The following is a 144,179-nucleotide window of genomic DNA, read 5'->3' as shown; positions in this document are numbered from 1 at the left end:
CAAAGCCCCACTTCTGTCAGGTTTTATATTGATATTCCTTCTTTTGTAGGTCTAGAATGGTCTAGTTGGGAAAGGATAGTGGGCCTCAATTTCCTCTCCATCAACAGTTCCACAGGGCTGAATCCATTTGCTAGAGGATCTGAAGGTTTAGCGAGAAGTTTATTGTCTTTACTTCACATTCTGCTTCACCATAACTCTGAGAGAACTGTGGGCTAGATGTGACATGAGTGATACCATAAGTATCTGCATACTTTAAAGGGTCTTACTTTTCCTCTAAGAACCATTGTCAGAGATGACTTACTCTTGAATCCCAAAAAAGGAAAAGATGGATTTTACCCTCTCTACAATTGTGCTTGATGTGGTTTTCAGTCACCAGGCAACTTCAATGAGTCTTGAGAATAATCAGTCACCGAAAGATAGATTGTATTATCTAGATAGAAAAGACCAGTCCCAACTTTCTTCCATGGTTGTCTGGTAGAGCAGATGGTAGTAATGATTCTGGTGGGTAAATTCTCAGGCAAGCACATATATCACATTTCTTAGTGCTTGGAAGAATTTGTTTGCTCAGCCCAGCCACTAAACAGACTGTTTACCTCTCTCCCTGCATTGTGTAATGTCTTGGTGTCCCTCAGGCAGACTGTCAAGGATTTCCTGTTGCACTAATATAGGGATAACCTCTCAGGACTCCTTCAACAACAGGCCAGAGTTTATGTTATGATTCTCAGAAACAACCCAATATGATTTTATAGAGGTTTTGTCTGCTCTCCTTGCAGGGAGTCAGTAATTCAGCTTCTTTTTTTCATTTCTTGCAGGCATTTTTCTGTGACTGGTAAAGTGTTAAGTATTGCATCTACAGAATCTAGGAACAGCGTCTCCTGCTTATACTGTTGCTGTGATGTGTTTGGAACAGAGGCCCTGGACTGTTTGTCAGCTGTAGTGAGATTCCTCCCAGGTACATGAGCAATTAAGAACTGAAACCTCATGAGTCTTATTTGAAAACATTGTATCCTAAGTGTTAAATATCTACATATTTTAATCTAGAAGACCAGCTAGTGGTTTCTACATGAAATGTTATATCCATCAGAAAGTCTCACAAACTTTCACAAGCCCATGTTGTGGCTAGAATTTCTTTTTCAACTTTTATATAACACTACCGTATATTGGTGAGTGCTCATGATCCATACACCACTTGGCGCCATGCTGAAAGTGATTGCTCCTGAAGGAAGACTGTCCCATCCCATAAAATGATACATCAGCTAAAGCTGTGTTGGATATATTTGTCTTATATAGGTCCCAAAGGTGGAGTGCTCAGGTCTTGCTTTATTTATCTGCATGTCTGGTTCTGTTTAGTTCCTCAATACTGAGTACTTTGCGGATTCAGGAGATCTCTTAATAGCATCTACTTCCACAGATCAGGTAGGAATTTCCTAGGTGTGTCACTGTGTTCATTAATCAATTTACTTCACTCAGAGTCTGAAGCTCCTACATCTCGGAAATTGCTTGCACTTTCTCTGGAACTGGTTTCACCCCTGCTATTTGGCCTAGAAACTTAATTTTTCTTTTAAGAAGTTGCACTTGTCATGAAGTGTTAGGCCTGCTTTCTCCAGTCTTTTAAGGACTCCAAAAAGACATTGGTCTTGTGGGGTTTCAGTTGATCCATAGATAAGGATGTCATCCATTTCAAGACCCTGTGGGATTTGTAACCTTTTCCTCTGGAAATGTTCAGGAGTAGGTGACATGCCAGATTATAGCCTATCTGAAACAAAACCATCCAAAAAAGTGATAAAGATCCTTAGTAGTGCAGATTCTGCAACAAGTAATGAACCAAAAGTTTTGGCAGATACCAAGTTATCCAAGGATATGTTCAATGTATTGGAGTACATGTTACTCTCTACAGACATTTTCATTGAACTTCGTAAGGTCTACATAGATTCAAACCTTGTCATTTGGTTTTGGGTGCACACTGTTCTTCTGAAGTATCTATTTTGAAAATGACACCCACCTGCTCTATGAAGCTGAGCTCTGCTTTCACCCTGGGCAGTAAAGGGAAAGAAAACTCTCTGAGTTGTCAATAGTGCAAATGTCTTTGCATTTGGTAGAAGTTTAATGTGGTGTTCTCCCTCTAAGTTCTGCAGTAATTTTGGGGACTTCTTCCTGATCTCAGGTTCTAGGTGACTAGTTCTATCCTTATAACCAAGTCTAGGGTTTGTGTCGGCCATCTATAACATAGATCACTTTGGATGTAGTCATCTCTCCAAATTTTAGAGTGGCCACATTTTTTTTCCTTTCACATTTAACGGGGACTGTCCTGGCCTTTCAATATATTTAGGGGGTCTTGAAGTGTTGGTGCCTTCATCCACCTATAAAGTGATCCTGGAATCACTGTTACATTAGCACTTGTGCCTATTTTATACTTTCCCTAGGTGACTGTGGAGATCATCTCCTGTGGATCTCCTGAATCCAAGATGTGCAATCTGAATGTCTTTTGGATCTTCTTGAAAAATAGCTACTATCATGCATTTTGATTGGCAGACTGGTGCATATTGTTCCCTTTTTAGACATGTCCTGCATGTATTTTCACTTGATGGACAAAGCAGTTTACTCTAAGTTGTTTATCAGACATGGGACATTCTTTCATGTTCTTATTGTATTTTGTATTTCTTTTCTTTAATATTGTTAGCATAGCATAACACTCTCTGGATCATTTTGTGCTTGTACTTTTCTCGGTATTGTTTCTGGGCATCCTGATGAATTTTTCTTTGTGCTTGTACAGTGGGGTCCTCAAAGTTATTCCTGAGAAGAGTGTGCTGCTTTTGGAAGATTATGTTCCTGGCTGTGTCTAGTATGAAAATGGGATAATTCTGTAGTTTTTCAGAGAGCAGGTTGTCCCTCATACCTACATGAAGCCTGTCTCTGATAAGGTCTTCAATCATCTTCCTGCAGCCACAGTGTCGGATTAGGTTGTACAGGTCTGTTATGAAATCATTCACTGATTCACCTTTCTCTTGCTTGCATAAATGAAACTATGCCCGCTCAAAAATACATGGCATGAAATGCTTATTCAGCTGTTCTTTAACTGTATTGAACTGTTTCATCTGAGCAGCTCTGAAGCTTCTAGAAAGGATGTCTTTTCCTGCATATCCCTTTGTATAAAGTAGGGTATTAACTTGGTTATCCACTGATTGTTGATCTAAATCTAAAGCCAGATGGAACTTCAGGAATATATGTACCCAGAGTGGCCATCTCTCAGAGTGCTGGAAGTCACATTCTGCTGGGGATGGTATTTGGAACAAGGATGGGCCAGGTGTAGTCATCTCTCCTGTTTTACCAAACGATAGATTTCCCTCTCCCTACCTTTTTTCTTTGCTGCCTCTGTGTGAAATAAAGAGCACTGTCTGCTTAAGGAAGCAAATTATGTTACTATGTGCCTAGCCTTAGTTTCAGTATTCCTTTCTTTCCTATCCTCACTTCCTGTTGCACTGTTGCAGCCTGGACTCACCGTAGCAGGTCTCCCTTGACTTGCTGTGTTGTAGGCCTCTTCTCTGTTGGCTCTGTTGATAGTTTTGTGCAGCTTTTTGGCCACTCTCTCTGGGCTGGAGGGTTTGCTTGTCTGTTTTCCTTTTCCCTTTTTGCAGGGGTGTCCTGTGATCTCTTGGATCTTTATTCAATCCCCACATTCACCATACAGATTAGAGACCTCACTCTAAATGCAGTCACTCTAAATGTTCATAACTGACAATTGTCCATACTGTGTAGAGGCACACTTTCAGTCACAGCAGTGTTCTTCATTTCTACTCACACAATATTGAAAGTGAAATCCCTGCTTCACATTTTTCTCTGGAGTTCGAAGGACAAGATATTCATTAGTTCTGGAGCCAGAGAACTCCATATCTCATCTTTTTGATCAATTGTATTAACTTATTTTATTAATATTCAGTTTTTTAACTATAATGGGAATAACCCAGCCCATTACATCTACATATATGTAAGAGGGGAAAAAAGACCCACATAATGTGTACAACTACTGTGAACTGCTCTGAGGGTCACCAGAATCCACAGAGTTCAAAGACTGCAGGTTGTCTGCAGCTGGAGTATAGAGAGGAGGTTCTATGGCAGAATATGGTCAGTATCTTATCATAGATGCTTGCACTCATTACTACTCCTATCCCTGGGAGAAATAATCCACCAATGGCTCTGAATGGGAACAGGTAAAAATGTGGGCTTGAATTATTGCTGCACATCGTAATCAGAACTATGTTATTTTGTACCTTTCTCTGGTACCAAACATAACATTTGATTTGGTTCAATCTTGTTTATATTTTAATTATTTTTATTGTGTTGTTCTTTCAAGTGCCAAGCTTCCACTTAAATCAATTGATGGTTTTGAGTGTGCATGTATGCCAGGGGTAGTTTCTATTGCCCAGATAATCAACTGTGGCTGAGAAGTGCACAGCACAGCTCAGGTAGGGAGGGCACCTCCCCAAACTGGTTGACTCCCTGTTGTTCTGGTCCTCGGGTGTGAATAACAGAAACTTAAAGTCTGCTATAAATTAAGCTAGGTGTTACCGGGACCAAGTTCCTCAGATAGCAGCCAGGAGTTAGCAGGGCATAAGGAATCTTCAAACATGCTTCCTCTCCCCCAGCTACAACCTTGACAGGGACATCAGACAGGGAGGTTGCTGTGGAACCTCTCACACTGACTAAACACACTTAAATAATTATTCCATAGCCAGCAACGCTGGCTTTAGGGCCACTATGCACAGCATCTGGGACTCTGTTCTCACCTTATTTAAATATATTTACATTTTAGTTATCGTTCCCTTTTTTTCATTGTAGTTTACCATCCAAGAGTTAAAATCTTCTGCTGGCAATTTTGGTCCTCATCGTGTGTGGTACTGAGCACCCTAGTCCCCTTTGAATTCAATTCTTCCTATCATCTGAAAGGCCCCACACAGAGTCAGAACTCTGTTGGCCAAGAGGGTGCGTGGCTGAGTTGAGAGGAGCCAGAGCTAGAGGGACTGCTGTTTGTCATGGCTTTGTCTCATCTTAAAGCTGTGGAGCATAAGATAATATTAACCCTCACACAATTACTGTATGCTGCTTCCCCACGCTCTGGAAACCTCCTGAGGGGGTGCTGATTGGACAGCAGCCATCATGGATAGCTCCTTTAGGAGACATGGTGTTATGAAGGAAATGAGTGTGCTGGGAACTAGTGCATCTGTGGGTGTTCTGAGATATGGGGACTTCCCAAGGGGATCTCACTGTACCTGAAGAATAGGGATGTCCATCCTTTCATGTGGTCTGTGGAGAGCAGAGAAAAATGTTGTTTTCTCCCCCTTGATGGCAGGAGAGGAAGGAAGCTCTGAGAGGATAGAATTTCCTGGCCCTTAATAAGATTCCTCCCACACTGGAGATAATAGGTTCAATGATCTGTAAATACATCACAATTATTCTCCATACCCATTCAGAAGAACACAAACCTGTATTAGCTCAGCTTCTTGAAAAGTACAGGTCTCTTTGTGTGTTTCTTGAAATGCAAACCATGTCATCTGAAAACATCTTTTGCCCTGCATTTCCTGCATTTTCAATTGATTAAACCTCAACTGAAATGTTCCCTTTTGGGTCAGAGGCTAGTATTGCCCTTTTTAACTTGCTCTGAAGAGCTTCTAGGCCTCAACTTTCTCAAGCATAAATGTCAATCCAGTAGTCAAAGTGGGTGTCTTATTTAAGTTAAGTCTTCCTTTGGAATATTTCCATATCCAGTGCAAGAGTATTAATACTACTCAAAAAAGAACCTTAAGCTATGCCTACTACATACCATGTATGTATTGTCAGACTAACATATAATGTGTATAATATAAATGCATATCTATATTTCTTCCTGCAGTTTATTTTCTGGACACATACAATATGAGTAATTTGTTGGAGTAAGTGCATAATGCATAAACATTTTGGTAAAGGTTTATAGAAAGGACATATATAGGAACTGATTATTATGGCCTATTTTTCCAGCTTAAATAGATACATAACAATTTTAGTCTTTAGTGATACTTGATAACACTATGGGATGTAAAAATGTGTTTTCAACCTAGATGCAAATATCAGAAAGGCAAAGATACAGTATAATAAAAATAAACATTTATACTGGATACTAGTTTTAAAATAAAAACTTATGGTTTCATTTGAAAAATAAATATAGTGAATATATTGTAAACAAAAACTGAAGATTTAATGTCATTTTTGGCTACAAGGACTTATTCATAGATGTATGTATTGTTCATATGCTTATATGTATAAGTAAAGAAAACCAAATGATAATTAATTAAAAAACTATTTAATATATTAAAGGCAAACAGTGGAAATATAATTGTGTTCTCCTCATTAAAGGTGTTCAAAGCAATATTAGATACAATTTATGGATAATATTTTAGGGATCTTTCTATGTAATGCAGTCTAATAATATTAGAGATGGTCCTTTATCAAACATGAGCTCATTTAAGAATTACTTACGATAAATCATGCATAACTAAATTCAAAACTAATGTTTACTTGTTAATCTAGGTAGAACTAGTAGTTGCAGAATTAATATTTTATATATTTGGGATTAAAAAAAAAGTCTCAGGTACATATCCTTTCATTTGGATAGCGGTTCTCAACTAGCTGGGAAAATGGTGATAAATAGCATATAACTGATACTATAGAGCTGATCAAATTATTATTGCGACTAAATTGTTTATGAATTGTTGATGACATGATTCTGACTAAACAAGAGAACAGCAAATGCTGAATAGTGAATTCTGAGCAGTGAAAGATGAATAATGAATGCTATTATGCATGTACAACTACATTGTTTGTACATGAAAATAAATGTATTCCTATGAAGAATGTCAGTGTCCAACCATTTGTATGATAGACAGACAGACTGAATAGCAAACCAATGCTTTAATATGGCCCTACCAGGTAGATGTGCAGTACAAACAAATAGAAACCAAATGCAACCAAATGTTCATAAATACTGGCTTTATGGTGTTTAACCAGATCTATGTGAAGCATATGTGCCCATGCAGGAGAACAATCCACATTGCTCAGCACAATAGGGCCAACCTATAGTATAGCCCTCATTGTCTGCCTAGCATTTTCTTTTCAAAAGAAATAAGCAAGTGTCAGAAGTCATTATTTCCAGCACTCGGGCACGCTCACACACTCACTACTATTTTCGAATTTGCATAGTTTTGTAAAACAAATTTTATAAAAAAAAATCGCGCGCCACACACTAACACATTAAAATGTGTGGTGTGGTGTGTCCGAGAGGTCGAGCCGATGTGAGCGCGTTGCACACTGTAGTAGCTACTGTGGGTATCCATCCCGAGTTCCCCCCCCCCCCCTTGGGCATTTCCGGAGTGAGATCCCCAGCCTGATGAGATGGCAAAAATCATTTCGGGGGGTGTTCTGGGGTACAGCCTCCTCTCCTCTCCTCCCTGACAGCAGCAGACAAACCGCTGCTTGCCTTTTTTTGGTGTGAATTGCACAGCAGCAAGCACACACAGCAAGCTGCTCCTGCCATACCGCAATGTGGGATTTTAAACACCTCGCGCACTCGCACTCAGTATATGCTGAACCAGGACCTTCGACCGAGGCGCGGCGAGGCGAGGCATAGCGGCGCGGACAGCGAGTGATGACGTGGACACAGAATTATTTAAACCGCAAAACCGGCCCGGCGCTGAGATGATGATGGTAATGGGGGCATTCCATTGATTCCAGATTTTGGGGGGATTTTGGGCCTGACTGACTGGGGGACGCATTGAGTGGGAGCTGTTGCAGTGGGCTGGAGGGGTGTGGGGCGATCGCGTGCACTTTGTGACTTGATTGATGGGGCTTTGATGCTTGCCCCTGCTAATACTGCCATGCCTGAGAGCAGCAGTAGAGCCCTAGAGCAGAGCAGCGAGCAGTAGGCGGAAGCGCGCCCAGACAGCTACAGGTCAGTACCAGGGAGCAAATTTGAAGTTGGAAATTGGACTGTGGGTGATGCAAGGGGCTGCTGATGTTGGTAGTGAAAGCAATCACTAAAAGTGATCACTAAGAAGGTGCTGGGAAACGGGGCAGGCTGGCACGGATGGCTTTTGGCTGGGGGATGGAGATGGACTGGGGGGGGCATAGATGCACCAGGGCACCCTCTTGGCACCCCAGCACCAGGGAAAGGGGGGCACACCGGAAGAATGCGCGTAAACTGTGGATCACAAGGAATGGTTGGATGCACAGGAGGCGGGAATGATTCACCAAGCATATGGCCAGGAGGGTTCGGAGGGCCGCACTGGCAGCAAGTATTTTAGCTGTAGACAGCACTTCTGGCTGCAGAAAAACCTAAACTTAACAGTTGGGGACTGTGAATGGGGGGGTGGGGACCTTGCCTGCCCTTTGATGCCCTTCATGCCATGACACCATGAGCTGACAGTGGCCACACAGGCAGAAATTACAGGCTGAGACAGTGGTCAGTCAAGAGGAGGTGGCATTTGGTGCAAGAAAGGCTTGGGAATGGTGGCATTGATCTCCCAGCTCCATCCCTGGCAAATGAGTGTGACTGCTGTGTTTGTTGATGAGATAAATATTTAGAAAGATACATTTTACAGAACAATGGTTATACTGTTTCACAGTGAACATCACTATTCACCTAGCACATGTGATTTCTGGGTTTACAGATCTCACAGACACATCAGGTCCAGGCATCAGAATTCGCCAGGCCTCAGTGTCACGACTGCATATACACAAACACCACATACATATAATGCACATCTATGGGCTAAACAACTAGTAAGGAGAAGATGTAGCAGGAGCGCGCGCACACACACACACACTTTGCATTTACACCATATAGTAGCATTCATATGATTCTTTCAAAGCATTGTAAGACATTAAAGTCTATATTGTAGATGGTCCTGTGTGTAAAGAGTAGAGATAGGGCAAGGAGACAATAGTCTCATTCCTCATAGTCCTTGAATGCAAAGATCTTAAGTGTTTAGTGCATGGAGCTAGAAACTTCACAGGGATTAATACATCTATTAATATTTCTATGTACCTATACATGCATTGCTCCTAAATAAAAAGTGGAATTTGGTGACTTGAAATGTCTAATGGACTCAGAGGTATCCCTTAGGAGCTCAGAAATTGAAATAACCAGACTGTCATGTTCTATTATTTATTTCTCATAAACAATCATGTTATCACCTTGTGATATGAATGTGATATTACTCAAACCATTTTACCATACTTATTTATGTCAAATCAACATGGAACACGTAATAGGCTTATTAAAACAGGTCATTACAGTCTTATTATTCGGTATTTTAAAAATGATGTTTTAAAAGTAAAATAATAAAAAGTCACAAAAGAATAAATGTTTTATTATGTACTATTAGAAATGTTAATATTTTTACACATTAAACTGCCAGACTATTGGGATGAGAATTATCTATCTATACATCCATCCATTTCATGGTCATCACCAGTATTTATACAACAAATATGGCCTCTTTTGCTACTCACAACATATCCATAAAAGCTGCAAATTCCATATATTTATTAATTTTTAATATTATTTAACAAATTCTTATGGCTATTTTTATAACTCTATAGATTGATTAGGAAATGTTGTTTGTGAGCATTCCATATTTGTATTTGTTATGTTCTGGGGTGACATCCAGACCAATGAAGTCGTTTCACCTCGTACCCTATAATCCTTACTACTATAGTTCTTTGCCTGGGACACCCAGTTTTTGTAACAAGCAGGCACTCTATATCTATGTATTAGCAACTCTGTCCAGTGCATTGGATCCAAGAGCCTGCCTGCCATACCACAGACTTCCACAGGTCTCCGCCTTCGTTAACAACTGGTAAGGTGACTCCATACTCTCCCTCCAACCCCAAATTTCCCCAGAAATGCCCGTTCTGAAATGCCCAGCACTGTCCTGGAACAATCCAAGGAATGCTAAGAGTTGTGCTCCTTTAAAGAGCCAATATCTAACATTTTGTTATTTTAACTTTATCAAACAATTCAGTTCAAACACAGTGCTGGATTGGTATAGATTAGAAATAAAACAAGTTTGTTTAATGACAAAGGGATAGATTTTAAGTGAGTACAGGTATACAAATTAAAGTCAGAAATGGTTACAAGAGAAATAAAGGTAAAACAGTTTCTAGTAACTAAAACTTAACAAGTAGACGTGGTTCAAGGTAAAGTCCTCACCACATGTTTCCATTAAGGTGACTGAACAAACTCTTGGGTGAGGATCTATTCCCCAACGTCAAAGAGCTGGTACCTTTGTTTTCTTAGGCGAAAGATAGATAAGCTGGAGTTTCTTCACTCCTCTCTTTTATAAGCCAATGAAACTTTGAAATGAATTCTTCTGATGGTTACTCCTAGATAAAGTTAATTCAAGTCGTGGGAAAAGCAATATGGAAACATCTGGTGATGGATGTTTCCCGTGGGTTGTTTGCTATTGATGTTGGACAGGTGATTGTCATCCTCCTCCACCATTATAGTGTGTGGTTAACTTTATGGATCTGTTTATGCAACATGTAAGTACATTCTCATTGTTTCTGAATGTACTTTGAAAGTTACTCAAAGTACTTTGAGTTACTGGCAGTAAATCCCAGGTGTAAAAATTACATTGTCTAGGATGGAGTAACTCCTGGCAAATACATTTTAAGAATTATCATTTCAATTTATATCCATATCTTTTCATTAGTTTATTTCACCTGTATTATGCAATAATATTAATAACCAATGAATCATGAGCTTTCCATTGACACTTTGCATGACACTTATCAGATACATTTCATGACATTACAGAAATGGGGTCCATTTGAACTGGTTAAGCTAGCTGCAATTAATTAACAGCTCTCTTGGTGCCCCTTGTCTTCTGGCCTTGGGTTGTTCTTAATGTCACAGTACTCAACTTGTTCAGGTTAACCAAACAAGTAACATGCCATTGTTTTATTCCCTGGTTTTATCAGTCTGAACCCTCCGCCCACCCCCGGAACAAATATTTATGCATGAATATATGAAATTCTATTTCTGAGAATGCTTTTGTAGGGGTCTTCAATCACTCAAATGCTTCTGGAAAGTGCACTCAAACTGTACGTACATGACCAACATGATTTTCAATATTTATTATTTGTGAGACATGTTGGGCAAAGTCATCAAAAGCTCTAAGTGATGTAGGAACTTAAGTGTAATAGGAACCTAAGACCCATTGATTTCTGTGTCACTTAAGCACTTTGAAAAAAATTATCTTTTGCATCATTTCTCTAGGCAAGAAGCTTTGCAGTTAATTTGTAACACTATTTACTGTACTTTTAGGAAGAAGTCAAGAGTTGCTGGGGATTGAAAGGAAGAAGGAAGAGTTAATCAAGTCCCTGGTATAATTATTGGGACATGGAGACAGTCATTGACACATGATATTTATTGAGAGAGACTCAATTGCTTGATAGGTTCTATAATATTATTAGTGGGGGCACTAGGTTTGGCTTGTGATCTAAGCCTAGTGGCCAGGTCTCAGAGGGTATGTCTAGAGCTTGACAGCTTTCAAATAGTCTGGATTTATTGATTGGGTCAAAGGGGGGGCTTATGGTTGAAGTAACTGTCTGAAATCTCCATGTGCAGTAAAATCTACATGTTCCTCTTTTCATAAATGATTAATTTCTGAGTGATTGTTATTCATTTACAAAAGTTGCATTCTTGTTTCATAACACTCTTTAGGTTGTGATTTTTTTCCCCCATGGATGGTGTGCTCTTGACCATAATGGTGGTAGTAGCAGTCCTATTTATTACCCTTTCTATATTTAAAGGACTAGGAATCTTTTTAGAGCTTCTTACTACAAAGAACTTCGGGGGCACAGCGTTACAAACTAGGCAGGTGTTTGCATCCCTCCAAATGCATTTACCCTGATTCATTGCAAGACAGTTTTAGGATGATGCAGGCAATTCCTTGTCACTTTAACAAGAGATGTCGTCTAGAGATTTATAGCTAAACGAAGCTCTTTGTTCTTGTGAGTTTTGAAGAAAGCCTTTGAGTTTCTAGATTTTTAAGGCAGGTATTGAAAGATACATTTTAAGGCTGGAATGGAGAGTCTCAATAATCTCATCATATGTATAGTGTGTTCATCTCCTTGATCTCACAGGGCCCAATTCTGCCTACAGATAAACTCCATTGCCCGGCATCTTGTTTAATCACTTACACACCAATGAAAAGTGGATGTAAAATGCTGTGATTTTATTTGGTAATGTTTTACCCTCATTTTTCCCTGGTCTATGAATAACTACACAAGGTTCAGATCAACAGGGAATAGGGGCCTGAGTATGTTACAGATGTCAGCTGTGCTATCAGTATTAGCTTAACATTTGAATTATCTATTTTCTGACTGGCTGGTGAGTGGAACTGGATGAAACTATTTTTGCTTTGCAGATTTCCACATGTCCAAACTGAGTTTTGCAGGAATTCACTAATTGTGATTGAGGGGAAAAATAACCTCATCTCAGCTAGTGAACATCATAATTTGTGGCAAAGAGAAGACACAATTCCTGCCTTCCATCTGAATTTTAAAATATCACATTTGTGATAGATGGAACTGTGCCAAGTTGTGTGGAGAAATAGGGTCTTTCTTTCAGCAAAACCAGCTTTTTATAATAAATAGATGCTTCGTTCTAACAGCACTACCATCTTCAATGTTGTTCAACTTTTTGGCACTAGTAATTCCAGTGTCCTCCAATGCTAGTATTCAGCTGTGATTTGTTCAGATTATTTCTTTCTTATTTTAGAATGCCTTGTATTAACATGCCTAGGAAAGCACTAAATTCTAAGGACCAAATTCTATAAGGAGTTGAGCACCTCCCGAAGAGTGACGAATGTCCTCAAATCCCTTTGAATGTCCCTGATGCTGAGCGAGTTGTTTTCAAATCAATACTGTATCCCTGTTCCTTGTAATATGCTTATCAAAGAGGAAATATTAAAATACTACTAAATGCTGTGGGATGCATCTTTGAGACACAGATTCTAGCTATGGTGTAGTGGTAGTGAGGCAGTTACAACATGGGAGTATAAGGTGCATTTTAGCACTCAGGGGATTCAGCACTTTGTGGGGTTAGTCCCTAAACTGATATGCCAACTTGAGCAAATATCCATTCTATTGTTTCCATTTTAACCTTAAGTATACCTTCAAAAATTGGTGAAATGAGTGCCAAACCTTCTTAGAGTTTTCTGCTTTTGAGTTCTTAACTCGACTAGGTTTCTAAATAGAAATAAAAATTACAGTTCACATCTGATTAAGAAATTAAAATTTATTCATACGAATAATAAAGAATTATTGTCCTCAGGTAGAAGTTTCCAAGAACGCAAAGGATAGATTATTTGCATTAAGCCAAATAAGGACTTGACAATCAGCGGTGCAATGGAGGTGGGCATGTAACTTCAAATTAAAGCAAAAGTGAGCTGGACCCCTGTCAAAAACATTTTAAGAGTTTATAGAACCATATTCAGATGTTGCCATGTTATGTCACCATGCGATGGGGCAATGGTTTGTCCCCATCCTCTGATGTCCCACAAACTGCTCAGATATATTTTTGTTTAGTGTTCAGTCTGTATTTTATGCTAAACTCTTCAACCAACACCAGGACAATGCAACACCTCAGTTGTTAATTCTTACATCTTTCAGTCTCTCTTTACCAGGGCCCTATGCAGAAAATAGATCTCTCTTGCTTGGGAGCACTTTCAATCTGGGCACAGCTAGCCTTTCTGGCTTTTATCAGGTAATTAGTTCCCTACCTACCCAGCCTCTCCTTCCAATTAGCTAATTGTTCCATCAGCCACCACTGGGGAAATTAATGGAAGCTACAGTGGTCAGAGTTCTGACCCACTTACCAGGCTTCAGCACTCTGTCACACACCATGATACAGATACGTCTGATATTTTACCAGAAGCCACGGTAATTTATCTGATATAATTTTAGTGTGATTTATTATGGGCCTAGTTAATAAAAATACACATACCATTTAAATAAACAGTCTTTTTTTTGGGGGGGGGGGGAGAGGCGTTGATCTTGGCTAAAGGAAATATTGGAATTCACTAGTAAACCATTTTTATGGATACCAATAGCCATTTTTATGATGCTTTTATACAAATTATACTTTTTATATAAATTCAACAGAAAAGAGTAGAGAGAGTTCACAGACAATTACATCCCTTACATTGATGGGCAATAAATAAATTGCATTTATTGAAAAGGAAAACAAAGAAAACAATAAAGTTACATAATAGAACTGGTAAAGCTTTCTATGGTAATTTAAACAACATTTTGTGGTCTCTTCTCTTTTGTGGGAGTACTGAACATATAGTTACAGGAGACTAGATACTACTCTGTTACTACACAATTACTTAAAACAATAAGGCACATTCAGAGGTATTTGAGCCATGAAGCTAAACATCTTTCACAATATTTTAATATGTATCACAATATGTTAAATATTGCAATTGCTCTATGTTCTATGCTTTAAAATACACCATCTGTAGAAGTAAGAGACGTGCCATTGAAAGGAATAGAAATGATCACATGAATGAAAATTATTTACATCAGTAAAGGTCAGAAGTAGAGCTGGTTGTGAATTTTTTTGAAAGTGATTTTCTGATGGAATATGTAGTTTCCTCAAAATTAAAATTATCTGCGGAAAATCTTGATTTTTTTGCTGAAATTTTTGTTTGTTTGTTTGTTCTTTGTTTTTAACTAGCAGGTTGTAAACTCAGCCTTGGCTCTGACAGGCAAGGTAGGATCTAACTGACACATGAAGCACTAACACTACCAGTTGTACAATAGAAATTTAATTAAGAATGAGATTAATGATAATGGAGGCAGAATGGGATCTAGCTATCTGTTCCACCTTAGCACTGGTTCTTCAGTGCTAAAAATTACAAAAAATGGTAAAACAGATATGATTCCAAACAAAACAGTACCATGTTTATATAGCCACTTCTCAGAGTAACGTCACATTTTAATTAATATTGTGATTGTATATTAATAGCTTATAAAGAGGATTTTTAAAATATAATTTTATGAATATTGGGCAGGCAAATCAGTGGTCAGAGATCCACCCCAATCTATTCACTGAACTCTAAATAACTGGTTTTTTTTGTTTTTTTTTTTAACTATTAGCAGTAATTAGCCTTTTTTATAAGCACTTAAGCATCAACTTATAAAGCATTTTCCATGCTGCAAAAGAGTCAGAAATATGTGTATCGTAGAGTTGTGGTCCAGCTGCTGGATTCTTAGTGTTACTAGATCAAAGCTCCACCCTCTGTAACAGGAAGCATTCTAGCGAGAATGAAAACCTCAGCCTGTCTCTCTGTCATCATATCGGGTACTAAGTTCTTATGGAAATTTGGCTGTAAGTAACACAATGAGAGCTACTTGGTGCTTAACACCTTTGGAAATCTTGACCTTACTTAGGTACCTAGATGGGAAGTGATTGAGCTCTTTTGAAAGTTTGGCCCCAAGAGCTCCCAGGGCTGAACCCACTCTCATTGGGACACAGAAAAGTATTGACTGTTGGGTCTGTTTTCCATCTATTATGTCAATTTATTTTTCTCTTTCTGATGTTTTTGTGATTTTGAAGGGGTTAGTACAGCATGGCCCACTTAAGTAATAATAAAATACAACAACAACACTACTAGCAACAATACATTCAACATAAAAAAAAACCTTGGTATTCCCCACCAAGCAATTTCAAGTAACTATCTTTAAAATAGTAAAAAGGTCCTTTTTCTTTTTTCCATTTCTCTCCTTCCCCCATAAATTTATATCTTTTAAGAAAAGGCAATTTGGGAAAAAGTAAACTGGTCAAAAAAATTATAACAAAGGAAACAGAATTTATTTTCACTAACATTACAGCCCCTACATATACTGTTCTGGCCCTGAGGTTATACAATCTGTCAAAAAGGATTTTATTTATTTATTTTTTTTAACCAGTTTTTCCTTTCAGGTTTTATTATGTATTTTATTTAATGTAGGTCATTATTTGCAAACAAAATTTGTATTGTAGGATTCAAAGTTGTATGTTTCATTTAGAGAGATTTTTGTGATAGTCTGGTGGAGTCACAAGTACACATTAAAAGCATGAAATCCCTGCAAGGAATACTGATTAAACATAGCATAATCCTACTTAGACCTTGTCTACACTACAAACTTCTGTTGGTATAACTATGGCTCTCAGAAGTCTGGAAAATCCCTGAGCGACACAGTTACACTGATCTAACTCCCAGTGTAGATAGCGCTACTTTGACAAGAGGGCTTCTCAGGGCGGGGGAATACCTACACCAATGGGAAAAGGTCTCCTGTTGGCATAGGTAGCATCTTCACTAAGTGCGACAGCAGCATAGCTGCTGAGGTGCTGTTTCAGCAGAGTAAGTGTAGACAAGCCCTCAGAAATCTGTAAAATTTAGTAAAGTCAAGTAATATCTATTTGTAGTTATTCCTGATAACATAAATAGAATTGATCTATGAGATAAGATTTCTGGTTTACTGAGTTCATTTAGGACCTAATCATGTACCCATTGATCACTGGTCCCTTTAAATATGTCTATTATTGGTTCCATGCTCTTAACTAGGAAGGTCATTGTTCCTTTAGGATCAGCAATTGATCGTGAGTGAATTATGAATTGAGTCTGGAAACATAAAGGGACTGTTCTGAGAGATGCATATAACTAAGAATGCATATAACATTCACAATGTAAATCAAAATGACTCATACAAGAAAGACACTTTTTTCTCTTAAGATAAGGATTTCAGACTTTAGATTTCCATATGCCAGTTATGTTTCCAGCTAATCTTAGATTAGCTAAGGCCAGCAAGAAGTTGCTTTTTGGGGGGAGGAAGGGATTGTTTGAGTTATGACTAAGATAAAGCCAAGCATTTCTTGTCATCCCATTTATATAAAAATGAGAGACTGTCTGTAGAACAAGTATCACAAGAGTCAATCCTACCTGAATGTTGTAGTCCAATGGATGCACATTCTGTAATATTTCTGTCTACTGAGTTGGGATGTTTGTGACTGTGCTAAATGTATGAATAATCTATATTTGTAAATATAAAAGAGTTCCTACAGTGTGAGTGTTGCAAGTGTGCACATTGGGGTTCCCAACTATATAATAATTTGAATAATACGGGGCCTGATCTTGGGGCAAGAACCTGTCAACCCTCAAAGTGATAACTGGGGATTCTTAAATAATCAGTATAATTAATACATAATCTAAAGATCAGAAAACAATGTAACATATTGAACCATTTTATTTTTTATCTTAATTTATTATTTACAGTGCTCTTTGTTAGTTAAGAATTCCCCAAGAATTAGTGTAATGGTGTTTATTGATTTCCCTTTTCAAGCCTGAGAAGGAAAGGAACTAGTAATTATTGCTTTCTATGATCTATATTTGCCATGAGTGTCTTGATGACTTTTGTACAAGGTTATTTCAGTACATTTTTTGAAATATAGTTTGTTCTTTTTTTACTTTTCTCTGTGAGACATTATAACTTTTTTTCCCAATTTTTGCACTTATATAAGTAAAATGGAAAAATAGTTGTGGCCTTTTAGTGTGCAATGTGACTCATTTAGGCCCTTAATTTGGCTTGGCAGCCGAGAAGAAAGCAGAAAGGAAAGTATGGGAGGAGTAAAAATATCTTGTTCCAAAGTCCACTTCTGATGTGAACTTCCATCAGTAAGACTGAATAAAGCCATTGGAACCAAATCTGCTCTCAGGTACATGAATACAATTGACATTGAAGGAATAATTAAGCCCAAAATGTGTCTTAACTGTCCTTCTATCCTCCTCTAAGACCACTGTGCACAGGAGTCACAAACCAAAAGGAAAGGCAAAATATGACACACATCAGTGGCCATAAGATAAGGTATTCTGTACAGAATATCTGGCTATATTCTGACCACAATACAGAAGGCAATCTTCAGAGATAAAGCCACCAAAAGTTACTCCAGGGTCATTATTAATCATTTGAATTAAGATAATGTCCAGAAGCCCCACTCAGGAATGGGACCCTTTGTGCTAAGCTCTGTACCAACACTTAGGAAGATGCATTCCCTACCCACAAGCAGTTTACAATCTAAAATCAATTCTTACTCTTTACATACTGCTCTCTGTTACACTTTCTCCTCTCACATCTGTAATTAGGCATAGGATTACGAGCATAAGCAGCCAGCAGATTGATAGTTCCTTCCAAACTCAAGTTTTCTTGTTCATCTGGAGTTTCTTTTGTATCTGCCGCTCCATCTTACTCTGTAATTTCTTTTCTACCCCCTGCTGTGTTTCATAACAAAAAATAAATTATGTTTTAAAAGTCTGATATCCTCTCTGCCCTGGGAGAGAATCTTTAGTCACATCTGTCATGAACATTTATGATGATATCAAGATGCTGGCCTCAATTCTTCTGGTCTTATCACAAAGCCTCAGCCATCTAAAAAGTTGGTTTAAATTAAGGGTGCCCAAATTTTGATTGGATGAGGGTGATACTGACAAAATGTCAAGCGCATTAGGGCAGCACCTAACTGTTCCCAAGATGCATTATAAAGAATATGAAGATGCAGTCGAGTGAAACATGTAATACTATTTGATCCAAATGGCCAATGCTGAATACTGAGTCACTATAGGTAGAATAAGTATTTTTCTTAGGTCATATGAAATGTTCATATGCACCAGCATAATTGGCAAATGGTGCCCAAACAGAAATGTTTATAGTTTTCTTTTTTAACTCTATGCATGGTTGAAAACGGGGGGGGGGGGGGTGTCTCAAAAGCTGCTTCTGAAGTCAATGTGACTTTTAATACAGACATCAGTGGGAGAAGAAATCTGCCAAAGCTGAGTGCTCATAAAAAAAATTCACACAATGTACAATTTTAGTTGGAGGAAGCAGGTTTAAATGGGTAGATTTGCATACACTTGCCCTCAAGATGTACATACCATTTGTACTAAAATGTGTAGTGTTTACTAGTATGTAACAATAAAAATTAGTAAGTTTGAGTTGTTGAGTTGTTCTGCAGTCAACTTAAATCTGTCTTAAAGAGCCAGTAGTTGGGGAGCCCTCTTGCACAGGGGAATCCTTGGGAGGCATAAAGTCACCTTCTCCTGGTCACCATCACATAGTGAGTGCTCTCAGGATTGTAAAGGACATGATCAGAGCATGTGAGCAGCCTTGAGGTTGCACTAACTTTCACCAGGGACTGAACACCCTCTGGCAGCTCCCATGGTCAGGGGGCAGAAAGGTGACAGAGAGCCAACTTCCTCTCTCCTGCTCTTCCTTAGGTGGACCTAGAGATTATTATTTTATTTTGAATTGAGATTAGTTGCATTGAAATATGTAATCAGTGTATTTATCATGATTTCCCCAATCCCTCCCTCATCACTAAATAAACACATATAATGTTTGATTACATTTGTACTGATGGTAAGTGATAGCAGACTAGGAGACTTCAGTAGAGAAATTTGCATGACTGGGAACCTATTAGATTGTATTTTGCCAGGTCTTTGGAAGGTGCAATCTGCAAAGTAGAATTCCTATAGTATATCCAAATGCTTAATGACTTTGACTTTAAACCAGTATTGCCATTATAACAATCTAGTTCCCAAACTTGGTTTGCAGTTTGTTCAGGGTAAGTCGCTGGCGGGCCACAAGACGCTTTGTTTACCTAAGCATCCACAGGTATGGCCGCTTGCAGCTCCCACTGGCCAATTGGAGCTGCAGGAGTTTACGAGTTTGGGCTGGAGTGTGGAACCCTTCCTCATATAAATGTTCGATCACTCAAACAACAGTCCTGTTAAAACCAATGAGTCTACTTTCTTGAATACGTATTCAACAGGATGTGTAAGAGTTTGACAGTTTGGTTCTTTATATATACAGTAATAATTTCCTCTACCACTGAAATGCAGCTACCCCTCAGCTGGAGCACAGCAGTTGTTTAATAGTGCACATCAATACAACATTTTAGAGTAGGAAATAATGAAATTCCACAGGGAAGGTATGTAAGCAGAAATTAATAGCTAAGGGTGGAATGTGTCCAAAACATCAGGGCCAATACCTATGATGCAAGACATCCTGAGTAAGCTATCTAGTAAGGATTTGACTTTACAACAGTACTGGCCTGTAGGTGAAGATAAATCATTATATTCAGTACACTTGCCTTTTACTCAGAGCAGCTACATTGTTTTCTTTTTGTTCACATCCTTCTAAAACAGAATCCACTCTAATTTAGATATCTAAATGCTTATATATACACACCCCTCCACTTGTGCTAGTGAAAGGGATGTAAACCTGCTGCTATACACCACGGGTGTATCTGATTCTTTCATTCTAGTATTTTGGGGAAGTTCCTTATGAGCACTGTAGCATTTAATTTCAGAAAGGGGAACTTCACAAAAATGAGGAGGTTAGTTAAACCAAAATGAAAAGGTACAGCACCAAAAGTAACTCTCTTGCAAGATGCATGGAAACTTTTTTAAAGACACCATAATAGAGGTTCAACTAAAATGTATACCCCAAATAAAAATAAATAAAGAAAAAACATAGTAAAAGAAACAAAAAAGTGCTACTGTGGCTAGACAACAAAGTAAAAGAAGCAGTTAGAGGCAAAAAGGCATCCTTAAAAAAGTGGAAATTAAATCCTAGTGAGGAAAATGGAAAGGAGCATAAACTCTGACAAATGAAGTGTAAAAATATAATTAGGAAGGCCAAAAGAGAATTTGAAGAACAGGTAGCCAAAGGCTTTTTTTTTTTTTTTTGCTATTACTTTTTAAGTACATCATAAGCAGGAAGTCTGCTAAACAAACGATCACTGGACGATGGAGATGCTAAAGGAGCACTCAAGGATGATAAGGCCATTGCAGAGAAACAAAATGAATTCTTTGCATCGGTCTTCACAGATGAGGATGTGACAGATATTCCCAAACCTGAAATATTCTTTTTAAATGACAAATCTGAGGAACTGTTCCAGATTGAAGTGTCATTAGAGGAAGTTTTGGAACAAACTGATAAACTAAACAGTAATAAGTCACCAAGACAAGATGGTATTCATCCAAGAGTTCTGAAGGAACACAAATGTGAAATTGCAGGACTACTAACCATGGTCTGTAACCTATCATTTAAATCAGCTTCTGTACCAAATGACTGGAGGATAGCTAATGTGAAGCAAATTTTTTAAAAGGGCTCCAGAGATGACCCTGGCAGTTACAGGTTAGTAAGCCTGACTTCAGCACCAGGCAAACTGGTTGAAACAAATTGTCAGACACACAGATGAACATAATTTTTTGGGGAATAGTCAACATGATTTTTGTAAAGAGAAATCATGTCTCACCAATCTACTAGAATTCTTTGAGGGGGTCAAGAAGCATGTGGACAAGGGGAGTCCAGTGGAGAGAGTGTATTTAGATTTTTCAGAAAGCCTTTGACAAGGTCCCTCTCCAAAGGTTCTTAGGCAAAGTAAGCAGCCATGGGATAAGAGGGAGGGTTCTCTCATAGATTGGTAACTGGTTAAAAGATAGAGAACAAAGGGTAGGAATAATGGGTCAGTTTTTAGAATGGAGAGAGGTAAATAGTGATGTCCCGCAGTGGTCTTTATTGGGTCCAGTCTTATTTAACATATTAAACTGTGAAGAGTTACAAAAGAATTTCTCAAAACTGGGTGACTGGGCAAGAAAATGGCAGATGAAATTCAATGTTGATAAATGCAAAGTAATGCACATTGAAAAAGATAATCTACATATAATAATAATAATAATAACAATTACAACTATACATATAAAATGATGGTGTCTAAATTAGCTGTTACCACTCAAGAAAGAGATCTTGGAGTCATTGTGGATACCTGTCTGAAAACATCCATTCAATGTGCTGCGGCAGTCAAAAAAGCAAACAGAATGTTGGGAGTCATTAAAAAAGGGATAGATTATAAAAGACACAAAATATCATATTGCCTCTATATAAATCGATGATACACCCACATCTTGAATACTGTGTGCAGATGTGGTAGCCCCATCTCAAAAAAGATATATTGGAATTGGAAAAGATTCAAAAAAGGGCAACAAAAATTATTAGGGGTATGGAATGGTTGCCATTTGAGGAGAGATTAATAAAACTGGGACTTTTCAGCTTGGAAAAGAGACGACTAAGGGGGGATATGATAGAGCTGTATAAAATCATGACTGGTGTGGAGAAAGTAAATAAGGCAGTGTTATTTAGTCCTTCTCATAACACAAGAACTAGGGAGCATCAAATGAAATTAGTAGGCAGCAGATTTAAAGCAAGCAAAAGGAAGTATTTTTTTCACACAACACAGAGTCAACCTGTGGAATTTCTTGCCAGGGGATGATGTGAAGGCCAAGACTATAACAGGGTTCAAAAAAGAACTAGATAAATTCATGGAGAATAGTCCATCAATGGCTATTAGCCAGGATGGGCAGGGATGGTTTCCTTAGCCTCTGTTTGCCAGAAGCTGGGAATGGATGACAGGGGATGGATCACTTGACAATTACCTGTTCTGTTCATTCCCTCTGGGGCACCTGACACTGGCCACTGTCAGAAGACAGGATACTGGGCTAGATGAACCTTTGGTCTGATGCAGTATGGCCGTTCTTATGTTCTAATTAGGAGAGTGGTGGCAGCAGGTCACAGGGGGCTAAGTAGCATCATGAAAGCTCTAAAATACATGGAGATGGGAATGGAGTTCTTCAGGCTCAATGGGTTCAAATGCCTTTCTGCAGAAATCCTTCATGGCTCCTTAAATCCAGAGCCTATATAATATAGCAATATGACCCATAAAATGCTGTGCAACAGATTTGAAGCATCTAAAGTGTTCCCAGATCTCATTCTAACTTCTCAAAACACTAATGTGTGTCCTGGGCAAAAACTGAACTTCTAATGTCTTTGCCATTTATGTGCCAACAGTTTCTAACCCTTCTTTAGCCATCTCAGTATAACAAATATTTTATAAAATAAAGAAGAGCTGGACAAAATATTGAAATGTTGATTTGATACAAGATATTGATTTTCTTTTTTGAGACAAAAACTTTATTAGAACATACATGAGATATATGGCTTAGAACTATAATTTTGAGTAAATTTTTTATATTGGTTCTAGGCTTTGTAAGACTGTCTTCATAATATATACATGTACTGTACAGGCAGAAAACAACGTTATTTATAAATCTATCTTTGAATTGATTTCACTATGTGCAGAAGGTTGTGTACAGCTCACTGTTTCTAACTAAATGGTCTCTGACTCAAAGATGACCACTCAGACATTTGCTTCTGATATGCCTGCTTCTATTGAAATCTATACGACTTTTACCATTGACTTAAATGGAAACAGAATCAGGTCCTTTTACATTAACCTCCTCCCCCAAAATCCCCAATTTTCTTACCTTCTTGTATTCATCTGTTATATGGTTTGTAATTGATATACATATACATTTCAGCAAACAAGACTTGTGGCAAGCTACATTTTCCTATTCTAACCTTTCTGATTCTGTGGTTTATTAAAAGCCTTGCACAACCCAGGGATAGTAACATCAGTGGTTCAGATTAATTCTTTTTGGTCTTTAGCCAAACTGCCAGCTAATTTTGTCATTTGGCTAATTTAGTGATGTGCCAGCAAAATTCATAATTTCAGCTAAAAGTATTTGTACCACTCGTGTTGTGCTGGCTAAACTAAGGTGACTGCATGGAAACTACTTATTCTTTCTGCCCTTCAATGCAGGCACAGTGAAATGAAAATATTAAAAAGAGAATCTACCATCTGCCAATTTTACAGGATGTAACAGAGCAGCATTTATCCCAGAGCCAGAAAATCCAATGGGTTACTCTCTCTACCAATATTGTGCTATACAGTACATATGTCATGGCTCTGCCAGATAAGTAAATACACAAGGTAGACTTTCTGCAGGGCATGATACACCTTTCCTTTAGGAGCAATAACAACAAGACAGAGTTTGCGATTTATGGGATGTATTTGTAGGCCTTTCTGTATTTTAAATGAATGAAATACCCCAATGTAAGATTTGCGTCAGCATGAAGGAATACTATCGCTATGAGTAACATCTCCCCCACTTCAGGAAAGAAAGATATTTTTATTCTGTTGGGATATTGTTGGCTTGGCATTTTTGAGCATACCTAGGAGCCAAACTGGTAACTGAATAATTTGCTAACTGTGTCACCAACTGTCTCAGTTTTATCAGGAGTCTCAGTATATATGGGTTGTTCTTAAAGCCCCAGCTCCTGGAATCACATGACCATGAGACAATCTCAGCTTTTATTAATAGCTAGATAGCTAACTACTGTAGATAATTAGATGGATATTTCTAGTCCTCATTTGTGGAGAAAAACTTGGAAATATGAACATGAATGGCTCAAATATCAACTAAAAGAATCCCCGGATCTATTATTTTAAAACAAAATGTCATGGTTTTTAAAGCCAATCTCATGATTTTTTGCAGCCTAACCCATGATTGTTGGATTGCAATATAAAACTAAACTAAACTAAAAATAAAATAAAATTAAAAAAACCCATGAGATTATTTTGTTTTTTAAATAATAAATGTTGAGTTCTTTTTATGTACTGTGTTTTTTGAGCTTTTAGAGTACACCTGCTTCAAATTTTTGAGCTTTTCTCTGCAGCCATGAAGGCTAGAAATTTAAAGAAAAAAAGAAATTATCTTGTAATCACAAGAGTCCAGGAGCTGTTGGATAACAAGAAACACCAAATATTCTGAGATGTGTGATAAAAATCATGCGAGTTGGGAACAGCGTGTGTGAATTTTGATGACATATGCAGGGAAAGTCCATTTGACTATATTCTTGGTGATGTCTGTCTCTAATAGAATCAGTGTTACTGCCTCTGTAGTGAATAGGCAATCCCTTCAGGGCAGCCATGAGATAAGTCTTCTCTGTGGAATGCACATGTTAACAAACATGTTCCTTTGATAAAAGACCAAACCTACTAAGATCTGGACAAACATGAGTTCATTGGGCATCATAATTATTTCCCCCCTAAGTATGCTTAAGTTAAAAAAGGAAAATTGGAGCTGTCTGGAGAGCGAGGGACTAGCAACGTCCAATCTCTTCAGTACAGCAGCACCATAGAGATTTGCCAAGGAGGAGAGAGGCTGGTGTGGGACGAGCCCCTCAAAGAACTCTTTCTGCTGTTGAAAGTAAAGATCAGAGCTCAGAGCTGTACTTGCTCACAGGCCATTTTTTCTAATCCCCTTTGAGATTAAAACATTTTAGCCCCAAATAGATTAAGCAGCCTTTGTGCAGATCTGCAAGCCTATCTCACAGGCAGGGGAAGCTGAGGCACAGGGAGAATGGAGCTGGGGGCACAGCCCGGCAGTGTGTGATTTCAAGAAGATAGAAAGTCAAGGCTTGTGGCTCAGGAGGAAAGGAGGAGCAAGGAGAGCCTCTGACCTGGCCCTGTGGTTGCCCAGACAAGGGGAAATAGGAAGTAGAGAACAGAGGAGTTTCCTTCATAATTTCAGGAGCAACAGGGGAGCAGTGCTGAGAGTGTGGCAGGAGTTTGAGCAAAAGAGAAGAGCCCCAAATAGTTTAGGTGGCTGATTTTATCTGGAAGATCAGAAATTATGAATATAGGATCAGAAATAAATTGCCAGACTCCAAGGGGTACTGAGCACCCTCACCTCTCTTGAAATAGACTTTTAAAAAACATTTACACACACCTGGACGCAAAGATGGAGTCAATGGGAGCTCCACACTTTTTCAGATCAGAGCTTCTATGTACGGGGTTTTATTTAATAAATGGATGTACAAACCAACTTGGTTCACTGCAGCAGGGTACCCTGCTGCAGAAAAACAAAATACAGTAATATGAAGCTCTGCTTCACACTTCAGTAGACTATCTTAGATAAGCCTTCTTAATGCTCTGGCATAGACTGAATGGGCAAAGCCCTGACATACATGCTTTCTGGCACATTACTCACTGGTGGAGATATAATTGAAATGACATAGTGTTCTTTTGAAGTACTCATTGATGGTATGAGGACTGTACAGACAGTGTTACAAACAGACATGAACACAGGTACCGAGTTATCATCAATGACACCACAAACACTCAGCCTCACTCAACTAAATCCTTGGAAGTTTCCCTCCGTGCTTCAACTTCTTAAAGATGCAGTATATAATTTCTTTGAAAACTTAACACTAGATGGCTAGATTTTTATCTCGCTAACACTGGTGTAATGTATAAAAACTCAAACAAAGTCAAATGGAGTTCTGCTGGATTTACACTTCAATAATTGAGACCAGAATCTGGCCCAGAAAGTGCCAACTACTAATGCGGCAGAAAATGCATTTGATGTGTGGAAGTAGAGCAAGAACTGACAGCGATATGAAGGGGATTGCAATGTAAACAGTCACCTCTGTGAGCAAGAGTCAGGCTAGCTGTAAGCCTAATAACACGAGATTTGTAGAAGTGAGGATTGTGTGAGGCGAATTGGAAAGAACTGTGTGAGAAGCTGTTGTGACCTTGTGTAGATAAATATGGAATGTAGACTAGAGTCTAAATACATGTGAAAAAAGACATCAGGATGACCTATGTATAAACAAAATGCAGCTGTTGCTCATTATTGTATGTAACAAAAGGTATAAATGCTTGCTGTAATTGTTTACCTATAGAGAGACATGTTTAACTCTCTCCCTCCATGCAATTGCTAGAGATAAAGTATCTGACTTGCTGCACCCAAAAAGAGAGTGAAAACTCTGTTTTTCTCGACAGATGTTTGCATTGGGTTTGTATTTTCACTGGTACTGATCTTCTGTCCCATGTGTTTATAATATTACAAATTACCTATTCTCTTACTGTGGTTGTAACTCTTGTTACATCAATGGAAGATATTGTATTCTATGGAGGGAGAACCAGAACTGGGCCTTCTGACAGAGAACCTGCCTATTTTACGGTGAAATTTGCACAGTTTAAAATTAAAAGAAAACCTACTCTTTATTATTTTGATGAGTCCTCTCTCTCGACTCTTGTTTCCCTCTCTCTCCTGATTCTTGTCCCCCCATGATCCTTGTTTCCCTCTCTCTCCTGATCCTTGTCCCCCCCCACCCCCCCTCCCCTCTCATGTTTCACACCAACTAAACATTTTAATGGATACTCCTCAATGTCCATAACAACACTTTTTATATGTTTTGCAGGGGACCTCTTCTAAATGGAGAACTCCATTCCTAGTTCTAATATTTGGATCCATATGCTAACATTGTAATAAATGTTATGATGGAAACAGGGTTCTGAAGTTGATATTTTCAAGAAACATTTTTGTCTAATATAATCATTTAAGCATATAGTTTCATGCATTCATGGAGTAAGCAGCACTTCCTTCATCATAAACCTTGGGCCAAATTCTACTATTGGATGTGCATGCATAATTCACATTTAAGTATATCATACTTACATTGTAATCTCTTTAGTTAATGAACTACATAATGGTATCAATGGTTATAATGAACACCTAGGAATTCAACATGCTATTTTGCTAGAAAATATGACTTATGGGAGAATATCAAAATAAGGCCTTGTATTTCTGAAACTTTTAATAATTACTTCCATTGTTTACTTATTTTGTTTCATGCCTCTAAAAAATAGTGTGTCTGCATATTAAATAAACCTAAACATATGTCTGAAAAGGCTTTGTAGAGTGGGGAAGATATCTTAATTTATTCAGAACTGATCCCAACACTAAAGCAAAATTTCATATAATATGACTGACAACAAAATCTAAATTATGGATGAAGTATAACAAAAACAAGATTGGGTAAACTAATTGTAAACCAAATATTGCTAAAAAGAATAGCAATGTATTTAACTCTTTGTATAACTAAAAGAGAAATGCCAGGCTCTCTGTTACAAAAAAGAGGTTCTTTATCCTGAAGTTTCATGGTTCATCCATACATACTTGTTATTTCTGCAAATAACATTTCTCCAATATGTACTCAAACATAGTTAATATATTTTATCTCCTGGCCAAAATAAGAAATGAAGTTGCATGTTTTGAAACTATGTTCAGTACATACCTGGTTGAAATACTACAGGGGAGCCTATTTAGGTGCCCCATCCAACTCCCCTGGCAAACAGTGAGAATCTTTCTACTGTTGTTAATAGGAGTTGGATTGGGACTTTTAGTGGTCTGTGAAAACAATGTAGTGACTGTAGTGTCAGATACAACAGGCCAGCCACACATTATGAGTACCCCACAAAATACTTAAATAAACTTGATCAGAATTATTCATTTCTATGCAATTTCATCTGCCCACACAGAGTGAACTGAGGAATGGGACATATTGTGTATCTCTTGATTTTGCCCTTTTTAATGTGCTTTTTCTACTTCACTTTGTCTTTCTTTCTTTCTTTCTGCTGTATCATTATTGTTTGTCCTTTTCATAGTCTGTTTTCCCACAGTGTTGGACCCTGATCCTGCAATCTGATCTACATGTATAGACCCTTACATCTGCATGATGTCTCACTGAAGTTGAAGGAGCTTCAAACAGGTGTAATCCAGTTGCCTGACTGGGACCTAATATTTCTATAAAGTTTAATAACTCTTTGTTTCCTTCGCTTCTTCTTCCCCCATCCATGTTCTTTACCGGCAGTTTCCTCCTACTTCTCTCTCTGTTTACTTTCAGTCTCATTTTTATCTCTCATTCAAACCTCTCCTACCAATGTCTCCCTGCTTTTTTCTCTTTTCCCCATTCCTGATCTCTCTTCTAACCTACCCCTTTAGTCTCCATTCTGTTTTCATCCTCCATCACTCAAATGCCATCTCTCTTCACTCTCTTTGCATTCCTCTCATCTCTTATATCCACCCCTTACATTCTTGGCACACCAACCTCTTCACTCAGCTTTTATTGTCTTCTTCCACTCATTCTGTCTCAACATCTGCCCTTCATCCACTACTCACCACCTAGACCTCAGCAGATGAAAAAGATAGGAGCTTGAATGCCAGAATTCTAAGCAGTCTTGAGTTGTAGAGAGTCTGACACAGGGAGTTTCTTCCTCATTCACAGTAGAGGGCCCATTTCCCTCCCCAGATCTCTGGGGACTAGGATGATCAGACAGCAAATGTGAAAAATCAGGACGGGGGTGCGGAATAATAGGAACCTATATAAGAAAAAGACCCAAAAACCGGGACTGTCCCTATCAAAATCAGGACATCTGGTCACTCTACTGGGGACAGAGAGGAAGTATTAGTTGGTTTGGTTTAGCAATAGAGCTTGCTATATATTGCAGAACATTTAACAATTCTGTTCCAACAGAGCAAGTATGGTAAAATCATATACAAATAACATATGTAAGGAACTCATATCAGTACTTTAAAAAAATCCAAAAGACTTACCAATGTGCAAACAAACAGAAATTGTGATAGATTCAACATCGCTACATAACAGTTTCAGGATAACGAACGATGCTCTCATGGTTTATTTTAAAGCCTTTTTTCTCTTCTCCGAACAAGCACCTAATGCAAAAGCAAACTCCATGGGAATGGACATTAGAGAAAGAAAGGGAAAGAAAAGGAAAGAAATAAAGCTACTGTCAAGGATGAAAATGAAATATAAAAGGGAAATCAATGAACAAAATAATTTGTAGACCTGTAGCACTTTTCTTCAAAGTAATGTATGTGTATTAAAGGGAAAGGACAAGGGAAGGAAGATAGGTAAAGAGACTGTCCTAGGAATAGAAAGGAGCTGTTATTAAAGGAAGGGAAAGGGGGGAAAGCAACCTCACAGGAAGTGAACCCATCTCATCTAAACTAAGAGATCTCCAGTTTGAGCCTAGGCTAAATTAGCCATTCCAGTCACTAGATAGGGGACTCTGCTAATTGGTCATTACATCTACTATAATATCTGGAGACCAGCTGATAAAAAAATATATCTCAGGGCAGGTCTACACTAGAAGTGCTACATCAGTGCACCTGCACCACTGTAGCACAGCTGGTGAAGATGCTCTATGCTGATGAAAGAGTGCTTTCCCATTGGCATAATTACTCCACCTCTGCATGAGACGGAAGCTATGTTGGTGGGAGATGCCCTCCCACTGACATAGCACCAGTGTGGACAGTTCTTAGGCCATGGTAACTTGCATCACTCAGAGGGGTGTCTTTTTCACACTACTGAGGCTATGGCTACACTTAAACTTCAAAGCGCTGCCGCGGCAGCGCTTTGAAGCGCTAAGTGTAGTCAAAGCGCCAGCGCTGGGAGAAAACTCTCCCAGCGCTGTCCGAACTCCACCTCCCTGTGGGGAATAACGGACAGCGCTGGGAGCGCGGCTCCCAGCGCTGGGGCTTTGACTACACTGGCGCTTTGTAGCGCCGCAATTTGCAGCGCTGCAGAGGGTGTGTTTTCACACCCTGCTGCAGCGCTGCAAATTTGTAAGTGTAGCCAAGCCCAGAGTGACATAAGTTAGATCAACTTATGCAGCAGCGTAGACCTGCCCTCAGTAAATGATCTTCCATACATGAGCATGCACCAAGTTGCCAATTCACGCATCAGCAGCGATTTGAGATATCTTTAAAATATCTCTTGGGGATTTTACTGTGATTTTGAATGTTATTCTTGATAAAGAGACAAGGTGGGCGAGTTAGTATCCTTCACTGGACCAACTTCACTGGTGAAGGAGAGACACTTACATATGAGCTCTGTGAGAGCTTGAAAGCTTGTCTCTTTCACCAACATAAGTTGGTCCAATAAAAGATATTACCTCACCAACCTTGTATTTTTAGTATCCTAAAACTACAAATCTACACCATCACCACAAACAATACTTAAAAAATGCAAATTCCAGGAATAACAGTGTTTGCTGAAGTGATGGAGCCACTGATTAGACAGTCACAGTATTATGGGTCAGAAAGTGTTAGGACTTGCTACCACAAAACCTTGTGTTGTAATTCTATATCTGACAAAATTAGCAGCATAAGGTCTGGATAATGATTGGATGAGAAGTGCTAGTGCTAGGAAGGCACTGAACTAGTGCCCTAATGTAGTGTTAGAGGACATAAAATGCTGCTGAAAGCACTGTCTTTCCAATAAGATATAAAACTGAGGTCCTTCAGCACAGGGGTTCCCAAACTTGGTTTGCAGTTTGTTCATTGGCTGAGGCCACTGAGAGCTACCATACCTGTGGACACTCAGGTAAACAAAGCATCTTGCAGCCCACCAGGGGCTTACCCTGAACAGGCTGCAAACCAAGTTTGGGAACCCATGTTCTAGCAAATTGTTCTCATTCAAGGTCCCAGGGAACCTTATGCAAAAGTAGAGGTCTTAACCTTTGTGTCTTGGCAATGTCCAGTTCTGTTAATAATATTGTCTGGCTCAATTGCCTTTTCAGTTTCAGTTGGATATGATATTCTTCATTTCCTATCCTAAACTGTTATGTGGCAGTGGTGTGCTGTACACTGTTAAATTGTTGCCATATCTATTTCAGAGGTGCAGGCATTTCAGTGGTTGACAAACTGATCTCTTCATTTGCAATTTAAGGAAGAGATGTTGATAGTGCCTTACTCCACAAGTGATCCCTTTGAAACCAGTTGGACTACACATAGAGTAAGGTAATATGAATAATGGTATAAGAATCTGGCCTTGAGTTTCCAAATTGCTTTGGGATGAAAAGTACTACAATATAACAAATGTGATCTGGACAGCTCTTGAATAATTAGGAAGAAATACAAAGTATTTCAAACCTCAGTTTGAAAAAAAAATGTTGTAAAGAGTCAGGTAAGACTATTACCTCATTGAAAGAGATAAAGTCTTCAAAATGATAGAAAATAATTGCCTAATAAAGGGCTATAGTATTTCCCTGAGCAGCAAAATGAAGCAATTAATTAATATTATGTAGTTCATGTTTTTTAGAATCTGAAATTTTTTCTTGTTCTGTTCTTTTGTTTTTCCCTTCAATCTTCCCTATTTTTCCTGTCTGTTTAATAGCAAGATTTTTCCCCTAAAGGCTGATACTGTAGGATGCTTTTTCCATAACTCATCTCTGCAGTGTTGTTACTTTGCTGACTGTAACATCAGATCCCATACGGAATATCCTTACAACCATCTGCTACCTTCCACGGTTGACACATTGGCACCCAAAGACCCGCCCCCTCCCCCCCCCCCCGCATACGCACATGTACTTTACTCTCACAGGTCAGCATGGTTCACTGGTAACTTGTGATAGTCCATGGAAAAGGAGAGGAGATTAGAGCAATGATAGTACGAGATTGGCTCTGAACCTGATCAATTTAGGTAAAAGAGTTTTCTTGTGATCCTGTGCTGCAACTGTGATATAAACAAAGAGATATTTATTTATATCTCCTACAGCAACTGTAAAATCCCAACTTAGGAGAGATGTTCTAAGTGGTGAGACATTTGATAAACTGACTCTGCCTTCACCAGGTTCATAAGTCTAACATCACTATGATGAGTTTTCATTCTGCTTCTTAGACAACATTGATTAGATTTGGCCAGTCTCTCAGGTTTCATGGTAGTAGAATTAAGCCTATAGGGTGCCAAAGCACTATTTTTCCTGAATGAGTTTCATTTGATTTTCAAAGCAGTATCACCACCTTCATTCATCCACATCCCCCTACCTCCTGAACTTCTATTGTGCATTGTCTTCCATTTGTCTCTACTGAATTGCAAACTTACACCCTGAACTTGAATCTGTTTCCACACAAGTGGGCCCTTTGGCCCACTGAATTTAATGGGAATGCGTGTAGGTACAAGGATCAAATTAAAGTTAAGAGTCCTAATGTTTTAATGAGAATTTTTTTTTAGTAGCACACTTACTGTCCTTATGAGATACAGAAGACACATTATATATTTTATGTTACATAAATAACCTCCCAAGACTATAAAAGCAGAAGATTCATTGTGTTGTCATATACATAGTTCAATGGTTGCAGCTACTTATAGTTGCAGTGCACTGTAACATTTACTGTGGTTCACTAGATGATTCTAGTTATTCGTTTCAATCAATACTAAAAGGCTTAAGAATGCAATTAACATGTGTTGAGGGCATTCTATAACTTGGTGTGTTTTGACTCTCCAAGCAACCTTGAATCATCTGAGACACAGTAATCTACTTATATTAAGACCACAATGTTTCTTCTGAAATAAATGCTTCAATTCTATTGAAGATTGTACATAACTTCAATAAGTTGTCTCTTGCATGATCTCAACAATGTTTTTCTCTTAATTTGTCCTGACAATAGTGAAAAAAGAATAGACAAGAAGAAAAAGAAAAGGGAAATTTAATAGAGCAAAATATATCAAAATGAATAATTTAGCCTACAAATTTTTCCCTAATTTACACTATTCTAATTTTCTGCTTTTAGAATACCTGCAAGAAGATTACAATTTCCTGAATGTATACATTATCTAAAATTATTCAAAGAATGATTTTGCATTTTTTAGATCTCTGGATTAATTTTAAACAGTTTTCTGTGAGCATTTAATATTCACTTTTTAACTGTATTGGTTAGTTGTGACTCTTCAGTTAAATCACATGCCGTATTTTCTGTTCCCTAGCTTGAGGACTGGGGAGAAAAAAAATTCAAAAGGTGTGTGTCACTTAAAACTCTGTTTCTGCAAATAAACAGGCATATGAATTTGAAATTCACTTTCTAGACATTTTTATGAAAGTTCACAGTAAGCAAACATGAACGCGGTTGAGTCAAAATGCATTTAAAATGCTGAGCAAAGATTCACAGAAAATATTCTGCAGTATTTCCTGAGCTCTAGGAACTAAAGAGAAAATCCAAAATCTAACATGCTTAAAATGGAAGGTCAGGTGATTTGGGTCAGTGTAACAGAAACGATGCTGGTTTGGGCTAATGCAATTCTCCAGTAAGGGACTCACTCTGAGCATGGGAGAATCTGTTGTAAATGAATGCTGTAGTAAATTTTCACAGTGATTAACTAATGAACTAAACATGTATTGCAGTCTATTCAGAAAGTTTGTGATTGGCACTGGAAGTGGATTATTCCTTTGTTGACCCCCAAAACATTACATACATTAAACTAGATGTTGGAAGCTTTCCAGTCTGTCCCTTTATGTTCTTTTATGCTGTTTGTCAGAAGCTAGATACCTTAACCCTTGCAAAGGCAGTATACTAAAGCAAAGTTTAGATGTATATATATGGAATTAAACACTCACAAGTGAATCATGTTCAAGATTTTTATATATATATATATATATATATATATATATATATATATATATATACACACACACACACACACACACACACACCACAGAAAAAATCATATGTCTCATCCAAATAATACATTTTAAGGGCTCATTGACTTTAATGGGTTTTGGATCAGGCCATTAGTTTAGATGGGCTGTAATCTGACCACACACAGGCTTTATTTGTGTTAGGAACACAAGTCTCTAAATTGATATTTTTCAAGTGTTCTGATTTTGAAGCAAAAATGAGTCACTTACAGAATGATTTCCCCTTAGCATTAATTTTCTAGTGTGTGTTGTGTAACTATTTAAAATAAAATCCATCCCAATAGAGTGGAGATGAAGAGGTAGTTATGACTGACTTGCCCATTACCTCATGATAAAACAGGTCCCAACTTCTTGCTGAGTTTTGACTTGGAGATACCCTCTCACAGCATTAATCAACACTTTTTGCACTTTACCTCACTGTACCAGCTCAGCCACACATGGTCCCAAAAATTAACTTTCAGCTTTAGAACAAACCAGATTCACTGGCTGAACAACTCATTTCTGTCATTGGCAGCTTAGGGGACTGGGTGGCACAGGAGATAGGTAAAGGCATATAAAGCACTTCACTTCTTGGTCACCCACTTGAATACCACCTAGGTTGATAATGGCTGCAAGTTTTACCATGTGATAGCTATTCAGTGACCTTTGTGAAATGAGTTACCTGGCCTCATCTAGATCTTAATAGACAGGTATCTACACCACACACACACACACAGTGTTACTAACTGGAACCTTCTTGATAGTTTCAAAGGAGAGGCCCAGGACTCAACCGGCCAAAAATATGACCTATCCTCTCACCTTTAGAGGTGTTCTCCAGATCAAAGGTCAGATGTATTAGTGCAGTAACATGGGGAATCTTGCTCTACCGCTATTCATGCTGTAATTGTTTTGTAGATAAAGAGAAGGCTTCTATCTCCAGGTCTGTCACACCAATTACATGATCTATATTTCAAACACATACTAAAAAATATGAAAAGTGCCATCTTCTGGAGCAGACTTGCACATAAAACCTAAAAGTTCACATGCATTTCGATAGGCACACTGGGGTCCTGTGCATGCAACATGCACACATTAGCAAGCCAAGGGTTTGTGTGGGTGCACTAATTTGACTTGAATATATTTACTGGGAATTTTGCCTACCCAAATTGGGCATATGCAGAAGTGCAAACATATTTTTATTCGCACCCTTTTAGAAATCTGAGCCATCATAAGGGACTGGAGAACATAGACATAATGAGTAAGTCTATAGATTACCGGCCTGTCTCCATTTTTAGAATCCCTCTATTTATCCCTCTATTTAGGTGTACATTCATTGTTGGTTGCAATAATCTATGACACACTATGGAAGTTGTTAGGCTTGTCTTGACCAAACCTAGAGAGTGACCATTTTAAACTGTGATTTACATAAGGGTCATAGACTGATCAAGAAGAAATGTAATATACTGTAAGAAACATATGAGTTTCCCCCCCGCCAGGAATACAATAATTTTCACAGCAATTAGTAGACTAGAAGTTCTGATTTACAGATCTCAGAAGACAAGCTTAACAATGCAAGAAAAAAAAAAGCTATAGTAAATTTGATATAGCCAAGGTCTAAGTATTAATATATTAACTCAGGAAGGAATAGCCACATTCACATCTATATGTGTCTCCTTCAAAGTATTTGATGTCCTGTTTAATATCGGTATCCAACAACTTTAAAAAACTGAGGTCATATCAGAACTCTATATGCCATGATAGGGTGTGCTTTTTCAGCTGGGTTTCACTAGGAAGGAATAAGAGAGGAGAAAACCCTGAGGGATGAAAGATAAGTTAACTTTCGTGAAGAATGTCCTTTATTAAAGACTCAAGCTTCAATGAATCTGATTGAATTAAACTTGAGCAGTGTGAACAGCACTATTTTTTATGGCTTGCAGCAATTTTTAACTGAAAAGCAGGTAACAAATATAATAGGTTTATTTCTGATATTCTGGCTTTTTGAACACCAAGGACATAATTGTCAAAAGGACATGCAATGTTGAGCTTCATTTTCCTACAATTTTGGTCTTTTAATCCCCAAATCACTGTGACCTTTCAGAAAAGTTGCATGGTATTAATGCTATTATATTTTGAAGATATAGTGTTAAAGCAAGAGAAACATCATTAGAATTATTAGTAGTGTGTGGCTAGTGAAAAAACATGATGTCCATGCTTACCAAACCAATACTTACTTTTCATTAGTGAATTACTTGCAAAGGCACAGATCAAGAGAACCAAATATTATATCCATAAACTCCTATTGAAACTGCTAATGAAATGTGCCCCTTTATTTCAGTGGAAGCTACCTCAGTTATCATAAAAAATGCACCTTTCTGATTTACTAAGCTTCCTGGATCATTTATTTAACTGAAGAATACCACCCTTTTTGTGTTTCATAGGATAAAATTCATCCCAGTGCAATGGGTGATGCATCCCTTATAGCCCAGTTATGCTCTGATTTGAAGGCTTAAGTGGTGCATACATTTGTGCTGGATCTCTGCATAGAGATCTTTATCCATAAGGAGCATCCTACTTATTTTCTTGTTTATGGTCTTTTTAGCTCTAGATGAAAATGCAGGTGTATGCTGAAAAGTCACTCTGTAAAATGATTGTGAAATTTCATATTTATTCCCTCTCAGTTACTTCTTTCAAGTGAAAAGATGATTTTTTTCTAATAGCAAAATAAATCTAAGATCTTAAAGTCAAGATGTGTTTTTTTCCAGGATCTTGCACCACCATTTCAAATCACAATAAAGATACCGAAATCAGATCTGAGTTAGAAAGTTGATGGATGATGCAGTACACCAAGGAGAATCCAGCTAACTCCTTCATAACTGTTTTGACTCTGTGATGCTAACAGTAATTAAAAAAAACACGGGTATTTGTCTGCAAATTAACAAGTATAAATGAACAACTCTTAAGGTATTGTCTGGCTATGCTGAAAGAATGACAGGAGACATTAGATATGGGTTTAATCAGGCCGCAACTTTATTATTGACAGATGTCTGGGAGTAACCCGGCAGAAAAAATGTGTGCAGTGCAAATGCAAAATGTATGTCCCTCCAGCAGATTCACTGCCGGGACCTTACCAATTCCAGCCAATTTGGGGGGGGGGGGGTAGGGGAGCTTCTACAGCTCCGCCCCCCCCCCCATTTATCCAGGTCCCTCCAGCAATTCCCTTGCCAGGACCTCACCACTTCCAGCCAATTCTGGGGGGGGGGAAGGGGCTTTCACAAGCTCCACCCTGCCCCCCTTTTCATCCAGGTCCCTCCAGCAATTCCCTTGCCAGGACCTTACCAACCACGCCCCCTCGTAGCAGGCGTTAAGGTGGACTATAATGATGTGGGTGTTGGCTCCCTGCTGTACCAATCATAGAAGTCCCCAGCTGCCCCTGGCCTGCTCAGTTACCAAGCACCTCTCCTTAATTCCTTTTCCAAGTCATTTTTTCGTTCTTTTGTGCCTTAATTTATGGAGTACCTGCACTGAACATCCACCACAAGGAGGTGCCAGCCATTAGCTTGGCTGCCTCCTCCCCACACCCAGCCGGGTTCCCAGACATCTCCAAATGGTTTTTTGCCTAGCAGCCCTACTGGGGATAAAGGACCCATTGTCCCATGTGTGACTGCTGAGGGGCACCAGCAGCTGCATTGTCCTTGACCCAGTACTGCAACAACCGCTCTCCACGGACGGCCACATAGGCAACCCATTCTCTGGATCCTTGAATTGACAGGACTCCTTAAAAGAAAACAAAACAAACAATTTCTAAGCTGGAGCCAAAAATCTCCATTCCACTGACCACATCACATTCCAAGGTTCCAGAGAGCCCACAGCATGTGCTGGGGTTCACTGCTAGCCCCTGTTGCAAGCTCACAAAATCTGTCAAACTGGAAACGAGACAAGGCGTCTGCTATGCCATTATCCATACCTGGCATGTGCTTGAAAGAAAAACAGATGTTGAAGGTTAAGCACTGTAGAACAAACGCCCTTACCAACTTCATAACCCTGTGCAATCTGGAAGTTTGTCAATTGATAACCTGTATCACTGCCATGCTGTCGCCCCAGAAGCACACCCTTATATTAGTCAGCTCCGATCCCCAAATGACCACAGCAATTAAATGGGGAAAAAATTCCAAGAAGGTCATGTCATGCACAGCCCCGTTTTGTGTCCAGGTGGCGGGCCATTTTGTGCACACCATTTGCCTTGATAAAACACCCCAAAACCTGCAGACCCTGCCGCATGTGAGTGGATTTTTAACACCCTTTGTAATAACCATTGCTCCCTCCACAATGATACCCCATTAAGTCGACTCAGAAAATGTTTCCACACCCTTAAGTGTTTCTTCATATGTCTAGTGACTGGTATGTAATGGTGTGGCCTGGCTATGCTGGCCATTGCTGCTGCTCACCGGGCACAAAGCGGGGCAACAACCCTGCAAGCAAAATTCTGGTGCCCCAGAATAGATTGCAGTTCTTGTAGCCTGAGTGTTTTGGGGTTTTTTTAAGCCTCCAGTGCCTTCTGGAGCAACCCCGATAGCTCCTGAAGGAGCCGAGATACGCCCTCCCTGGTATTCAGCTGAATGACCAGTAGGTCAATGTAGTGGAAGGGCCTTATGTTTTCTCCTCCGCTAACAATTCCCCCAAGTATTTAGCTAGGGCCTGAAATGTGCCCATCTGCAACAAAAAAAATATGCAAATAATGCACTACTTGGTTTAGTCCCACTGACCGTACCACTGCCCAGTGCAACATTATATTGAATTTCTGAAAAGGTGCACAGGATACTGAACAGCCTATGAGCATAGCCTTGTCGAGATATAGTTGCTGGCACTAGTTGTCTCGCAAACATGCCTGTATCTACAGGGGTTGGGAAAACAACCACCATCATTAAATGCCCAGCAAATATTATTGTGTGCCTGGTGCCCCTCCCGAGGTTGGTTCAGTATGAACAAACCCCTGGCACCCTTGGTGTCATCCACTGCCACCACAGTGTGTGATGCCACCTTATCCCAGTTTGTGTTGCTGCCTTTTAGTTGAAACTACTAATTATAATTAAGCCAGAACATGCCCCTCAAACGTATTGTGTGCCCACCTAATTATATTGTATACTTAACCAAGGCAGGGCTCCTCTGTGGGTAGGCCTGTGCTATAGCACCCGCATAGATGAGGAAGGCAGCCTCCCAATTTTCTCATGTTCTAAGCACCCTTGGCCAGTTCTCTATTTTACTTGCCTTGCCCATGTTTACTATCTCTCACATCTCCCTGTGCACTAGGGATAATATAGCCATGTATTCACCTCTCAGGATTTTCTATTTAGTTGTATTGAGTAGGTGAACTCCCATCAGGTCAGACACCCTGGCATAACCATACTCAGAACTGCAAGGAGGGAGTTCCGCAGAGCCCTGCTCCCCCAGACACCCCCCTACGAAGCCCCTGGGTATATGGGGGGGATAGCTCAGTGGTTTGAGCATTGGCCTGCTAAACCCAGGGTTGTGAGTTCAATCCTTGAGGGGGCCACTTAGGGATCTTGGGCAAAAATTGGTCCTGCTAGTGAAGGCAAGGGGCTGGACTTGATGACCTTTCAAGGTCCCTTCCAGTTCTAGGAGACTGGCATATCACCAATTATTATAAAATTATTATTACTCTGTTCCATGAGGTTACATGCCCCAATGGCTGATGAGTCCCCATATGCCCAGGGGCTTCGTTTCCAACGCAGGCTTCGCTACCTTTGCTGAGGGCCCAAACTTGAGCCCAGGCTGGGCCTGCCCTGTGACCCCATACAGACCAGCACACCTAGCTGTCTGAAGCTGCTGAAGGTGCAGCTTCTGAACCTTCCACTCCTGGGGCCAAAGTACGTACTACCTCAATAGGCTGACTCCTGTCCCCCTCAGGTGACATCACTGAGTGACTGGTTGAGCATAGTCCCTATACCTGACAGTGGCCCCTGCAGCAGCCACCCCTTGCCAGGCTGGAAGGCTGGATACCACCTCTGCCACCCATGTATGGTTTAGATCACACATCCCTGGGATCAGCATTACTGCCATCCCTTGTGTTCGGTGGAAGAGAACATCCTGGTTATGGGTGACCTTGTGCCCTTTGGAAGCGCTGTAATACTATGGAGAAAACCTCAGAAACAACTTCACTGACCATTTGCTGCACAGTTCTGCTGACTGCCCCATTAATGCACACAGCCTGAGCCTGCCCACCTGCATGCGGGAACGCTTCCTTTCAGTCATTCCCCTTCCTTAGTCTATGAGGCTGCTCTGGGTTATACCTTGGATTGTTAAACACACCACCCTGGGCATTAACAGGCCCCCTACTTATGAGCCCCCTTTTGCCCCAGTGCAATACCGTCTGCCTTGGGTCCCCTTCCAGCCATTGGGACTGCCCTGCGCTGCAGCTGCTGTCTCTGCTTGTCCCCTTTTAAGCAAAGGTACAGACACCTGAGCAGCAACCTGAGCCCGAAAGAATTGCAGCCTGATACATCCACTTGCAGCACGGCTGATACATGAAACAGTTAAATTTCCTTGCCTCCCTCCCCAGAGCACTTTGATTGTTTAAGAGGCTGACTAGCCTCCCTTGCAAATTCACCCTCCTGGATTGCAGCTTCCAGCCTGCCTGTGGATAGAAAGAAGTACCTGGGCCAGGAAGATGCTAGTTCCCCTTCTTTCCCCTTTCCGTGTAATTTGCTCCTACCTGGCCTGCCTTGCTCTGTCTCTGGGGTTGGGAGGGAGGAGATACAGCCCCCCGTTTCCCGAGCTCACCCTTCTCCATGTCCCTGGAGCCATACTACTTTCCAGTGCTGTTTGCTGCTTTTCTGAAGCTATGCTGGCTTCCTCCTGGCCCTGCAGCAAGCCATGCACGGGAGACTCCTGTGCCTGCTGCCCAGCCTGTTCTGAGTAAAGAAGGGAGGGGCCAGGCACAGCTGACCTTTTCAAACCCCTCATTCCTAGGTGGTGAGTCATTCACCAGGCTGACTGCTCTTCCAGCAGCTTTACCTCTTTCCTCCTTCTCCAAGCCAGAAAGCATTGCCTTCTTCTCTGAGGCAGCCAGCCAAACTCCTCCCTGCTTAAGTGCAGGGTAGCGATTTTCTTAACTGTACACACTTATTTAAATTACTATTTATTTTGTTTCTTAGTTATATTTACCAGAGCTGTGCATAATGCTTTAAATATAGAGCAGTAAAAAATGTCATCTATCCTGAAACAGACAATTGGGTCCCAATCTAATGTTTATTGAAGTCAGTGAAAGCCTTTCTGAGGTCATTGGATTGGATCCTTGGTGCACAAGAAAAGCAAAGCTGAACCATAAAGTAAGTGGCTGTGTTTCAAAATTTTGCTCTCTGATTGTAACACAAACAGGTTCAAATCCAAATGTGCAACTCTGTGCCACATGCAACTTTCCATTTAGTAATTTATTAAGTTGCAGTTTTGCATGTGAAGGTAAACTTCAATATCAACTAAAATACACTTTTGATTGGTTCACAGACATTTAGGTAGATAAATATTTGTGCACACAAGGGGTTTGCAAGCTAATATAGTGAAAGACAGACAAATATTATGCACGAAGAATGAACTGGGCTTTTAGTGGGTGTACCGTAGGCATTAAGTGCACACGATTCTCATAAATTATTAGAAAGAATCAGAAATATTAGTAATAGAAAATACCTATGAGATCATCTAGCCCCCCCTTTCTGTTAAAGAATTGTTCCTTTTTGGCCTTCTCTCTTCCTCAGATTACCCAAAAAGAGTTTTTATTTCAGATACTGATTGCTCTAATAAAAAAACCCTATGCTAGACTTTTCAGAAATACATTGTCTCATAATATCTTACACACTAGTTCCTGCACAAAAATTTCATAATACTGTTTTGGTTCCAGTACACTAGTCTTCAAATTAACCTAATCTATTCTGGAACCTTCAGAAAGTCATGGATTGATAGGACTATTTTATGATTAAAAATAAAAAATAAAATGTGGAAGGTGATCATTGTCCTATACTCAATGCAACAAAAACATTATTTAAAGGATGATTTGTATGAATCAGTAGAAATTATTGATTTGTATAGGAAGTACTGATAGGGCGCTACACTGACAAAGACGTATTCTATTATTTCATTTGTTTAATGGTGGCAATATTGTTTATGAACCAGTAATACTATAATAAAATTAGATCATGTTCTACAAATCACTTTAATCTTGGATAGGGGTGAACAGAGACACATGGCTGCAAGCCTATGACATTCATAATTATCTAATAATTTTTGGTGGGGAGGAAGTTGTTTGAATGATGTAGTAACCATAGGAATACAAATCACAATCTAGGGAGGCATTAAAATGGTGTCCTTGCTATTTTGATATGAGTTTCATCTCAGTTACCTTGGTCCGTTTTTGGGAGGGGGAGGGGGGTATCTTGGTGCCAATTTTGTAATGTCCTTTTGCACCTTCAGTTTAATTGGGAAACCAATCAAATAGTTCAAGGTGCAAGTACCCAGATTATTGGTCTCAAATAATTTTTGTAGGTGCAAAACTATGGCTCAGATTTTAATCGCACCTGGGGGAAAAATGGCACTAGAAAGCAATGAGGCTGGGGCTCAGCTATTTAAAACTTAATCATTTGTCATAGAAGGGGATTATGTGACAGACTTTGAAAAAATTGCTGGCAGTTTTAATTTTCATTCTCATTCAGTATAATGGGACCTGAAAAGCTAAAAAAAAAAAAAAAAAAAAACCATGCCGAACTCTGGAAGTGTCCCCTTTGGTGTAACTCTGTGTATAGTGATGTCTCGATAGGATGGAGTGCCTACAGTACTGCTTTGTCTTAAGCCAAAGGGTGAAAGCAGGTGATTTCCCCCCCCCCCCCTAAGCTGTACATAGTATGCTGCTTATCTGTGAGGGAAAATCTTTAACATGTGTTTTGCCTCCAGCATATTTCTAGTTTTGCACACCATTAACAATCAGCCTGCCACAGGTGTAACTGTGCATGACTTCATCTGCCAGAGCTAAATAAAAGTCTTAATGACTCTTTCTACATTTATAAATTAGCTTGGAGATTAGCAAATGTTGATAGCTATATAAGTTCAGAAGTGAACTTGACAATAACCAGGTTATTTCTCCAAAGGATTTATTAGTTTACTCCTTCAACTTCCAGAATAAATATACACCCTGTACATATCCTGTTATCAGGTATGAGTCAAAGATGTGGAAAATATCAGAAAGAATATACAACTGTATAGTACAAGAGAGACTCTGAAAGTCCCTGACATGCCTTTATGGGTCAAAGAGTAATCTGAGGGTGATGGAGAAACACAATGAGGTTCATGCCAACCTCCTCATACATACGCCACGTAGAAAACACCACAGAATGGAGGGGGTCCACTGGAAATTCTACAAGATTCTCTGCAAGAGGTTTCCATCATGGCCTCATTCCATGGGAGGCAGAGAGGAATAAGCTTTTCAGGCCCAAAAGTTCCATGAGGTAATCTTTCTGTGTGACTGTGTCCAGTGTTTACACCAGTGTGAACATGGTACAAAGGTATGGATCCAGGCCCATCCTGAGAAGGGCATGACCCTCTGTTCTTACTGAAGCAGGGCTCTCTCCCCCCAGTGGCAGTAAATCTCCCACAGAATCTTTGATCTCATTGGCTGAACATCTACCCTTCTACCCCTCAACATGCCTGATTAGGTATGGAGAGTAGAAGCCACTGAGATATTTCTACCAACATTCATTTCCCAGGGGATTTTTTGATGGAAATGTTCTAGATTCAAGTGATGCTCTCCAGCTCCTCTGCTCTATGTGCCCCTTCCCCATTTGCAGAGGTTCAGACCCAGAAAGTTGGTGCTGAGAAGATTTTGAAGGAGGGAGGGAGAAGCATGCAGCAAAGCAGCTGCTCCACATCTTTTCTATCCCCCCAGCTCATGAAATGTTCCCCAATTTTTTAAGTCTTAAGTAGAGATGAAGGATGTGGTTCACATAAAATAAGATCCAATCCAAATTGCTGCCAACATTCAAAACAAATGCAGTCCCTTTCCTGAAGCTTCAAAGTGTTGTAATCTTACAAATAAACATTTGTGTCTTTGCACTTCCTGGGATAAGCCAGGAGAAACAGCAAAAATAACAAAATTATACGAGAAAGGCCATTCTGCTGACAGTTCCATCCTGATTTTCAGATCAAGGGGGCTGGGAAGGGAAAAAATTTAGATAAGCACCTGAATTTCTGGATGTTTTAAACCTTTAGATCTTTGTTTATCAATATCGTTTGCTCTCATCCTAAAATGGAAACATAAAAGCAAAAAATCATTATTAAAATAAGGGAGAGGGGCTTGTGTGTATGAGCATGTGTATGTGTTGGGAGGAAATTATTTTTTCTGTCTGATTCTTCCATATATGCCTTTTTTTCAAGTGTGGCTAGAATAAATTAGTCGTTTATTCACAAAGGCCAAACACTGGGACTATATGGAATTCTTCAGACAGGCTACAGAGCTGAACAGGCTGAGCACAGCTATGGGAACAAGAAACTCCTCAGTCCTAATCCTATCTTTGCCATTGACTTAGAGGGTGGCAAATCACTTAACCACTGCATGTCTTACATCCCTCAGAGGGGAGTTGTTAAGATTAATTATTAAATTAATGTTTCTAAAAAATGTTGGGGATATAAATGCTGGAATAACTGTTATAATTAAAAAATATGGCCATAATAAGAAAACAATTTCATTCTCATTTTGAACTTCTAATATTGCAGTTCTCAGTTGTTGGATGAAGTTTTGATTCCATTATATTTGTAATCCCATTGCTTTCAGTGGATCACAATAAGTATAACTGAGGGCAGCATTTGGCCCTGTGAAACCATAGGGCCCTATGTCTATTGAGTAGGACAGCAAATTAATCTACTTAGGAATTTTAATATATGGTAAGAAATTTCAGTAGGTAAACTGCATGCAAATAAAACTATTCTTGTTACAAATGTTTCAAATCTGATTAGAGGACATAGTAAACCAGCTTACTGGTTTGGGAACTGTACTTGCCCTAAAAATAAGAGTATTTCTAAGCAATACCTTGTATTAAGCTAGATTCCTCATTTTATTGCGAAGACCAGCAGAAAGAGTTCTTTAAAAAAGAATATGGCAGAGCAGAGAAGGGCAATTATATGTGAATTATGGCTGGGGTTCATATGAATTCAGAGCTGACAACAGTTTGCCTCACTACACATTACTGGACACGTTTCACAAAATTAAAAATGTCTGGCTTAATGTACTCTGCTCAAGAGCAAAAAAAAAACACATTGTTACACAGATGAGAGTTTTTATTTATCTGTTTCACTGTATTTACCCTATTTATCTGGCTCCCCTACCAACTCCTGCTATTTCTTCCCCCAACATTTGCTGGTTACTTTTAGAGAGAGTCATAAGAGACAATCTTAAGCAGTGACACTAACCAATGCTATAACCACTTTTGTACACCATCACTTTAGCTCTGACACTCAGCCTTACACACTATGCAGTAGAATTTAAGATGGATCATTTAAATAATGATAAAGCTGTCAAGACTTTGATGTGATTTTCTTCTTGAGCAATTCACCTTGTATTACAGGTTTTACTGTACTTTTTAGTGGGCATCTGTAAATCTATGGATCAGCTTAGCTCCCCTAATTTACACCCATTGCACGTACTACACAGTTTTAACTGACTTACTTTAGAAGGATTCACAGTAGTTGCTAGGAAACCTTTCTGTGTTCTTTTCACTTCTTATATAGCATTAGCTTTTCAATTGATAAGGCTGTACCTTTAGGTACAGAGGGATTTAAGCAGAATCAAACAATGACAGTAGGACTGCAGCATAGATAAGGAGGGGAAAAAAAAAAAGCAAAATCCATGTTCTTTATTCAGGTAATACAGGGGATTAGAGAAAAAGAAAGGACATAGCATATTTTCTCAGAATATTTTTGAAGATATTTTGCATTGTATGAAAAAAGACAAGTCTTCATACTATAACTTAAAGTTTATATATTTGTAAACATTTGTAGCCAAGTGTCATTTCATTATGTTGCTTCTGTTACAAATCTTGGTCTTCCTTGGGGATAATTTCCAATGCTAGTGCTGTGAGGCACATTTCTATATGAGGAAACGATGACTGGAAACTTCTGCATGGCATTAAGAAAGTACTCTTCTTGCTGAAAATATCTCCACCGCAAACATATTACCACCTAAAGAAAAGTTTTTAGTTTTTCTGCTGAAACAATTATAGGTTGATTGATGTTCTCAGGTTAGTAGATACTAAATATGAAAAAGCAGTGAGATGATAGAAGCATAAAGACATGGTGAGATAATAGTAGACAGAAATGTTATCTGCTGTAAACAAACTCTCTCACTACTGGTTTTCACCACTGGGATATAGTACTCTTGTTTTTCTTTCAAAAGCAATCCCTTCCCAGCCACTGCTAGATATGCCCATGTATATTTGATGTACAATAGTAACTTTTTCTAAAAAGAACATTTTATGATGTTGCACTTCTTTCCTCTCAAACTATAGGTTCTTTTCAATAGCTTCAAATGACATTTTAAAAGGTTAACTGCAAAGGGCCTGCTGCATCTATTCCAGCTGCAAATCTTTACTTATTTTCCTGAGAATGTTTCACAGTCTTCATAGCACTGCTGTAGTTGTTCATCCATGACGCCACTGTACTGAGCTATGCTTGTCAACTTATCCTGAACAATGGCTAATATGAACATTTTGGACTATGTTACATTGTTAGTTTTTGGACAACAAGAAAACATTTCTCTGCTTCACAAAAGAGAAAAGAGAGCACTGTCAGAACAGCCATTGCTATGTTTGTGTCATCTTGCACAATCTACCATTGTGAAAGTAGGCAGCCATTTTTGGGATTCATAACTGAATAGGTCCCAGGCTCTGGCTCTCTGGCCTCATCACTTTTTTGTATAATGTCTTGAAGAAACTGGAAAACCTCAAAACATTTAGTGTTTGTTTCAGAAAATGACTCAGCTATCTGGATCCTTAATAGAACTCACCAAACCAGCATCTAGCAAAACAGCATCTAGCAACTATACTAAACTCTTGGGTCAGAAACCTCCTGCATGTAGCAAGGCTTTTCAAACATCTTCCTGTTTCCAGTCAGATTGGAAAAGAAGAAAGAAGCACTTTCCCCCAGTATTGCACTTCCAGATCCAATCAGAAAAAAAGAATTCAGAGTGAAACCAATCAACAACAATAAAAACTAATGAAAAATGCTACCACAAATTTTAAACCCTTACAAAAAGTTTTGCCTGGTTTATAATTTCAGTTTAGGGTGAAGGTTTAGGTTTAATTTGATTTTTACCTAGCTGGTGCTGCCAAGGCCTAATGTCCAGTCATGAGTTCCTTTGCCATCATTTCAGCTTCTTTTAAACTGATCTAATGTTCATTAACCTCTCCTTTAGATTAGTTATTATTTATACAACACCACAAATATGTATTGAAAATGATAAGCATACAAAATATACCAGTGCTGAAGACAAGGACATGTGAATAACAGTCATATGATTGACTGTGTGGATGCATTGATTAGCCAAGTGTTGTGTCTGGGGTAGAGGAAGAGTTCATTGTTATTTTTGAACTTTTTTTGAAGGATTCATAGATATAGATTCATAGAGCTTAAGGTCAGCAGGAATCATTACATCAACTATTCTGAGTTCCTATCACAAGCCATTACATTTTACCAGTTACCCCTATATTGACCACAGTACTTTGGGTTTGGCTAAAACATAACTTCCAGAAAGGCATCCAGTCTTGATTTGAAGACATCAAGAGATGGGGAAAAGCAGATGATCATAGAACACATGGAAAGTGCTAAACATAAACTGAATGAAAAGATACAAAAAACAAGAGGCTGAAACAGCAGGGCCATTGACAACAGTAAAGAAACAATGCACTGTGATTGTATCATTCCAGCATTTGCAACAATAAATCTATCAAAATATTGTGTTCAACTGATACCTATATTTATTGTGGTTAGGGAAACTAAAGTTCAATTTTTCATTTTAATCGCAGAAAAAAACCCAGATTTTTATTTTTATTTATTGGAGAATTTGGGGGGTTTTATCTTGGAAAACTAGGATCCCTGGTGAGTAAGAGTAGGAGAAAGGGAACATAATAGCAGTCTACAAATATCTGAACAGTGTTAATACCAAGGAGTGAGGAGAATTATTCAGTGTGGTATACATGGATGTATTTATTTATCTGGATTTATAAAACATAAACAGAACAAATAAAGCTCTTTCAGGCTCTATGCAACCATGGCAAGAAATTAAGATTGCAAATACAACAGAAGAACAGAGCCAGAAATGAACTAACAAGTTTTGGTAAGGACCAAAGTGGCCCCTGGTCAGGCAAGTTACACCACCTATATACATACACACACCTTTGGTCCTTGCATCAAGCACATATGCCAAACATCCAGCACTAAACTTCCAGTTAAGTTTATTGGCACTCCAGTAATGTTAACTTGCTGCTAATACCTACTAAGGTTGTTCCACCAGGGAGGAAAAAAAAGCAGTATTTCATGGATAATTTGTGGAGAATACAAGTTTGCTATTAACAGAAAGTAAGAGCGAGTATAATGTAAGTTGCAGTTTATCAGACTATTTTGTATTGTTTACTACTTCTACTGCCTCACTAAAGTTATGGCACTAAAGCCTGGCTTATATTGTTTTCTGAAGTTAACACAGATTCCCTTGCACCAAGGGAGTGTCAGACATTTAGCAAAATACTGATTCTCTGTAGAACTGTGTAATCACCTGTGAAAAGGTAGTTAGATGTTTCCCTAACAACCAGAGGTTAAAAGCTGAAAGACATATTTTTGTTTCAATCCCGTACTCCTCATATATGTTGTTTTTCCTTCCTAAACAGTGATCCAATTTGCCTCACTTGGCCCCTCCTCTTTTGCCAATGCTTCCAGCCTTGACTACTTATTTGTCATCTTCCTATAGGAGCACTTCAGTACCTTCTTCCATGCTGCTCCCAAGCATGATGTGACCTTCCTGAATTAGCTGCCAGGCCCCAACCCTATCCAGTTAAATCCTTCTTAAAATTCCACTTTCACTATGCTGCTTACAGAAAATCAAATGGGAACCTCTATTAAATAAAAAGAAAGAAAGAAAGAGGTGTGTTGTTTCTGCACCTCCCTCACTTCTGTTTGTTTACGATCTGCCTATCTTAGATTGTCAGCTCCTCCTTTTTTGTCTTTCTGGCAAATGCCTGGCACATAGTGGGTATTATCCTAACCAAACACACCTCTACCTCGATATAACGCTGTCCTTGGGAGCCAAAAAATCTTACCGCATTATAGGTGAAACCGTGTTATATTGAACTTGCTTTCATTCACCGGAGTGCGCAGCCCGCCCCTCCCCCACCCCCCCGCCCTGGAGCACTGCTTTACCGCGTTATATCCAAATTTGTGTTATATCGGGTGGTGCTATATCGAGGTAGCGGTGTAGATAACAAAATGATAACAAATAATAACTACAAAAGACTCTATAAAGCCTTTTCCTGACTTTCAGCTACAAATCCCTTTTCAGGGTTTCCTAGCAACTGTTTAATTGTAGGTGTGCTGACCCCTTATCCACCCTCAACTGAGAAATCAGACCCTGAGGCAATGTCAAATTCATTCCCCTCTCCTGGATTGTGACTGTATAACTCATAAAATAACAAGGCAACAGAAACCACAGTCTAAACTCCCTCTCTGGAGCTGTTACTCTTAAGACTTCCATCCAGAAACTACACTGGCCTAGGTCTCTCACCTCCCTTACATCCAGAGTGGAATTGACAAGCCACACCTCCCACAATGAAACACCTGAAATCGACTGGTATCTCCATGTAGAGATTCAACACCTGTGGAGGTTGGGTATCAATGCCAAAGTCCTGCCAGCCCTAAGCTTTTGGACGTTGAGCAGATCAGAGTGGCTGTATGAGCACATGCACACTCACACCGCTATTAAATAGGTATATATATACGATTCTTGGGGAAAAAATCTGATAGACTCCCTTGTTGCAGTTCCCCAAATATAATTACTGCAGCTAGAATTAAAAATAACAACAGATTGTAGCAGCATGTACAGTAAGCATTTGAAAATTGATGATTAAACAAGTTTGTTTTCTTTCCTTATGCCAAGCGGAGACTTGAGAAAGAAACAGCCTACACCAGTAGTTGTATTTGTTTTGGATCGATATATAGCAGATTGTCCAACATCGATTATTTCAAACACATGCACAAATGTACTGCATGTAATAAAAATCTGTCTGCCCTTTGTTACTTGTAGAACTCCTAAAGGTTGAACCTTTAACCTGAAGGAAAAAAGGCTGTTTTTCATCCAATGAAAATTAATAGGACTGAGCATCACTCCCCTTGCAGGCAGCTGTAATTTTTCAGCTAAGAGGCACAGAGGTTTAAGAAGAATTGAGATGGAAAGTTTTTATCACCAACATAAACACATTTTAAAAGCAGCTAGCGGTAGGCTCACACTGAGAACTGTACATCTGAGGCGATGCCAGTGGTACTTAGCACAGCTGCTCATGGCTGTGCGCCTAATTGAATGTTGTTTGTCTCAAGATTTTCCAGTGGACCATTTCAAGTGGCAGTGCACAGCTGATGTGCCATATAACCCGTATTAACACCTCACCTGCAAAATACATAATTACACTCAAATCTGATGATTAGTTGCAAAATGTGAACACTTGCCAGTTGTTGCCTTTCAGAACTACCCAGGCCCATCCACAGCAGAGAAACTGCATTATTATCTAGAACTAGTCCAATATCCTGCCTCTCCAAATGAGATGATTGTTAGTGAGAGCTAGAATGAAATTTTCATAATGATGAAATGGCTCCTTAAGGTTAGATAAATTTAATTATGTTTGTTTTACATAAAGTTATTTTGCATCCCAGCTTCTATGTGCAGCTTTTGTGTTTTAATAAAACATTTCAGTTAAGCTAAAAAAGAAATCTCCCTTGCTCCTGTTATGGCTGTGAAACCAGACAGACACATTTAATGCCATTGCTTCCCATAAACAGAATTACCTGTCAAATTACCATGACTTATAAAATTAGAGGCTTTTAACCTAATATTCTCGCTTGATATAACTATTTCTCTGACTTCAAATCTTTCCTCACTAGTGCATTTTTGTATTGCATTTTATTTTTGTGTCTAAAAAAGATTTTGATTTCACAATTGCATCTATGTTTGTGCTAATACTAATGTGCATCCATTTAAAAATGCTGAATCCAAGCCATAAGTTCTCCTTCAGGTGTGCAGACAGATACATAGGTGGTTATTATGTCTTCAGGTTACATAATTTGATGGATGCTCTGAGTGGGTCTCCACAGTTATTGTGAATGAAGTGGGCTAAACTTAGGTCTGCCAGCTAAGGTAACAACTAAACACCCTAAGTTTACAATTTAAGAGTCATTTATTGGCAATTTTTTTTAAAATAGGTGTATTTATACCATGTAAGCAAGCAAGCAAGCATATTTTCATAATGAGACATAACTAATGCTTTTTATATTTAGATGAACAAGTACATATTCTGGTAGTTTGAACAATCCTGCTAAATTTGGCAATTACTTGGAGACTGAAGTCTTTAAAATTAAAATAAAAGAGTCTCACAAATTAGGCTTTATAAAGTAATTTTGTATACCCCCTGCACAAACTATATCAAAAGAATGTTTTTTAGCTTGCAAACTCAAACGCTTGACCCTAAGGAAATGCAGATTTACGGCACCCATGCAACCTTAATTCAGCACTCTTGTGTGTCCTTTCTGTGCTCTGAATGAAGCAGGGCTTCTGTGTAAAAAAATCCTGTGTGATCATGTAATTAAAGATTGTATCAAAATGCATACGTGCAAGGGGGAAGAATTAAAGTTGCACAGGCAAAATAAATCTGGAAATTCCTAACTTTCACATGTTATATTTTACAACCTAAATAATGCTCTTTTCATATAGTTTTCTGTGTAGATGCCTAGTTTTTGGGAGGGGGGACAGGGACTTAAGGGAAAGGTGAAAACAAATTCTGTTGTGAACAATTGTAATACTCCCTTATTCATTATGATCATTAGCACATGTGAATGCTGAACTTTCAGCATTGTAATACAGCGTGCTACCAGACTCACAACATTTGTCTGTGGCATAGGAGGCTGGGAGATTCTCCTCCTTGAGACACCCATACAAATGCCCCAGCAACTTCCTGGTGCAGTCTGTGCTGCTGCTTTATTCCAGACATGAGCCTGGCCTCAGAATGTACAGCAATTTGGCAAGCTACCAAATTTTTCCTGTTGAAGGCAAGTGACAGAAAGGAAATGGTAATTAGAATTTTATGGGATAAGGAAAGGCACTTCTGTATTCTGAGAAGGTTTCCTCCTCTGAAAATTAAATTAGTGCTGCAAACAGTGGTGAGAGTTTCTCAAAGAAAATGTCAAAAACAGGCCTATAATGAAAAGTGTTAGGCAACCTAACTATAGAGGTTATCAGATCCTCCTATTATACATACATTACTGCCTATTAAGGTTTCCTGACATTCCCCATTATAACCCATTACATGACACTATTTTCAGTTACCTATAGCTTTACCAAACCACTTAGGGCTGAAATTTTCCATATCAGGTGTCTCTCTCTCTGGCTGATTTTTTTTAAAAAATATATAATTTCTGAGAGGTTAGGGAAAAATACATTGTTTTGTCCATGTCAGAAATTCTGGTGACCTGGTTTGGAGACACTGTAATACCCCATGCTTTGGAGCACAGACTCCCTCTGTTGCCTGCTCTCCCCCACCCTCACTCACTTTCACCCGGCTGGGGCAGGAGGTTGGAGTGTGGGAGAGGGTGCAGGCTCTGGGCTGGGGGTTGGGGCCGAGGGATGCAGAGTGTTGGATGGGGTTCAGGGCTGGGGTACAGGAGGGGGTGTGGGCCTGCAGTCACCACCCCCACAGCTCCCATTGGCCGTGGTTCCCAGCCAATGGGAACTGCAGAGTTGATGCTCGAGACAGGGGCAGCACGCCACTGCACCTAGGAGCCAGAGAGACATGCCAGTCCCTTTTGGGAGCCACACAGGGCCAGGGCAGGTAGGAAGCCTGCCTTAGCCCTGCTGCACCACCCACCAGACTTTTAGCAGCCTATTAAAATCTCCTGGATGGCTTTCAATAGCTGCCAGGAGATAGATGCGGATTCAGGGAGACTCCTGGCCAATCTGGGAGGGTTAGAAACTCTAATAGCCATGTCAACAAGGTTTCCATGTTAAAATACTCTTTTCCATTTGCCACACTAATTCACATCATTATGATTTTTTTTAATGTGCAAAGCATCAAGAGCATGCTTACATGCTTGACTGGCAAGAATAAAAACAAGGTTCCTAACACGAAGAGCTTACCGTTTTAGCATCACATAGTTTCAGTGTTTCAAGGGAGTGGCTAGAGGCTCAGCTGACTTCTGAAGTCCCACACATGCATTGAAAGGAAACTTTGTGGGTCTCAGTGGCAATGGATGTAATGGATTTGAGCTTGTGGCTGCACCATGATAGACCCATGCTAGTCTCAACTTGAACAATGGGTTTCAAGATGTTGACCTTTTTATTATTATTTTAAATGTAGTAATCTATTAACATAATGTTTTTATTTGAAAAAAATCTATATTTTAAATATTGGATAAGGCAAAGGAATCAACCAGCTCCTAAATGGATTTCACAAATCCTACATTAGGACATACCAATACATTCTACATAAAATATGTTGATTTATTAATCCTTAGTTTGCACTTGAGATACGTGACTTGTTGCATTATAACTCAGCTCTTTCTTTGAAATCTATTCTCAGGATCTCTTTCTTGTGTGTGCATGTGTACATACTAGTCTCCAAAATGTTGATTTATCAAATAAAGCAATGCCAGATTGTTTACGTCTTGATCAGATAATTAATATATATTAGATTTACTGACAGTTTATACAATTTACATACTGGTGTCTTTTTGGGGTTACCAATGGCAAAAGAAAAAAAAAAGGCCATTCTGACAGAGAAGCCATTTGGGAAAGGTAGCCTGAAAATTGCCAGCTGATTGGACTGAAATATACAAGCTACTTAAACTTTTATGGAGATACCATGTTCAACTGAACTTTGTAAAAATGTATGCAGTTTTCATGATTTCTGCAGGTGACATTAGAACTTCAGAACAAATTATGTTTCTTTTGCCAAATCATAATTTTAAGGAGGACTGAGATGGGGCTTAACCCCTTTTACCTGCAAGGTAAGCAATAAAACCACCATTAGTCATGCTCTGCACCTGGGGGCTGGCTGATTTGATTGCCTCCTAGCCAAAAGAAGTAGAACTAGACCTTATAAGTAGACTGAGGGCTTGGCTACACGTGCGAGTTAGAGTGCATTAAAGCAGCCCCGGGCACCCTAGCTCATTACCTGTCCACGCTGGCAAGGCATGTTGAGCGCTCTGACTCTAGGGCTAGAGCGCTCCTGGTATTCCACCTCGGTGAGAAGATTAACAATTGGTGCACGTTGGCTGAAACGCTGGCGCATCAGTATGAATAAGGAGTTGCATTACTGCGCTCTGATCAGCCTCCAGAAACATCCCATAATCCCCTTAAGTCAAGTGGCCACTCTTGTCATTTTTTTTGGAATCACTGCAGGCATGCTGATATGCCCTTTGAAAGCTCTGTTTCTGACAACCAGCATACTTATCTGGTCCGAGACAAAGCAATCATTACTGTGGAATGCTGTGTGAGGGAGAGAGAGAGGTGTGTGTGTGTGGGGGGGTCTGTTGCTGTCTGAACTTACAAGACATGCTCTGAGCCCCCCAAAACACAGTCTCTCCCCACCACATACACACAACACACTCCCTGTCACACTCCACCCCACCCCTCTCATTTGAAAAGCACGTTGCAGCCACTTGCATGCTGGGATAGCTACTACAATGCACTGCTCTCTGTGGCCATTGCAAGAGCTGATAATGTGGCCACGCCAGTGCACTTGCAGCTGTCAGTGTGGACAGACTACAGCGTTTTCCCTATTGCGCTCTACAAAGGCTGGTTTAACTCAAAGTGCTCTACATCTGCAAGTGTAGCCATGTCCTGAGGAAGCTCACTGCTAGGGGAGGAAAGGCCCAATAGACAGGAACTGGCTGTCTGCCCTCTAGAAAAGGGCTGTGTAGTCAGACTAAGGAAGACCAAAGAGATACGCAAAAGGGGGCAAAACTGAGGAGAAAACAGGATTCCCCTAAAGAGGGAAACCTTACCGGGGGCAGAGTAGGCTTCAGTGGAAGAGCACACAGAGATAAGGTTTGTAAATGGACAAGAGAAAACTTCAGGAGCCCAAGAAGGCAAAATAATTAAGTTTTGTTTGGACTCTTATTTGGACTTGGTTATGAGACTCTGGAAGGGGCCAGAACTTAGGTGACTTAGCTGGAGAACTGAGCCACAGAAAAAATGGGGCCAGAGGCAGATGGCCTGCAGGAGGTGCTAGAGCCAAAGATAGTGACAATGTTTTCTCCTTGATGCAAGGAGGCTCTCCAGCATAAGTGAGTCTTTATTGCAAAGATCCAGACCAGGATTCATGAATCCAAACTTTGGGTTACAATGACACAGCTGTACATATAAGGCTTCTTTTTATGGGAAGACTTTGAAATCTTAACTTATTCTTTTGTCACCAAGTCTTATGTTAATACATCTGAAATGAGTGCTTACTTTACAATAAAACTCTTAAATTTCATACTTTTTTATTTTTAAAAGTCAGTATCTTAGACGTTGAATTGCAAAGGAATGACCTGTTCATATCCCTCCAGCAGACCCACTGCCGGGAACCTTACTGCCCCCACCCCCCGTAGGAGGGGTTAAGGTGGACTATAATGATGGGAGGATGGCTCCCTGCTGTACCAATCAGTGGAGTCTCCAACTGCCCCCAGCTCGCTCAATTACCAAGCACCTTTCCTTAATTCTTTTTCCAAGCCATGTATCCGTTCCTTTGTGCCTTAATTTATGGAGTACCTGCACTGAACATCTGCCACAAGGAGGCGACAACCATTAGCTTGGCTGCCTCCTTCCCACACCCAGCCGGGTTCCCAGACATTGCCCAATACCCTCTTTTATATCAGCCAAAAATATGGCAGCACCTGAGTCTGACAGGTGCACCCCATCCTCCCGAAATAACTCCAGTGCCCCATAGAATAGGTCAGGATATTACTGTCCCCCTCAAGGGCAACAAGAATTTGGCCACTTCTCTGTTCACGTACTTCCTGGTTTTGTCCACCCTTTTGGGGTTCATGGCTCCCCACCAGACCCAGCGCTGAAGCATATCTGACCAGACAGTGTTAACAGCTGGAAAAATTGCCAGGATCTACTTCAGGTCCCTCCTAGTTCAAAGCATTAACTCCACCCCTTTAAGTGTTCCCAGATTTTCTCCCAGGTGTATCACCAACATAGCCGGTGACCGCTGATGCACCCACACAGCATACAACAGCGGTATCAGTTGATCTCATAACATGCCCCCCCCATGTGTGCCAACTGAGTAATGCTTCGCCACTGAATCCTAGCTGGTAGCCCTCGGGCAACCTGGATGCGTACCCATGCACCCAAAACGCAATACTGTGCCCACAGATCTACACTCTCGTGTGTATAGTCGGCTGTCCCATATCTGAAATGAGAACACAACCGATTAATGTTGATTTTCCACCTGCAGCCTTACACACGTTCGATATGCATTAGACTGCCAGTGCCCAATTGCCTGAATAGCCTCTGCTTCCATACCTATCTGCGCTGCTGCCGTAGCCACCCCTATTGTGAACGAGTGGGAACCAAATTCATGGGCTGGCAGCCCCAACCTCATTAGCCCCCATCTCAGCATGGTAATCAATTGATATGCTGTAAGAGGACGCCCATCTCCATGTACAAAAAGGGGGTCCTTCTCCCTTCCACTTTATTGCCATGTAGGTCCTCAGCGCCCGAACGGGGCAGACCTCAGGCTCACCACCTTCCCATAGGGTAACGAATGCACCCCGGCTGACTTGATCAGTCTTTGACCTTTGCAAGTGTAATATCACTGCATGCTTGTGCCAGCTTATGTCACAAAATTTCAAAGCCTTTCCCGTAGAATCACTGATGGACCCAGGCACTAGCTCACTGATCCTGAAAGCACCAAAAAATGCTGTCAAGAATGCTGCCCTGAATAGGGACACTGTGCACTATTACATATGACACCGAGGATGTGAAGGAGATCCCTGAGCATGGAAACCCTGATGGGACTACGGGGATCCTCCCTGGGTCCACCGCTACGTGACCATCCTGCCAAAAACCTTTGAACTAAGAAACCCCACAAGGATCTGGGTAGCCATTTAACCTACTGACAAATGTAATGGCTGAAAGGCAATTTGAAATTGTGGAGGACACAAGTTGATGGGTTGCCAACGACAGCACGTACCACAGCACCTGTTCCTCTGTAATGGGCCACATTGCCAATTGGCCTTCCTGCTCCTGAAATTGTATGAATTCATTAGAACTTTTCTCGTAGTTGTGCCACATGCGTGGTGCCACTGATCTCTGGACCACACTGACAACTGTCCTATGCCAAGGTTCCCTACCATGAACAGCATTTGTCTGGGTTTGTGTATGGCGATCCCTGCTCTGTGCGTCTACTGGTGGTCCTGAAATCACCCAAGCGGGATGTACTTGGTCTGCATGACCTGTTCCGCTTTGTATAGCCGGTAGTGCTGTGGAAACAACCTCATACACAATACGTTTAATTAATCGTATCAGCTCCAGGCTAACTGGCCCACCATCAGACGCCACCAGCTCAGTTGGGTGAGCGAGAGCTGCACCTGGAGTCTCCACTTTCCCAAGCCCAATAGGCCGTCTGTGACAATCCAATGCACTCAGGTGAGCAAGTGCTGCACCTGGTTCCCCCATTTCCCCAAGTCTGATAGCCTGACTTTGATGATCCAGTGCACTACACCAGGCCCCCGCAGCCACTTGCCGTGTGTGTAATGTGATTGCTTTCTGGGTTCTTGTGGTAATGAAACTAAGTAGGGGGTGATGCAAATTCCCCCCATCCCACTGTGTTCTGGCTACAGCAGGGAAAAACTGCACCATGATTCCCTAAACATCCATGTACACTGCAACTGCTATGGGAGAGGCCTGCTCCCCTCCTCCTTTTCCTTCTTGTACCTATACCCCTTCTAATCAACTCTACCTCCCTTTGTGAATCGGTTCTCCTATTGCTACCTTGTTCCACTGGTGCCAGAGGAAAAGGAGAATTAAGCCTTCCCCTTTGTGCCCCCCTTCCTTTCTTCTTTTTGTGTCCCCCTGGAGCTGTGCTGAGACTACTTACCAGCTCCTGCCCATTATCCCTCATTGACTGAAACAGGGAATAACTTGTAGCCCCCTATGCACTTCCTATACCCCAGTGACGCCAAACCACTGCTTTCCCAAACTGGAAAAAGAGAGAGAGAGAGAGAGAGAGAGTGTGGGTGGGTGGGTGAGCTTTTTTGTTTGTTTGTTTGCCTTTTTTCTCTTTCCCCCTCTTTTTTCTTTTTTAAATGTTCTGGCCCTCTATGGGGACCCCACCTGGGTCTGAGATAATCCCCTACGGCCTTGCATTCCCTGCCACAGCAAGGTTTCCTCCTCCCTTTAACTGTCTGGATTTCCTTTGGGGGCTGAAATGAGTTGCCCAGAGCCCTCCTGTACCTGCTGGAGGAAAGTGGGAGTTTTCTCCTCCCCACATGGGCTATATGCAAAATTATGTTGGTTCCAGTACCCTCTTTCTCCCTCCTGTAGCGATTTGGAGGTGGGTGGGATGGGGAGTTCCTGCCTTCCCCTACCTGACACTGTTTGGCTCTATGTGGGAGTGGATTGAGAACTATTTGTTTGTTTGTTTGTTTGTTTTTAAATGGGTCTCCGAACTTGCCACCGTGTCCCAACTCCACCCTGTTTCTATGGCCTGAAATGTGGAAGGGGCTGCTCCCCCTTGCTGTTCCTGTTTACATTCTGGACTAATTCCACAGAGGGGGAGGAGGATTCTATGGAGCAGGGAACCAATGCTTTCTTCCACCTGTTGCCATGTCCCCAACTGCTGCCTGCTTTTATGCCCTGCAACAGGGGGAAGGGGTTGTCCCCCCCTCAACCCCCACTGATTGTCCAGCCTGCTTCCACGTGGGGGTTCTGTGGAGCCAGGAACCTGTGCCCACTCCCCACTGCCATTGTGTCCAATTCCTGCCTGCTTTTTATGTGCTGAAATGGGGTACGGGTTCTCCCCCCTCCTAGCCCCACTCACCCTTTGACTGCACCTGGTCCTGCAGCTAGCCACGCACTGGAGCTTCTGCTGCCCAGCCTATTCTGAGTGATATGAGGAGGGACTAGGCCCAGGCTGAGCTTTTTAAACCCCTCATTCCTAGGTGGTGAGTCATCCACCATCCTGACTACTTTTCCAGCAGTTTTACTCCTCCTCCCGCAAGCCAGAAAGCATTGGCCTCTTCTCCTGGCTAGCCAGACAATCCCCCGCCCGTGCTTAAAGTACAGGGTCATGAACTTCAGTGTGTGCCTACATGGGGAAACTGACTGGAATAGCCATAGAGGAAAAATTATGCCAATATAGCTATGCTGCTTTAACTCCCCTGTGTGGATATTTTACTCTTGGAGCAGGGCAGGGATGGGAGTTCCTTTATTCTGGAAGAGCTACAAAATAGTTATTATAATAACTTGGAGTTTGCTCACAAAAGGCTTCAGGAATATGATATATTTTATCAATTAGAAAAAGTGAATCAAATTTGTTTCCAGTACAGTCTGTTGTACAGCCTGAATACAAACAGTTAAGTTCACAATGTCTGGAGTTTCCAAAATCAACAGCACAGAGCAACTTTTAGCTATATAAGCTATTTTCTACAATTTAAGTTTTCTTAAGAGTGCAATTGTTAAAAAGTAAGTGCCTTGGTTACTGCCTTATGGTTTTGCGCTTCAGTTAGTAAAGTGTTTCAGATTTTAGAGACTATTTGAACTTCCCTTTGGGAAGGCAGAAAAATACACTTTGACTGACTTTCTAAACAAGAGACTGCAGGTCAGATCCTTAGCTGGTGTAAATCAGCTTCACTCTAAATCAATGGAAGTATGCCAATGTACATCTGCTTTAAATTTGCACCAACATTGTCTATTTTTCTATGCTCTTTAAAGCAAAAAAAAAAAAAGTCTTAGGAAAACTTATCTCCTGGATATAGCACTCCAAGCCCAGGTGATCCAGTAAAATAAAGAATTTGGATCCATGACTGATATAACAAACTCCATCATATTTCCTTGGACCACACAATTATAACATAAATCAGTAATCTAGAGGCGTCTATTCCTGCCAGTACCCCTTTGGTTTGTTTTTTCTCCTTCTGGTACCAAACTATTGTGATAGATCAAGAAAGGGGTTAAAAATCCCAGCAAAATAAATCAATTCTCAGATTCAAACACTGATTCACACTGCATCTGCTCATGTACACAACATTCTTAGCTAAGGGAAGGAGTATTTCACTCTTCAGTGGAACTACTCTTCGTTGGAGCACAGAAAAATGGAATGTTGAAGACAGAGTTGAATGTTTCTGAGACTCCAGTTCAAATACACTATTAAGCCATTGAATCCCCCTTCGGACAGTTATGTTTACTACAGATTCCCATACAGAAACAATGCTCAGCCAGGGGCAGCTTTCTGTGAACTGAAGCTCTGTAGCTGGAGATGCCAGAAGAGCATATGTTTTCTCTCACAAAATGCCTTTACCAACCAGTTCAGATATAGAATGTTGCATTAACAATTTCTCTTTCCTTTGCATATGATCTGCTGAAGAGTTTATTGGCATGAGTTTAGAACAGGCACACTGTTCGTGAATGATGAAGCCAGGAGTGAGTTTTTTTCCAGATTTCTGTTAATGTGTTTTTTTACTAAACCACACTATCATGTATTCTGCATATGCCACATGTTATAGTAAAGATAGTTAAATAATATTAATATTTTAAGTTTAATATCTTAAACACTTCTATAGGTACTCTTTCATTTCTCTCTTCCTATAAAGTCAGGTTCCTTAGTTGCCATGAGTCCACCCATAAAAGTGCCCCTCAAAAACTTATAAAATGATCTAAAATAACTTTCTGTACCTAAAATTCCATGGGTTTAAAGTTTGATAAGTCAGAACCTTCCATAGCTAGAAGTGAGTGCCGCATGTGTTGCCAACTCATATTTGACTTCTTTTAAAGATCCAGACCCTAGAGCAGGGGTCAGCAACCTCTGGCACGTGGCTCCCCAGAGTAAGCATCCTGGTGGGCTGGGCCAGTTTGTTTACCTGTCATATCCCACTGGCCATGGTTCACTGTCCCAGGCCAATGGAGACTGCAGGAAGTGGTGCAGGCTGAGGGATGTGCTGGCCATGACTTCCTGACACCCCCATTGGCACGGCAGATAAACAAACTAGCCTGGCCCACCAGGGTGCTTACACTGGTGAGCTGCGTGCCAGAGGTTGGCAACCCCTGCCCTAAAGTATTGTGACTGAATCTTTCTTTTAGATTTCTTAAAAAATCTTATCCACTTAGTTGTGGAGAACAGCTTGTAAACATGCACCTTAAAGAAAAATCCAGAAGGCAAATGGGAAAAAAAAACCTTAAATCTATTTTTTGAAATGGTGTGATTTTTAAAACCAATCAAAAGGTTTTTTTTATTATTTTTATTTTTTTGACACCTGACTCACGATTTTTATATGTATGATGATGACCCTAATACTAATGGGGCTTGTTAGGAATCCAGGAAGGTGTTCAGTATTTTATATAGTAGGAAGAGTGCCTGAAACATAAGCCCTTGTATGAAAGGCCTGGTATAAGGCCTGAGGCCTGAACTAAAGTAGTGGTCAAAAATGTGCTGTTATGAAACAAAGTCAGGTTGGAAAAAAAGGCAGGCTCTGCTCACAAAATCTGGCAAGAACAAGGTTGATATTGCAGAAACAGGTTTCAAAGACTAACAAATTTATTGTAGCATGAGCTTTGAGCTAAAGCTCTCACTTTCTGGATGCATAGAATGGAACACACACAGACAGGGATATTATACATACAGAGAAAATGAAAAAAAGGGAAGTATATGGCATACAGGCAGAAGTCTAATCAATTGAGATGAGAGCTAGCAGGAAAAAAAAAAACTTTTGAAGTGAGTGATAAGATGGCCCATAGAAGGAAGGTGAGAGAAGAACATAGGGAAATAGAATCAATTAGTGTAATGACCCAACCATTCCCAGTCTTTATTTAGACCACAGTTAATGGCAGAAACACACATTCCTAGGCACAGAGTAATCATGCAAACACATTCCAGAAAAGTGGTACCAGAACATCCCAATATCAAGGATGATATAAAAATATTCCCCAAAGATAACAGGAACACACTGATCCATACTAAAGATAAGGTCAGGATGACAGTGTAATAAATAGAAATATATAAGATGATGGGTGGTAGCCGGCTACATCAGAGGGTATCAACTAATCACGTCAGAGGAGCAATATGTAACTTGTTTATACTGATGTATAAAAATGTGTCTCACAGGGAGTGTCTTTGGCCAGCCTAGGAAGCAGTGGAAAGTCCTACCACTAACTAAGCTTCGTCCATTGTCACAAGCATACATGTCTTTGTATCCTCGTAGAGTTTGCCAGGTGCTATTACCATGCTTTGTTAACAGTAAACCTGGCTGGGTGCCTTCACTAAAAACCAAATCTGTGAATGTATTGGGGAATTTAATTGAGGTCTGCTGTCACCGCTACCTGTGCAAAGCTGAAACAGTACACTAAATAAACACACACACAGAGCCAACATCTAACACACTATATAATTCAATTTCTATCCCTCAAGGACTATGAGATAACAAACCTAACTCTTGACACTTTTATGCACGGAATTATAGTCACAGATCTGAGTCTGAATCTTGTCCACTGTAGGCTCAGGAAGATTTCACTTGGGGGGCAGACAGGAGTTTTATATTTCATGGGATTCCTGGTTGGCTGTTTTAAACTGTTTAGAGATTTGGAATGTCGATAAAATAAATCCTAGGAAAGAGGAATAAATAGACAGACAGCAGGTGAGGTAATTAAATTGTAAGACAGAAGTATTTTATCACATGGCTCTGCACTGTATTACATGGATACTATCTCCACATATGTGAAATTATATTTTGTATATACACACAGTGTTAACATTGCCTTCAGATGCACATGTAGGTAGGTGGTTGATTGTTTTAAGTCACATGGGGTCATATCCCCAATTTGGTCGCATAAGACCCTTTATAAATTAATCCTCTGTCCTCATTATAGCATATAGATATCTGAATGTCCTGATCTGAAGAACTGTCCCTTGATTTTTTTTAAAGTGATTTGCTGTTGGGAACATGTCATGGGGTAGCTGGTCTCTGTGGAGTGACTGAGCCCAGCTTCCCTGGACTGGAGCAGCTGAGTCCAATCTAACTAAGTAAGGAGGGCTGGGCTACAACTGGGTTTCTATAAGGCTCGTAGTAGGCAGCTGGCAAGAGAAAGGACTGAAACAGGCTGAGCTCTGGGGAGGGAAAGCCACAATGGAGTAGAACTAGCTCCTCTGCTGTGTCTCATAAGCAAGATGCTGCTCCAGGAAGGGAATGGAGCTGACTGAAGCTGCCTGGAGTTACGTGCCAGAAACCCCTGTAGGATGACCAGATAACAAGTGTGAAAAATCAGGACCCTTTTTACTGGAGGGGGGGAGCAGGGGGATAGTTGTGTGTGTATATGTAAGACAAAGCCCCTAACATTAGGACATCTGATCACTCTGGACACTTGAGGTGTGGGGGTGGCCCTGGCCCTGAAGCCTGTTGCCAAGGATTGGGTTAAGACTGTGTTTCGTCTGTCTGCTAACCACTTATGAAAATAAACATCCTTGATTGAGAGTGGGCATAGCAGAGCATGCTTTGGAGTCAGGAGAGAAGCAATGGCCCTAGTGACAAACTCTGCTGTTAGCAATTATCAGTGTTTGGCTATCTCTAATTTAGCCTTTCAAAGATGACCCTTCCTGAAAATGAATGAGGGATAATAGGGAAGCACAGGGGTAGGGAAGCAGAGGGAAATTAAGAGGGATGAAGGTATAAAGGGACGAGTTTTTAACTAAAAGGTACTTCCAATTACTGATACCAAATATCTCAAGTCATTTTGCTAAAGTTATGAGTAGGATCTATAAATGTCACATATATACTCTAGCTACATATATTGTTTATGAAGTAAATTTACTTCAAAGTGCTCTATCTTTGTTTCCTCTTCATGTATCCCTGCGCTAGATGCTGTCAAGGGATCTGTTTGTATTTAGTTTCTTTTGAGGCAGGGGGTAGGTATTTCATTAAGGGACTTGAGAAAGAGAAAAAGAATGAAGAAAAGTGATCAAGAGAAGACACTAGAAAAACATGGAACTTTAATTTTATAGCTCATATCAGTTAAAGGAAAGACAAATAATTAAAATATTCTGAAAACAGGGGTAGGAGAATTTGAGAAAGCAACAATTTCTAGAATTGAAGCCATCAGTATTTGTGAAAGGTTTTATAATCCACAGGAATCTCTAAAAGCACATATACTGTAGAATGTAAAAATGTCTCATGGTTTTAAACTGAGTTTGGAATGCATCATAATACATAATTTCACCTCCGTTTCTGTGGGGCTTAGACAATGTGGTGATAGATGCCAGAACAAACTCCCAAAATAGACTGAAAATTGTGTTTTGAATGAGTATTTTCCTGTTCGTAATAAGTTTCATATACAACTTCAGCTTTGCCTAGATGGGGAACTACAGAGAACTCTTGACAACACACCAACAAGACACATTTTACTTTATAAGAGATTTGAATTATGAATTATTAGAATTATTAGAAAAAATGTCAGTTCCCCTTTTCTGAGGTGATATGATGATGCCCCTGCTAGTGGGGGTAGACATGAGGGGTGGGTGTGGAAATATCCAGATATTTGGACAGGGTTAGAGGACAACCCTGTTTTTTTAAATTTATTAACATTTCCAAATAAAACAAATATACCAGAATAATCATAACCCTCTTTATTTACTTTGTCTATAAGGATAAAAGGAGGGGAAGTGAAGCAACATTATCTTCAGTGTATACACTAATCATAGACCTCTAAAAATCAGCCCAAATTGCCTGGAATTTTTCAGGCATTCCCCTTTCTGCAGAATGCCAGTCATTTGTTAGCAGCAAGGTCAGCCATATCTCTGAGACAAAAATCAATATTTGGGGGAGATCGACATTTCCATTTTTTGCAGGATTAATTTTTCTGTGACCAAACCTGCACATTAGAACCAGATTGCCTTGTTACCAAGTAATCTCCAAGTATCAGGAAATATCCAAGTGTGAAACTTAAGGGGGAGGACTCCAATTTAGCATCCAATATCAAATTGGTTCTTGGATCCACCTGCTTCCAGAAATCCTTGAGATATATGGGCACTCCCTAAGAGTATGCGCTAATATTGCACCAAGAGAGTTACATTTCCATAGCAATCCTCATTTGATACCCATTGTCATTAGCTTGTGTCAGGACCAGTAGATTTGGAAAAGTGTCTCTTGGTAAATAAGCTGTATTCTCAGGTCAGGTTTTTAATGTTAGATACAATTGTATTCCATTGGGAAAGAGAGAAAGTTGTGTATCCAAATCTCTATTTCCAGCAACTCTCACATTATCAATCTATGGCAGAGTGTTATGGGTCAGAAAATCTTAAGAAGATAGCGATGAGAAAATCTAGGAAGTTTCCTCCAAAATAATAGAAGTTCTGGAGTTCTCAATGCATCCAGTTGAAATACGTTTGTAAGTAGATGCTTTAACCAAAGAGTTCCATGCTCTGGAACAGGGCAAGCCAAACTGTTGTTGAAGATCTACAAATGTTTTAAATTTATCATTGTCAATTAGCTTTACCACTGATTTTTAAGGATAGGATTGTTCTATAGGACTTCCTCTACATGGAAGAATGGATGGAAGCAGAACTTTCTGGCTAAGTTTGACCACACTTTCATCTCAGTCATTATTGTGGGAGCTCTGAAACCATCAAATCTATAATAATTTGATCCTACCGTGCTTGAAAAGGGGAGAGGGCATAGCACTTCTTGTTCAATCTGAACCCAACGTGGTCATATCTAACAGCCACAAAGATGCCCGGCTTTCCAAGTTGAGGGAGAGGGGAGAAGAAATCCTCCCAGTGCTACAGTGAGGAGTCCGGTGGCACCTTAAAGACTAACAGATTTATTTTGGCATAAGCTTTCATGGGTAAAAAACCCACTTCTTCATATGCATGGAGTGAAACTTACAGAAACAGGCATAAATATCTATTAGGATATGAAGAGAAGGGAGTTACCTCACAAGTGGAAAACCAATGCTGAACCAATTAGGTCAAGGTGAATATGGTCCACTCCCAATAATTGATGAGGAGGTGTCAATACCAAGAGACAAGTATCAGAGGGGTAGCCATGTTAGTCTGGATCTGTAAAAGCAGCAAAGAATCCTGTGGCACCTTATAGACTAACAGACGTTTTGGAGCATGAGCTTTCGTGGGTGAATACCCACTTCGTACTTGCATCCGACGAATACCCACTTCGTACTTGCATCCGACGAATACCCACTTCGTACTTGCATCCGATGAAGTAGGTATTCACCCAGGAAAGCTCATGCTCCAAAACATCTGTTAGTCTATAAGGTGCCACAGGATTCTTTGCTGCTAATACCAAAAGAGATGAAATTGCTTTTGTTGTGAGCCAACCACTCCCAGTCCCTATTCAAGCCCAAAGTGATGATGTTAAGTTTGCAAATGAATTGTAGCTCAGCAGTTTCTCTTTGAAGTCTGTTTTTGAAGTTTTTTTGTTCTCTTTAAAAGTTATAGCTTCTCTTTGAGTAGGTAGGAGACTTTACTCATTGTTGGCCTCATTGAACATATTCAATAATCTAGATGTTAAAGTTTCAGAAAACTTTTTTGTAAAATTCAGTGGGAAATAGATCTGTGCCAGGAGACTTTCCAACCTTCATTTTTTTTATAGCCTGAGTCAGCTCTGCTAATTCTAGAGGGAATTCTAAAAGTTCCTTCTGAGAGACAGATGTGTGCCAGAGACAATCCATTTTAAAAAGATATCTAGGGTATCTTCACTGATTTCTTTTTCAACTAAATATAGATTTGTGTAAAACTGTAGAAACTGTTTATTAACATAACTTGTATATAATTTATTGCTACTATTGTGAATACTAGCAACTTATTTCTGTTAGCATTTTACCTCTGTTTCAACAGTTTGCCCCCTCTTTCGCCAGCATCCAATAGTTTTGCTTCAAACAGAATAAAGCAAACTCAGCCTTTGGGGACAGACATGTGTTGATTTCATATCTTAGATTGATGAGGGTTCTGAGTTTCTCTGAGGAGGGAACAGACGCATAGTCTACATCCAAGGCCTTTGCTTCCTTCACAAGCCTATCAATTCTGTGTTCTCTCCATTTCTTTTTAAAGGTGATATAAGAGATGATATGGCCTCTGATGAAATATTTAAAGACTTCCCAAAGTAAAACTCATTTACATTAATAAATGGCATATTAATAAAGAAATTATGAAAATAAAATCGGGATCATACCTCTTTTGGGCTGGTCAAATCATTCCATAGATGTCTCCTCTTTCAAGGGAGGAGGTTGTATACTTTTGAGGTATTCTTGTGCCTCCTGTGGGAAACTGAATACTATCTTCTCTCAATTCCTAATATGGAGTATTGCTGAACACTTAAAAATCTAAAGGCAGATCCAACAACTTAATTAGCAGTTTAGGGACAAATTCAGGAGGTTTACCTTTCTCTATTCCCTGAAGGACATGGACAATCCTGATGTTACATCATCTTGAGTGACTCTCTATATCAATTAACTTGGTCTTAATATTATTTTTTTCATAATTTGTTCTCTTTAAAATAATCTTCCATTTAATAAATTCTGTGCTCTGCTTCACCTTCTGGACAGAGCTTGTAGTGCACTCTGAATCTCTCTCTTGGTGGTTTATAGGATGGAAACAGACTTAATATAATCTGTGTGGCCACCCATTGTAGTACAGCCATCAGCTGCATTCCATCAGACTTAGGCACCATTTTCCTTGTAGAAGGTGGGGAGGCAATCTCCTTTTTCTAGTGCTTTCAGATTTGGAGAGGAAGATGCAGAACTAGAGGGCATTTGGGGACAGGGGAATAGTTTCAATAGTGAGGCACAATATTTCTTGGAGTTGGATGGTGTTAGGGATTCTCTGTGGGCCGCTTCAGAGTGCAAGCACCTTCGTCCGCGTACCCTCTGATGTCCCAGGACTACCTGTTTTTATTTTGGAGGTTCCCAGTTTGAGGCATCATATTCTTCAATATCATCACAATTTACTATTCTATTACTTATTATTAATTATTTGCTAAGCATTGACAATGCTCAGCCCTGTAGAAAATATAGAGTACACAAATTCCTTGCCCTCAATGAATTTACAAAGAAAAAACAACAAAGACAGAATTTTCTTTTTAAAATATGATTGCAAAATAGCACTATTTAAGGTGGCAGATTGAGACCAATAAGCTTCACAATAGAAGTATTTTGAAGGAAGAGAGGAACTTGCCATGGGATAGGAATTAAAGGCATAGGAAGCAGAATGAAAGAAATGACCAGTGAGATTGGGAGAAGGACACAGGGAAAAGTGTTGGAGGAGAATAGGGAGCCAGGATGTAGGGGAGTAACAAAAGACAACAATGGAAATTGGCCAGAGCATAATTCTATGGAGCCTTAGGAAAAGTTTAAGTGTTGTGTAAGGGAAGAAGAGGCTGGTGTAGAGATAATATGTGAGGGGAAGGATTTTCACCACATTGATTTGGACAGATTATAGGGGAACAAGGTTGGAATCAGGGAGGCCATAGATGGAGCTAGCAGTGCTCAAGGATAGAAATGACTAAAGTCTGGATGAGAGTTCTGTTTGTAATAATAGAAAGGAAATATGATGATGTTGTTTCACAGGAATAAATGGCAGGATTTGCTGGCAGATAGATGTGGAGAGAAGTGTCAAACATGACACAGAAGTTGTAAACTGGAGTGACAGGGAAGATGGCTAAAGTCTTGATAAATGTTCAAGAGGAGTAAGTCAACAACATAGGCTTGACAACACCGAGGAGGAGATGTTGGGGGTGGGGTGAGATAGATGTGTGAGTCATCACAGTAGATATGGAAGATAAAGCAATAATAGAGGATCCAGGAGTGGGAGTAGGGATGGGCCAAGAAGTAAGACCAGAAGGATGTCTATGGTAGGTAAAAAAAAGATGGAAAAGGAGCTACTGATGTAAGTAAGAAGTAAGTAAGAAAAGAAGTAGTAAGGATAGGACAAGGATAGTTACAGTCACAGAATCATAGGGAGAAGTCCAGAAAAGGGATGTGACAGAGTGGGATACATCTGTATCAAATTGTGAACTCCATTTTCTAGATTTGTAACAGATTGTGAACCTCATTTTGCCTTATGTGATGAACACCTGTGTAGGCTTGACTAAGGATAGACTATTATATTGAATTCCAGACAACTACCCTGCCCAGGAAATGTGCTTGACACCTCATTGACTATGGCTCAGACCATCAGGAGAGCAATCAAACTGCTGGCCCACCCACATGGAACAATGTGGGTTTGTTTGTTTATTTTCTTGATTTTTTTTCCTACACAGACGGCCAGAAGAGGGTGGGGGTGAGTTTGATGGAGAGGAAGGATGGGGACTGAAGCATGCCAGATTAATCACATGGCAAAAGGAGACAACCATCACTTATGAAAGTGGTGTAGCTCTGAAACAGAAAGAACTGAACACCACATCTAAGTCAGATGTGCAGGAAAGAAAGTTGGCAGGAGGAACTCTGTTCAGTCCAAACATTGACACGCTTCAGACTCTGAGACAGGTTGAGATCAGACACGGAGAGGATGCATATCAAGACTTCGGGTTTTTTTTTCAAAAGAGCTGTAACTCTCAAGTGCTTTCAAGAATAAAGTTTCTGTGGCTAAGAAAGTCCTTTGCTAAGCTTGTATTCCTTGCTTGCCTGTAACTATGTCCCCAAAGAGGTTAAACTAGAAACCAAAGTATCGACAGTCTAGGTGGAGCTCTGGGGAAGCATGCATAAGTGACTGTGGGGCTCAGAAGGCTTAAGGCACTAGTTTCAGGGTCTAGGTTGCCTGGACTGTGAAGTCCCATGTCCCAAGGAAAGGACCCGATTAGGCCTCTGAGCCTGGGATTGTGCCTTCCAGACCCCTAATTAGAAGCAGTGACTAGACTATATACCCAGGCTCAGCTGGCTTGGGATCCAGCAGTTGGATCCATTCACAACTGTCTGGTGTCTATACAGAAGGGTACTGGTCCAAATGGTAATGGTAGAGAGGAAGAGGAAGACCAATTATGTCAAAGGTGATGAAAATGGAAAAGAGGCCCTTTGCACTGGATCAGTGATGACCTCAGTGATAGGCAGCATCAGTGAACTATGGAGGGGACAAACTAATTATGGGGGACTAAGGAGGAATCTAGGGAAGCCAAATAGTATTGATGAAATGCTTAGGAAGTTTGGAGGCAAATGGAAGGAGCAAGATGTGCTATTTCAAAAGATAACTCAGTTATGTTATGGTCTCTCACAGGCCTCATGTCTGAAGGTTAAAGGAGAAAAAGGCAGATGGGTAGAAGAGTAAAAGTGGAAGAGGTTAAAGGGAAATGGGGGAGGGCAAGAGATACATTGCTGAGGATAAGAGGCAGGACACAAGGAGGGAGGAAAGTGACTAAATTAAAGGAAGAGAGAATACATTTTTAGAGGGGGGAACCCACATGTTTTTTTTAAATGCTCTGCATGATGTGGAGGTTATTGGGATGGTAGCATATGTAATGGGCACATGCCAAGGCTAGAAACTGAATTAAGCAGATAGAGTGGAAAGGGTGTGTGTGGGAGAAGACAGTCAAAGAAGAAAAGATCTCATATTGATGGTCTGAAGGTTGTAGAGGTAACATAGAAATGATGGAGAGAGTGCAGTGCTCAAATCAACTTTCATATAACTGACCTGTGAGACACCATTGTATCAGTTGTGCCTCAAACTTTTATTTTCATATTCACAATGTTTACAAAATCATTGATTTTAATAAATGATCAACTGAAATGTATTCATGAAAGTTATAGAAGATTCCTTGCTTGCCAAGCCATGAAGTACTAGCTAAAATCTAGCCCTAGAAAGGCTTGAGATATTGAATCATAAAATCCCAGCCCAAACATTGTAGCATTATTAACATAACCTGAAAATGAAACTTACTGGTCTATTTTCGTTATTCAAACTGGAGAAAATGTGAAAGGTAAGTAGGCAGTATACAGAATTTTTTCTTTAAATTCTTTCACTTTCCATAAACTAAGCTGCTATTTCTAACATTTATTTAAAAAATAAGGGGCTAGATCCTCAGCTGGTGCACATGGACATAACTCCATTGAAGTCAGTGGAGCTACACCTGTTTGCACCAGCTGAAGATCAGCAGGCCCATGAGTTTTAACCAGATAGTTCCCTTTTAAATCAGTATTCTGTCCATGGTTTAGAGCACAGCTCAATGTTCCGCCACTGGAACTTTTCACCACAGGTGAGAAAGCTAGATTTGTGCCTTTCATGTGAGATTTTTCTGACACTTTTTTCTCTACATTTTGATCACAAAACCCTTGTTGCCTCAATAACTAAAGTGTTTTGGGTGAATAACATGCATTTAAAGCTTCCTGTGTTTTTATAAACATGTTGAATACGCATAGAGAAGTACACAATACATTAGGAAACACAAACAGTGAGAGAAAACCAGACAAAAAAACCTTCTGATAGCTCATGAGTCAGATAATATTCCTACTCCAGCCTGCATGCCACCTTCAGACTAGCACCACAGACAGAAGTGTGAGGTTGAGGGTCACTGCACACTATGAATTTTAAAATAATGGAAACTTTTGTGCTAAGAAACTTTGTGCTGCTCCACTGTGAGATACAGTGTTAAGTAGCCTTTAAAAGTTCTCATTTCTTGTGTGTGGTCTACTGTTTCTGCACTATACTGTAGATTTCATCATGCAAACAAATGATTCAGGGCAATTTAGAACAATATATACCTATATTATACACTGGGTCTTTGCATAGAAGTCTTATTAATGTCTTCTTGGATACTTATGACACACAAGTACTATGAAGGCCATCTAAGTATTGAAAAGTAGAATTAATAATATTGAGGGACGTACACTTTTGTACAGCATCCTATACAGCACTCATGTCAGGAAATGGTTTATAAATTTGCACTCTATCTGATCTGAGTCCTGTTGTATGCAGCTATGCTATAGTCACCTATACTGTGTCAGCGCAGCCGGAGGGCTCTTCACTAGGCTATAACAGATGCAAGGAGATAAATACACAGCTGTGGATCTGTGTGACATAAGGAAAACCCATACCCACTCTTTTTACTCCAGCTATGCCCTTCTCTACCATGTCAGCAGCAGGGAAGGAGTGTGCATATGACCTCCCTGCATCCTTTTTTTTTTTTTTTTTGAGGGGGTGGGGGAGCAGGGGAGTTGAATGGCTCCCCTGTCTGGCTGACCGAATGAAGGGAACTGTGCTTTATGGCTAGGATGGGAGGGGATGAAAACTGTTGCAAAAAGGGACAGCATGGTCTCTGATTCATCCCCTAGGAATGAAGGGTTTAAAGGGGCAGTCCTGTGCCTGAAGCTCCCTTTTACATTGAGCAGTCTGAAGCAGAACCCACCCTCCCTCCCATTTATGTGGTAAAATACCAGATTTGGTCAAGATCTGCTGTGGGCATTATGCTACCTGTCCCTTTTTTAGGGAGTCTGGGAAGGAATTTTTCCCTTACCACCATATTGGATTGGGTGCAGTTGGAGGTTTTTCGCCTTCCCTACAGCAGGTTCAGGAAGGGCTCTGTTTGTGTATGGCATGAAGGGCGGTAGGCCATATGTCGCAACTAATTATTAAAGTGTAGGGTGGATGTCCACTGCAGGTACTCCATAGGAAAAGTATACAGCGATCAGAGAAATGGCTTGGAAAAGGACTTAAAAAGAGGTGTTCATTAAAGGAACCAAATCCTATGATTGGTACAGCAGGGAACCCCCGATTCTTATAGCCCACCGTAACCCTTCTACGAGGGGGGGTGGATGGTAAGGTCCTGGCAATGGATTTGATGGAGGGACCTGGATGTAAAAAAGAGAGAGAGCTGGTGGGAGCCCCCCGGGTAATTATGGAATAAACATAGGGTTACCTGCACTATACATCCTTATCTACTGGGTAGTCTCAGCCATCTAATAATAAAGTTGCGGCCTAATTAAACCCATGTCAAATGTCTCCTATTCTTCTTTCAGTATAGTCAGACAAATAGCCTTTGTCTCACTGTTCCAGACATAGTTTCTGCTATTATTTACTCAAGCAGGCCACATTTACAGGGCTTTGAGTGGCAAATGTTAGAAGCCCTGCTATGTTACCTTAACCTTTTTCACTTCTTCATGTGTTGCCCACAGGGATAATCCAGGATAGGGACTTTGTTTACCCTGTCCCACAAGACCTTAAAGGGCCTGCCTTCACATACAGCTTTAGTGGATATTTCACACTCCTGAGTGACATATTTATACAGAGATAGGTCTGTAGTGTAGACCTGGCCAAACCCTCCGAACTGCCAAGTAATGTATTTACCTGTTTATGAAAGGCAACTAATATAAATACAGTAAGGTCTGGTCTGCACCACAGACCTATATTGGTATAAATGTCACTCAGGGGTGTGAAAAATCCAAACCCCAGAGTTTTGTAGTTATACCGACCTAACCCCCGGTACAGACAGTGCTATGTTGGCAGAAGAGCTTCTCCCGTCAACATAGCTACTGCCTTTTGGGGAGGTGGATTAACTCTTCCGTTGGTGTAGTAGCACCTTCACTAAAAATCAGTTCAGCTGCACTGATGCAGCATTTTAAGTGTAGACTTACCCTAAGATGTGAGACACTGAAGTTCTTTGACACTACTGATCAGACATCTATGATAAGCTAACACCAAGACATTTGGAGCTAGGTTGTGGATAGACTCTTCATGTGTGTGCAAGCGAAAGGTGCAAGGATCCTCCCCCTACTTGCCACCCCTGCACATGGGCCCAGCCAGAGGCTCAACCTTTGTTCCCTGCTGAACATGGAAACTGCTCAGAGACAGAATCCTTTCAATCAGTGCCCAACTGAAAAGTGGTTATGGGGGAGGCAAAGCCCTGACCAACCCTACCCACAATACTGACAATTGCTTTATACTTTGTGTTCAGAAGGAGCTCTGGAAGTCACTGTGCCTCTTGTAGCTTTCTCTGGGGCAGTGTGGCTCCCTTATTCAGAGGCTGTGCCTTAACAGTCTTTCATATTTTGCCTACTGCCCTGGAAATTGTTACATTGTTAGTATACACATTCATAAGGACAATGGGGTGGGAGATGAAGTTTTTAGAACTTTGCTATTAGGGCCCATTATTGAAATATTTCTATTTTGCTGTCTGACCAAACTGTCCCGGCTTCAATGAGAGTTTCAGCTAGCCAAGGACAGCAGTAGCGGCAGTCTCACTACAATTAAAGATGTAACATAGAAAACATTATTTTATCAAAATAAAAACTGAGAAAATACTGCTACCAGTACTGTAATAACTGTGTATCACTGGCCTATTATTACAGCTGAGTGGACAGTCATAGGGGAAACAGTATTCTACATGCTCTCCTTCCAAAACAGTTCACTGCAGGTAATTTTAATGGGGCTGTTAATAACCTGGCACCAGTCCCAGCCAGATGTAGCACATTTAAATGTTGTTCTTATAGCTATGTCACAACTGTTGACACTGCATGTCAGTAATGGAAAATTGCCACTGCACCAAACAACCATCTTCATTATATGGAATCACCTTGTTAATCTGCAGCCAAATGCAACTTGAGGCGGAAAGAGAGTTTAGATTGCACCCATCTGTATACTATCACTCCAGGTGGCAGGTCATTCTTCAGGATTAGAGATTGAATCAGTCTTTCCATCATCAATAAGCCCTCCTCCACAACAAGTGCCTGTCAATCCAATATTTTACTTTCAGTACCACGAGGACTGCACAGCATGGTAATGAAATTTCTCTATAAGTAGGCCAGGGACATCTATACCAGAGGGATACATCTCTTTAAAAAGCTCAGTGAAATGAGACAGTGTACTGCGCGCTGTAGGCAATAACTTGGTTTCAAGCATGAGCCTAAACATTTAGGGATATATATCTACAAGTTAAAACTAAATCTGAATACTTGGGGCTATTTTATTAATATAGTAATTAGTACTCGGCACATAGCTGTTATTGCTTGCCGGCCTTAAAGAAATCCATTTCTGTAACAAAGTAAGTTTATCCCTGGTACAAACCTTCTGCACTTTAACTTTTTGCCAAAGCAGACTGCAAATGACCTTGTCTAAAACTGATCCTCTTAAAGTGCCCACAGCTAAAATTGACTATGGGATTCAGGCTATTAGGATTATTCTTAGAGGAGGCTACTCAGTCCTCCCCCACAGCAAAGGGAACTTCCCTAGCTCTCCTGCCAGCTTTCCCAGGCAGCTTAGCCACACTGGGATGGCGGCTGCCCTTCGGATATTCCTGTCTATTGATCAGTCTCCTCCTTTCTTACTCATTTACCAGATGAAAGCTTGTGCTGTCATGCAGGTATAATTCATAAAGTGTAAAAAAAAGACACAAATGACCAATCATAAAAATTGCACAGACAGACCACAAATCCCAAGCTACGTCTTCACTACAGACCTTACAACAGCACAGCTATACCACTGCCAACAGCAAAATTAAACCACCCCCAACAAGTGATGGTATCTATGTTGGCAGGGGAATGTATCCTGCTGACAGGGTGCTGCTTCTGTTGGTGTAACCTATGTCGGTTGGGATATGTTTTTTCACGCACACCCTGAGCGATGTAAGTTTTACTGACTAAAGTACTGCTGTAGACATAGCCTCAGTGATGATTGAACCTGGTGATATTCTAAACAAAGAGAGCTGTCAGCATGCTTGTAGCTGTTTCCATTGTTTTACATTGTCTCAACAGACATTCTAGGCTACAGAGTAATGCCCAGAGTGACAATCCTGCATGTTTACATGGCCTTACCTGATACCATTTTTCACCATCCTTCTTTTAATGGAAGTGATTCAATATCTGAAGCTTTCAGATACTATGGTGATAGGTTTAGTATAAAAACCTATGAATTATAGAGATTAGCTGTAGCAAATAGAGTATGTAGGTAAGACTCCAGATAAATTAAAATATATTTTCTTTCTAAAATATAAATATTTATAGGCATTTACTCCTCAGCTCTACTTGGTTATGTTATCACTTTTAGAGTTTTAACCAAAAGTGGATAACTGAAATATGTTTTCTTAAAGCACTGAGATATGAAAATATCTGCATTTTGCAGTATTTCACAATCTGTTGTTAATTTGCGAGGTCATACAAGAAATGTGTAGGTTTTTGCTAAACTTCTAGCAAACTCCAAACTAACAATTATGATCATTTAACTGAAGTGACTATGTGACATTTTCACAGACTGTTAAAAATAGGAAAGCAGCTGAAACAGAAGAGATAGTGACAACAGAACAATAGAAGCAATAGAAAGGATCTAAAGAAAGACTCTGTGAAGAAAATGGAAAAGTAGATTGAAATAAATACTAGAAAACATCAGGTGCCTGAGAAAATTGGCATAAAATGGTTTGGTTATGGCTTGCTACATTGGCAATAAAAGAAAATGCTTTTAGATATTATTGGGTACTGTTTTAATTATATTTTCTTAAGATATAGGCCAGATTCTTGTTTCTATTCCAGCCACTTTGTGTTGCTCGAGTGATACAACGGGACCAGAATTTGTATCTGGCCAGCAGAGAATTCTTGTTGTGTAGGGAAACTCCCCATTGTCATAATGCCAGTGAAGCTGCCTCCTGTGCCAACTGTTCCTCGGACCCCACCTTCCTAGTATAGGGAGAGATAGGGAGGGGCCATGCTGGATCTCTACTTGGCTGAGCTTTGACTGACATGTGGTTCCTTATGGACCATATGCCAGTGGTATAAATTAGAACTGCCTATAGGCTGCTCTAACGTGAGGGACTGGTGCAAAGTAGCTCACAGAATCAGAGATCCATAAGCACATCCCTGATGGCCCCTGCATCCTGCACTGATAAGAGCTTGTACACAGGAGAAAATCTAGCCCGACCTTTTTTTTTTTTTATTATGGCCAGGCAGGGGTGCAACAGTTGCATGATATAGTATTAAATTGTTATCTATATTGAGCTACAGTGGAGTATGATGCTTACTGGATGTAGTGATTCATAGACTCAGTCTGAGGTCTTTTATCAGAAAACCAACTGCCTTGTAATGAACATTATCTGTGGAATGATTGGAATATGAAGCTTTCCTTCCACTGTCCCAAGTGGTTCTATCATCTGTAAATCAGTAAGATCCTTTCCCTCTGCATGTCTTATTGATTTTACAGATGATAGAAGAATTGGATGCTATGAAAGGAAATTTCCATGTTCCAGTACAGAAAGGAAAAGAGTGGTCTTGTCGCTAAAGCACAGTGCATGGAGTCAGAAAATCTGAGCTCTAGTATCAATTCTAACACATATTTCTTCTTTAACCTTGGGCAAATTACTGGACATTATTGTGGCTGTTTTCCTCCTCATAAAATGGGGATAGAATACTCACCTCACAAGAGTGTTGTGAAGTTTAATTAATTAATAGTTGTAGTGTACTTTAAGGTCTCCGGATAGAAGGCAAGTGATACATTCAGTGTATTATTTTAGCAATTTGTATAGTGCTTATTGACATGGCAGGTGGGCATTTCACTTATAGAGATTAAAACCAGTAGAAAGGACAACATTATAAAAATAAAAAATCATCTTGAATTTTAAATAGGCCTCACTTCATGCTTTGAAGGTTCTAGTCTAGGGCTATGAGTGGCTTCCAAAGGGAATAAATTCCAAGAGTAAAATCCGGGTCCCATTGAAGTCAATGGGCATTTTGATATTGACTTCCACTGGCCCAAAATTTCAAACCAAAAGCTTTGAGCCACCTTTGTGTTTTCTGTGTTCTCTGTATGCACACTAAAATGAATGTACCGCACATTGTGGTCTATGCAGGAGTTACCAGTCACTCATATCTGATGTATCACTCAGGTTCTGGAGGATCATCACAGCAAAGCTTTTGACAGTATAACTGAAACACTCTTTAATGTATGATGAATAAGTCAAAGTCATTTACTGTATGCACTTTTCCAAGAGTAAGGCAGAGGACAGGTGGGCCATTCTTACAGCAAGGAATGACATATGGGAATTAATTTTGAAAGAACTCATGGAGCTGGGGATGGGGAAATGGAAAAAGGACAGAATAAAAGATATTGACTCAAACTGGTAAATATATTTATATAAATTTTAATATGAACTCAGTTGTTGTATATCATAGTATATTTGCAGTGATATATGCACACGTACTATGGTGATAGGTATGGAAGAGATAGATAATCACTATTTTTATTGCTTTTTGTTTTGCTAGTTTTGTGGAAGTATTAAATCCCCTTTAATGGAGTTCTACAATATGCTGACTGAACAAGAAAATATACAGATTGGTGATTTCTACCACTATATTAGTAAATGTCAGCCCTGTTATATGTATTCAGTGATTTTCTTAATGAAAACGTCAGCATAACCTTGGCATTTTCCGCCTTTCATTTAATTCTTGCACTCTTCTTTCATCTGTTAGTTGACCTTTGCATGCACTTGGTAGTTTGCCTAGGGTGCTGTCACACCTCCAATGTTATTCTCTAATGACGGTCTTTTGCTGCCAAATTGAAATAGAATCTCTAGGAAGGAGTTCCGGGACCTTGTTCCCAATTCAGTCCAATGATGAAAATTTCAAAATATTGCTACTATGACTTTTAACTCCTTTTCTCAAAGAGAATCAATGACCATTTTTTACAAGAAAGAAAGAAAGAAAGAAAGAAAGTACATAATCTGCTCAAATATTGCAATGCTACAGCATTCTATGGCTGAAGAGCTGCAGTCATTGAAGAAACAGCTGTGGTACCAGTAATATAAAACCACTGAAAAATAACTTTTGAATAAGTGAGCCAGATATATGTTCTTAGCATAAAACCAGAGGGATGATGTACCATTATATTTTGGGGGCGTTTTATAAAGGAGACAGTGATAGGAGCAATAACACATATTACTCAACACACATAATGTTGCAGAGGAAAAATTTTCAACTGGTTTGCCTCTCACCTCCTTCTGGACATCAGAACAAGTGTATACATTCTTGATGTACAATGAAACACTTCATCACCTTGTTCCCTGACTGTCCTTTCTGAACAAACTATACCTGCCTTACCAGTATTCCAGTTATGATATTTATCGCACCAGGTGCTGTGATGTCAATTATACCATTATTTTGTTTGTGAATTAAGACTTCCAGTTCTTCCTGTCTATTCACCATACTTATTTCATTTGTATATAGACATCTAAGACGTTGAGCAGAATCTTCCATTGTGTTCCTCTATTTCTCCTAACATGCTATTGTTATTTTACATTCCCCACCTCTCTGACTTCCAGCCCTTTGTCAAGGCCATCTTTTAGACTTACACGTGGGCTTTTATCAACTGCCCTCCCTTTGAAGCTAGTTTAAAACCCTCCTCACTAGGTTGTCAGGCAGCAACCTCCAGGGATTATATCTTATAAATAAGGATAAATCTTAGTCCTATATATGGAACAGAAAGCAGGATGAAAACCTCTTTCTACTGTGTATGTTGGTTCTCCATAATTTTTATTGTTGGGTCGAGCGGCTGTCTCCACTGCATTATCAGGATCCTCAAGTTGGCTCGTGGACAGGGAACTCGTGTTGCCCATAAGCAACTCTCTGCATAGATTGACCAACTGCTTATTATATGCAAGCATCTTTAAAAGGCAAGACATAGGGGCTACAGTAAACACCATGGTATGCCAAAAGGGGAGTGACATGCACCAACACAATGTCTTTGCTCTACACCCTGATTGCACTGGGTTTAAGGAGATCTATGGGCCTCTTTAAAATTCTCTAGGATTGACTGTCATTCAGCCACAGAGAATGCTTGTGCCTACCTCATGAATATCAGGGAAGGTACTGAATAGATTAATTGCATCACTTTACCCCAACCTCCAGTACTTACGGACTTTGTTTGTGGGCCAAGAAAGCGGTTGGGCAGCCATGGAAGCATTATATAGTTGCCCATTAAAGGATTTCATAAGAACATAAGAACATAAGAAAGGCCGTACCGGGTCAGACCAAAGGTCCATCTAGCCCAGTATCTGTCTACCGACAGTGGCCAATGCCAGGTGCCCCTGAGGGAGTGAACCTAACAGGCAATGATCAAGTGATCTCTCTCCTGCCATCCATCTCCATCCTCTGACGAACAGAGGCTAGGGACACCATTCTTACCCATCCTGGCTAATAGCCATTTATGGACTTAGCCACCATGAATTTATCCAGTCCCATTTTAAACATTGTTATAGTCCTAGCCTTCACAACCTCCTCAGGCAAGGAGTTCCACAAGTTGACTGTGCGCTGTGTGAAGAAGAACTTCCTTTTATTTGTTTTAAACCTGCTGCCTATTAATTTCATTTGGTGACCCCTAGTTCTTGTATTATGGGAATAAGTAAATAACTTTTCCTTATCCACTTTCTCAACATCACTCATGATTTTATATACCTCTATCATGTCCCCCCTTAGTCTTCTCCTTTCCAAACTGAAGAGTCCTAGCCTCTTTAATCTTTCCTCATATGGAACCCTCTCTAAACCCCTAATCATTTTAGTTGCTCTTTTCTGAACCTTTTCTAGTGCTAGAATATCTTTTTTGAGGTGAGGAGACCACATCTGTACACAGTATTCGAGATGTGGGCGTACCATGGATTTATATAAGGGCAATAATATATTCTTAGTCTTATTCTTTATCCCCTTTTTAATGATTCCTAACATCCTGTTTGCTTTTTTTGACCGCCTCTGCACACTGCGTGGACATCTTCAGAGAACTATCCACGATAACTCCAAGATCTTTTTCCTGACTCGTTGTAGCTAAATTATCCATCATGTTGTATGTATAGTTGGGGTTATTTTTTCCAATGTGCATTACTTTACATTTATCCACATTAAATTTCATTTGCCATTTTGTTGCCCAATCACTTAGTTTTGTGAGATCTTTTTGAAGTTCTTCACAATCTGCTTTGGTCTTAACTATCTTGAGTAGTTTAGTATCATCTGCAAACTTTGCCACCTCACTGTTTACCCCTTTCTCCAGATCATTTATGAATAAATTGAATAGGATTGGTCCTAGGACTGACCCTTGGGGAACACCACTAGTTACCCCTCTCCATTCTGAGAATTTACCATTAATTCCTACCCTTTGTTCCCTGTCCTTTAACCAGTTCTCAATCCATGAAAGGACCTTTCCTTTTATCCCAAGACAGCTTAATTTACGTAAGAGCCTTTGGTGAGGGACCTTGTCAAAGGCTTTCTGGAAATCTAAGTACACTATGTCCACCGGATCCCCCTTGTCCACATGTTTGTTGACCCCTTCAAAGAACTCTAATAGATTAGTAAGACATGATTTCCCTTTACAGAAACCATGTTGACTATTGCTCAAGAGTTTATGTTTTTCTATGTGTCTGATAATTTTATTCTTTACTATTGTTTCAACTAATTTGCCCGGTACCAACGTTAGACTTACCGGTCTGTAATTGCCGGGATCACCCCTAGAGCCCTTTTTAAATATTGGCATTACATTAGCTAACTTCCAGTCATTGGGTACCGAAGCCGATTTAAAGGACAGGTTACAAACCTTAGTTAATAGTTCTGCAACTTCACATTTGAGTTCTTTCAGAACTCTTGGGTGAATGCCATCTGGTCCCGGTGACTTGTTAATGTTGAGTTTATCAATTAATTCCAAAACCTCCTCTAGTGACACTTCAGTCTGTGACAGTTCCTCAGATTCATAATTCTCAAAAGTGCAAAGTCCAGCCAGACTGTGCAGGTCAGGCCAGTTCTGCCTCACAGGCATACCAGCACCTTGATTTGTCTCTAATGAGTCTCATTAATGCATACAGAAATACAAGGAAGTGCTTTTTAATTGAATTCCTGCTTAAGGAACACAGTAATAAGAAAATAAACTATCAATGCCAGAAAGAGTTAAATGCAACGGAAAGGTGCCCTATTTGAGGAAAAGAATGATCTGTTATTTAAACGTGTTTTCTATATGGCATAACAAAACATGTTTAATAAAACAACTAGGTTATACATTTGACAGGTCTCTCCTGTATCACAACTCTATTAGTGTTGCTCAACTCTCTACGTGTAATACTTAATCATTCTTTTCTCCTGAAAATGTGGATCAAAAGAAGTTGGAATATGGCATACAGCAAGGTGTTGAACATAATAACTAGGCTAAAGTAATTAAAACTTTAACGAAATATTTTTTTTTACTTTTAGCAGTTTAGGGTGTGTTTGAAAACAAGAACTTGTTAACTTGTTTTACTGCAGCCATTAGCAGTGGTGGCAGAATGAAACCCATTTGCAATCTACCTTGTTTCATCCCTCATTGTTTTCTGACCTCATTGTTCTCTGTCCACACTTCCTGCACTTAGCAGGACAGATGTGTATTTGCAGGGTAGAGCAAAGGCATTTCTATGACATCTTTGGATGTCTTCTAATCTGAGGACTACTGGGGACCAGTTTGCGCCTTGAAAAAGTAGAGCTGTCTCAGACTAGCTCAAAATACATGCTGTCCAGTAATATCTAGTAACGGGCCATTACATCATTCAGGGATCACCAGAGCACAGTAGCTCACCAGCCATGTTCTGTTTCCTTGGTCATATCTTCAAATGTTCTCATGTCTCAACTCTGGCAGGGAAGGGCGATGTTGGTTGGACACTAGGTGAGGAGTTACCCATGCTCAGAGATAGGATTGCTTTTCAGTCCATTTGCATTGTTCAGTGATGCAAAAGGGTCACAGCATGGGGCAGGATCTGGCCCATGGTATCTCCATACCTATAGGCTGGTATTAAGGTTATGATACACATGATTTTTTCACACATTACCCTGTGTGATGGGATGCCTGCCTCACACTGGGCTCTAAGGGGTTAATAGAGCCCTAGGGAGGCTGCGCAATACGCAGCCAATAACAGAAGGCCTGAAGGGAGCAGCCAATCAGGACCATATAAAAAGGGAGCTGCAGGGCAGAGGGAGGCAGTTCTCTGCTGGGAGCCCAAGGAGGAAGGATTGTGTCTCTGGAGGGCTGAGAGAACTGCCAGCACCCTGGACAGAGCAGTGCTGCTAGCAGGGACCAGGGGAGTGAGAGACAGCTCCTGCCTGGCAGCTGGAAATTGCAGGCTGAGGCCCTGAGGCAAGGCCATGAGGATGCTGGGGCCACAAGGAAGTGGCCAGACAATTTGGACTGCAGGTCCCCTGGAAGTGGGGAGCATAGGTGTGGCATGGCCAGGGGGCTGTGTCGCTGAAGACGACACCACAGTCCTGGGAGAGATGTGGGTCCTAGAGCAGGAGTGATGGTCGTGAGGCACCACCTGAAGATGGTGCACTACCACGCAGAGCTAATTCCCAAGACAGCAGGTGGCTCCACAGTAGTGAGTGCACCCCATCACACCTTGGTTCACCTGACTGTTTGCTAGTATTTACAACTTGGGGTTCAGTTTTCAAAAAGTTCTACTGCAAGACTGAAAGTCACGTACTTGATGCTTGGTAGATCTTAATGGACTGAATTTTAAAACCACCTGATGACTATACAGAAAACACCACAAGAACATCAGTAAGATCTCTTTATTGGTTTCAGTGTGGAGGTCCACATAAAAAGCATACATAGAAAAGCCAAAATAACATTTCCAACACAAGTTACCATTACTGTCACATACAATAAAACCAACTGCCCTCTAATTATGAAGGATCTATACAGAGGAGGAGACTAAGGCTCCTGATCAAATTTCCAAAGCCCTTATCCCTGTCCTTCCTTAAAAAGAGACTGCAAAAAATAAATACATCTTTTCAATATTCCATGAAGGTTAAAAATGTCAGAATTTTTTTAGACCAAAGAGTTCTAGAGTTGAGAACCCCCTCATGCAAAACACCCTGTTGGTCACCTTCTTAGCTTAAGTTCCAAAGGGGAACTAATTCAAATACTTCCAGTAGTCACATCTGCTATGAAACAATATGCAGAGAGATGGTCTCTCTCTGGGTTCAGGTCTTTATAGTTAAACAGCATCCTTAATTCCATGCAGAATATACTTAACAGTCAATGCCTATGTCAGAACACTGGTACCATATATCTGTGAATATAATATATATATATTTATTTAATTTCTTGCCAACAGAGATGTAATACCACAGACATGGCAACAGTTAAAACCTGAATGATTATAAACATGTACAAATATAATAAAATCCCTAGTTTACCAACCTGAATAACAAATCATGGGTGCAACATCTCAGAAAAGAGGGTTAATATGAGTATCATCAGTTCTTCCAGCGGTTTCCCCAATTTATAAGTGCTACTTTACTCTCTTCTCTGGGTTGCTACTCTGCCACCAAGCATTTGAGATGAAATCTCATACAGACACTGGTAAATCATTTAGCTATACCATTTATGTCAGACAAGATGGAGATATTAAACTGGGTTTCAGTTCTAATGGTTGAACAGAAGGAGCAATAAGATGCAGTGATGCAATGCTCTGAACAAGAGAACCTCCTGGTCCAAAAGATTCTCTTTCATTTTGTCCAGTACATTTCTGGAAGAAATCAGGATACTAGGCTGTCCACAGGCATTTATAATAGGAGGTTCACATTGAGTTTGCAAAGCATTGAAACCACTTGTATTTGTGTAGCTGTACTCTGACAAATGGTGCTGGGTTTAATGTTTATTGTCTTTCAGTGATTTCTATACCCAATGTGCTTGGCTTACAAGTAAAAATAAGTTTTTTTTCCCCCTAACTTCCAGCTCTGCTATTTCAGTCTAGGATCTGACATTCTTCTTCTACATCACCACCAATAATAGACATTTTGTAGGCTAAGTTAGGGTTTCAATTACATCTGATTTTAATGTTTCCCTGGTGTAACAGTTACTGCTCTCAACTCTAAATCTGATGTGAGTTCAAATCTAAATAGCACTTAAATGCTTTTTAGGGGGTTGGTTCTATGCTGCTCTCGGCATGGGAATTCAAAGATATTGATTATCCACTGGAACAAATTACCAGTGGAAGTGGTGGATTCTCCATCTCTTGATGCCTTCTGTCATGGGTCTACCCTCACTTGAAACTGGGGGGTTTCAAGGTGAGGACCCGCATGCCACCATGTCCTGGTCTGAACCCTCACTTGAAACTGGGCGGTTTCAAAGTGAGGACCAGCATAGCATTCCCCCCCCCCCCAAAAAAATCCTAGGGTCCTTCCTTCGCCACCACCACCCGGTCAATGGTGGCCGACACCTGTTTCCCCCCTTCACAACACAGATCAATCCACAGAGAGGAACTCCCTCCTCCCCTCCCTCCTCTCCTCTCTCTCCTGACAGAGGTGTGCCTGGATTCAAACGCCTTGAATCTCTACACACAGGCAGCCAGCTTCCCCCCCCCCCCCCCCCTGAATTTCGAAAGGAAAATTAAGAAAAAAAAAAAAAAAAAAAAAAAAACAGAATCTCTATGAATCCAAGCTGGGCACTAGGGTATAACTAACCTATAAATCCTAGAAGAATCCCCTCTCTCCTTTCTCAGTAAAAAGCAAAGCAAAATAAACAATTTCAGCAAAGCACTTTAGCAAAACAAATTTTAAAATATAGAAAAACAAATAATTATTAATAATCTTTAATTCTAATTAATTACTTACTTTAATTAGACTAAACTACTCCTCTCTTAGAGACAGAAGAGACTCTCTCTCTTAGAAAAGAAAGAGAAAGTCTTCCCTCACACAGAGACAAAGGCCACTCCAGAGAGAGATTTTTGAGATTCTGGTCTGTTGGTCTCTGGTCAGGTGGTTTTGGTCAGCTGGTAACCCTTACACCCATACACACCTTTTTTAACTAACTATCTGTTTATGACACCTTCAAATAAAGACTGGAAGATACGCTTTAGTCAAACTCAAGTTATTGGATTCAATGCATGGGTAACTGGATGAAATTATTTTCCCTGTGTTATGCAGGAGGTCAGACTAGATGATCAAATGGCCCCTTATGGCTTAAAATCTATTAATCTTTCCAAACATGTGCCCTGAATAACATCTGTTCAGTTCCATTCCCTTCCATAGGTGTACACAGGTTTAATTGAATAGAAGGTGATAAACAATTCTACTGATGCTGCACAAGAAAGAATAGGATATAACTCACTCTAGCTGTGTTGACTCTGCAGGGCCAACAGGAGGAAAGAGTGCTTTAAAAGCTAATTTTTTCTCTCTACAAGGTCAACAGCTAGGAGTCTGAATACAGATCGAGAGCTGTACTGTTGAACAAGACGGCAGTTACACATTATCACTGTTCAGAACAGAACTGCGTTATAACTTTGCATGTATACTAGGAGTGTGCAAAAAAACCTGCACTAGCATACGGCACAGTGTAAGGCCTGTGATAGCCTGTTGTTCCCTTGAAAGAACAGATCATAAAATGGATTGAATTATAATAAATCAGGGTAGATACAAATAAATTATTTTTAAAAAATCAGTCTTTATTTAGATCAGATTTGTTTCACAACATTTAATTTAAAATACGTTTTTATTTTAAAAAAATACACCAATTTAGAATTAACTTTGAAACTGACAACTTATGTTAAGGCCTAATCATATTATACCTTATTAAAATGTGCTTCATTATTAAAATTAGCAATTTAAATAATTTTAATTTAAATCAATCTACCTTGGAATAAATAGACTTGTGTGTTTATTTATTAGTTATTACCACTTTCATGATATGGATTGCTTATTAGGTGTAATCACCTGGGGCTACTATGCATTTGTATTATAAACAATCATACATTACGTATAATGCATCAAATATTGGACCTGGGCAGTTGAAGATCATATGATGACTTTAGTAAGGCTTTTGATACTGTCTCACATGACCTTCTCATAAACAAACTAGGGAAATACAACCTGGATGGAGCTACTATAAGGTGGGTGCATAACTAGTTGGAAAATCATTCCCAGAGAGCAGTTATCAGTGGTTCACAGTCATGCTGGAAGGGCATAATGAGTGGGGTCCCACAGGGATCAGTTCTGGAACCGGTTCTGTTCAATATGTTCATCAATGATTTAGATAATGGCATAGAGAGTACACTTATAAAGTTTGCAGATAATACCAAGCTGGGAGGGGTTGCAAGTGCTTTGGAGGATAGGATTAAAATTCAAAATGATCTGGACAAACTGGAGAAATGGTCTGAAGTAAACAGGATGAAATTCAACATGCAAAGTAGTCCACTTAGGAAGGAACAATCAGTTGCACACATACAAAATGGGAAATGATGCCTAGGAAGGAGTACTGTGGAAAGGGATCTGGGGGTCATAGTGGATCACAAGCTAAATATGAGTCAACAGGGTAACACCGTTGCAAAAAAAAGCAAACATCATTCTGGGATGTATTAGCAGGAATATTGTAAGCAAGACATGAGAAGTAATTCTTCTACTCTACTCAGGCCTCAACTGGAGTATTGTGTCCAGTTCAGGAAAGATGTGGACAAATCAGAGAAAGTCCAGAGAAGAACAACGAAAATGATAAAAAGGTCTAGAAAACATGACCTATGAGGGAAGATTGAAAAAATTGGGTTTGTTTAATCTGGAGAAGAGAAGACTGAGAAGGGACATGATAACAGTTTTCAAATATATAAGAGGTTGTTACAAGGAGGAGGGAGAAAAAATGTTGTTCTTAACCTCTGAGGATAGGACAAGAAGCAATGGGCTTAAACTGCAGCAAGGGCAGTTTAGGTTGGACATTTGGAAAAACTTCCTAACTATCAGAGTGGTTAAGCACTGGAATAAATTGCCTAGGGAGGTTGTGGAATCTCCATCATTGGGGATTTTTAAGAGCAGGTTGGACAAACACCTGTCAGGGATAGTCTATATAGACCTGCTTTTAGTGCAGGGGACTGGACTAGATGACTTCTCAAGGTTCATTCCAGTTCTGTGATTCTATGATCAGTTTTGTTTGCAAAAGTATCTGTACACATATTACATGGATTCCTGCAACTTTTAAAGTACAGATGACAAAGTTCAGAAAAATGTTTGGAACCAGCTTGAAACATCTTCAAAGTTCAGTACTGTTGTCATTTGGAGTTCTGGCTCTGTTAATTATAGAAGATTAAACAGAACCTTGTGATTACATTGACTGAACAGCCTAACATGATTTCCTACTGATGAAGAATAAGAGATTCATTCTAAGCAGGTGCACTTGGATACACAAATATAATTCTTGGGTTTTTTGAATTTTTTGAAAACAGGGAATTTTCCATAATGGATCTATCAAATCCAGTATCCTGCCTCTGGGAGAGGCCTACTTTGAAGGAAAGCAATACATAAATATACATATTGGTTTATAAAATAAAATAAACCCATAGTGCCTCCAACCAGTTGTGCAGTGCTTTACACCGGGGAATAACTTCTTTCTGAACTCTATGATCATGATCATATGCCCTGAAACATTAACTGTTCCAGTTTAGAATGCTGAATTACCAGTCTTTATTAGCCATAATGCTGTAAAGCCAGATTTTAACTTTGTGGTATAGTGATCAATTTTCACAAGAGAGAGATGAACAGCAGGATCCTCCAGGGATCAGTGCTGGGACCCGTGCTTTTGCAACATATTCAACAATGATCTGGAAAAGGGATGAACAGTGTAGTGGCAAAGTTTGCAAATGATACAAAATTATTCAAGACTGTTAAGTCTAAAACAGACTGCAAGTAGTTACAGAAAGATCTCACATCACTGGGTGACTAGGCAACAAAATGCCAGATGAAATTCAGTGTTGATAAGTGCAAATTAATGCACATTGGAAAAAATAATTATCTGTGTGTGTACAAAATGATGGGTTCTAAATTAGCTGTTACCACCCAAGAAAGACATCTTAGAGTCACTGTGGATAATTGTCTCAAAACTTCTGTTCAATGTGTAGCAGCAGTCAAAAAGGCTAATGGTATGTTAGGAACTATTAATAAAGGGGTAGAAAATGAGACCAAAATATAACACCACTATCCCGCACACTGAATATCCCGCACACAGTGTGTCCAAAACTGTGGATGGTGTGTCCACAGTTTTGGACACACCATCTCAAAAAGAATATAGTGGAACTGAAGAAGACTCAGAGAAGGGCCACAAAGATGATCAATGGTATAGAATGGCTTCCATATGAGGAGAGACTAAAAAGATTAGGGCTATTCATATTAGAAAAAAAAAACAGTGACTGGAGAGGGGAGGTGAGGGGATATGATGTAGTTCAAACACATACATGTTATTTACTCTTTTACACAAAACAAAAACCAGGGGTCTCCCAAATAAATTAATAGACAACAGGTTTAATACAAACAAGTGGAAGTACTTTTTCACACACAATGCAACTAACCTGTGGAACTCCTTGCCATGAGATGTTGTGATGGCCAAAAGCAGAATTAGGTTAAAAAATAATTGGATACATTTATGGAAGATAGCCATTGATGGACCTATTAGCCCAGTATTGTCAGGGGTCAATCTCATACTTGGGAAGAGCTGGCAGTGGAAAACAGGGATTGATCACTCCATAATTGTGCTGTTCTGTACACTCCCCTTAACACTCTGGTATGGACTACTGTTTGAGACAGGATATGGGGCAAGATAGACAGACTATGGTCTGACCTAGTATGGCAGATCTTTGGTAATTAATTCAGTAGTGAATTCCACATGCTATGTAAAGATTTTTTTCCCCCATTGGGCCAATCTGGGTTAATGTTTGATGGATTCAGGCCGATGCTAGTAGTCATTGTAGGCCTACTAGGTGGAGTGCTATGGCATATCACTGGGCTGGTTAGTAATATATGAGACATCATTTGTAGTTCCACCTAGTCAGCATTCTATAAGAAGGCTGTTGTTGCCTTGGTGGAAGCGAAGTATACGCATCCAATATGATACTTGGTTCAGTAATCTAATTTATGATGAAATGATAAAATAGGCCTTATTTTCATTAGAAAAGTGGAGTGTTTGAAACAGCATTCTTGATGTTCCAAAAATTATTTAATGGGTAGGAATAGGTGATAGAGATAGATGGTACCACACGTTATGAGTGTTTTAAGAAGGGTGGGGGCAATTTTTAAAAAAACTTGGCAACTCGGCAACAAAACAGAATGCAGTTGGAATAAATAACTTTCAAATAAGCATATAGAAGATTGTTGAAGGAAAAACATAAGAGTTTAAAGCTTCAGCACAGACTATATACACCCCCCCACCCCATAGAGTAAGGGAACTTGGATAACAATGGAAAAGCAGAAAGCTGGAATTAAGATAAACCAATATTACTAGCCCTACTGATCTTGATGGCTTTGTCCTCTCCTAAAATTTCTTATGTTCCTAAGATCTTATGACAACACTACATAAAACTTTATCAAATTCAGTGCAGGAAAATTGTCTGTTTGCTTCAAACCCACACCAATAATCTTTGAATATCCTGACATGAAATACAGCTCTGTGTGAGCTTGGAAGCTTGTCTCTCACCAACAGAAGTTGGTCAAACGAAAGATATTACCTCACCCTCCTTGTCTATGTCATACTTCCATCAAAAAAGAACTAGATAAGTTCATGAAGGACAGGTCCATCAATGGCTGTCCCTAGCCTCTGCCAGAAGCTGGGAACGGGTGACAGGGGATGGATCACTTGATGATTACCTGTTCTGTTCATTCCCTCTGGGGCACCTGTCACTGGCTACTGTCAGAAGACAAGATACTGGGCTAGATGGACCTTTGGTCTGACCCAATATGGCTGTTCTTATGTTCATGACTGCACTTACCATCCAGGTTCCAAAATTTAATACTGGTGACTCATTATTTTGAATAGGCTTTATGTCATGATTAACCATATGAGCCATAACTGACAAGTTTTGTCAAGCACTGGATGAATGTAAACTAATCTGTTGTACTGTCAAAGGACAAAATTCTAGTAGGCTGATATCCCAAAAGGTTCAATAATATACTTCTTTTCTGTAAACCTTTGCCCCTTTCCCAAAGGAAGGAGACATTTGCAAAAGGAGATATTTACAATTACAATGGCATTTAAAGAGTGTCTTCCCACTTGAGTTTTACTTTGCAATATAAAACAAGAATAGAATTATCAGAATCTTTGTCTTATTTCAGCAGTAGAGAGAAAAAGAAAACATCTACTAAATACGTGGAGAAAAGGATTTTTACTTAAGTTTTTGTATTTTCTTCTAGTTCAAGCTAAATGTAATTTGGCATTATAACTTTTCTTTAAAAAAATGACAGCACTGTTTGCAGGCTAAAACATTGGGTGGGACTCACAAGAGCTTTAATGAATCAGAAATAAATGAAATAGCCATTTCTACAGCAACTCATTAATGAAGTTTGCCTAACTCCTTGTGGTATTTTTTCACTACACTAATTGTTAATCTGAGTAACAAATTGCTTGTTAATTTAAATAGTTCAGTCTGTTTTTTGATACTCATGGAAGAGTTTCAAGCTCTTCAAATTCTTCTAGATTTACCCCCAAGCAATCCTGAAAAGTTTCAAACATAAAGTTCATTATCATTTTAAATGGATAACTGTAGGTAGTTAGAAATAGTGATTTATGACTTAGTCAAGTCTAAGCATTTTAACAAATTAAGGGAAGATAATTTTAAAAGAACCGTCATTTTGAAGAACATTCCCCATATTTGAAGGAAATATTGTAGATAACTATAAGGTCTGCTGCTTCATACATTTTTCCCACATGCTTAAAAGAGGTTGTGCCTTATCCAGCTATGATAGCAGGTCACTTTTTGAAAAGTGTCTCATTATTTTGAAAGAATAAATTCTGAAGGAGTGTGTTTTCATTGACCTAGCAATTCACTAGTTCAGAATTTGAAGCAAATGTTTTAGTCAGAAATATTTTCCAAACCAAAGAAGTGTCTAAAGTACTTATGTTAGAACTGCCCATGATTGTTAAGTTCTTGATTATGTGAAGTATTCAAGCACATGCTTAAATTTTAGACATGAGTAGTCGAACTACTCATGTGCTTAAAGTGAAATTGTATGGGGTTTAAATCCCCATACAACATATACGCATAAAATACTAGCCAACTGGTATAATCAGAATTATTTATTATTGTGTGGGCCTGATCTTGTACCTACTGAAATCAGTGGGATATATGCTATTGATTTCAGTAGGAACAAGCCCAGGCCCAAAGGCCCAGTTTCTTAAAGGTATTTAGTCATCTACCTCCCATTGATCAATGGGAGGTATGTGCCTAAATATCATTAAGGATCTGGACCTAAATTAGTAGGGGCATGATTCAGTGCCCACAAGAGGTAATAAAAGCCAGCTAGCACCTATATTGTCTCTATAGAGGCATCTACCCATGTCATCTTTTCATTCCAGTACTATGACATTTGACTGAATGCAGTCAGGAAATTTACTAACTAGAAAGCAAATAATTGCACATAAGCAATATTGGAACTGTACTGAGAGTTTTCAAAATTAGTTGAATCAGCACACAAAATTTTTTTTCCTCAAGTAACAAATCTCATTATAATCAATCTCTTTATCCACACATCTCCCTATCATATGCAAATTTCAATTACACATTTAGTGTGCATTCAACATTTCAATGTGAATTCCATTTTCCATCAGCAACTTGAAACTTTTATTAAATGTCCAGACCTCCTTTTGAAAACAGTTATTAATAAGAACCTATTGTAGCATAATAATATAGCTTATGGTATATTGAGGCAGGGAATATAATTTAGAATGTTAGAAGTCACGTCTTCATTAAAACTCCACACTAAACGTTTCTTGAGTGCAACCGAAGTCTTGTGTTCTTTAATAAGAAGCAAGAAACAGTCAAAACGCCACCATTTTTGTATTTACTGGCAGGGATTGCAGTAAAGTTCACAATATAACTGTAGGCCAAGGTCCAGTGTGCTTCAACAGCAGCTGTGGGAACTACAAGTTGTGGACTACAAACTGTGGCATGTTGGGAGAACTTCCTGGTTCCTGCCAGGATGTACCCTCTGAGCAGGAGGTCTCAGCACTGACTGAGCTGGGAGCATGTAGCAGCAAGCAGAGAAGAGACGGATGGACTGTAATCCTGTTCTATGTTCTTTACAGAATAAAGCCTTGTTCCTGGTGGTTTGTCTGAGTGGATCTGGTCTGAGGTGAACACACGATGCAGAGCACGCAAATAGCCTCAGGCCCAGTTTCCCAAAGTTGTATAAGAAGTCATAAGGCGGGATTTACCCTATCTTGACCAGCCTCATACTGGGCCAGTGAACGGGGGTGGGAGGTGGGAACGTAACCATCTCATGCTTATATATTGGAATATTACCTAATTCAGTATCAATAAAACCAAGATAGACTGCCAACTGTAAAAAAAAAAAAAAAATCTTATACCACTATCCATTGTAAAAGGGGAGAAATGTACGAAAGTGAGCCACTGATTCTATGAATCTTTATTTCAACAGATGTTATTAACTAGTTCTGTGAAAACCTGGATGTAGTCAGGTACTGTTTGAAACCCTAGCATAAGAAAAAAAAATTCTGCAGTCCTTTCTCAAGTAAAACATTCATTGCCCAAATAAATACTAAAAGAGTGGTCTGAGAGGGAAAATCCAGCCACTCATCCTTGGCTTCAGAGGTTCCTTGGCAGTAGAATTATTTTGCTGTGAAGGTTGGAATGGGGGAATGGATACAAAGGGATTGTCTGCATGGCATGGATCTTCACACTGCATAAGCTCCCTACATGATAGCTTTAAGAGGCAGGTCATGAGGCATGTCAGAAGCATCTATTGCAAAGCACAACCTCCCATACACACCTATACTCAATAACAGATGTATTTGTATGACTGCTTACTACAAAAGTGACATTGAAATTAGAGCTGGGCAAAATTATTCATGAAAACATGTTTTCATTTTAAAAATGCCGATTCAGGTCAATAGAACCAATTTGTGAATTTTGGTCAATTTGGAGAATTGTTTCAGTTAAAAAAGGAAAAAAAATAGAAATGCTGAAGTGGTTGGTTTTGTCATTTCCTAAATGAAATATTTTGACCATTTGTTTCAGAAAAATGTTTTGTCTTGGAATTTTTCACAATTTTATTTAAAAGAAAAGATGCCAATGTTTGTTTAAAACATTCATTAATATTGTTGAATGGCAAAAAGATTAATAAAAAATGAAATCTATTCATAGATATTTCAGTCAGAGACAGGAACTAAGTAAATAAACTCATCACTGTAAAAGTCATGGAATCGGTGCACAATGCTAATAAGTGTGACTCAGCTTAAAGTATTTAACATCTTGGTCAACAAACAAAAACAAAGGCAAGCCTTTTATTGTCATTACAATATTCTAACAATGTTGATTTGGCTTTTTTTTTTGGGTTGTGAATTGTCTCAAGCTTTTCTGAATACAACTTCTGTATTAAGTCTGAGAACAGTAAATCAAAGATTCCATTTTAGGTTCATGTAATGGTGTGTGTGTTCATTTATTTATTTATTTATTTTTAGAATAAGTAAAGTGATAGTTTATTTTAACTGTACATCTTGCACAGCTTAGATAGCTGGCTGTTCTCTTTCTAAACTTCTAAAACATAAAATATGTGGCTTTTAAAGAAAGCCTAATAAAGAGGGCATGCTCTGCTTTTCATTTGAAGGGAAGAAATATGTCTGCTTTAGGCTGATAAATAGCACCCTTTAATGAATTAATTGCTTTTAAAGTCCCAACTAAAATTATTTTGCAACAGAACACAGCATTGGAAATAGCTGTCTTAAATACGTCATGACCTCTAGTTTTATCAGTTAAATGATGTCCCATCAAAATCTACTGTCAGCAGTTATTTATTGTGCTCTCTTGCTATGAATTATTTTTTGTATTGCCACCCAAAAGTGTTCTTGTAAAAATCAAAGGTTTGGAAAGGGACATATGGTATTTATAGTAAGAACATGCTTGCCTTTCTCTGATATTAAAAAAAAATGGTTAGAGAATAGAAGCAATGTTCATCACCTACATGCCTTGTCTTGAAAAATTATTGCTTGGATAATTTTAAGATGCGGTTCCCTGGATTTAGTTTAGGTTTTGCATATACAATAAAGGGCAAATGTCTCTGCAGTTCCCTGCTGAAATCAGCATAGGTCTTGTTCTGACTTCCCAGTCTCACAGCTTGGAAGAAGGCCATTATGAAGAAGCACAGAAAAGGGAAATGAGCCACTGCAAAGAAAGTCAACAGTGAAGATATACTTCACATCACTTTTGGCAGGAATCTGAGCCCTTATGTCTGCTAGGAGTGGATTTGAACAGATAACACAGAATAACCTGAGGGCTACAAACAATTTCTCCTAATCATACAGATATATTTTTTACTTTGCAGAAAAGACTAGGACTGCTAGAGATTTTTTTTAAAATGTTAATGATGTTAAATGACATGAATGAAAGCTCAAAATAAGCAGTTGTATCTGAGTAAAGCCATTATTTGTCTTACAAGGCAATATGCTAAAAGAATACTGTACACTTAAGTGTACATTCATTAATCCTACTGAAATACTGTAACGTTTTGTGTCAGCTATTTCCCCCTTGATGATGGAGAAAAAGGCAAAAAGATGTCAGTCTGATGAAGCACTAGGAAATTTTACAATATTCTTTGATTATACACCAGAAAAAAAGCACAAATATAACATGATATCACAATCCAAACTGCCAATGTTTTTCCAAAGATCAGACAATTTCAAATCACACTTAAGCTATATATGAGAAAACACCATTATAATATTATTCTTCTGGACTCTATACTATATTTCAGAATAATTAGGAGTTGAAGGCTGGATGGCTCTTTTTCCCAGTAGTGGTTTCAGTGCCTTTCACCTCCTACTGTAACTCAGTAGTGACCTGAACTCATTATTAGTTGACAGCTTTTTAGTGATCTATTGTAGTCTAACAAAATCCAGTTCCAAATCCATATCACAAAACCACTACTATAATAAGTACAAATCAGTATGTTTGACTTCAGCTTGCAAATGAATGCAATAAATGCCAGGCACCTATGGGTGCAGTGATCACAGAGCAGTTAAAACAGAACTCTGCTTTATTATATGTTCGATTAATAGGGGCAGTGCACAACAACGAGAGCTTCACAGCATCTACCCAGACTGCGTCTGGAAGCCCAGCCCTTAAAAGCACATCCCCCAATATTTCAGTAGGGGAAAGAAGAGACATGTTTATTGTTTGCTGATTCTGGGACTGGTCCTAGGCTGCCCTGGTCCATGGTATAGTTTAGAATATCTTCAGGGTTGATTATAGCTCTGAGGAGCTGATATTTCAACTGTATATCAATGAAGTACTTCCTTTGGGGAAGCCCACCTAGAGAAGTTCTTACAAACAATTTGCATAATATACACAACTTTGCTATCATGGGATAGGAAGGAAGGTCCTCTCATGGATTTGTAACTTGTTAATAGATAGGAAACAGAGGGAAGGAATAAATGATCAGTTTTCATAATAGAGAAAGGTAAATAGTGGTGTCCCCCAGGGTTTCTGTACTGGAACCAGGCCTGTTCAACTTATTGATAAATGATCTGGAAAAAGGGCTAAACAGTGAGGTGGCAAAATTTGCAGATGATACAAAACTACTCAAAATAGTTAAGTCCCAGGCAGAGTGTTAAGAGCTTCAAACGGATCTCTCAAAACTGGGTGACTGGGCAACAAAATGGCAGATGAAATTCAATGTTGATAAATGCAAAGTGATGCACATTGGAAAACATAATCCCAACTATACATATAAAATTATGGGGTCTAAATTAGCTGTTGCCACTCAAGAAAGATCTTGGAGTTATTGTGAATAGTTCTCTGAAAACATTCTCTCAATGTGCAGCGGGCAGTCAAAAAAGTGAACAGAATGTTGGGAGTCATTAAGAAAGGGATAGATAATAAGACAGAAAATATCACATTTCCTCTATATAAATCCATGGTTCGCCCACATCTTAAATAATGCGTGTAGATGTGGTCACCCAGTCTCAAAAAAAGATATATTGGAATTGGAAAAGGTTCAGAAAATGGCAACAAAAATGATTAAGAGTATGAAACAGCTTCTGTGAGAGGAGAGATTAATAAGACTGGGACTTTTCATCTTGGAAAAGAGACAACTAAGGGGGGATATGATAGAGCTCTATAAAATCATGACTGGCGTGGAGAAAGTAGATAAGGAAGTGTTATTTACTCCTTCTCAAAACACAAAAACGAGGGGGCACCAAATGAAATTAATAGGCAGCAGATGTAAAACAAACAAAAGGAAGTATTTCTTCACACAGCGCACAGTCAGCCTGTGGAACTTTGCCAGAGGATGTTGTGAAGGCCAAGACTATAACAGAGTTCAAAAAAGAACTAGATCAATTTGTGGAGGATAAGTCCATCAATGGCTATTAGCCAAGATAGGCAGGGATGGTGTCCCTAGCCTCTGTTTGCCTGAAGCTGGGAATGAGCAACAGGAAATAGATCACTTGATTATCTCTTCATTCCCTCTGGGGCACCTGGCATTGGCCACTCTTGGAAGACAGGATATTGGGCTAGATGGACCTTTGATCTGACTCAATATGGCCGTTCTTATACGTAGTCTTACCTATTCCTACCACCTATGCCATCCTTTCTGGGTCATTTCACTGGCACATTGGTCACAACACATGGAAGCAAATTGAATAAACTAATAGACATCTACAATTGTCTTCTTTTATAACATAACTACCTATAACATACAACTAACTTTTTAATGTCTTGCTAATAATTGTCTGTTTACATAGTGCATAATTACAGTTAGATAAAAAAACAAATTCACATTTCAGTGGGACACAATCTATTTTTACAGCCAAAAATAAGCTTTTATGTTAATAAAATAAATACAGGACAACTGAAACATCTCAAAACAGTTTGCTATGCATGATATTAACCCTTGCCAAAGAGGCACAGTCAGCACAAGTCACATTTGAGTTGTGAGTCAGTCTTATGCATTTGACATAAATAAAGATGCCATTAGTCCGAGGTGCGCAGCTTCTTTCTCTGTTTCATCAGAGCCTAGAAGCCATTGAGAATGTAAAATGTCTTAATCTGTTCAGATTGAGAAAGCAAGCAATTTAGTGAGAATGTTTAATTTCTTTCCTGCTTGAAGTATATTTAGTGCTCTTGAAAAGTTATTGATAGAATATTCTCACATGCACCGTTAGAGGGACAATGACCAGTGAGATATGAGAGTCATAATTTTTGCTTTTCCTACTTTTAATATATCATTAAAGAGATATTGTAAATATTTTTTAAAAAACTACTACACACCAGACAGTGCTACTATGAATCACACATTGCTACTTATTGGATGTGTTTATATAACTGCAGCTGCTCCCATTCTTTTTCCTGTGCTTACAGCCCAGATTCAAAATCCTAAAATTAAGAGGAAAGAAAAAAGTGGACTACATATGTTCTGAGTGGATTCAGATTACAGGACAGCACATCATCATCTGAGGAGGCAGCTGCTTTTAAGCTTCAATAGGAGTCATCTAACTAGAACTAGAAGATTAGTCCCTAGATAACCTATCACTGGAGGCATTAACTAGGAATCTGTAATACAAGCAAAAGCATTCACTACTTCAACATTAGCAGCTCTTTTAAATTGCTGCCAAGCACCACCAATAGATTGTGTACTGGCACCAAGTCCATCCTTTGTAAAGATCTATACAAAATTGCATTGTTTCCTACAAATCAGCAGATTTAGGCCAGATTCTATTAATCTAAATTACCTTGTCTATCATCAAATTAAATGTAAAGCACTGGTGAATTGAATGGAAATCTCACCAAAACAGAATAATAATTTAAGCATTACATTCTGGGATATCTAAAAGAACAGACTATTTTGTAAAAGTATAAGCATCCATGTAGTAGATCAGATTATCTGCACCAGCATCTCTGAAATTCAATTTCTTTTTTTTAAAATCATTGCAAAGGGTGATGGACAACGTTTTGCCAAGTTTGCAATTTGGCAATGATGGAATGCCCCATGAATGTGATGAAAGTTAGATGACTGCTTAGAATTTCATATATTTTGTGAGAGAACAGAAGGAAGAATTATCTGAGGTCTCTAAACTGCAAGAAAAGAGGGGAAATTGGCTAAAAACTGAAGTACCAGAGGAATGGGCAAGCTGGAACTATTTATAAGAATGCTGGCAAAAGAATAAGTGCCTCACAATTTCAAATAAAAGAGTTGCTAATGGAGAGGCTGGAGAGTGAAAAGAGAAATCTGCAAATACATTTTATTTTGCTGCAGCTACGAGATGGGGAAATAGGAACAAAGAAATTAAAATAGGGTGAGAAAGTGAAATGTGAGTGATTGATTCTAATCTTTAGTATCTGGAAGTGTATCTGTGATCAGAATTGGACTCTTCATGCAGAAAATTATTGGGGATAATAGAAATGTAAACAACAACAAACTTCATAATCCAAATGTTTTAATCCTTTGAAAAAAGGACATAGAGCTACACAATGCAAAAGATAGTAAAATGAAAAAGGTATTTTAAATGCAAAGAATAACATATGTAGTGATCCACAGAAAATTGAACTGTGTGATTTTTTGAATGTTCTCTGTAAACAGTAATTTGACTGTAGACATTAGTATATAGGCAGCCATGTTACAAAAATAAATTAATACATACAACAAGGGAAACATCTATAGTAAATGGAATTGTCCAAATTACTTATCTGTCTCCATGCTAGCAAAGTTATTTAAATATTTAACAATATGCTATCTATCTGTCTTATAACTCTTATCATTGGTGTTTTCATTTATTTATTGGAATAGACGCAACAGAATCCATACTTCCTCCTGCATCCCAAATATATTCCTGTAGTACAGTTCAGTTGATGCAATTATTTAAAAATCTTCATTAAAATGTTATAATACTTGAAGTGCAAGTCTTATAATTCTCCCTACTATAAATTTTATAACCCAAAATGTATATGTGCAAAATAAAGATACAATACTACCTGTATCTAAATAATACATATAGGATATTGTGACAAAGTTCCTCCTCTACCTTGGTGGGTCCTGCGCTTATTGGCGGATTTGCTCGCCTCAGAGATCTTCCCCTCTGGTGGAACTCAAAGTCCAGGTCAACTCCTCCTGTGTCTGATCAGGAGTTAGGATGTTTGGGGGGAAACCCGGGCCCACCCTGTACTCCGGGTTCCAGCCCAGGACCCTGTGGATTGCAGCTGTCTATAGTGTCTTCTGTAGCAGCTGCATGACAGCTACAACTCCCTGGGCTACTTCCCCATAGCCTACTCCAAACACCTTCTTTATCCTCACCACAGGACCTCCCTTCTGGTGTCTGATAACGCTTGAACTCCTCAGTCCTCCAGCAGCACACCCACACCCTCTCAGCTCCTTGCACCTCTTGCTCCCAGCTACTCACATGCACATCACAAACTGAACTGAGCTCCTTTTTAAACCCAGGTGCCCTGATTAGCCTGATTAGCCTGCCTTAATTAATTCTAGCAGCTTCTTGATTGGCTGCAGGTGTTCTAATCAGCCTATCTGCTTTAATTCCAGAAAGTTCCTGATTGTTCTGGAACCTTCACTGTTACCTTACCCAGGGAAAGGGGATGTACTTAACCTGGGGCTAATATATCTGCTTTCTATCACTCTCCTGTAGCCAGCTGGCCTGACCGTGTCACAATATATATATAATATAATGATACCTGCATCTACAATATATATATAATATAATGATACCTGCATCTACCTTCAATAACTTTTCCTACAAAATGGCTTGCCAATTACAGAACCAGTTTCTCCTCCCTTGGTTTTCACACCTCAGCTGCTGGAACAGGGCCCCATCCTCCCTGATTGATCTAACCTCGTTATCTCCAGCTTGCTTCTTGCTTGCTTATATATACACACCTGCCCCTGGAAATTTCCACTGCTTGCATCCGAAGAAGTGGGTATTCACCCACGAAAGCTCATGCTGCAAAACATCTGTTAGTCTATAAGGTGCCACAGGACTCTTTGCTGCTTTTCCTACAAACAAGAAATATGTAATTTCCAGCTTTTTATGGTACTTAGTTCATCTGAAACATTAGCAACATTGTAATTTCTAGACACTGTTAGCAATGGCACCAAATACGCAGAATATATTATGTGAGGGAAAGGGACAAAAGCCCAAACGACTGAAGCTTATTCAAGCTAATGATATGAAGAACTGGAAACACCCTTTTCCTCAGTTGCACTATGTATGTCCTACAGCATATTTGGCAGGTATCTTATTTGAGACAGAAGTTATTTATGTGCTTGCTCCAGAGATGAAAGAAAAAATGTACCATCTAAAAGGGAGGTGAGGGGAATGAGCAACAATAGGATCAAGTTGTGCCTTTAAGGCCCTGTGCTATACTGAAGGCTGTTCAGAGCCACACCATCACTGAGGGAGCTTGGGGCTCATAGGCTGTAACAAGCTTCCCTGGGTGTGCATATAGGGATTGCATTGCAGTTGATATGCAAGTGAGGAAGGAGGCTGGCTCTTGCACTCTCCTAACCCCTATCTACTGTGAGTGGCATCTCATGTAAGTGGAGCTTATTTGGGGGTAGAGGTTAGAAGAATTCACCCTTTTTTAAATCTGACCCTTAGAGAGGGATGTTTTTTAAAGGGCTAAGGAGGAGAGGAATGGAGGGCTGAATATCCAAAAGATAATTATTTTGGATCAAATTGGAAAATACACAACTACCCTGAATAGCATCTGTATTAGGCTATTTGTGGGTTGTTTTTTTAACAGTTCATCAAGACTTAGCAGCAAGGCCAGTGGAATACAAAGGGGTTAATAAACTAAAATCTGACATAGACTCCAGAGAGATTCTGCTAATCAAACACTTCTGTTAATAAAGGAAGCAAATCCAAATAATGCCCATCATCGAAGACAATGTGTCTTCACTGAGTCCCAACTCAAATGTCTATGATTTTGAGGTAAATTCTACCTGAGCTAACCAAAGAAAGAATTTCCCCCAAGATGGACTACTTAAGATTGCTAGTAAAACAAGGTGGGTGAGATCATATTTTTAATTGAACCAATACAATATATTATCTCCCTGACCTTGTCTCTTTAATATCCTGGGAACTACACAGCTACAACACTACTGTATACTTAACCTTGTGACAGCTGTTAGGAGGTGGCAGACATTGTTGAACATTTTAAAATGTAATCCAAACTAAAGTGGGAATTATTTCCAGTCAGCTGTTTTACCCTAAGAAGAATAAAAGGTGCTGAACGGGGTGAGAAAGGTGAGAAAGGTCATATAGTGCCCAGAGCTTCTCAACTCCTCACGGTATATTATCAGTAATATATGGGTAGTCCAAGATGGAGTCTTCATTGCTGAATTTTGTGCACATGTGGAAGGTGTGATCGGTTAAGAAAAAAATCTTTTAGTCTGTTTCCAAATGTCTCCTGTTTGGAAGTTATTCACATATATGGAACTGCAGCTATCTGGAATACGTGTAACTAATATGGTTTTCTAAAAATATTTGTACAGACTCTGAACAAGAAATCCTCTTTTTTTAACTGCCCTCCATATACACTTAAAGATATTCACAACAGGAGATTGAAGAGGACGACGGTATTATTTACATGGCTTGTAGTACCTTGTTTACAAAAATATAATCATTTCAATGATTAATGTCTGCATCCTATGGAAGCATGCTTTCAATTTTGCCCTTGACTTGTCTATCATGCGATGTTGCCAATGCATATTATTCCCTGTCATACACTTCACTGACTGTGGAATCTGTAGGCAGAATAATAATGTCTTAAAACAAGCTCCCCCCACCCCATTTTTAATAAATGTGTCCCCTCCCCCATTTTCCAAATTTGTTGTTGAAATTAAAGTGTAGTTTCCTTGCTAATAATGGTGTCATCTCATCTGCCCACTGAAGCAGCAGTAGTGCCTGAAATCAAATATTCTGGATAGAGGGAAAGGTAAGCAAAACAAATAACTGCTGAACCCACGGAAGGCACAGGTGAAACTGTCATTGCAGAAAACAAAAGCATAATTAGATTCCTAATTATTAGTGTTAGAAGCAGTATTGTTATTAATAGGGGGTTCATTTGTATACACTAATACAGGTGTGTATGGAGTTAGACAGTTGATTCTAATGGCATCTCCATCTCATGAATCTTAAGACTCTGACTGGAAGGGACAGAGACTTTTCTTTCTTCAGTTATATGAACCCCCACAAGATTTCATATTTAAATCCAAAGGACACTAACTCTTTTTGTTGTTGTTTTGGGGAAAAATAAGGTGGAGAAAGGGAAAAGAGGGAGAACCAGAAACTGTCCACTTTTCTTTTACCATAAATTATGGTAGCAACTAAAATTGTGATTTCCTCATCCACGTGTTTGAGTTTCTGTTTTTGGGGCCTTTTACAATGTTCACTGAAATGAGAATTAATTGCATTTCAGTTCATTGCTTTGTTGAAAAAAACCCTGAATTTAGTACTTATAAAGGCTTTCTTTCCTTTCCTTTCCTTTTCTTTTCTTGTTGTGTATATAAAGATTCTTGTCTTCTAACAAGTTCAGAAGCAAAAGGGCCTAACCTTTGATCTGCTCCTAGTTATTTAATATAGCCCCAAATGACCCAAATAAATTTTCTTAAATATCTGGCATGGATAGATGAAGCTGCTATTTTTGGAAACTGAAGTGCTCTATTTAGTCAGAAAGTCATCATAAGAGACATTAGCAGTGCAGTCGTCTCCACACTTCCCTGTGCCCAATTTATACTCCACCTTTACCTAGCGAGATCTCAGTCAGGAGAAGTGGATAGTTCAGCAACATGTCCATTTAGCTTCCTGTCTGTCTGAGACTGCCTACCGTGCTGCCAATTGTGGTCTGGTGGGTTTATTAAAAGGACAAAACGGTAACAACTTTCAATTACTACCACTGATCCAAGATGGCTTAGACTTGGTTTGCTACAAAGATAAGGCTCCATATCCCATTAATATTCCCTTGATCCAATCCCCTGCATCACTGAGTTCAACCATAGTTTCCAGGATCAATGACAGCATTCTAAGGAGTCAGTAGGAAAAGAGGCACTTCTGCAGTCAGCATTAAAAAGCACAACGACTGTTCACTATTATTTTTTCACCCTGGTACACATCCTCTCTTCATTGTATGACATTTTTGGGCAACAGGGGCATATACTCTTGCTTTCTCTCTCCTTCCCTCTCACCACTTTATACTTTATTATTGTTCAGAGAATAAAAAGCTCCAGACTCCAGCACAATCTCCTCTAGATCTACTTAAAAAATTAAAAGAAAAAAAAAGTTAGATATGTTACTTGACGAATGTAGTTATTCATTAAATAATGTACAGTATTCCATAAATAGGATATGATCAGTTCTATTCTCATCTTAAGGTCTTGTAAGGGTTTGGGCCCAATTCTGAACTGGAAATCTCTTCTATACTTGACCATAAACATAAATAATCTTGAATATTAAATTAAGATCTCCATGAGAAATATCTTTAAATTCCTTTAGTATTTCTTTTTCCACCATAGAATGTAATTTGGATTTTGGCCAGGCTTATTTTGTAGTAAGTCTTATTTTGGATTTCTTGCAGAAGGGCTGAAAATGCTTTATGGTATGATTATGCCCTTTCATTTGCAAATATGACTGTCTTACTGTACTAAGAGCCATATGCTTGCAATCAACAGCTTACTTTGGCTCTTGATGTTTGGGGCAAGAGGGCATTTTCAGAGGATACCACTGGCCATCGTACCAGTGTACATACATGTACACTGTACCTCCATGTACATCTATATACACACACACAGAATATCCAGCAAAATAGACAAGTAACTTTATATTCTGTTACCTGTTTTTTCCTATTAGTGATTCTCCATATGTTGGCATAATTGTATTTAGATTTAGCGGCCAGCAAAGATAACATATAAAGATTCATAAGTATACTTAATACTATTGTATATTACATACTTTATTAAATTATGAATTTTCAGTTACAGTCACATGAAGTGCAGCAAAGGCATATTGAACTGGTCTTATATAGCAATTAAAAGCCTTCTTCAAAGGCTAATCATTTGCAATTAGTCAGCTTCAATTAGTTATGAAACCACAGATTGCCCTCTCCAGGAAAACAGAATATATGCATGTGCTGATTAAAAAGAAACAGTAATCTTCAAATTGTGTAGCTCACAACTGATGTGCAGCTACGCTGTCTCCCAACTTTATTCTTTTCACTGTTTAATGAACTGATTGAGAAGAACAAGTTTCTGAAAACTTCCCAAAAGATGTATTGCCAATGTGAATTGAGAAGGATTTACTGAGCATTTCTGAGTTCAAATGTTCATACTTTAAATGGCTCCCCCCGTCCCAGCACCATATCATACAATTTGTGAAGCTTGAAAATTCTATTAGTAAAATTATATGTTCCTCCCTTGTCTCTTCTGGCAATCAAATTTAAATGATTTTATAATATGTAATATAATCAAAGTGCAACACTCTTAAAGCTGTTTTGTAGCTCTCTCTTAAAAGAGATGTCAAGGAACGCTGTATTAAAATTACTTTCAAAAAGCTCTAGATGGACATAAAAATCTTTGGTTAATATTAGGACAACCCCAGTCACTATTGAGCTCTGTGCTATAGGACAATTTATGAAATCATTGCATATTGGACTGATTTTGACAGGAGACTTTTATAAACACTATCACTGCTATTAACCTTATGTATGGTCATGGATTTCCAGGAGCTGGTTTACTGGGAGCCTGGGCTTTCTGGCCTGAAGAGTCTTTGCGTGGCTAGTATAGTTTATGCTAGAAGCACATGCAAACAAATATGAATCAACCATCTGTAGAGCAATGCTGCATGGCTGAAGGAAAGCACAGTGGGTATTTAATTCAGAAAGTCAGTTTCTATTTTCTATTGGTATCCCAGACAATAGATTACACAACATCATTTTTTAAAATTTATTTATATATTAAGTTTTGTTTGTTTGGAAGTTTTGTTTTAGTTTTGCATTAAAAATGCAAATATAGGGCAATATGCTCCCTTTTGTTCCATAAGGCAAAGCATGGCAAGCACACACAATCCATATAATAATAAGCCTGGGTGTACGGAGCAGATCAATAAGATTGGTAAGTGGTATGCTTGTCCCACCCAGAAACACCCCATGTAAATAAAAAGGAGCATTTGGTGGAATGAGGGAAAAGTTCTTCAGAAGGTTCCTCATCATGTTTGAGGAACGACGACTCTAGGTGAAGTGTTTCCTTAGCAGAACAATGCAATACAGCAGGGACAGGCGTTGCCAGCCCTTCCGAGCCTTCACCCCATCCTTACCTAAGGCCTGATCCAAAAGTGAAGTCAGTAGAACTCAGGCCTATACCTAATGTTCCCTTAAAGCTCTCCTGGAGGGTTTTGTGAGGGATCCGGTGACCATCCAGTCCAACAGGCTCACCTCCACTCACGGAAGCAGAGAGAGGAATAGATGCATAGTTTGTAAAGTAAAGTAAGATGTAAACTATTATTGTTATTGCATTATTATGAAGCAGCCAGACTGCCTTAATCATATACCATTCTTAAATCATTTGGAAATAACTAGACATATACATTTAATTTCAATGATTTACTTCCATTGTAAACTTTGAGGGGCAAGGAGTTTCCTTGCATTACATGTGTGTATGATACCTTGCACAGTGGGCACCTGAAAAACAGAAGGATCCCACACAATATCAGTGCAAGTGTCTCTTTAATTTCATACACTCATACTCTACCAATTTTATTGACACTCTACTGGCTCTGGAAGAATTGTTTGTCATATACAGTGATAATGAAAAAATATTGTTCAGTGGTGTTGCCTAAATTTAAACTAGTACTGTGACCTATTAAAATATAAGTGTAAATATGATTATAATAGTGAAGCAGGGTTTATTATTGTTATTATTGTTGTTATTATTTATTTATTATTATTTATATTATTTGTAAGAGTCTTTTGACAGTGTGACAATAACATGTCTAAATTCTAGTCAGGCATTTGTCCCTCTTGACATTTTCAGAAGCAAATTGAGGAAATACGGTCTAGACAAAATTACTATAAGATGGTGAAAACTGGTTGAAAGATCATATTCAAAGAGCAATTATCAATGGTTAACTAGTGTGGTCTCCCACAGGGAACTGTCATGGGCCTGGTGCTATTTAATATTTTCATTAATGAATTAGGTAGTGGAGTGGAGAGCACAGTTATAAAAATTGCAGATGTTGCCAAGCTGGAAAGGGTTGAAAAAATTTTGAGTACAGGATTAGAAATCAAAATGATCTTGAAAAATAGGAGAATTGGTCTGAAATCAACAAGATTACATTCAGTAAAGACAAGTGTATTAAGCACAACACTTAGGAAGGAAAAAAATCAAATGCACAAATATATATTGGGAATAACTGGTTAGGCCAGGGATTGGCAACCTTTGGCACGCGGCTCACCAGAGTAAGCCCCCTGGTGGGCCGGGCCGGTTTGTTTACCTGTTGCATCCACAGGTTTGGCCGATTGCAGCTCCCACTGGCTGCGGTTCGCTGCTCCAGGCCAATGGCTATAAGAAGCCGTGGCCAGTGGATCTCTCGGCCCGCACCACTTCTTGCAGCCCCCATTGGCCTGGGACGGTGAACTGCAGCCAGTGGGAGCCGCGATCAGCTGAACCTGCAGACGTGGCAGATAAACAAACTGAATCCCAGCCTGCCAGGGGCTTACCCTGGCTAGCTGTGTGACAAAGGTTGCCAATCCCTGGGTTAGGCAGTAGTAGTGCAGAAAAGGATCTGAGGGTTATAGTGGATCATAAATTGAATGAATCAACAATATGATGCAGTTGTGAAAAAGTTACCATCCGTCTGGTGTGTAATAACAGGAATGTGCTATGTAAGAGCTAAGTGTCCCAATTTGCTTGACACTAGTGATTCCTCAGCTGTTCTGGGTCCCACACTTTAGGAAATAGGTAGACAGATTAGAGAGAGTCCAGAGGAGAGCAAAAATAATTATAAAAAGATTTAGGAACTTCACCTATGAGGAAAGGATAAAAATCTGCTCATGTTTAGTCTTGAGGAAAGAAGATTAGAGGGGGACCTGATAAAAGTCTTCAAATATGTTAAGGGCTGTTTTAAAGATCAGTTTTTCTCCAGGTTCAATGAAGGTAGGTCAAGAAGTAACCAGTTTAATCTGCAACAAGGGAGATTTAGGTTAGATATTAGGAAACATTTTCTAGCTATAAGGATAGTTAACCACTGAAATAGACTTCCAATAGGAGGTTATGGAATCCCCATCATTGGAGGTTTTTAAGAAAAGTTTAGACAAACACATGTCAGGGATGATTTAGGTGTGACGTTTTACCTCATAATGCTTTATAGAAATATGCTTATGAGTGTAAATATGGCATATCTAGCATAAAACATATTCCATTTATGGCATATTTACACTCACAAGCATATTTCTATAAAGCATTATGGGGTGCAAGCCATGTAACATATCTTTGCAAAAGTTATGATCTATTGAGTGTGTTCATCCCATTTGTATGACTGTATCATTCTTGTATTTGAAACTAGGAATATAAAATATAACTCTGAGGTCCTATTCTAGTTATATTTTATATTCGTAGTTTCAAATACAAGAATGATACATTCATACAAATAGGATGAACACACTCAGTAGATCATAACTTTGTAAAGATATGTTACATGGCATATCTAGCATAAAACATATTCCAGTTATGTCATATTTACATTAAAAAGCATATTTCTATAAAGCATTATGGGGTGTAACATCACACTAGGTATAGTTGACTCTGTCTCAGTGCAGGGGGCAGGACTAGATGATCTCTCAAGTTCCCTTCTAGCCTTACTTTTCTATGATCCTATGTCAATGGAATATTGTATCCAACAAAAAAAGTTAAATTAACTTAAGAGAAGGCAATGTATATTTTAACTCACTTGTGCTTTGAGATTATAACACATAGATTGCAAGATTCTGTTAGCAGTTTGTATTCATTAGATCATGTGTTAGGAACAGAGAGCTAGACCACAATGGGGACTTTGATGCCTAACCACCACTTTAGGCACCCAAAACTAACACATAGGTTCCACTGACATTCACAAAACCATTGCTCAATTACCAGCTAACCCTGTAGACTTACCTAAATGTCCACTGGTAACATCTCCATGCTGCCTGCTGGTGGGCATGCACACAGCCACTTAAGTCCTGACACCACTAAACAGTGAGAAAGACCCACCATTAGAATGACCTCCTTAATAAGGTAGCTAGGGTACTCACTGGGGAGGTGGGAGATCTAAGTTCAGGTCTGACATCCCAAGTGAATGCACTAAACACTGGGCAATTGGGTATAAGGTCACCTCTGTTTTCCTTGAGAAAGGGTCAACCTGGCTTAGGCACTCAACTCCCTTTGTAATGCTGGGCCTAACACATACCTCTCTCCTCACCATTTCCTACTGCTAGTCTAGAAAACTCCCTGCTCAGCATGCTGATTTTTGTGAATCCCCTTTTTAGGTGCCTAATTTATCACATAGAGAGCCTGGGCACCTAATTTGGGGTTGTTAATTCTACCAGGTGGCAGGGTGTCTAATAGTTAGGCATTGTGTCACTCAGTCTAAGCTCCCCTGTTGAATTTACCCCAGAGTTTCAGCCCTAACTTTTGATTTTCTTGGGTTTAAGTTAATTTTAACTATATTGAACCAAGAAGGTTGTTTGAGAAAACAGGCTATGATGAAAACAAAGAGTGTGCTTAATGGCAAAAATGTGAAACTTAAGACCTGACCTCTCAAAAAACTGAAAATCATCTACACTGCCCTGCCAGTGATTTTGTCTCTGGCCTGTGGGATCTGGATCATTGTTAGGTTTGACAGATAATTTAGCATCAATGTCAGTTTGTTATTTGGCCTTTTTTTAAAAGTAGATTACAAATTGTCAATATTAATAATTGTACACAAATGGGGGAAAAAATCACTTCCCAAGAGTAGTTCCATTCACCATCCATAATTCTATAATACACTGAGCATTTTGCCTTTAGAAAAAGGAATTTGTAATACAATGGACTTTCATTTCTCATGACAATTACAGCTTCATCACTGATTATAGGGATCATCATATAATTCAAGTTCTACCAATGCCAATTCCAGAATCCACGTTTTTTTCAGGATTTTGTGGAGAGAGAATAAATGGCATATTAATGAAATGCATAGACTACACTCAACTGAGAGGACTGCAAGCACCAGTCAGGACAGACACCTTATACAAAGAGACCACAGGTTAATTTATCTGGAAAAATAATAATCTTGGAGTTGGAAAGGGATTGGGCCTATCCAAATTATACCCAGCTGCTGCTGGTCACAAGAGAATGTTGTAGCAACCCCCTGACACCTAAGAACTACCCTTATGCTGGAGAAATCCTGATGAAGCAGGTTAGATCTGTTTTGTGCCATCTGGTGATGCAAAGAGTGCATAAAGAGGTCATAGTGGGGTTGATAATCTGGTCCAGTCTCTTCAGTCCTGGCCATGTAGAAGTAGATATTAAAGGAGTTCAGAAAATAGCAACACAAATTATCAGTAGCTGGAAGGAATGATTTATGATGAGGAGAGATTAAAAGAGCTAAATATGTGTAGCATGGCTAAAATGAATGAAAGGGAAGTAAGGTAATACTGCAAGAATAGAGAATAATTACTGGGAATGATCCATGGAGTTATAATGAGGAATAACAGTAGGAAAATAAAGGGAAAATATAGAAAAAAATGAAAATTAGGGAAGTTTTCCTGCCCATGATTTATACAGGCTTCAGTGAAATTCACATCTCTTGGGACTTAAACAATACACTAGAAAATGTACTGTGCACAATAATTCTATATTGACTGGGGAGATGGACTGGATGAGCTAACATAGATTTTCCCTTTTGCTTTCATGATTCTTTGAACTGGCCATTGACAACATTAAACAAAATATTCAATATATAAATCTATACCAATCCATGGTACACCCACACCTTGAACACTGTGCAGATGTGGTCACCCCATATCAAAAGTATATATTAAAACTGGAAAAGTTACAGAAAAGGGCAACAAAAATGTTTAGAGGTATGGAACAGTTTCTATATGAGGTAGGGTGACCAGATGTCCCAATTTTATAGGGACGGTGCCGATGTTTGGGTCTTTTTCTTATATAGGCTCCTATTACCCCAGACTCCCTGTCCTGATTTTTCACACTTGCTGTCTGGTCACCCTAATATGAGGAGAGATTAACAAGACTGGGAAAAAGAAATGACTACGGTGACCCCTAATATGATAGAGGTCTACAAAATAGTGACTGTAGTGGAAAAAGTAAATAAGGAAGTGCTATTTACTCCTTCTTATAACACAAGAACTAGGGGTCACCAAATGAAATAATAGGCAGCAGGTTTAAAACCAACAAAAGGCAGTATTTCTTCACACAATGCACAGTCAACTTTTGAAACCCTTTGCCAGAGGATCTTGTGAAGGCCAAGACTATAACAAAGTTAAAAAAAATAACTCGATATATTCATGGAGGATAGGTCCATCAATGACTATTAGCCACAATGGGCAGGGATGGTATCCCTAGCCTCTCTTTTCCAGAATCTGCAAATGGGCGACAGGTGATGGATCACTTGCTGATTACCTGTTCCGTTCATTCCCTCTGAGGTGTTTGGCATTGGCCACTGTTGGAAGACAGGATACTGGGCTAGATATATCTTTGGTCTGACCCAGTATGGACGTTCTTAATATGCCAATATACAAAAACATTTTCCCCCAAATGTTTAAGGTTAATATTTAAGAATACGTTGATGGGAGTTGTTTTGATTCCTACATATCCTTAGGAAAATCTTTAAAAAGGGACATGTGAGACCTGTGATTTTGAGAACACCGTTCATTGAGGTGAACTGCCACTGAACAGAAGTGAAAGCATTATCTGAAACCTCGATACTGCTATTAAAATAGTGTTGTCTTCTGGTGTTAAGAGTACAAGCCAAATGCTGATCCCATTAAAGTGAATGGCAAAGTTCCCATTGACTGCAATGGGACCAAGATTTAGTCATAAGAGCATTACTAAATTAAAGGCACTATATCTGTGTCATTTATTTTGAATCTATTTATACCTGAGTGGCTGAGACTTCCTGAAAATTACTTAATTCCAGGTCTGGATTGAACAATTTTTACTTTGATGAGCACTTACTTACAAGGTAGTTCCACTGAAGTAAGTCAGTGTGAATAGATGGCCTTCAACATGAGTAAGGGTTGGACAGCCTTCTGCCTAATGTATTAGAGTGAATATGGTGTAATGGATAAATATGGGTTGTATTTTTAGTTAGCACTTTTGAGTTTTTTCAGCTAGGAAGATGGGATGCAGCAGGTCACAGAGAATATACTAAATTCCCTGCTGAAGGGATTCTTGTGTGTTTGCACATACAAACGTTACTACTAAGGATAACAGATCTTTGGAGAAGTTCAGAGACTAGGAAGTTTCAATTAAGAGACACAGGAGCTGTCTTCAGGAGCTGTGTTTCTCAGATGAATTTACTTTGTACCTCTTTTGCTCTTGTTTACAGTCTGCGATTTGGAGCATATTTCTAGTTACTTCCAGAAATCAAACTTGCTAATATGTCTCCTACTTGTTCATCAACTATACCCAGCTGTGCAACAGACTAGCAAACAGAATCAACCATAAAAGCACTGTCTATTCTTTGCAGAAAATGGGATTGATGATGCCTAAAAAACATGCATTTTGAACTGCACACATTCAGATTTAAATAAATAAATAAGTGTACCTAAGACTCCTAAATTTGAACCAGCATACAGTAAGATGTTGCTATGGTGCCATTAAAACACATTTTTCATTTTGTCTTCTTTTCTTGTGTAAGGATAAGCTGAAAATGTCTTTTAAATGAATAAACAAACAAGTAGGCAGATGTATATATTCAGATTTCAGTAAAAAAAAATTAGCATAACTCAAGATGCTTGGGGAACAGACTGGAAATATAGACACTGAGTGAGATTCTTTGGGTGTTACCAAGTGATGCTCATTGCAGGACCCAAAATTGGTGTGGGCAAACGTGGCTTAAAGCCAATCCTGAGGACAACCGAGAGCTGATTTGTCTCCTGGCCTAAATCAGAGCTGTTTCAGGGCTGCTGTAATCTTCACCAGCTGCAGTACACTCCTACAGGCCATTTCATTGCTCAGGAATCACCAGAGCACAAGGTTTTCTGGCCACATAGCTTTATGGCCTATATGATGATGGGTCTAGGAACATAGGTCTAGGTGGCATAGAATTAGTTTTGCCACATGGAGATTCCCTGGCTTGTTATATTGATTCTGTCTGAGAACTAACAGGTACTGGTAGAGCATGGGCCATTTTACATGAAGGTAGATGCACTTAGAAGGAGGTATCAAATAGGGTAACTCCTGAGTCTTTGTTCTGGGAGTCATCTTAATATGAGTATATATTGTTGTATTTATCTCTTTCTAGAGATATGCGTAATTTCAAAAAATGGCAGTGCATAGTCTTAATGTTTATGAACAAAAAGAGCTCTCTTCTCCTAGCAGCTTTGCTGAGTCAATATTATTAAACTGAAAGAACAGAGGCCTGCATCAGATGAACACCACAGGCTCAATTTATCATTGTAATCTGGCTACTTTGCACCACGCTGGCAGCATGAAGCAGCTACCATCAACTTCATTGCTCCCAGATGGCAGAGGGATGCCATAGTGACTCCTACATCTCACCTCATCTTGGCCACTAGTGTTAGGGGCTCAGGCAGGGCAAAGGAGAGGTGTGCATCCCTATTTCAGGCTGATCCGTGGCTACCAGAAGAGTCCTTTGGGGTTATGAGCATCTGAACATAAGTCAGAGCAGACTTTACGCAGAATTTGGAAAATGTAAAAGTGTCTCAAATCCCCCTCTTGCAGTTTGGCCAGACTGTCAAATCTAGTCCCTTATTTATACTCATATTTAGACACACATCTGCAGTTTTACAGATACAGTGGACAGTGCACACTTTATAGAATGCACATTGTGTTTGTGTTTTAGGAAGTGCATCTGGTGCTAATGCATACTTTATGAACCACATATGGGCTGTGCAGTCATTGAGCCATTGATCCAAAGCACTGAAATGCTTTAGCTCCACAGGGTGGGAAGAGATAAGGTAAGAGGAGATCCAACAGAAGGAGCAGGTCTCATCCTTCTACCATGATTTTTTTTAAAGAAGTAGAAGGATCTTTTATAACTTACTATATCCGCAACATTAATGAGGATAATGTTAAGTGGTGAAATATCTTCCCTGACTTTCCAGCTCAATCTTTTGCTTGTTCAGTTAAGTGAACCAGATTTTCATGTTATGTATATGTTTTAATATTCTTCTCAGAGTAAAAAGTTTGGCCTAGGAGAATGCTCAACAGTTTGGCATGTCGCTAATAAAGTAGATCTCTTAGGGACTGGAAGTGTGTCTTGCTGGGACAGTGCTAAGTTTAATTGCACTCTGGTACTGTCACAGTGAAGAAAGAGTACATCTCCTTCCATTCAAAAGATGAGAGATGATACTTAAGGAACAGCCAGCAATTGACAGCTCCACAAAATGTAGCACTTTAACCTTGAAGTTTTCCCTGGTTAATCTTATTTCCGTGTACTGTTTGTGAACTAATCCTGTATTATAGAGCAGAAACTCACTCAACTGTTTAATATCATATCAGGGCATTATAATCACCTGTGGAAGTAGAATACTCATCAGACATTTCCCAAGGGGCGAGACGGTTGGGAGAGGTCCAGGTGCTCTCCACGCCAAATTTATACATTGGGAGTGAGAACAACAGGATAACAACAGATATAGCCAGAGGGGGACGGTTAGGTGTAAGGAAGAGGGTGGGGGGACGGATACTAGATCGACAGGTCATACTTGTAGTACTGTGTCCCTACCAAGTTGGGTGAAAAGGGTGAGAGGAACCAAACAGCAAAAATTAGGATGTTTGTTCACCAATGCACGAAGCTTAGGTAACAAAATGGAGGAACTGGAGCTCCTGGTCCGGGAATTGAAACCGGATATCGTAGGAATAACCGAAACATGGTGGAACAGTAGCCATGACTGGAGTACAGGTATGGAAGGGTATGTGCTGTTTAGGAAAGACCGATGCAAAGGTAAAGGTGGGGGAGTAGCATTGTATATCAATAATGAGGTGAAATGTAATGAAATAACTAGCAATGCAATGGATAATACGGAGTCTGTTTGGGCAATGGTCACGTTGGGGAAGAAAACTACTAGAGCTTCCCCTGGGATAGTGATTGGGGTGTGCTATAGACCGCCGGGATCTAGCCTGGATTTGGATAGAGAGCTCTTTAATGTTTTTAAGGAGGTAAATACTAATAGGAACTGTTTGATCATGGGGGACTTTAACTTCCTGGATATAGATTGGGAAACAAATGCTAGTAATAATAATAGGGCTCAGCTTTTCCTAGACGTGATAGCTGATGAATTCCTTCATCAAGTAGTTGCTGAACTGACGAGGGGGGATGCCATTTTAGATCTGATTTTGGTGAGTAACGAGGACCTTGTTGAGGAAATAGTTGTAGGGGACAACCTTGGCTCGAGTGATCATGAGCTAATTCATTTCAAAATAAATGGGAGGATCATCAAAATTGCATCTGAGACTAAGGTATACAATTTCAAAAGGGCTAACTTTACTAAATTAAGGCGACTAGTTAGGGAAGTGGATTGGAGTAACATATTTAGGGATCTAAAGGCAGATGACGCCTGGGGTTACTTCAGGTTGAAGTTGCAGGAGTTGTCAGAGGCATGTATCCCGAGAAAGGGAAAACGGCTCGTAGGTAGCAGTTTTAGACCGAGCTGGATGAGCAAGCATCTTAGAGGGGTGATTAAGAAAAAACAGAAAGCGTACAAGGAGTGGAAAATGGGAGGGATCAGCAAAGAAACCTACCTTATGGAGGTCAGAGGGTGTAGGGAAGCAGTGAGAAAGGCAAAGAGCCGGGTGGAGATGGACCTAGCGAAGGGGATTAAAACCAATAGCAAAAGGTTTTTTAGCCATATAAATAGGAAGAAAACCAAGAAGGAAGAAGTGGGACCGCTTAAAACTTTAAACGGAGTGGAGATTAGGCATAATCTTGGAATGGCACAATATCTGAACGAATATTTTGCCTCGGTCTTTAATGAGGCTAATGAAGGGCTAAGGAATAGTGATAGAGGGACTGAAGGGAATGAAGATATGGGGGTAGACATTACGGTATCTGAGGTAGAAGCCAAACTTGAACAGCTAAACGGAAGTAAATCGGGGGGCCCGGATAATCTACATCCTAGAATATTAAGGGAATTGGCGAGTGAAATTGCAAGCCCGTTAGCGATGATTTTTAATAAATCTCTAAACTCGGGGGTTGTACCGTTTGACTGGAGATTAGCTAATATAGTTCCTATATTCAAGAAGGGGAAAAAAAGTGACCCGGGTAACTACAGGCCTGTTAGTTTAACATCTGTAGTATGCAAAGTCATGGAAAAAATTTTACGGAGCATGAGGCCGATGGCAACTGGGACAAATTACAGCATGGATTTACGAAAGGTAGATCATGCCAAACCAACCTGATCTCCTTCTTTGAGAAAGTAACAGATTTTTTAGACAAGGGAAATGCGGTGGATCTAATATATCTTGATTTCAGTAAGGCGTTTGATACGGTACCGCATGAGGAATTACTGGTTAAATTGGAAAAGATGGGGATCGAAATGAAAATCCAGAGGTGGATAAGGAGCTGGTTAAAGGGGAGACTGCAGAGGGTCGTATTGAAGGGGGAACTGTCGGGTTGGAGGGGGGTTACCAGTGGAGTTCCTCAAGGTTCGGTTTTGGGTCTGATTTTATTCAATCTGTTTATTGCTGACCTGGGAACCAAGAGTAGGAGTGGGCTGATAAAGTTTGCGGATGACACCAAGTTGGGAGGTATTGCAAATTCGGAAAAGGATTGGGATATCCTCCAGGGAGATTTGGATGACCTCGTAAACTGGAGTATTAGTAACAGGATGAAATTCAATAGTGAGAAGTGTAAGGTTATGCATTTAGGGATGACTAACAAGAACTTTAGTTATAAGCTGGGGACACACCAGTTGGAAGTAACGGAGGAGGAGAAGGACCTAGGAGTCCTGGTTGATCATAGGATGACTATGAGTAGGCAATGTGATGTGGCCGTTAAAAAAAGCTAATGCGGTCTTGGGATGCATTAGGCGAGGTATTTCTAGTAGGGATAAGGAGGTGCTATTCCCGTTATATAAGGCGTTGGTAAGACCTCATTTGGAGTATTGTGTGCAGTTTTGGTCTCCCATGTTTAAGAAGGATGAATTCAAACTGGAACAGGTACAAAGAAGGGCCACTAGAATGATCCGAGGAATGGAAAGCCTGTCGTATGAAAGGAGACTTGAGGAGCTCGGTTTGTTTTCTTTAACCAAAAGAAGGATAAGAGGAGATATGATTGCACTCTTTAAATATATCAGAGGGATAAATACCAGGGAAGGAGAGGAATTATTTCAGCTCAGTGCTAATGTGGACACGAGGACAAATGGATATAAATTGTCAGTCAGGAAATTTAGGCTTGAAATTAGACGAAGGTTTCTAACCATCAGAGGAGTGCAATTCTGGAACAGCCTTCCGAAGGAAACAGTGGGGGCAAAGGACCTCCATGACTTTAAGATTAAGCTAGATATGTTTATGGAGGAGATAGTATGATATGATAACGGGCTTAGTCAATAGGTCAATTAAGTGCCACACTGGTAATTAGTACAATGGGTCAATGATAGGATATTGTTAGCCTTTTTCCAGAGGGTATGGCTGGAGAGTCTTGCCCGCATGCTCGGAGTTCAGCTGACCGCCATATTTGGGGTCGGGAAGGAATTTTCCTCCAGGGTAGATTGGCAGTGGCCCTGGAGGTTTTTCGCCTTCCTCCGAAGCATGGGGCAGGGGTCGCTTGCTTAAGGAGTGGGTGGATCGGCTTATGTGGCCTGCATCTTGCAGGAGGTCAGACTAGATGATCATAATGGTCCCTTCTGATCTTGAATTCTATGATTCTATGATTCTATGAAGTGTTTTAGTTTGTAAACTCCTGATCAAAGCTGGGCTATACTTTTAGCGTTAGAAGGTATCATGTGACTTTTCCTCACTCTGTCCAAATAACCAGCACAGTTACAATAAATGGGTGACTTGATATTCACTTTTCTATCTAGCTGTCTTTAAGGTATAGTTTCATGGACTTTTTGTATCAGGGATTGATTTACTTAATTGAGGAATAGCTTTGTATGTGATTTTTTAATCCCATCTATTTATTTTAGGAATAATTGCCATGTCTGTAATTATTTCAAAGGAATAATACAAATAATGTTTTAAAATAAGAATACAATAAATAATAACAAAGAGTGACTAAGGCTCTGACAGCCAAAACATTTTTTTAGCTTGTAAATGACTACTCTGATTAGCTACAATGAAATATTTACTCAGATAACATATAAACCTCATTTTTTACCAGAGCCAAAATCCACTGAGATCAGTGCAAAGATACCCAATCCTGGACGAGGGGGAGGTACCTGGAGAATGGGTCCACTTCTCACTCATCCCATAGCTACAGCTCCTGTCTCATGAGGCTAGACTACTCTGAGAGTTGCAACTTGGCACTTAATATTGTAGCATCACTCACTCAAATTTGGCCTGACTGTCCCTCCATCTTGACAGAGATGCATCTGGGCCAAACCTGAGATGGAAGGCCTGTGCAAGTGCTCCCAGTGCACATTGATTTATCTGGGCCTGATTTTGGTGGGTGCAATTTTATCCAGGAACACCTGCACTTCTGAAATCCAGGACACTTATTTATGTATCTAACTTTTGGTGTCTTTTGGCAGCGGGGGAGGGGGGGAAAGGATCTTTTTCTTATTATGAAATTTAGGATGGGCGAGTAGGATTTGTGTTAACTGTCTTCTACAGTTAAAACATGATCTAAAATGAGCTAAATGTTTCAAAAAAGAATTTAAAGCCACGGCTTTATCAGCGTGTATAAGCAGATAATAGTAATTATATTTTAGTTTGGAAACTTCCCAGAAAATACCAGGATTAGAGTAAACACAATAGAGTGTTTAAAACTTTTAACAGGTTCAACATTATCTTTAAACCTTTCAGGGAAAAATCTTTGTTATATTTTCATCCATATAAACTGTTTGGCTATCATTAATGAAATCATTATCTTTGAAAGCTGACAGCTGTTTGGCCTTTTCTTTATCGTTGGCTTCTCTGGATCCAGAGAACACTTTTAATCATATTTCCTATGAGGAATAAGGGCCAAACATCTCTTATAACAATTGTATATAGCTCTCTTCTATCAATGGTACATGTCAAAAATGAGGATGTATATAGCTCTTATAATTCTCTACTTTATACTGAAAGTCCTAATAAAGCAATTCCAGACTTTTTTAGGACTTCAGAAAATGTTCCTTAAATTGGCAAAAGACTTGGCATGCTTTTTTTGTTATTTTTTAAAAAGCTAATTGTCCATATTTTACTTTGACTTTAATGGATACTATATATTAGTTGAAATCCAAGACAAGTACTATTGGGTTACCAATTTCTTGACATTTATTTTTATGAGTGCTGTTCTTTATATTTGTGAGTAGAGTGCTTTTGAACAGGGAAGGAAATCCAGAAGCAATATTTTCAAAAAAACAAGACAATTTCAAGGCAGAATATTTTAAGATGGGGTTCAGTTTGTAAGTAGCTAGTAACCATTTAATTCACCCAAGTGCACATGACCAGCACAAAGGCTATGTTCCACGTAAGTTCTACTTAGAAGACTTAAGAGGTGCTACACAAGCAGTGAATTCTACCCTAATGGATAAAGTTCTAGTTTTGCAAAATATAAATATGTGAGAGAGGCTGAAATACAAAGTTAAGGATTATACTTTAAAAAAAAAGGAAATATGAAACTACACCACTGTAGAAACCTAAAGAAAACTTTGACTTTGCATTTCCTACATAATATTTGTGTTTCTTACAAAAGCTATAATGTCCCCTTAAGTGTTTTATCTCTTAAGTAACTGATAGATATTTACAACCTTAGCATGAGCTTAATGACTATTTTTTTAAATGAGAATTTAAATAAAGCCTTTTCCACAAGCTATGGAACTATAATTAAAAGATAAATTTCATTTACAGAGTCTAAGTCTGTATAAGAAATACAAGTAGATAAGAGATGAACAAAATGTTAGGACAGATTAAAAAACAACATAAATTCATTGATTCTCATGGAGCTATGCCAATTTAAATCAGTTGATATTCTGGTCCATAATTTCTATTTGTCCCTATGTAAGATTATCAACTAGGTTTTTCTTATTCTCAGTCTATATCTAGCTGTTCATTCATCCACCCATCTAAGCTTCTGTGGAGAGATAGAAATACTGTCCCTTTCCAGACTCAACTGTTAACCCCCCACATGATCGACTATTCATACAAGGTGAAGTCCATTTCACCTCAACAAACTCAGATTCTATGCAGATTAAATGTGGATAGGTTGGGTGCATTTACCCTCCAATCTAGAATTGAAGAGTGATGCTGATCAGCCTATGGAGGTTGCAGAACACTGGTATGGCCAGAGTCCAATATAAAGTTATATTTGGGGAGCAGATTCTCAGATAGTATAAATCAACATAGTTCCATCAATGTCAATATGCAAATTTACACCGGCTGAGGATCTAGCCCATGGAATCCACTTGTGATTTCCCCTGAAAATAGGATTTATTTCTAAAATAAATGTTGCTAATAAGGAGAACATTGGTAAGCTACTGGGGGATCTAAACAGCTTGGGCAAAAAGCATAAAACTGGAATGTGAATTTCTATGTCGGTAAATGTTAGAGCTGGTCAAATAACAACAACATTATTCATATATAGTATATTCAATGATTAGTAGAGGGACAAATATTATCCTATAATCTGTAATTACTAATAAATAAGATAATGCTCCTTTTCATATATTCTAAATGTACTACTTACTGTTTCAGCTGTAAGGTAAAAGTACAGCTTTATATCTCAGTCTTAAACCTCTAAAATTAGCTTTAAATTGCCATAAGAACTGCATAGAGTTAACAGAAAAATCACTCAAAATGCCCTCAAAGTATTAAATGTGCAGTGTGTTTTATTGTGGCATAACTTCATTTTGATATTTCTGAAGAGATTTCTAAATAGATACACCACACTACTTGCTGGTAAATTAACAAGTACAGTCACATGCCAGCAGTGCATGGCAAGAGACAAACACTGTCAACTCATCTGGCTTTTAGCTAACATTACATACTGTGAACCAGAGATTATCACAGTGTAAATCTTCCATTCAGTTTGTGATTTAGTCCTGATTAGAGCCACATTAAAATTTTTCAGATTAAACTTTTTACGCCAAAAAGTGCAGGTTGGAGTCAACTGAAACATTTTAGTGAATTTGTTCTGAAATCTGAATAAATCAAAATATTTTGGCATTTTAAAAATGAAATGTTTCCATTTTTCATTTTGAAACTACTTTTTCTTTCAAATGATTTCAGCTTTTTGGTTTGCTGAAAAATTTGAAAGCTTTTAGGTTTGGGTCAACTTAAAATAATTCTTTCCCCCACACGTTTTTTCAATTTCTCCAGTAAAGAGAAAAATCATTTATTTGCACATCTCTCATCATTATATTTTCTCCTAGCGCATAACTTAGACATAAGTTTGCAATGAGTCAGGGTTTAAAAAAAAAATTAAAAAAGGGCCCAATGCACTTTTGTGCTGTATATGGAAAGGCATCATATCACAGGAGAAGGGATACAGTTCTGGAGCCTTAAAATTCTATCTGCCCTGCAGGGTAAATTTCATTAAATAACACTGAGTTGCCATAATGATGACACTCCCTTTCTGCAAAAGAAGTGGAATTTTAATGCTCAAGGACTGTAGTATAGTTCCTCTTTATATGATGTACTATAGAGGGAACTCCAGTGTTACTAGACCTATAATATTACATTAAACTCTGAGCACTACAGAGAAAATGCAGGGAGTTCAGAGAAGAACAATTAAAAAAAAGATCAGGAGCTGGAGGCATCTCTCTTAAATACACAAGATATAATTTTCAGGGTACCTCTTCTGGGGTACTTTTGACCTGTTCTGTGAGCTGCCGCAGAAATGCCCTCTCAGGCCTCTGGCTGTCACTTCTCTCTGGACAGAGTCAGCTATTTCAAAGCAGAATGCATTTATTTAAGGAGAAAACATAAAACAATAAAAGGATCTAAATCCATATTTAAGCTTACCAAAGGCCTACCCAATGCCCACACCTAGTCCTCATTGGAGTCCCTGATAGGTTCCCAAGTGTTTCAACCCCTTCTTTAAGGGTTTGCCTTACTTGATTATGATGGTCATGTCAGTTTGTAGCTGCACAAAACCCACTGTCATTTCAAGCTCAGCCTTTGTATCCCAAAAGCCTTTGTTCTCAGGCCTCCTGAAACAGGTTAAAAACAGTTGCTGCCCCTTTCCCTAAGTGCTAAGTCTTCAAAGGCTGGGCATCTGAATAACCAGCCTTGGGATTTTGCATTAGTCACCTCCTAGTGATTCCAGATTCCACAAGGAATCCACTCTACGAAGGTCTATGAATATTCTGAGGGTCCATCTCGTTTTGCTCCTCTCAATGCAATATTTTTTTTAAGTTTTTCATGCTTTCAAGGGCTGGCTCAAACATACAGATAATGTTAAATACAATCACCTCAAGATATGCCAGTGTTCATCATATCTGGCACACTAGATTTTATTGGACATCCCACATTTTGAGTGAAACATGCTGCCTTTTCTCATAGAATCATATAAGATTAGAGTTGGAAAAGACCTCAGGAGGTCATCTAGTCCAATCCCCTGTTCAAAGCAGGACCAACCCCAACTAAATCATCTGCTGCACTGCCAGGGTAGGCAATGTTCTAGAGCCATGAAAGAGTTTTCTAGTCCAAAGACCCTTTAACCTAGGGAAAGATGCACTGAGTTGAGAGTCGGGTGACCATGAGTTCCAATCTAACTGATGCTGCCTACTGTTTATATTCCTGTGCAATTCAGTGCCAATATTAGTAAGCAAGTCTTCTTACCCCATCTTAGAAAGGAGTCAAGTATCACACTGATAAATAAGTTAACTGATAAGTTGTTCCAATCATTTCAAGCAGTTCCAGGACTAGAGCTCAGGTCTTTAACATGGCAGATACAAGTCTTAGTCACTCAGTCATGTTGCACAACATAACACAAAAATCTTTCCAACAAGGTCCATTCAATAGTGGAATAATTCAAAACAACAGCAACAACTAAGTATTGAAAGTCCAGTTGCCTGGGACTTTCAAAGCTTACCAAAAGCAATGCAGTGAACCATCTTTCATTAGCAGACAAATAGACTGGATGATCTAATAGGTCTTTCCTATTCCTACCTTCTATAATTATATGAGTTAATGAATCAGGAAAAGAAATGTAAGGTAACAATTTTATGCATGGTACAGAGAACGGTTATTTAGAAGCATTTCTTCCTGCTTAAAAAAACCCCAAACACCATACTCAAAAGGTCTGAATTTTTATACTGACAGATTTAAAAAAAATAAAAAAGAACTATGGAAACAGCTTGTTGATATGAATGCCCTATAATTGGTACCTCTGGTGTTTTGCTATGATTAACTGCTGCAACACCAAAACATATTGTTTTTCTCCCTTTATAGGATATTATTTGAGAAGATCATTAACTCCCAAGGATAAACTCATAGAAGAGGGCCTGGAACAGAGGAAACGAGGTCAGGTTCCCTCCATTTTCCATAATTATTCTGTTGTGGTGGAGTTTGGTCCTCTATGGAAAGTACAGGGCGTTTCACTCTTAGAATCTGTGTCTTGTCTGAGATCTTACAGATCTCAAGATATCTGCTGGAGACATAGTGCTATCAGTGTGAAAGCTATGAATAAGATTCTCGTCCCTGCTCTGGCTCTTGTACACTTGGTAAAGGGACTCTAAAAGCCCTGGATCAAGTCATAGAAGACTTTTGTCAGCACAGAAACTGAGGAAGATAATGCAGGCTGTTTTCTGAGGACCCCCCTCACTATCCCTAGCACAGGGGTGTGCTGGGGTTGTGGCAGGGTGAAGACACATGTCAAAGTTGGGGCCAGAATACATAGGAAGCACGGGGGCTCATAGGCAGCCAGTGACAGTCTGACATAATTTAGACAGCTCTTAAGGACTTGTCTACATAAACATTTGGACTGCAGCAAGATAAGGTGTGAATCTACCCCACACTAGCCTGCCATGTACTAACTGTCCATGTGGAGCCTGCTAGTGCACACTAACTGTTACTGCACTTTAATCTACTCTTCTTTCAAAGCAAGGTAGATGAAAGAGCAATAACACACTATTAGTAACCTCAGCAGGGTCCAGTGTGGGATACATTCACACACCCCAGCTTCCTGTGCACTAAATGTTCATGTAGACAAGCCCTAAGTTACATTGAGGTCTGCTCTGGTGCTGGACTAGCCCAGTATCAGGTGGCAAAGATAACATAAGGCCACCTTAGCCCCACTACCACTACTACTATGGCCAGCCTGTAAATTCTGCTCACACCCTGTGTGCCTCTGTACCTGTTCTGGGCCCCCTCCTACTCTTTTAGCAGTGTGTGGTTACTATGGAAACACACTGACATGGTTTCCCATGACTGCAGTTGCTCTTGGAATCCCCATTTCAGGGAGCCTCCTACTACATTAACATGTAGTTGAATCCCTGTGGTCCCACACTGGCAGCCTTCCCTTAGGCCTCATATGGCTCTCTATCTGTGTAGGAAAGGGGAAGGAAAGTTTTCAGCCACAACCTTAGATAATACCCCTCTTCCAAGGATCCAGGGAAGACTCTCCATGGTGCTAGCATCTGCGTGAAGGAGAGACAGGGTGGGAGAGACAGTAGTTCCTTCATTAGGTGTAGAAGGGGGCCGGGGAGCACAAATTTCTTTCTGCCAGTCCCAATGATATTCTCCAAGAAAGGTAATACATCATAGACCTGTATTGCCCTTCCCACAGAGCCAGTTGTTTTGGGAAATACTCATTAAGAGGGGTTTCTAGGGACAGCTATGGCCTGGGAAAATCCCTAGAAATGCAGATGCAATAGAGAAGGGTATGGAGGAACTTCCAGGTATGTCAAGCCATGGGACTTCCATATGTTTGCCCCTGACTTTCTGCTGATCTTTTCGGACCCATGCAAATCTTTTCGGACCCATGCAGAGACCAGAGGCTACTCCCATGGCTTCTGGTCTCATGGCTTCTTCCGCAAGAAGAGGAAACAAACCTTGTCCCACACATACCTCACCCTCACAACGAAACAATTTGAGAGAACTCCAGAGATTTCCTTTCCCTTCACACCCTCCCATGGAACTTTCATGAAAGAAGGTTTTACTCTAGAAGGGGCAATCCAGCCTCTTTTAAAGACCCCTGGATATCTTTTGATAGATAGATAGATAGATAGATAGATAGATGAAACAGGAGATTCTTCTTTGATCCTGAGGGAACAATTCCTTCATATTGGAACACACAAAATTTCAGGGATGAAAGGAGTTGCTATAAGACCATTCACTTGGCTTTGGATCCTGTTTCTGTTTAAGCCAGTGGGAATGCTGCCATTTACTTCAAAAGAAGCAGGATTGGGCTGTTGATTATCAGCTACCAAAACATTAAGATAACATTCCACATTCAGATCAGCTGGACAGGGCATCTCAATTCGTCCTCTTATCTCTTCCTACCTTAGAAGCTTAAACAACCATTTGAATAAGCCAGAATGGATTTTTCTTAATATGTCTCTGTCAAATGATGGGCAGTATCAAGACAAACTGAAACAAATCTATCCATTTTAACCTTGCATTTTTCCATCTCAAAGCCAAAGTGGATACAATTTTCTATTACACAAAAAAATAAAATAAAATAAACAACAGAAAAACTGCAGATGTGTCTCTATAAGACCAGGCCTGATTTTAAATACATGCTATAAGTCTGATCAGTGCTTACTGTTTTCTTTGTTACTATTACACACTTCTTGTTATTCTTATGTCAGGGCATAAAATAAAAGAGCCTGAACCTCTGTTGGAAATTACAGTTAGCCTGAATTACGTGCCAATCATCAACCTGCTGTGAAAGCTGAGAATGGCTGCACTGTCTTTTAAGCAGGCAGGCTTCACCTCAACTAAGATTAGTAGAGCTGGATAATTTTCATAAAATAAGGCTTTTTGGACCCTTTTTTGGACCTTGCCAAATGTCAAAAGCATTTAAAATTAAACCTTTTTAAAAGAGAGAATGGAAGAGGAGAAACTTTTGTTAGCTCATAAATAGCCTGTTTCCTCCTCTTGTTCTCAGAATAGCAAATTGACCTTTTGCGTATCTTGTTCTAGATGTTTAACATTCTGTTCTGCATAAATTTGGAATGTATCTGTTTTGGTTTAGACTTAAGTCTGCAAGAAATTAAAGGAGCATGACTAGGAGAAGGATGCACTTTTTAAACAGCTAGTTTTATTATCCATATGATTTATTTCAGATCATTCAGTTATAAATTCTGTACTGGGTCAAAATGACTCAACTACCAGGTGCAGAGAGGGAGCATACATACCTTTAAAAAGTGTAGCGGGCTCCCGCTTCCAGACAGCTCCACTGGTTGGGGTGCAAGGTAGGCAGAGCCATAGCTTCTCCTACTCTTCACTCTCCCCACTCTTTCTAGGGCACTGTCCATCCCCAGGAGAATGGCTATGGTGCTGCACCTGTGCACTACTGTATGCAGGGACTGCAGTTTTGGGCTTATTGTGCAGGTAGGGGATGCTCTTTACTTCCTCCTCAACTACTGAACAACCATAAATTACCAAACAGTGAGAACTTTCAGTATCCTAGTATCCTGTGCAGGATTCGAACAGACAAGTTAGAAGAGAAATATTCCCTTTGCAGCTCCCTAGATCCCTCTGTCACTCTATGGCTATATATTATTAAATTATGATTGGAATGCCACTCGGTACAACATAACCCTAGTAATACTCACTTAATACCTGCTACTACCATCCCTCATATTTACTGAAGAAAATGGGCTACTCACAGAGTTATGTAGCACTCTAAGTAAGAGTGGCAGAGTTCTATAATTAAGTACTACTCATCATGAATAAAGGTGGCTATATTCATCCCACTGAAGTTAGAGAGGGCTGCCCAAGAATACACACTCTCAGGGCTGTTACCAAGGTGCTCCCTTTGGAACAATTTGCTTAAAAGGAGGGAACAAGAGCAAGGATTAGGCAAAAGTCTGGCTCTGCTGCTCATGTGCCTACTACCTGGAAGTATGCTGCACCCCTTAAAGGAAGGCACAGATTAATTTTCCCCATGCAACTGAGGAGCCTCAGGAGCTACCCAATGTGCCCCATTATAGTGGATTGTGTTTCCAGGGGACTTCTTGCAGAGCAAGTTATTATGCGGGGGGAATGAGGATTGGTATATCTTTGTCCTTTATTTCAGATGTTAAGAGTAGATCTAAACAGCTTTTTCATCCCATTGTACCCATTCTTGTGCACAGATTTTTAGCTACAGTCTTCCACTGAGCAGGTTCTAGAGTCAAAAGATATATCTTCAATAAAACTCATGCACTAACATTATAGCCTTGTCTTATGCAGCCATGCAAGGGACTAAACAAATGTAACACCTCCCTCCCGCCTAGTCCTCACTCCCTTGCATGGCCAAGTAAGACCTAACTTTATTCCACGATTTAGTCTGATGTGGAGCTCAGCTCCTGTACTCTCGCTATTTCTCTGCATAGGGCAAGTGCGTAGGTAGTGAGGACAGAGTGGGCAGTGCCTTGGCTGTGGATTACCCCAGCAGAACTGGACAGGCATGAATGGAGAAGCAAACTGCATCCTTTAAAAATATTCTATAACTTACTGCCTCCTCCCTACATGCATGGGCAATAGAAAGCAGGGAAGACATCACAATTCCTGGGCAGAGCAGTTATGCACTACCCGTTAATCAGACATAAGCCTAAGTGCTCAGTTTATCCCTTTCTGTGCAACTGATTTAAACATTGTTATTATTATAATCATGAGTATGCATAATTATGATTTAGCAGGCCAATGCTCAGTGGTTTGAGCATTGGCCTGCTAAACCCAGGGTTGTGAGTTCAATCCTTGAGGGGGCCATTTAGGGATCTGGGGCAAAAACCTGTCTGGGGATTGGTCCTGCTTTGAGCAGGGGGTTGGACTAGATGATTTCCTGAGGTCCCTTCCAACCCTCACATTCTATGATTATTTATACTGTATTATGGTAGGGTATACTGTATTTATACTGTATTATGGTAGGCTAGGGGCCTACACGAGGTCAAGACCCAACTGTGGTAGACAGTGTACAAACATATAGTAAATGGTAGTTCCTACTCCAAAGTACTTATAATGTCAGGGGACTATCTAAACACTTGAATATATATTTCTAATTTTGGTAAATATACTCTTTTTAGCATCCTAAAGCGTTTCAGCTTGCAAGGGTATAGAATAAATTGAGTTTTAAAATGTCACCAGAATATTTGAAGGCATATATGATTCATTTAAAAATAGAAAGTAGAATTTATCCTGCTGTATTATTTGATAAAAAGTGATTAAACAGAGTCTGACAAAACATTAGACACAAATCTATGACATTTTGGGGGACAAACTTGGAATATTAATGAACTGCTTCCAACCTGTGTATTTAAACAGCTTGTAAAACTGAAAATATGTTCCTATAATCATAGTATTAACATTTGTTTGAGTCCTCACTAATTATAAGAAAGCTGTAATACAGTCAAAAGATTTAGCCTACTTCTAAAACAGAAGAAACAGAAACACTTTTTTTTTATCCTGATGGTTAAAACTAGTTTGATGCCTCTCAGGATCAACATATTCTTAGATAAAGTACAAACCAAGCATGAGATTTGCATCTCCACTTCAGATTTCTCACATTCGGACTTCTTTCTGCCTTATCAATATTGCTACGAAAAGCTTAGCAAATGCAGCTAGAGTGGAATCTTTCACTGCAGTTCTGACTGAAAACTTAATTGTTCATGTCCACTTCTAGCAGCAAGCCATGCCTGCAGACTTGTGATAAATCCAGCTGCAAAATAGGACAAACTAGGGGATATATGCAAATAAAATATTAACCTACTTCTGTAAGAGTTAATGTGCCCAATTATATTATACATATTATGCACATAACTTAATTTCATTTTTGCCTTAAATTGAATGGCCTCATCAAAATGAGAAATACACTACCTGAATTTCAAGCAATATGGGTCAGTTTAAATATGCTTAATGTTACCATGTCCTTAGCAAATTTTTTCTGTCATTTAGATCAAAGGCATATATTTGCAGGATTTTCCATGCCTGTTCTACCGATATAACACCATTGCTTTCAAATGAACCTAGTACTAATGCTATTGTAATTGTTCAGAAAATTTTAAAATCACAGAATTAAATTCTGTGAAAGATTCTCTTTAATAAAAGATCTCTTTGCTTTTACTTATGACTGTGTCATTATTTATTCTATTCATGCAGTACTTTTCACAAGTTTCAAAGTGTTTGACAACAAAAAAAATCAATTAAAAACCCAAAGACAACACTACAACATGAAAGACAAATAATATAAATTAAATTCATAGTTCTGAATTATTCAAATTAAAAGTTATTAAAGGTGTCCATAATAATAATAAAAAAAATCTTCAAAAGAATAAAAAATGCAACAAAGGGTTTGAAGACTATTTGTTTTAATATCTGTAATTGATTTAATATTTTTAGCAATACTTTTGCCTCACAATGTTATAACTGGCAGTTGACTGACTTGCAAAGAGAAAATTATATATGCAGTTATGTAAAAATCCATGGTTTCCTCAGAACTAGTTATGCACCTTTACACAGCTTTCACTCTGAGTCTGGCTGAATGTGGTAATGATATTTTGCACCTCTCTGGTACCTTTGATCCAAGAATCTCAAACCATTTTAACTGTGTGTTGAACTCCCACAACTTCCTTTGAGATAAATACAATCCATGTTTGACATATGGAGAAACTGAGGCAAGAAGATTAACACTAACATTTTCAAATTTGGGTTCCTATCTTTAGTGATCTAAATCCATATTTCAGAATCTCTATGAAAATGGCCTGATGTTGAGAGGTGGCAATCATCCACAATTTGCACTGACATCAGTCGGCGCGTTAGATTCTCACTGCCTCAGAAAGTCAGGTCACTTTTATTTAGGATCCAAAATGTGGACTTGAAATTTGAAATGTTGGCCTGATTTGACCACTTCACAAAGGAAGTCTGTGGCAGAGTTTGGAACAGAATCCAAGACTTTTCACTCTCAGTCCTGTCCACAGAGCATTTTTCTATTAGACATATTTCTAACTCACCTATGCTGTAGTATCTAGGGATCAATGCTACTAAGCACTCGTATAGGACTATCTATCTATCTATATGGCCTTCATCACACAGTATGTGAGCACCTCAAAAACACTGATTAAGTTAACCTCATAATGCCTATGAAGAAGTATTATTATCCCAATTTTACAGATTGAAAACTGAGAAACAGAGAGATTAAGGAATTGATTATGATTTAGGGAGACCCGTGAGCAAGGGAATATGTATAAACTGCAGCATTTCAAGGATAGCCAGGAATCTGCACTGTCAGTCAGATACCTTCCTCTGTGCTACAACTGTCTCTGTGATCCCTCCTTGCTCTGGGCACCAGTAATGTCAACACAGATGCACTGGCCAGTTAGTAGCAGAGTGGAGCTAAGGCTCTACCCATTCCCTGCCCCTCTGCCCACTCCTTATCAGCTTGCTGTGGAGCAGGGAAGGGAAAGGAGGGGATAAGCAGGTATACAGCACCTGCCTACTCCTAAATGCCCAAATCCAAGTTCTGGTGAGCTCTTGAAGGGATGTCAGGGTAGTTCTTACCCCTCCCTACTCCCTTGAACGGGCATGCAGGTGAAATCACGATTTATCCCTAAACTACTTGCCCCATGTGGTAAAGCCATGAATGGAAAGCAGATTACCTATATCTCAGTCCCCTGCCTGAACCACAAGAACCTCCTTTCTCTCAATACTCAAAGCATTGTACAAATATTAACTCATTGTTTATTAAATTATTTAACCTATTTTAAGTTTTTTTCTCCCATGCCTATCACATTTTAGTTTAAAATAAGTCAGCTGAAAATGAGCTTTTGTGGTTCTCTTACTCGACAATATGAAACAAAATAAATTGCATAAGGTAGTTTGAATTAGAAATCAAATAGAAAAGGGTAGTGTATATTTTACTTAATTCTTTTTCTGTATTTGAAATGTCTCTACTATTTTGAGGGTCTGAATCTCTTGCCTCTTCCATTGGTTTCACAGCTGAATTGACGTCAACGGATCTACTCCTGCTTTACACCAGGAAAAGGATAATCAGGCGCTGTGTGATATGAAGGACTGGTTTTTTTTATAAGTATACAAAAAATACAGTTGAAAAAAAGCTGTAGTACACCAACAAAAGTACACCAAGAAAAAAGTAAAATAAGGTCAGTTCTGAAGCACTTTATTAGAACACATTTTAACCTCATCAGGATTTCTGGCTAGCATCCTTATTTCCATTGCATTGAAGGGTTCCTTGTTCCTTACTCAACTTTCTTACACCTGTTACTAAGGATCTGATTCTGTCATGGAGATTCTGGATTCTGTCACTTCAATGGACCTCCATGACATCTTCGACTTCAGCTCACTGCAGCGGTGGGGCTGGAGCAGCTGTCAGCTGCCACCCTTGAGTAGCGGCAGGGCCAGCATAGTGGCCACTGGAGCTGCTGGAGCAGGGACCACTGGGTCAGCCTCTTGGACCTCTGGAGCAGTGATCTGGGGCTGCCACAGCAACAGTGGCTTGGGCTGGATCAGCCCCTGGGGCGGGAGCAGCAGCCACCACTATAGGAGAAGCGTCTGGGGCTGGATCAGCGCCACGGGAGGAGTGGCAGGGCTGGAGCAGCAGCCGGAAGTCAGTCCCCACCAGGGTTCCAAGTTTTAGTCCCATCCCTGGGTATTTTTAGTAAAGTCAGTGATAGGTTGCAGACTTCCATGATTTTTTGTTTATTGCCTGCAACCTGTCCATGACTTTTACTAAAAATACTCATGACAAAATCTTAACCTTACCTATTACCAAGGTGATATTCTTGTAACATTCCTGTGATTTCCTTTTACTTCAAGAAAGCATCCACTGGCTGTAAGTTCTTCCTTTCTGTTTTTGAAAAGTTCTTTCTAGGTACACCTTTATTAAAAACACATTTTAGGTCATCATACTTTGTCACTTTTAACTGCTCATAGGTTATAATAAGCAGTTGACTACCCTAACTTTCAACTGTCCATTTGAAGTCACACAAAGTCTTAGAGTGTTGAATTATTATTTTCAAACCAAGTCTCATTTCAGAGACATTGTGATCCTCTGATCAAGCAAAGTTTATAATTTCACCAGAATACATTTAAGGATCTTAGTTACTGTCTCCATGAAACACTAGCCTTTGTGTAGTTTTCATATATTTGAAAATGTGAATTTCCTCTAAAAACTTTACTCAGGTAAATCTTTCACACTCTCTTTTGGCGTTATTTGTTCTCTTTGGTTTTTGCAATCTGGACACACAGTTTGAATTTGCTGCTCCACATCAGGCTCAATTGGCCGAACAAGAGTCTTTGAACAAGGAATTTTTGCCCATTGCTCCTTTATTTCTGCCATAACCTTCACATATTTTACATTTTTGAAGTGTCAGCTTCTTTGTAACTCTGTGACAAGGTTTAATTCTTTGCTTCATTTTCCTGAGAAATGTGATGAAGGAAAAGCATTTAGGACAAGGCACTCCATGTTAGACAAGGAAGTGTCTATGTGTAACTGGGATTTCAGGGCAAATCATGTACAATTGTTATTAAGCTGGACTGCAGAATAGGTACATAACTATTTTCTGCATACTCGGGCTAGAATTTTACTTTTTTGAGGTTTTTCAGAAAGTGTTATGTACACATATACAAAGCCTTTCCCCTCTGATGTTCTTCAGAGATGACTTCCTAGAGTATAGTGTAGCCTAAAGCATAGGGTAGGGATCAGCTTTCTCTGGCAGGCCAATAATATGCTTGATCATAGCCTAAGAGAGAAGTGATTTAAACCAACAGTATATTACTGCATTAGCCATAAGGAAGGGGCAGAGTGTCTAGTTCTATTCCAGGCTCTGTATAACGTTTAGCAAGTCACTTAACTTGTTCTGTGACTCAGTTTGCCTTTGAATAGAAAAATGTAACCACACGCTACTTATTCTATCTCACACGGCTGTTGTGAATTTTAATTAATTAGGGCTAAATTCTGCTCTCAGATACACGTTGACTTTCAGTGGGAGTTGTATGTGTATCTGAAAGCAGAGTTTGGCTCTTTATGTTTAAAAAACACTTGAGATCCTCAGAAGAGAAGCACCTATGGAAGTGACCACTATTATTATATTAACTCATTTTGTATGGTGTTGACTAGGACATCTTATCTAATCATTAACATTATCTAAACAGATGCCACATTTTCTCTTTCAACAGAATCCCACAGTAAAACCTTATTGATGTGGATATCAGTAACTGTGTAGTCTCTTATGTACTCCAACTCTTGTTAACACCTGTAAAGATCTGGATTTTACAATACAGTTATTAACAGTTTCCCTGTTATTAACTGTTTATGTCAATATTCTGGATGTTTTATGATTAGGTGTTTAAAACATACATATTTTGATGATTACATCTTTTTTATTGTTTGTATTTTCAGGCAATCCTTTTTAAGGGTTTCTTTGCCTTTGCTTACTTCTTGAATTAAATGATGCAGAAAAGGGCTTACAGGTACATTTTGCTGCTGATGCTGAAGAAAGGTAAGTGCTGAGTGTTAGATATTTAGCATGACTGTACTGAGTAAAGCTTTCCCACACTAGTTTATGTGAACAAAAGGAACTTTTCCCTGCAGATGTGATCTCAGTTTTATAAAATCATTTGCAAAATTAGATATGTCACATCTTTGACAGAATCATAATCAATGTCACAACAAGACATTCACTGCTGAACATACTTTTATCTGTACAATGTTGTGTACATAAACTGTGTTATGCGGAGAAGGAGGGGGGAGTGCCACTCTCAAATTAAAGATTAGTGTAATACACACATTTCTGATTAGGTATTAGGCATGTTCTCTATTTAATAACATGCATAAGAGATGATTTTTTTCTCCATAGGGATTCAACTAATCTCTGTCACTAGTGATTTTATTCCAGCATCTATCCCCTATTGGCCAGAATTACTTATCTTATTTTAGAAGGAAAGGATCCCAAAATCATGTTTGCTTGCTTTTCAACTGTTCCCCTTCCAGGCCTTCATAATATAAAAGTTAAGGAGTTTCTTTAAAAAATCCAGAATTAAAGAAAAAACAAAAACTTTTTTTTTTAAATGGAGCAATAATATTGAGGTAAATGTCTTCACTCCATTTCTTCAATAAACTTTTGGCTTCAGGAAAATCCTGATGTTTATATGAAAAAAAGGAATGGATAATTAAATGAGAAATGTTACAAGTAAATAGTTTCTTACAAGTCACATATGAAGAAGGTTATGTATCTCATAAAGCATCCGAGTATCCCTATGGTTGTGAGATTTTTAATTGTTGACCTTACGCAAGTCTTTCTATGGGAAAACAGATTAAATGCTCTCAACTGATAGTATATATATATTTAATTAATCCCTTATTTATATGCAGTACTGTGCTATATCTCTTGGCTATTTCACAATCATATAGGATTTATTTATTTTTGGTCTGTTGCACACTAGGCCTTGTATTTTCAAAAGTTCTCAGTATTGGCCTAACTCTGCTCAAGTTGGAAGTTTTACCCTTGACTTTAATGGGAGTAGAGTTAGGCCAATTTCTAGTCTTTTTTTTAAAATTCACCCTAAAAGCTAAAATATGAAGAGAACGTATGCAGACTATCTACTGTTTGGTATTAATTTTGGTACACTGAGGTATCTACAACTATGGGTAGAAGTGTGCTCGCCATATGATTTTATCCCGTTCAGATACTTTATAGGAAAAAAAAAGTAATATTTTGCACTTACATACTGCCTTTGAGATGAGAATCCTCTAAGATAGCAATTATTATGAACATCCCTACTTTTTGAAGACTAGAGCTCTACAAATAATGGATTTTTTGGTTTAATTAGTTGTACTGAAAAAACTAACTGAAAAAAACAATTTGTTTCAGGTCAATCCAAAACATATTTTTTTTGTATTTTCAGCAACCAAAAAGTAGAAAAAAATTGTTTTATGTTGTACAAAAGATATTGTTTTGACCCTAAATAAAATGTGTATTTAGCTTTCAACAATTTAAAAACATTTTTTAAATAAAAGAAAGGAAATTTTAAAACAAAAAGTCATTTTGAATTAAAAAAATATTTTGTTTTGAAAATATTAAAACAAAACACTTCTTTTTTGTAATTCTTCTGTTTTTTGTTTTTATTGAAAAATTCAGCAAATTCAGCATCAATTCGTGAAAGGTTTCAGTTGATCCAAATCTGCATTTTTCAGGGGAAAAATTTCACCGAGCTCTAATAATGATATTCCAATTCTGTTTGACATAGGCATCTCAATTCTTCACCTCCATCCATCTTTGTCTATACCACATGGTAGTTTGTTCAGAGATAACAAAGAAAGATGTACATTATCTTAGATGAGTAGAAACACATAATCAGTATCAATTAACAGAATCAGAAAAACTGAATGAGCGATGACTGAATATTGTATACATTAGAGAACAGGCTTATGATGATACCTCTGTGATGTTTCTCCCAAAAATGATTGCAGACAAGTGAAAAATAGTTCAAAATGTTTTTTTTAATTAAATTGTGTATATAAAGAAATTTTGTTAACTTTAAATAGGTTATATGTGCTTAACTCATATTATATGCTGAGCTGGGTCATGCAGTGTGCTCCTTATTGGCATTAGAGAATATAAGCTTTTTGCAAAGGTTATCCATCTTCCCAAGTCTTTTATGGGTTATTTTGAATGCAGAGGTGAGCAGTCATCAACTTCCCTGTAACTCTCTTTCCTTTATCTGTATGCATATAGGTAGGACACATTTAATGATGTGGCTCAATCATGAACATTTCTAAAGGAGGGCTGTTTGTAGGAAAACTTGTATAGCAAATATCCAGTAGGCAAGAATATCTAATGAATAATAGGAATCACTGACGAGTTCATGCAGTGAAGAGACAGTCCCAAAAGACAATAAATGGCAAATGCAGAGGATGGAAAGGAATTACCTCTTCCATGAAAATAGTGGTATTCGGGTGGAAGAGGTGGGGTCAGTGCTGTGGAGTTGATGGTGGCAAAGTTTTCAGTGCTGATACATAAGTGGAAAAGCAAATTTATCTGGATATCCCAATAAAAACAAAGGTTATGGAGATGTAAGGAGAGTTCCAGAACACTCCCAGCTAATGACACTCCAAAGTAGCAGGAGTATGTGTCCTTTTCCTTCCCGGGACAAAAGTGATAGCACACTGCACACTCTAAAAGGATGGCACAGTGGTTGTGTTCCTTTGGAGTTCCAGAAAGCATTGTGCCTTCAAGGTACAATTGAGCCCTAAGGGCCAATTCAGTATCCCAATGGAGGGGGACATACATAATATATAATTCTGATGGTTGATAGGAAGTTATTTGTTATACCCTGGTCCCAGAGTGGTTGGCCTTTTATGGGGAGATGGACCCAGCTCTACCTGTGACTAATCATTTACCTCCGAGCTGATGCAGTAAGGCCAGGGATCAGCTGGTAGGTGAAAGATCACCTGGGAATAGATCCACAAAGGGACTTAAAAGTTAGACGCTGCAACACCTAAGAGCCTTGCAACCCAGTGGAATCCATAGCCCTCAGTTTGCCCCTAGGGGCCTTATACAATGCATGAAGTGATATAGGAATGGGATCCACAAAAGCCAGCGCAATGAGCAAGGAGATGCCTAGGCTAGCTAGTAGGAAAGGCCAAGGAGAAAGGTGTGGCCTAAGGCTTGTCCCTCCTAGAGAGTTAGACACCAAGTCTTGGCCAGAGGGAGGCACCTATCTAAGTTTATGTCTGACTCTCAGGTAGATGGCTTGTGGGATGGCTCAGGACTCTCAGGTAGATGGCTTGTGGAATGTAAAAGCTTCAGAGGGTAGATTATAGTGAAGTGCATGAAGTGATATAGGAATGGGATCCACAAAAGCCAGCGCAATGAGCAAGGAGATGCCTAAGAGTTAGACACCAATCTTGGCCAGCACTACCCAGCTAAGTTTATGTCTGACTCTCAGGTAGATGGCTTGTGGGATGGCTCAGGACTCTCAGGTAGATGGCTTGTGGAATGTAAAAGCTTCAGAGGGTAGATGGGCTTCCATAGAAGACACTGGGTCAGGGTAAAAGGACCTGACTATTTATGCTGAACTTTTGTTAAATAGTTTTATTTTCTGGCTAGTGAGTGTTCTTTGATACATGAACTGGTGAGATAGTTTACCAGCTTACAAGTCCCCTCCAATGGGCATGTTCATAGATTCTATATAATAATGTATGACATGAGAAGCAAAATTGTAAAAGAGTGTATAAAACATGGAATGAAAGTATTGTCTCATTTGCCTGTTGATTGGTAAAGTTTGGTTGGGACACTAGAGTGGATGGGAAAGTAGTAACATTCTTTTTGCTATCTCCTGGATTAGTTAGGGCACTTACATAGGTATGGGAGACCGAAGTTCAAATCCCTGTACTGCCTGATTTGAAACAGGGATCTGAATTTAGGTCTCCACATCCCATGTAAGTGTGCTAGCCACTGGGCTATAGAGTCATCTCACTCACTGAATATTCAATTATTTATACAAAGTGGAACAGCCTAAACAGAAGAGATTGAGACATCCACCCTAGAATATCCAGGTGGTTAGGTTAGTCACTGGGGACGTGGGTTTAAATCCCTGCTCCAAATCAGGGACTCAAAACCAGGTCTCCCACATCCTAGGCAAGTGCCCTGGCCAGTAGCATGGACACATGCACCCCAAAAAACCTCCTGACATGCTTACTCCCAGCTGTCATTTGTTACAGATATTAGGTTGTAGAAATCCTCTGAGCATGACTATAGGATCAGGACCAGATAGTGAGATAGGGGAACACCTTATTTGAGAATCTACCTCAAGGCTACCTGAGTTTCAGCTTGAGCTAGTGCTCCAAGCAACTTGTTAGCTGTGGAGCAACAACAGGGCTTAGGTGGCTTGGTCAACAAGCAGAAATTTGAGTAGTTTTAGGAAGTGATTTTGAGAACATCAGTGGTACTTAGCTGGTGAACTTAGAAGCATAAAGAGGCAGCTAGGAAGTTAGGAGCCTACATATTTGTGTCAATCTGGTCCTTAATGAGTAAGCTGAGTGTTCTTGCATTAGGTAGCTCAGCATGACCCCATGTCATTTTATATCAGTTTAATTACATTACAGCTTCACTAGAACTGTATAAAAGACATAAGATTTCCATTTCTTATGTAAACTTTATGGATAGTATTTCCAAAGGAGCCCAAGGAGCAACCCATTAGATCTGAGTACGTAACCATACTAGGTGCCTTTGAAAAGCCCATCGTATAGGGTAAAATCCTGCTAGCCTTAATCTCATTTTAATCCGTTAAAAATCCCTTTGGCCACAATGATTTTGAGTATTTTTTATTTCAGTTTTCTTAGCCAAATCTTGATTTGGTCCATATCAGTGAGTCATGTATGACAAGCTGTTAATATTAATGTACTTGGATGAAATATTTGTCATAATTAATTGGAAGGCAGAAAAGTGATGACTAACAAATCTAGTTTCATTGCCTCTAAATTAGCAATGCATTTCAGTATGATATAAATCTTTTACTAGGAGAGGACTATTATAGGTCCTGATTTTCAGTATTAAAGGTCTTGGTGGTTCCTTGTTTAATCTAATTACTCCCTCGAAAACAATTTCCTGAAAGACAGTCTCAGGTTTCTTTGTCCAAAATCCAAAACCATTTAGAATTTAACATAATACTTAATATATTAATATTAAACAGTAAGTATTTGATAGCACTTCCAATAAAGTATCTATTTTATGGATACTAAATCTGGGTGAAATTAGTGAAGAATTCTGCAGTAAAGTTTTCAGCAGTTCATTTCACACTCCAGAAATTTCAGTCAATTGGATATTTTCTTACTGAAGGAGGTATGGAAAAAAAAGTTTGTGTTTTTCAGGAAGACTAGTTAATAGGCCTAATCTATCCCCCAAGATTCAAGCATTGAAGGGACCTTCTGTATATGGATCTTTTCCTCAAATATGGAAAGGGGGTCTCAGATGTCTACACACTACAAGTGGGATGATTTTGTAAGGCCAGTAAGGTAGAAACAGAACTCAAATAATTATTTTACTCAAAATTCATTCTCAGTTCATTAGACCAAGTTGTTTCATGGAAACAAACCCTCCACCTCCAGTAGAAATGGAATAAATTCACTTCTAGAAAATATACAAAAGCTATTTTTGATGCAAAAGCAGATTTTTGATTTGACTAATATACATTGAGGAAATATTTCATGCCAATGAAATTGAATTTTTTTGAAATTTTCAATCCTTGTGACAGATTTAGCCACATGCTGCAATTTTGCAAATTAAACTTATGCATATTTCATTGGAATAGCTTTCTATGACAAATATTTCACCCAAATCTAAAGGATACAGATTGGCTTTAGAATGACTGCTTTTTTATTGTTATTTTTTTAAAAATGGTTTCTCTTCAGGTTTCCTGCCTAAAAGAACTACTTCCAAGACATGGTGTTTCTTTATAATACATTTTCTATAATGAATTATAATTTTATGCACTCTGATTATTGATTAAAACTATAGATATATCTAAATGAAAAGACAGAGTCTCGATTGGTTGAAATAGTTTTCCAGTAATTCCATATCTCTTTAAAAAGTTCTAACCAGAGCTATTTCCTTTAAATAACAATCAGGAAAATGTTCTCAGCCAGTGCATTACCTTTATTTACATGCCTTAGTTTTAAACACCATCAATGATTGATTTCTAGTTGGTAATTAATTAAATATGCAGCTTTCTTTCACAATTTAAGGAACAATTAAATAAAAAGCACAAACAGCACAATTATTTTTGGATACTTCTATATGTATTATATTTCTCTCTTATTACTGTGTAAGGAAAGCTCCTACCAAGGGGCTTAAATCCTACATGTTTTTCCATTGATTTTGGCCCCCTGCCTGCAGTACAAGCCCTCTCTAGGCATGTCTACAGTTAAAAACGCACGGTTGATCTGTGCCAGCTGACTTGGGCTCACGGGGTGTTACCAGCTTTTCCCATTACTTTGGGGTATGCTCATTTATTAGGGTTACTCTTCTGGGGGTGGGGGGTTCTGTACTTCTATCAATGTACTGCTTGTGTCACTTGTGTTCTCATAAGGAGCTCTATTTCTCCCTTCTGCAAGTCCTCTCCCAGTGGAGCTATCCTGCAGGACCTAGGTTTAGGGCTGGGTTCTTCCAGCCTCAGAATCAGATGAACACACATACACACATTAACAGAGCATGTCTGAGAGGACCGGGTTAATCAGCACTCCCAAGCTGACCTCTTATATGCCCCTGGACTCAGCAGATTGGATCAAACAGCACTTCCAAGCTGCCACCCTCATATGTCCCATATTCAGCACATCTCTATCCCCATTTTCACGTTACAATTGTTCTGGTAGTAGCCCACTTGATGAGCAAACCCCACAGGATTCTTGGGCACTGCAGGAATCTTTTAGCTTAGGAGCATTGCTGCAGAGCAAATGAAGAAACCAAAAAAAAAAAAACAACCCACGGATGCAGGGGGAGAGAGAGAGAGAGAGAAGCAACCAGCTTAATCATGAAAGTTATTTATTGCCAGGTAATAACCATAGGGGAGCCAAACAAGCAAAACAGTTACAGTATTAAATCTAACTTAAATTTCATTATAAAAAAGTCAGATTTACAAAACTATAACTGATCACACAAGCTATACAGAGGGAAAGAGAGAGCTGGGTTCTCACCACTCCATGAAGCTTGAATCGATTGGGGGTCCCAGGTGGTCGTGGTAGCTGAGGGTCCAGACTGCTGGAGTCAGGCAAAGCCCCCAGCACGATCAGCCAGGAGAAGATGAAGTCCCAATGGAACTGATGCAGATTTTGGATCCAGGCATCAGACACTTACTTGAGCCTGGATAGGTATTTTTGTAGAGAAACAACAATGGTTCAATGGAGAACACAAGATTTGTTTATGTGTAAACATGGGATAATACCAAAGTTGTTTTGTTCAGGCTAGACCATGGGAACTGATCATTCCTGGCTTTGGGTGGTGTTCCTTGGAGGAAACTCACAATGCAATTAGGGAGCTTTACTATTTTGAATTCAATAAAGGATTTATTAGTAGAATTAGTCTGATAACTACTGAGCTGGGGGTGTGCAGGTGTGGGTTCATTAATCTCTGGAGCAGAGATCCCTCATCATGCAATGCTTCCCTGCTTTTCTGGTCCCAGAGTTACCTGTGGTTCTTGCCTTAGAATCTCTGTTCTCCATTCTGTATACTAATAGAGATGCCTCCTTGTCCCATCTTTGATGCAAATGAGGCTAAGGGAGTTTCCTTAATTCTGTCATCCTTATTGGAGGGGTTTAGGTGTGTCTTTCACTGCCTTTTCATTGCTTTTTGTAAGGCTTTCTTCTGATGCAAATTTGGTTCAAGCAGAGGCTGGGGGGTGGGAGGGAGAGAGGTCTTTCGTGAGTCAGACAGGCTGGGTACTGTGCCCTGGTTTCCCAAGAACACAGAACTGCTAGGTAACAGGGTCTTGGACTGTGGGGCTGTTTAATTGAAATGGAGACTTCTGGGCTCAGGCTGGAGCCTGAGCTCTAGGACCCTGTGAGGTGTTCTCAGGAGCTGCCACTATTGCAAGTTACAGGATCTACTTTAAGAGAAGGTTAAACCTTTAGAAATCTTAAGTAACCTACTGAACAATTACAGATAATTAAACATGCAGAGACAAAAAAGAAAGGCCTACAAAGTGTTGGAGTAAATACATTTAGCAAATTGAAATAGATTGAGAAAGTTTACAAATGAGGTGGTGAGAACTAGCAAGATAAATTTAGGAACTGATCCAGGGGGAGGGAGTGGGAGTCACAAAAATACATTAATAGTGAAGATCGTTGAAATATTGTATGGAACAGTAATAGCCAATGTACTTTAATGATAGATAATATTGATTTACTGCAAGATAACAGTTTCCTTTTATCTTGCAATAACAATAGCAACTAAATGTAATCTACATTTCCAATACATTTTTCTTAGTGACTTTTAATAGTGGTAGTTCAGAGGAAGACAGAGATGGTATATGGGCCAATGCTGACACCCTGCTCAGCAGGCGTGGAGCCCAAAGCATTTCAGACTGACCAACCATCATACTAGCAGAATGTTGCTCCAATCCAGGAGCAGCCTCTATGGACAGTGACTACAGAGCTGGTATAAATTTGCTCATCCATGTCTTTCCACAGATGTGAAAATGAGGTTTCCAGACCTTGCCCCCAGTATCTCTGCATGAGACAAGAGTTCTTTCAAAATGACTGACAGCTAGAAAGATAGTGCCAGTGCAAATGGCTCACTGTCCATCATCTTCCAAGCACTGGAGCTGTCAGGAAGCTTAAAAATGAAGCTGTATATATTAAAGTTATGTTTAAATCATTCTAGGGAGTGGCAGAAAAGGGAAAGATTAATGATCCAACTATATATGCTCACACAATATGTTATTTAATACTGTTAATTCTTTAATAAAATATGCATCTATATGCATCAAGATAATGTAGTTATATCTTAATGCAAATGACTCAGATAAGAAACTAGGGAGGGTAAACTTAGCCCCCTACAAACCCTTTATCCAACACCCTTCTACCAAAACCATTGTTTTTGAGTAGGTTCTCATGGAGCCTTCTTGTATCCCCATAGTTTGGGATCTCTCTCCCTCCATGGCCTTTTGTAGGGGAGACAAAAGAGTCAGGAGCAGGGAAGGCAACTGCTCAAAAACTCAAATCCTTCTAATATTCACAGACATATCTTTATGGGTTTTTTTAATTGGACTTCAAACAGTATTTAATTGGACTTCTTTAAACAAATACTCCCCTGTACTGTGTGCAGTCCAAACATCACAGTTCTGCAATGTCAGTCAGGAGGGTCATGGGGCATTGAAAATGTTGTTACAATCTAAGCAAAGAAAATTCTCACTTCCCCACTCTCCAATCACCCTTACCTTTCAAGGTGGTGTATTCTCTGTCAATCATTTGAAACACACATAAATAAATTATATAGGCCTATAATTTATGCATTTTTT

General features: G+C 39.3%; 1 long non-coding RNA gene across 1 annotated transcript; it reads left to right on the top strand.

The window, feature by feature from the left end:
- The first annotated feature begins 41,354 nt into the window (after nucleotides 1–41,354).
- Nucleotides 41,355–143,586, top strand: LOC120406684. The gene is made up of 5 exons (XR_005599475.1): nucleotides 41,355–41,649; nucleotides 124,455–124,526; nucleotides 132,144–132,307; nucleotides 134,566–134,665; nucleotides 143,350–143,586. It is a non-coding gene; the product is annotated as an uncharacterized LOC120406684 (long non-coding RNA).
- The last annotated feature ends 593 nt before the right edge of the window (nucleotides 143,587–144,179 follow it).

This window comes from Mauremys reevesii, linkage group 5 (genome assembly GCF_016161935.1).
Source record: "Mauremys reevesii isolate NIE-2019 linkage group 5, ASM1616193v1, whole genome shotgun sequence".
Classification (NCBI taxonomy): domain Eukaryota; kingdom Metazoa; phylum Chordata; order Testudines; family Geoemydidae; genus Mauremys; species Mauremys reevesii.
This window is presented reverse-complemented; position numbering and strand designations above follow the sequence as displayed.